At 29.1% G+C, this 116598-nt stretch overlaps 6 protein-coding genes, 4 long non-coding RNA genes and 1 pseudogene across 14 annotated transcripts; 6 read left to right on the forward strand and 5 right to left on the reverse strand.

The window, feature by feature from the left end:
* Window positions 1-252: 252 nt before the first annotated feature.
* Window positions 253-3049, forward strand: LOC126841558 (uncharacterized). The gene is made up of 3 exons (XR_007686194.1): window positions 253-727; window positions 1384-1545; window positions 2616-3049. It is a non-coding gene; the product is annotated as an uncharacterized LOC126841558 (long non-coding RNA).
* Window positions 3050-9363: 6314 nt separating this feature from the next.
* On the forward strand, window positions 9364-40451 carry LOC126841553 (zinc finger protein 271-like). The gene is made up of 5 exons (XM_050578125.1): window positions 9364-9508; window positions 27115-27292; window positions 27723-27902; window positions 32484-34059; window positions 39660-40451. Exons 1-5 carry the CDS (start codon window positions 9487-9489, stop codon window positions 40449-40451), a joined length of 2748 nt encoding a protein of 915 aa, XP_050434082.1. The 5' UTR covers window positions 9364-9486.
* On the forward strand, window positions 10552-13852 carry LOC126841556 (zinc finger protein 239-like; annotated as a pseudogene).
* LOC126841555 (uncharacterized) lies at window positions 16111-23601 on the reverse strand. The gene is made up of 2 exons (XM_050578126.1): window positions 22695-23601; window positions 16111-19367 (listed from the first exon to the last, which is right to left on the reverse strand). The coding sequence occupies exons 1-2, from the start codon at window positions 22706-22708 to the stop codon at window positions 17582-17584; spliced, it is 1800 nt and encodes a 599-aa protein (XP_050434083.1). The 5' UTR covers window positions 22709-23601; the 3' UTR covers window positions 16111-17581.
* Window positions 40452-49145: 8694 nt separating the features above from the next.
* LOC126841548 (uncharacterized) lies at window positions 49146-54739 on the forward strand. 3 transcript variants are annotated; one of them, XM_050578120.1, is made up of 14 exons: window positions 49154-49491; window positions 49674-49700; window positions 50165-50197; window positions 50608-50625; window positions 50812-50844; window positions 51055-51087; window positions 51287-51319; window positions 51509-51541; window positions 51804-51830; window positions 52041-52067; window positions 52222-52251; window positions 53040-53165; window positions 54084-54218; window positions 54611-54739. In XM_050578120.1, the coding sequence occupies exons 1-13, from the start codon at window positions 49437-49439 to the stop codon at window positions 54167-54169; spliced, it is 561 nt and encodes a 186-aa protein (XP_050434077.1). In that variant the 5' UTR covers window positions 49154-49436; the 3' UTR covers window positions 54170-54218; window positions 54611-54739. The 3 variants fall into 3 exon arrangements, with proteins under 3 accessions (XP_050434079.1, XP_050434078.1, XP_050434077.1); XM_050578122.1 differs by lacking the exon at window positions 51055-51087 and having other exon boundaries at window positions 49146-49491; XM_050578121.1 differs by lacking the exon at window positions 51287-51319 and having other exon boundaries at window positions 49147-49491.
* A 1669-nt stretch (window positions 54740-56408) lies between these two features.
* On the forward strand, window positions 56409-61905 carry LOC126841549 (uncharacterized). Its single transcript, XM_050578124.1, has 9 exons — window positions 56409-56553; window positions 56785-56811; window positions 57040-57072; window positions 57419-57436; window positions 57603-57635; window positions 59508-59534; window positions 59737-59763; window positions 61256-61390; window positions 61781-61905. Exons 1-8 carry the CDS (start codon window positions 56499-56501, stop codon window positions 61339-61341), a joined length of 306 nt encoding a protein of 101 aa, XP_050434081.1. The 5' UTR covers window positions 56409-56498; the 3' UTR covers window positions 61342-61390; window positions 61781-61905.
* A 265-nt stretch (window positions 61906-62170) lies between these two features.
* Window positions 62171-66430, reverse strand: LOC126841550 (uncharacterized). 2 transcript variants are annotated; one of them, XR_007686190.1, is made up of 7 exons: window positions 66208-66430; window positions 66036-66132; window positions 64585-64731; window positions 64062-64271; window positions 63840-64000; window positions 63416-63556; window positions 62171-62329 (listed from the first exon to the last, which is right to left on the reverse strand). It is a non-coding gene; the product is annotated as an uncharacterized LOC126841550 (long non-coding RNA). The 2 variants fall into 2 exon arrangements; XR_007686189.1 differs by having other exon boundaries at window positions 64062-64184; window positions 66208-66422.
* A 704-nt stretch (window positions 66431-67134) lies between these two features.
* On the forward strand, window positions 67135-73087 carry LOC126841540 (repressor of RNA polymerase III transcription MAF1 homolog). 2 transcript variants are annotated; one of them, XM_050578108.1, is made up of 7 exons: window positions 67135-67424; window positions 67610-67825; window positions 67929-68063; window positions 71240-71569; window positions 71841-71963; window positions 72524-72658; window positions 72953-73087. In XM_050578108.1, exons 2-7 carry the CDS (start codon window positions 67743-67745, stop codon window positions 72972-72974), a joined length of 828 nt encoding a protein of 275 aa, XP_050434065.1. In that variant the 5' UTR covers window positions 67135-67424; window positions 67610-67742; the 3' UTR covers window positions 72975-73087. The 2 variants fall into 2 exon arrangements, with proteins under 2 accessions (XP_050434065.1, XP_050434066.1); XM_050578109.1 differs by lacking the exon at window positions 67135-67424 and adding an exon at window positions 67425-67545.
* A 10314-nt stretch (window positions 73088-83401) lies between these two features.
* Window positions 83402-88680, reverse strand: LOC126841517 (uncharacterized). Its single transcript, XM_050578059.1, has 8 exons — window positions 88635-88680; window positions 88224-88247; window positions 88062-88091; window positions 86864-86893; window positions 86527-86574; window positions 85287-85346; window positions 84715-84804; window positions 83402-83700 (listed from the first exon to the last, which is right to left on the reverse strand). The coding sequence occupies exons 1-8, from the start codon at window positions 88678-88680 to the stop codon at window positions 83423-83425; spliced, it is 606 nt and encodes a 201-aa protein (XP_050434016.1). The 3' UTR covers window positions 83402-83422.
* A 141-nt stretch (window positions 88681-88821) lies between these two features.
* LOC126841551 (uncharacterized) lies at window positions 88822-89785 on the reverse strand. The gene is made up of 3 exons (XR_007686191.1): window positions 89411-89785; window positions 88943-88972; window positions 88822-88857 (listed from the first exon to the last, which is right to left on the reverse strand). It is a non-coding gene; the product is annotated as an uncharacterized LOC126841551 (long non-coding RNA).
* Window positions 89786-90268: 483 nt separating this feature from the next.
* On the reverse strand, window positions 90269-93555 carry LOC126841554 (uncharacterized). Its single transcript, XR_007686193.1, has 3 exons — window positions 93485-93555; window positions 93347-93408; window positions 90269-90311 (listed from the first exon to the last, which is right to left on the reverse strand). It is a non-coding gene; the product is annotated as an uncharacterized LOC126841554 (long non-coding RNA).
* Between the last annotated feature and the right edge of the window lie 23043 nt (window positions 93556-116598).

The raw sequence follows: 116598 nt of genomic DNA on the forward strand, positions 1-116598 counted from the left end.
TTTGTACACTCTGCAGTTCTGTAAATCAACCTAGTTAAATTAGATTTAGCGCCATAGGTACAATTTGTTTTCTGTATTGTCGCCACGGGTCCGATTCGTGAACATCTCTAGATTTTAATCATAATAACTTGGTCGAATTCTGTGATAAATACCTAACGCACTACGTTGTTTCTTTATTTTGTTTCAAGTTCACAATTGAGTTTTGTCTTGCATGTCAATAATTTATTATAATTTTCATTAGCAGCTCTGGAAGGCAGTTTACGGTTCTACGTTGTGTGAGTACCTATTGTTTTGTATTTCTAATTTATATACATTATTGCCGTGTTTACTGTCTCCCGAGGACTTAAAACACTGCTTGTGAATAAAAAGAATCATAATTTATATTTGGTTGCTTATTACTTAATATTTACCCGGAGTTGAGCAGAGTTATATGGGATCAACACCATTTTTAATTAATCTAGTTGGCAAAATGGCCAATCGTCTAGCTTTGATCTTTATTGTGTTAGCTTCTTACCTATAAGTCATGCTTGTAATTTGTCAATTATAGAGTTTTGAAGCTGTATAATATGTTCAAAATTAAACCTGAAAATGACGATGCAGAAGAATACTCTGTTGAATAAACGTTCGGAGTCGTTGAACCAAAACCGTTAGATGTGCTGTTCAAAACCATTGAAATATCTACAACAGAGGAGTATTTGGTTAAGAATGAAGTCGATGATACTTATGAGTAAGGCGATTTTATTACCATTTTTTTTATCTTGAACAAAATTATTAAAACTTGTGCCTGATGGTATCAATATAAGAGTTTCACTAAGATTTAACTTATATTGGGAACCACTTGTTCATTTAATAATAGATTGATTGTTTTAAAACTACATCTACCTCTTATCAATACAAAAATCCATTAAAATATTAAAAAAAAAAAAAAAATTGTAAACATTTAATTTGTGGGTATGTTGTCTGCAGCACCACATTATGTTAGCGTAAGTTTTGTACGATACTTACCGAGTTAGTTATATAAATATATAGAAAACATTTTTACAATTATTTTTCATTTTTTTATTAAGTTAAAAAAAATGCGAATAAATGTCATTTTTTATTACAAAAACTATATATTAAAATTCATGTTTTTTTACTATCAGAAATTTCATTTATGTTAAATAGACATTTTTTATGAATAGATCAGGCTATCTAATTTTTTTAAAATTTATAATATGATTAATCTTCGAGTTTAGAATGTAAACTAAATTATCTTTACTATATCATTATTAGACTATATTTGTTACTAAATAAAATAATTAAAATTGTGCAATTTAGTTGTCCAAATAAACCTCTTTGCATATATGGCACAGAAATACAACTAATGTTAAATGTCAATTATAGAGTTTTGAAGCGGTATAATATATTAAAAATTAAACCTGAAAATGACGATGCAGAAGAATGCTCCTTTGAAAAATCTAAACCGTTAGATGTGCTGTTCATAAACAATTCAATTTCTACAACAGAGGAGAATTTGGTAAAGAATGAAGTCGACAATACTTATGGGTAAGGTGATATTTATTAAAAAATAATTTTTATCTTAAATAAAACTATTAACTGGTGTTTATGTTGTTCTCCTCTATACACCTAACGTTGTTATCCATGTTAGCGTTCCGCTATTAAACTTATATTAGGAACTACTTGCTAATATAATAATAGATTGTTTTATAACTGCATTTACCTCTTATCAACATATTGTTAAATCAAAGTATAAAAAAAAAAAAAAATTTTAAACATTAATTGGTGGGTATGATGACCGGTTTACATCTGCAGTATCGCATTATTGTTAGCGTACGTTAGCATGGGACTTAAATGTGTTATACATATAAATGACAAAGATGGGTCACTCCACGTGAAATCATCTATTGGGTGGGTGACTATACTTCAAAATGTTTGACATTTGAACATACATTTTTTATAGATAAATTAAAAAAAAGGTGTGATTTTTTAAAATAAATACTGAATGCTAACAGTTAAAAAAAAATGTAATAAGTAATAGCGTTTTATATTTTTTATTAAATACATTTTTTAATTATCAAAATTAAAATTAAAACTGAACGGAAAACTTTAAAGAAATAGACTTCAAGTAATGTCCTCATAGTAAAATACTTAAAACTTAATAAAAATAATTATTAATAGATAGTCTTTAATCGCATATCTCTAATTTTTAGCATCCATGTTAAAAGCTTAGTTTAGTCGTTTCATGTGAAATTTTTATTTCTGCCAAGTTAAGGGTTAAAAGACGTCGGTCATTTAAATGTCTCAAGTACTCAATGTAAAAGTGGACTTAAAACAAAGTAGACTTTCTAGGTTTAAAATCTTATGTTATTCGGACGTTAAATATCCTTATTTTAACAAATGTGAACGTTACATTGTATTTTATAGGAAAATTTTAGGCAACTGAATCCAATAAAAATTGCCTTAATAGTAGATCATTATATGTCATGTAAAATCAATAAAATTAATTTCTAAAAATGATGCGTTGTACATTTAATATTAGTAATATTAATACTTGCTGTATAATATCAAAATATATTTGTCTTAAATTAATCTATTATGTTCCATACATGTTGCAGTATTAATTTTCCGTGTAAAGCGACCGATACCTCAAACAATACAAAAACCATGGATTGCAGTTTGAACAAAACTATAGAAAACGATTCTGAGAAAAACATACACAAAATACGTCGGTTTGACTGCAATATATGTCAAAGAAGGTTTACAACCAAAAGTAATATAATCCGGCATATTGCGAAATCGCATTCCAGTACTTCCATTGCAAAGAAAACACCTCAAAAAAATAAAGTCAATCATCGTAACAGCAAAATCAAAGGGTATACTCGAAATAAAGATGGCCTATTTAATTGTGGTATTTGTTTGAAAAGTTGTTCATCAAAATCAAGCCTGAGAAGACATTGGCGCGTTCATACCGGCGAGAAGCCCTTTAAATGCAATATTTGTGAAAAAAAATTTGGTCAGATATCTCACCTCAAAACTCATAAACGCATACACACCGAGAGAAACCTTTAAATGCAATGTCTGTGAAAAAACATTTGGTGTCCAGTCTTCACTCAACACTCATGAAAGAACACATACCGGCGAGAAACCATTTAGATGCGATATCTGTTGAAAAACATACATTCAAAAATCTGATCTCAAGAAACATGAACGTGTACATACCGGCGAGAAACCATTTAAATGCGATGTCTGTAAAAAATGTTTTAATAGACAATGTACCCTCAAAACTCATAAAAGAACACATACCGGCGAAAAACCATTTAAATGCGATGTCTGTCAAAAGTCTTTTGTGACAAATCTAACCTCAGAACTCATAAAAAGATACATAAAGATACCAGCAGGAAGTTATTTAAATGCGATGTCTGTAAAAAATGTTTTAATGGACAATGTACCCTCAAAACTCATGAAAGATCACATACCGGGGTTAAACCCTATAAATGCGATATCTGTATAAAAAGATTTAGTAGACAATCTTACCTCAAAACTCATGAACGCATACACATCGGAGAGAATTCTTTTAAATGCAATGTCTGTGAAAAAACATTTGGTAGACAAGATAACCTAAAAACTCATGAACGCATACACACCGGCGAGAAACCATTTAAATGCGTTATCTGTGAAAAAACATTCAGTCAAAAGTCCTCTCTCATAATTCATGAACGCATACATATTGGTGGGGTACGACACAAATGCTCAGTCTGTGATAAATCATATGTCGCCAAGATGCCCTCAAAAGTCATCAAGCAAAAGCACACGGCTCATAGATTCATAAACCTCACGTGGCTTTTTAGCAGTTTCAAAATAGTTTTTCAAAATCTATTTGTTAATTTTTTTTACTTAGGATTTAATTCAGATTTAATATATTTTTATTCGTTTTCTTATCATCTTTAAATATTTCTATCGTTTAACTGATTATTAACATACACACTTGCACAAAGACATTTAGTGAAACCAATGTGTTTTATACATATTTAGCGTGTACTCAACATGTTATTTAATTTGGCAATTTAGTTTTAACTGTTAAATTGAGTAACTTAAGATTGTACAAACTTTACCAATAGATATCAATGTATTTAGTATTTACATTTAGTATTAGTTGATAGAAACATATGTACCCATATACATTTACTTTTTATTCTTGACTAAAATGAACAAAATGTGCTTAAATCGAAAACTGTGTAAATAAATATTACTTATAAACTGTTATAATTATATAGCATAATATTAATATTATTTAAAAATGATTTCAGAACACTAATTCATAATTAGGGTATTTTCTCGTTTTAAGTATTCTTACATGCTTAATTAAATTAATTATTATTAAATAATAGTTAATGAATTAAACTTATTTTTAAAATGTTATACATTTTTCTGTATTGTTGATTCATTCGTATTTGTTAATTCTTTGGGAGATTATTGAGTTGCTACAGCCTACGGAAAGAAATCGTTTAAGCGTTTTAAAACACACAAAAATATAAGAATGTGAGACCAAATTTTTAAAATCAATACACTCTCAGCTCCGCATAGAAGTTAAAAATATTACTTCTGTTTATTATGCTTTGTGTTGTATTAGCTTTGATGCGATGCTGAAAAACTATTACAATGATATTGACTCAATGCGTTTTTCTAGTTCATCTCTTCTACCTTCTTAATCTAAAATAACTCACTAAAAATTAAAGCATTTTAGCTTCGATGCAAAGCGAGAAGGTATTGGTTTTACTCTGATGTGGGCTTTTTTGTTAGCTGTACGCACTGTAACTTTTTTAATACTAGACCAATTCCTTCGAATAGCAACTCTATAAATCACAAATTTTATCTAGTTTGTACTTTGGGGGGGGGGTAAAAGTTGAGAAAGTTTAATTCTTCACAGACGAAATTTGAAAAAACAAAAAAAAAAAACCGTGCGAGTTTTTAAGTTAGAACTTGAACTCAACTATGAGTTATAAGGTCAAACTACCTGCAAATCATGAAGAGGTCTGTTGTTTTTTGGATTCAGATTAAGTGTTGGGTTTTATGCAGTATACCGCCTTAAAATGTGTTTTTTATTACACAATTTTTTTAAAGGAAAACTAATGTTTTGCATAATATTATACTGTTTTCATTTAAAGAGATTCACGCTTGATTGTTTAAATTGTCTAATATTACATAACCTGCTTCGTGCTAATTTTAATTTTTTAGTTTATAACTTGTAGCTCTAATTTTGTTAAAATATTTCATTATTTTATTACTATGTATAAATTAAGATAAATTTTAATGATAATTAAGTCATAAATGATAATACTTTATTTTATGACTAGATCAAATCTCGTGAACATTTAACATCATGATATCAGCTCCTATGCTTTTATTAAAATAACACAATTTTTAAAATCTCCATAAAAGGTTATTGTTAAATAACAGGCAACACCCGACCGCTAGTGGCTATACACGTTAGTAATATTTAACTAATAAGTAATATGTGTAGGTAAAATTTATTGTTTCCTCCATCACAGTACCAGTATACGATTTATTTTAATTTAAATGTAAGAAAATCGATTTTTCTTTAGAAAATAACAAGATATTAATATACAGGATGAGGCAGTAAAACGGCAATTTTCTAATGTATTTAAATGGGAAACCCCGTTACACTATCCCACCCTTTACATTTTAAGGATCTATGGAAAGATTTTTTCAGTTGCATTTATTTTGTACATTGTGAATCTAGTAAAATAGAAGTATAATATAGCTTTGAAATAATATAATCTATGAAGTATAAATAGTTTGTGTGAGATTGCTCTAATGGAAGTATATAATATATATTATATATAGTATATAAGTATATAGTATAAATATTAATTTTATTGAAAATTTAAAAATTAGACCGAAGGTATGAAGGGATCAAGAATGGAAGTATAGGTACAATTTTTTCAAAATTCTGAGGTCAAGCGTTTATTTTAAAGTGATTATATCACTTTCAGTTGTAACATTTCCTGTAGACCTGTGACATCCCAATCTCTACTATGCCCAACTGTGCTGGCTTTCTTTAACACCTATTTTTGGTTGATATTATTATATTAAATATTAAATTTACAAGTAGGGGCAAGGGCGGATACAAGCGGGTGAATAGGGCAATTGCCTCCCCGTTCACAAAAAAAGTATCAAATATTCCATTTATAATTAATTGTGACTAAAATTTTGTTCATGCAAGTTATCGAGAGAGGGTCGTTATTGTATTTACCATGAACATTTATTTTTTTTTGAAAATTGTCCATTTTTATTTTATTGAAATAGTGTTTACGGCATCCGAAGCGCCACATTTTATCTACAACCGGTTATTTATGGGGTTTGACACAGTACACATACAAAGATATATGATATTACCTGCTATATTCTACGGTTTTGCGATAACACTAGTCACCAAGACGATCTATTTTTAAATTAATATGACGTACTACAATGGCTTTACCGCTCCTCGCTGCTTGCCGCATTAGTTTTGTTTTGACAGTAGTTTAATTTATTTTATAAAACAAATAATATGAAGTTATTATATTATGGTTTAACTTTGACAAGAGCTTAAAAAAAAAAAGTATTGTAGACTAAGTTAAGCTATATTTGTTGGACTCCGTCTCACAAGTCGTGTTTGCGGTGACCAACATAAAATTTTACTAAATCATCTAAAATCAATCAAATCTAAAAAATCATTAGTTTAATAGTTATTTTAGAGCCAAAGCTTTTTTTTTTTAAGTAAGCAAAATGGTGACCTCTGATTATTTACTCGCCGATTTTCAATGAAAAAAGCACTAGTTTATTGTTTATAAAAAATATAAATTTAAATAAAAAAAAACCTTTGATCAGGCACTAGTTTTTTATGCTTTTAATAAGCTGTATAAATTTCATTCAAATCTGTGAAGTGGTTTTTAAATTACAGTGGTCACCGTCTTTGAAGAAATAGTTTCTAGAAAAACTTATTTGAAAAGTTTTTATACTCGATTCATGTATACAAAAATAAATTATTTAATTACTTACATCGAGTTATCTATTCCTTTGATTAACTTAAAATTTTCAGATAATATTTTCAAGACATCATACTTTAAGAAAATACAAATTAAAAAAATCGAATATTTGAAAATCCTGACTACCCCTAACACCTAAGTTTTTCATTCATAATTAAAAGTAGGTGTCTTCTAAAACAATAAAACCCATCACATTCATCAGTATGGCTGATTTCTGTACATATCTAATTTTCATGACGACATATAATAAGACAATTCCTATGCCTAGCTATTCCTATTAATTTATTTTATTCATATATATATATATTGCCCCCCCTGTTTAGGACCTCTGTATCCGCCCTTGGTGGGGCCTAAGTATTCTAACACAATTAGCGAAAAGTGTGTCCATGGCGGATAAAGCCTAAGGTAAACTCATTTATTAATTTTATAGGATGTCGATGAAGGTAAGATTACAATAAGCATGATACAAGAGTTGGGAATTTATTTCTTTGCCTCCTAAATTGCACGACCGTTTACCTCCACGCTACAAACTACCTATGGTATTAGCTTTTTATCTACAAGTCATACTTGTAGTTTTGTGTTATTGATCTAATTAAGATAAATTAAAATTTAGTTTTAAATGTTTAAAAAACACAAAATATACCTATGAACTTGTAATTATGTTGTTCTCCTCTATAAACCCTTCGTTGGTATCGATGTTAGCATTCCGTTATTAAACTTATTATAGGAACTACTTGTTCATATAATAACAGATTGTTTTAAAACTACATCTACCTCTTATAAATATAAAGTTAAATCAAAATATTAAAAAACAAAATTGTATTTAATTAATTTGTAGGTATGATGTCTGCAATATTACATTATGCTAGTGTACGCTCGCACGATACATGCCGTGTTATATTTAATATAAATATATAGAAAACTTTTTTACTATTATTTTTCAACTTATGAATTATGCTGTCCCACTCCATAACCCCATCGTTGGTATCGATGTTAGCGTTTCGCTATCATTAAACTTATTTTAGAAACCACTTATACATATAATACCAGATTGTTTTAAAAACCGCATCTACCTCTTATCAATATAATGTTAAATCAAAGTATCAAAAAAAAAAAAAATAACCATGGATTGCAGTTTAAACAAAACTATAGAAAACGATTCTGAGAAAAACATACACAAAAAACGTCGGTTCGACTGTAATATATGTCAAAAAAGGTTTACAACCAAAAGTTATATAATCCGGCATATTGCGAAATCGCATTTTATTTCTTTGCCTCCTAAATTGCAAGACCGTTTACCTCCACGCTACAAAGTACCTCCATATGTGGCAATCACTTGTTATCACACAAACACACACTATCTGTCCATATAATATCTGCGTTGTCATTCAGTTTGCATTGAAATCACAACTAATGTGGTGATTGTTGGTATCACCACCTACTCTACCGCAGTGAAACGCCGGCAACGCGGTGTCGGTTGGTACCACTACCCACCGTACCCCCACCTGCGCCGGAGAAGCGTAAGGACGATGCCGCAGCCATTTTTGGTCCGCCATTCGATAATCTCACACGACTTCGTCTACACGCTTGGCGTCTTTTTTCCAAGCTGACATTCTGTTAATAACTTTGTGCTGTACACGTTAGGTAAATATACAAGCTGTTATATTTAAATAAATAAAACTGCCAATTTGTTTGCAGTATTGGTGCCACGGGTCCGATTCGTGAACATCTCTAGATTTCAATCATAATAACTTGGTCGAATTCTGCGATAAATACCTTAAGTATTGCGTCGTGTTTCGTTATTTCGTTACAATTGTGTTTTTTCTTGCATGTCAATAATTTATTATAAGTTTTTATTAGCTGCTCTGGAAGGCGGTTTACGGTTCTACATTGTGTGAGTATCTATTGTTTTGTATTTCTAATTTATATACATTATTGCCGTGTTTACTGTCTCCCGCGGGCATAAAACACTGCTTTTGAATAAAAAGAATCATAATTTATTTGGTAGCTTGTTACTTATTGTTCATCCGGAGTTGAGTAGAGTAATATAGGATCAACACAATTTTAAATTAATCTAATCGGCAAAATGGGCAATCGTCTAGCTTTGATCTTTATTGTGTTAGCTTCTTACCTACAATTCATGCTTGTAGCTTTGGGTTATTAATCTTACTTTATTTGTTACTTAATAAAATAGTTTAAATTGTGCAATTTATTTGTCCTATTTAACCTGTATGAATATACGATACAGAAATAACACTTGTGTTAAATGTCAATTATAGAGTTTTGAAGCGGTATAATATGTTGAAAATTAAAGATGAAATTGATGAAACAGAAAAACACTTCTTTGAAACAACTTTTGGCGCCGTTGAAACAAAACCGTTGGATGAGCCGTTTGAAAACAATGAAATATCTACAACAGAGGAGTATTTGGTGAAGAATGAAGTCGACAATACTTATGAGTAAGGCTATTTGTATTAATATTTTGTGTTTACTAAATAAAACAAAAAAGCTTTTGTAATGCTGTAGTCCTCCGTAATTAAAAAAAAAAATTAAATCAATGTCCTTAATAATTTACAAAACAGTATTAATAATATTGTTTAAATAATTATTTTCAGCGTTAAAAAAAGTAAAGAGATATTTAAACTTTCCTTGAGTAACCTAATCCACTTGTCATTACCCTCTTTTATACTTAGCTTGTTTTTTAGCTATTATAGATGATTAGTGTGTATAGTTTTTTAAACATTACATTTTATTTAAAACTTATCGATCAGTCAAAATATTTAGTGAAATATATACTTTATTAAAATATTTGTTTAATTTATTTTAGAAGTTATATAGATAGAATACATGAGTAATTTTGTTTTGTATAATAAAGAATTATTAAAAAATACTTAACAGTCCAATTTATTGATCTAATTAATGATAAAAGCCTAAATACACAATAGAATAATATTTTGGGTTTTGTTAGTTACTGAGTTGATTCGCATTATGATATGTCCAACAATAAACACCAAACTGACAAGTTTGTAAATGAAACACAGTTTAAAACCCAAATATATTCAATTCAGCTGTTAGAATTTGATCATGTAAAAATTTACCACTGAAAAATTGGTTGGTTTTTATTTTCAAAATAATGTGAACTAAATTATTCTTTTTTATTATGTTCAAGCTTCAGGCACTTAGTCAGTAAGCTGTCTGATTAGAGTGATAAGGGATCAACACAATTTTAAATTAATCTAATCGGCAAAATGGGCAATCGTCTAGCTTTGATCTTTATTGTGTTAGCTTCTTACCTGCAATTCATGCTTGTAGCTTTGGGTTATTAATCTTACTTTATTTGTTACTTAATAAAATAGTTTAAATTGTGCAATTTATTTGTCCTATTTAACCTATATGGATATACGATACAGAAATAACACTTGTGTTAAATGTCAATTATAGTTTTGAAGCGGTATAATATGTTGAAAATTAAAGATGAAATTGATGAAACAGAAAAACACTTCTTTGAAACAACTTTTGGAGCCGTTGAAACAAAACCGTTGGATGAGCTGTTTGAAAACAATGAAATATCTACAACAGAGGAGTATTTGGTGAAGAATGAAGTCGACAATACTTATGAGTAAGGCTATTTGTATTAATATTTTGTGTTTACTAAATAAAAACATAAAAGCTTTTGTAATGCTGTAGTCCGCTGTAGTGATTCGCATTATGATATGTCCAACAATAAACACCAAACTGACAAGTTGGTAATTGAAACACAGTATAAAACCCAAATATATTCAATTCAGCTGTTAGAATTTGATCATGTAAAAATTTACCACTGAAAAATTGGTTGGTTTTTATTTTCAAAATAATGTGAACTAAATTATTCTTTTTTATTATGTTCAAGCTTCAGGCACTTAGTCAGTAAGCTGTCTTCTTTGTTATATCATTATTATTACTATATTTGTTACTAAATAAAATAGCTAAAATTGTACAACTTAGTCGTCCTACTAATCCTCTATGCATATATAGCATTTGAAGCGGTTTAATATATTGAAAATTAAACCTGAAAATGATGAAACAAAAGAAGAGTTGTTGGAAAAATCGTTTGAAGTCGTTGAAACTAAACCGCTAGATATGCAGTTCATAAACAATGAAATTTCTACAACAAATAAGTGTTTGGTAAAGAATGAAGTCGACAATAATTATGAGTAAGGTTATTTTTATTACCATTTTTTTTTCTTGAACAAAACTTTAATACTTTTGTAATTATGTTATCTTTCTCCATAAACCCATCATTGGTATTGATGTTAGTGTTTCGCTATTATTAAACTTATAAAAGGAACCACTTGTTCATATAATAATATATTATTTTAAAACCGCATCTACCTCTTATCAATATAATGTTAAATCAAAGCACTTATCTTTTCCTTCTTCTATACTTGTAGCTTGTTTATAGGCTATAATAAAACATTAGGGATTATATTTTTTATATTAATATATACATATATAATACATAAGTAAAGATTAATACCACTTTAAATTTAGTCGGCCAAATGGGCTATTGTCCAGCTTAAATCTTTATGGTATTAGCTTTTTATCTACAAGTCATACTTGTAGTTTTGTGTTATTGATCTAATTAAGATAAATTGAAATTTAGTTATAAATGTTTAAAAAACACAAAATATACCTATGAACTTGTAGTTATGCTGTTCTCCTCTATAAACCCTTCGTTGGTATCGATGTTAGCGTTCCGTTATTAAACTTATTATAGGAACTACTTGTTCATATAATAATAGATTGTTTTAAAACTACATCTACCTCTTATAAATATAAAGTTAAATCAAAATATTAAAAAAAAAAAATTGTATTTGATTAATTTGTGGTATGATGTCTGCAGTATTACATTATGTTAGTGTACGCTCGCACAATACTTACCGTGTTATATTTAATATAAATATATATAAAACTTTTTACTATTATTTTTCAACTTGGAATTTTGCTGTCCCACTCCATCACCCCATCGTTGGTATCGATGTTAGCGTTTCGCTATCATTAAACTTATTTTAGAAACCACTTATGCGTATAATACCAGATTGTTTTAAAACCGCATCTACCTCTTATCAATATAATGTTAAATCAAAGTATCAAAAAAAAAAAAATTGTTATTTATTTGTGGGTATGATGACCGGTCGACATCTGCAGAATCGCATAATGTCAGTTTACGCTTGCCTTTGCATGAGACTTACCGTGTTTATTTATATACACATATAGAAAACATTCATACATTAAAATAGAAAAAAAATGCGAACAGGTGTAATTTTTTAAAATAAACCTTAATGTTAACAGTTATAAAAAAAAAACAATGTATTAAGTAATGGGGTTTGTTTAATTTTTATTAAATACATTTTTTAAATATCAAAAATAAAAATTAAAAGTTGATGGAAAATTTTAATGAAATAGACTATAAGTAATGTCCTTTTAGTAAAATACTTAAAACTTTCAAAATTGTTAAATCGATAAAATTAATTCTTAAAAATGATGGTGTATGATGGATTGTACATTTAATATTAGTAATATTAATGCTTGCTGCATAACATCAAAATATATTTGTCTTAATTTAATCTGTTTTGTTTCAAACGTGTTGCAGTATTTATTTTTCGTGTAAAGCGACCGATACCTCAAATCACACAAAAACTATAGATTGCAATTTTATTGAAACTATAAAAAACAATTCTAAGAGAAATATGTACAAAAAACGTCGGTTCGACTGCAATATATGTCAAAGGAGGCTTACAACCAAAAGTAGTATAATCCCACATATTGCGAACTCGCATTCGAGTACTTCCACTGGAAAGAAAACACCTCTTAAAAATAAAGTCACTCATCGTAACAGGAAAATCAAAGGAAATACTCTAAACAAAGATGGCTTATTTAATTGTGGTATTTGTTTGAGAACTTTTTCATTAAAATCAAGCCTGAGAAGACATTGGCGCGTTCATACCGAAGAGAAACCCTTTAAATGCGATATCTGTGAAAAAACATTTGGTAGACAATCTTACCTCAAAACTCATGAACGCATACATACTGGTGAAAAACCTTTCAAATGCGATGTGTGTGAAAAAACATTTATTCAACAAATTAGTCTCAAGAACCATGCACTTGTACATTCCGGCGAGAAACCATTTAAATGCGTTATCTGTCAAAAAACATTCAATCAACATTCTAATCTCAAGAAACATGTACGTATACATAACGGCGAGAAACCATTTAAATGCGATGTCTGTAAAAAGTCTTTTGTGACCTATCTAACCTCAAAGTTCATGAAAGAACACATACCGGCGAGAAACCATTTAAATGCGATGTCTGTAAAAAGTCTTTTTGTGACCTATCTAACCTCAAAGTTCATGAAAGAACACATACCGGCGAGAAACCATTTAAATGCGATGTCTGTGAAAAAACATTCAGTTTAAAGTCCTCTCTCATAACTCATGAACGCATACATATTGGTGGGGTACGACACAAATGCTCAGTCTGTGATAAATCATATGGTCGCCAAGATTCCCTCAAAAGTCATCAAGCAAAAGCACACGGCTCATAGATTCATAAACCTCACGTGGCTATTCGGCAGTTTCAAAATAGTTTTTCAAAATCTATTTGTTTATTTTTTTTACTTAGGATTTAATTCAGATCTAATATATTTTTATTCGTTTTCTTATCATTTTTAAATATTTCTATCGTTTAACTGATTATTAACATACACACTTGCACAAAGACATTTAGTGAAACCAATGTGTTTTATACATGTTTAGTGTGTACTCAACATGTTATTTAATTTGGCAATTTAGTTTTACTGTTAAATTGAGTAACTTAAGATTGTACAAACTTTACCAATAGATATCAATGTATTTAGTATTTACATTTAGTGTTAGTTTGTAGAAACGTATTTACCCATATAAATTTACTTTTTATTCTTGACTAAAATGAACAAACATGTGCTTAAATCGAAAACTGTGTAGATAATTATTACCTATATACTGTTATAATTATATAGCATAATATTAATATTATTCGAAAATTGTTTCAGAACACTTCTGCATAATTAGGATATTTTCTCGTTTAAGTATTCTTACATGCTTAATTAAATTAATTATTATTAAATAATAGTTAATGAATTAAACTTATTTTTAAAATGTTATACATTTTTCTGTATTGTTGATTCATTCGTATTTGTTAATTCTTTTGGAGATTAATGAGTTGCTACAGCCTACGGAAAGAAATCGTTTAAGCGTTTTAAAACACACAAAAATATAAGAATGTGATGGTATCAATATAAGCGTTTCGCTAACATTAAACTTATATTAGGAACCATTTGTTCATTTAATAATAGATTGATTGATTTAAAACTACATCTACCTCTTATCCATATAGAGATCCATTAAAATATTAAAAAAAACAAATTTGTAAACATTTTATTTGTGGGTGTGTTGTCTGCAGCACCAAATTATGTTAGCGTAAGTTTTGTACGATAGTTACCGAGTTATTTATATAAATATATAGAAAACATTTTTACAATTATTTTTCATTCTTTTATTAAGTTAAAAAAAATGCGAATAAGTGTCATTTATTATTACAAAAACTATATATTAAAATTTATGTTTTTTACTATTAAAAATTTTATTTATGTTAAATAGAAATTTTTATGAATAGATTAGGTATTCTAATTTTTTTTAAATTTATTTTATGATTAAATTTCGCATTTAGAATGTAAACTAAATTATCTTTATTATATCATTAGTAGACTATATTTGTTACTAAATAAAATAGCTAAAGTTGTACAATTTAGTCGTCCTACTAATCCTCTATGCATATATAGCACAAAAATACAACTAATGTTAAATGTCAATTATAGAGTTTTGAAGCGGTTTAATATATTGAAAATTAAACCTGAAAATGATGAAACAAAAGAAGAGTTGTTGGAAAAATCGTTTGAAGTCAATGAAAACAAACCGTTCGATATGCAGTTCATGAACAATGAAATTTCTACAACAAATAAGTGTTTAGTAAAGAAGGAAGTCGATAATAATTATGAGTAAGGTTATTTTTATTACCATTTTTTTTTCTTAAACAAAACTTTAAAACTTTTGTAATTAGGTTATCCTCCTCCATAAACCCATCAGTGGTATCGATGTTAGCGTTTCGCTATTATTTAACTTATATTAGGAACTGCTTGTTTATATAATAATATATTATTTTAAAACCGCATCTACCTCTTATCAATATAATGTTAAATCAAAGTATCAAAAAAACAAAATTGTGAAAACATTTAATTGTGGGTTTGATGTCCGGTCAACGTCTGCAGCATCGCATGATGTTAGCGTACGTTTGCGTTGGCATAAGAAGTACCGGTTTTTTTATATACATATATAGAAAACTTTCATACATTAAAATAGAAAAAAAATGCGAACATGTGTCATTTTTTAAAATAAAATCTTAATGTTAACAGTTATAAAAAAAAAATAATGTAATAAGTAATGGGGTTTAGTTTAATTTTTATTAAATACATTTTTTAATTATCATAAATAAAAAATAAAAGTTGATAGAAAATTTTAATGAAATAGACTATAAGTAATGTCCTCATAGTAAAATACTTAAAACTTTATAAAAATATTATTAATTAGTTACATTTTCTTTTCAAAGAGGTATTTATTATATGGATATGTCTCGTTTCTTATCTCTCATATTTTATTTCTAATATTATATCTCTACATTTTGTATCTACAATATCGTACATTTTATATCTTATCTATAATATCTCTAATCGCATATCTCTAATTTTTAGCCAGACATTAAAAATTATTTATCAGCTGTTTCATTCACAAAACATCCGCTTAATCGCGCCACACGCACACATTTTCCTCGGTAGCGTTCAGCGTCATTCAAGCATTTTCTTAATGTCCCCAAGCCAAAAGACATATTGTAGCAACCCTGTAGCCCTGTACGTATGTATTGCAGGCTGTTTGAGTGTTGTTACAATCGTGGTGATAGGTTTTTAGATATTTAATAGAATAACTTCAGAGTAAATCACAAACATTTAATTTAATATACTTATAAAACATGTACAACGACAAACAGTTAATAGCATAAGTTCAGTATGCTTCAAAAATATGATGATTAAGACAATTATAAGCCGCTTAAGACTTCAAAAGAAGATGATAGGTAGAAACTTCAAGTGTAGTGTATGGTGGTCCCAGTACATCTGCTCTGCTATGACTGAAGTTCTCCCTTATATGTTGGTCCGCTCGCTGAATGGCCGTGGGAATCCTCGCAATTATCGAAAGTCCGCGTGTGGATGACCTCGCTCGTCCATGACATCCGCTTATGTCAACGGTGGAGGAAGGGTAGAGGCATGAGAGTGCAGCCTTCGCATGGTCGAAATTGGCTAGCTTCGATGTGAGATTCGCACGGTAGTTGCCAAAAACGTTAAGTTTCTCTTAGTGGTTGGCCTCGTGTTTGAGGTCAACTGTGAACAGAATTGCAAGTTGTCTGCTTTCGCAAGATGCTGTAATGACCTTTTGGGTCTGATGTGAAATCGGCACGTGTGGTACATTCATATTTAGCAATATTTAATAATGAGAAGTTATATAATATAATATATAGATATATGTATATGTTAGTCCTGATAAGTTGTACAATGTAATAAATATATATATGTATCTATTAGCCCTGATAAGGGTGGGTCCGTTACATCTCCATCGTTTTTTTTTAGTTTTTTGGACGTAGTACAAAAAACTTCATTAAAGGTTACAATTTGCTTGGGATAGTTACATAAAGTGTTGTGTTACATGATTAAATTCATAATAAAATGTATAAAGCTTAAAATACTTCGTGTTCTTAACTAATTTGCTTAAGAGGTTAATAATGGTTAGTTAACAATATATATTAATGTGGTTTCCTTTAGAACAATAAAAAGGTGGTTAGTACTTATTTGTATAATATATTAGATTAATTAGAACATTTTTTTTTTTCGCATGTGCGCTTATTTACATACATCAAATTATCCTTATTCTAATGGTAGTAAGACCCAGTACGTTAGAACTTAATTGAATCTTAACTAAATGGTTTATTACCGGATGGGAGAAATGTAGTAGTGATAGCTTATAATTTGAGTTACTGTTTAGAATAAATACTACAATAGAGGATTATGTATATCTATATATATTCTTTTTTTTTTTTTTTTCTTATCTCTACAAATCTCAGGGCATATGATGTTTCCAGCCCCTAATAGAACGTGTGGTTCTGGGAAGTAACGTATCTGCGGCCCGGTTGTGAAGAGATCGACTGGCGTCGTTCTCCTAGGGCGTGTAGACACGCGTCTAACTCGCACTCATCATCGTCCCCTATGTCAATGTATAGGCTTAAGGCCATGGTTGTATCATATGGCCCTTAAAATATATATATATATATAAATGATTCTTATTAGTGAATCTTTTAATCTAACTGCTAAACTAAATTTCTACTTTTACTTTCAGTTAATATATTATAAAATGTTAATCTACTCCTCTTAATTCTACTCCTTCTTCCTCTCCTGGAGTATATACAATTTGACGTCGCGGTTGACGTAAAGAATTCCGATGGTTAATGTCATGTAGATAAATTATGGCAAGTATCATTAGTAAATTAATTGAACATATTATAAATAAGATATAGTTATAATAAAAATGTTTGTTTGGTGCTTGCAGTAGACTTTGTTGAAGCTGCAACTGAGAGAGGGTTTTTCCCGTATTTAAAAAATCAGTTATGGACCTTATTGGTGATTGAAAAGGATCAAGGATTTGATCAACTAAAGTAGAAGTCAAAATGTTTGCTTCTTTTATTGTTACATTTGCTATGTAGTTACCATAATTATCTTGTTCGTTAGTTGGAGTGCTTGGAATTAATACATGATCGGCACCATAAGCCTTGCAAGTTTCGTTAAGAGTTAAAATACCAGTACCCATTATATCAATGAGTGCTAGGGACTTGTTGGTGCTGTTACTGCAGGTAATAAGTATTGACTCCCCGTTTGAAATGAAATACCATTTATTTTGATGTGTTAACTTATAGAACACCGTAGTACCTAATTGGTTGAATGTTATATCACAGACAGCTGGTGCTGTGTCTAACTCTTGGAATAATAAGGCTTCGCATAAGGGTTTATTTGAGGTTAGATGTAATGGATAAATTTCCGGACATAATCTAAATTCGTCGGTTTGTTGGCATTCTACTTGATCAATTCTTTCGAAAGTGGAATATAGCTTTCGTGAGGCTGTCATAGCTATGTAATGGAATTTGGGCTTGATAAAAACACAATTATGGTTAATACAAACAGGATGAGGTAATATATGAAATACATCTAAGGTTTCATCATATGTTAACGGAATTCCTATTTTTAGTACAACTCGGTCGTTAGAATAATATATAGCTAGTTTGGATACCTTTAGTAATTTAGGTATATTTCGTAGTGATAAGGCGTAAGGTAATTCGGTGTTTGGATCGAATTGATCTGTAATGGACTTAAGTTGTTCTAGAATTGCCTCGTCATTAATCAGACTAGGGTGTATATAACCTAACCTAGCGCTTTGGAGTATTTCAAAAAGAGTGTTCGCTTCTAGTGAAAATTGATTAAGTAATGCGTTTAGAGCTAAAGCGTTGTCTATTCGAACGCGATCCAAATCTCCTATTGTGTTATTTTGGTCATATGCGGATATCATTTCCAAAGTATCAACAGACGGCTGCTTAGAAGTAATGTTAGGAAGGCCAAGGACCTTTGTTAGAATTGGTAGAACCGAATGTTCACCTGATAATGCCTTGTCTATTATTTTATCTGAATTTTGTATACATAGCTCACTGCATAATCCGAATAGTAGGCGAGCTGCCTTGCTTAATAATTTAAAAGGAATTCCCCGCTTTGAACGACTAGGTTCAATAGTTCTGAAGATTAAATCAGTTTTATTTACAATGCTAGATAGAGAAACCCTTGCTTGTGTGTTTAAAGTTACACAATGATCGTGAATAGAATTAATATAGCTTTCATTAATTGATGCTAATTGAGGGGAAAATGATTTAGTAAAGTGTTCACAATATTCGTATGATGCATTAACCCTTGCCTCTAGTAGTTGGGCATTCTGATTGTACTGACTTAAGTCTAAATAAGTCAATAGAGTAACTTCCTTGGTTTGAACCTTAAGAGAATCAAGTTTTTCATAGTATAACCCGCTTTGGGTATCGGATAATGTGTCAACGTGGTACCGAAAATCCGCGCAGACTGTTCGAAGTATACACATTCCTATGACCCTGAAATGTTGTATTTCGTATTAGAATATGTCTTAACAACCCGTATAGAATTTGTTGCTATATTTGTTTTCTATTTATCCAAGTGATTGAAAAAAAAGTGGTTTAACAGTATTTTAAATTTTAAATCTTTAGCTTTTTAAAGAAAGAAAAGAAAACTATCATTTTATTTTAAAAGTATTAAAATAACATAATATCTTAGTTTATTATAACATATGACAGAAATAATAATATTATTTCGTATCGCGTGTCGCCGATACGTGTCTTCGTTCGTATATGATTATAATACGGGGTTTGGTTGATAAATATCAACGAGTCGATTATCCGAATAGAATTAAATATACTAATATCGTTTGTACGGTGTAAAATAATGTTGTGTTATACTATACGTACGGTATAGTATAGGCACTGAAAGGTAATATATTTTTTTTTTTTTTTTTTTACGTGACATACTTCAAATTCATCTAAGTTGTCATAATTTAATTCGTTTATCTGCGAGAAACTAAACGGTTTTGTTGCGTTTCATTATATATTTATTGGCAAAACGCCATCCTTTATTATACTAGTTATGTTAGCGCTGGTAAATCACCAGGTGTAAATTGTAATTTATTCACTAAAATACGTGTGTCTTCCGATAATGGATTTATGATTATATAATTTACTGATGTCGTTCATGTCGAAATTATCATGCTAAACTTGGTATTTAATTCGCGAGCCAATAATATATATTTTTTTTTTTCTATTACATACAGGTATGGTTTCACTTTTTATCTCACGATTCGCGTTAATAATTTGTTCACGTCGGTTAACCCGTTCAATTTTTTTTTTTTAAATCAATTTAATTTCGATAGCTGGATCTATTTCGATAGAATTTGCAGCGTCGTGTTTTTCAATTATATTACTCGCGTTAATTAATTAATTTGTGTTTTCGATAGATTTATCATTAGTATTCATTTTATCACGCTTTTTTACCGCGCTACTATAAAGCATTTTACTCGGTTTCATCGAAATATTTCTATCATTGCTATGTAATTTAATCGCGTTATTCTTTGATATCCTGCTATCTATTTTTTTTTTAACCTCATGGCTATAATCGAAATCATTATTATCATTAATTATATTAGCGGTTTCAACCGTACCGGGATTAATGTTTAATTTACATGTTACCGTTTTTATCGATAGTCTTTTTTTTTTTTGAAACGTTCAAAGATTCGTTACTTTTTATAATTTTTCCAACTTCTTTATTAGAATTCGCGTCATTTTTAGTTTTTAGTGGAAATTCAACGAATTAGGTTGATCTTTCCACGCTTAATTTATCATAACCTTGTATATTTAATTTATCTTTATCATTATCAACATGCAGTAGGATTCTGCTCAAATTATTTTTTATATCAACATGCAGTAGGATTCTGCTCAAATTATTTTTTATATCAACATGCAGTAGGATTCTGCTAAATTTATTTTTTATATCATTGTTTAATACCGGAGTTAACGTCTTTATATTCGTGTTACCGTAACTAAGGACTGTCTCCGTGAAACATCCACATTAGCATTTTTATTGAAAGTATAGACTACCGGACTTAATGTTTAAAATTCATATTACCGTGTCTTGGGGACTGTTTCCGTGAAACACCCAATTTAATATTTTTATCGTTTAGTGCCATGTTCAACACCTTTCCTATTAATGGACTTATAATTTTATGATTATCTCAATCGAGTATACCTAAAATTTATCCAATGGATTGGGTTTTTTATGTTCTGTTAGAAATTGCCTTATACTAAAATCCGCCATAAGTGTAAGGATGCTATTTGCCCATCCGTTCTAACTTAGCAGTAAAAATAAAATTTTCAGAATATTAATTTGTTTAGCGTTCTAATACAAATTCTTTTCAATATCAATACTAAACTACGATTCAAATTTTATTTATTTAAATAGCCTAACAAAGTACTCTGGAAAATTGGTTAGGATTGGTTAAAAAGAAAAGTGATCAGTTTCTCGTTCTAACATCCTTGTGTTAATCAATTCCAAGCCTAACAAGATATATATATAACGTGTATATATATAAATATTTTCATAAAATTGGTATAGCAAAGTGGGAAAATAAAAGCATGAATAGATCCGCAGATCGGTAAGCTTCCTTTTAAGCATAAAAAGTGGCCCTTTTTAGGCGTTTAATAAATAAGTAATATTCAACTCGAGTCGGCAACTCTAACAGAATGGCGAACATATTATATTTATTTATATATCTATTATTTTTTTTTTTATACGCTACATATTATTTAATATATGTATTATAAAGAACAGCATTTTACTTATTAACTTATAATTAAAAATTTTTTTTTCTATAGGCAACACCCAGAAACTCGCCAAGATTGCCATATTCATAGTTATTTATTTACTTCTAAATTCGTATATATATATATTTTTTTCTAACTGAAAGTTACTTGGTTATAAGTCATTAACCACAATTGATTTAATTATTTAGGTAATAATAATGATTTTGACATTAACAATAGTTAAGTTAATTTATAATATAGGTATTACTGAGACGTATATGAACTTTTGATTCGATTTATGGTCTATCAATCTGGTCAAGGTGTTTCTAGGTGTTATTTCTCTTTAAGTGATAAGCATTTTTTTTTTTCTTTCTATCACTGGAAATGCGCCGATTGGCGATTCAGCGATCTCTCTTTAAAAATGATGCCTGTACCGTTGCAATCATTACATATAGCTGGACGAGTTCGAACAGAAGTTTGATAATTTCTATTATTATTATTTGTATTAATACTATATTTCATACGTGATTTACAAAAAAAGGAAATATGGCCAAGCCTATTACAAATCCAACAGCGTGTGTTTGCATACTTGTTAATGTTAACATTACTACGGTCAATAATGTTAGAAACAGTCTTAGGTGATTGAGATTTTTGTTTAGGTTCCCTTACACTAGATTTGCTAACATTACGTTGTGAATTATAACATCTATCTATTTCTTTTTCTATTGATTCAACTGACCTCCCCTTAACATCCTTATCTACTACATCGTTACAATCATTTCCTATGTCATTGTTTCCTATTTTAATTAGTTCAGGGGATTCTATAATTTCTGATTCAAAAAATCCTTCATTACTACTTTCATTACTATCGCTTTTGGTCAGGTCTATTAATTGGTCTATAACTTGATTTCCTAAAGTATCTTTTGATTCCATTTTTTTTTATTTTTTAAATTTTGGGAGATGACTGGGCCTACCTACACTTAAGATTATCACTTATATAAAACAAAAATTCTTAACTTAGCTTAATACAATTTAAGTTCCTTATCTACTTACAAAAGAGCGTTCATATTTGAATGGTTCTTCCAAAAACGTCGATTTCAACGAAGTGCTTCAATTGACTTGTCCCTTCCAGTTGAAATCAGTTGGACTTGATGTCGTTACCGTCTTTGAACGATCCCTTTAGACTGCGCCAATGTAGCAACCCTGTAGCCCTGTACGTATGTATTGCAGGCTGTTTGAGTGTTGTTACAATCGTGGTGATAGGTTTTTAGATATTTAATAGAATAACTTCAGAGTAAATCACAAACATTTAATTTAATATACTTATAAAACATGTACAACGACAAACAGTTAATAGCATAAGTTCAGTATGCTTCAAAAATATGATGATTAAGACAATTATAAGCCGCTTAAGACTTCAAAAGAAGATGATAGGTAGAAACTTCAAGTGTAGTGTATGGTGGTCCCAGTACATCTGCTCTGCTATGACTGAAGTTCTCCCTTATATGTTGGTCCGCTCGCTGAATGGCCGTGGGAATCCTCGCAATTATCGAAAGTCCGCGTGTGGATGACCTCGCTCGTCCATGGCATCCGCTTATGTCAACGGTGGAGGAAGGGTAGAGGCATGAGAGTGCAGCCTTCGCATGGTCGAAATTGGCTAGCTTCGATGTGAGATTCGCACGGTAGTTGCCAAAACGTTAAGTTTCTCTTAGTGGTTGGCCTCGTGTTTGAGGTCAACTGTGAACAGAATTGCAAGTTGTCTGCTTTCGCAAGATGCTGTAATGACCTTTTGGGTCTGATGTGAAATCGGCACGTGTGGTACATTCATATTTAGCAATATTTAATAATGAGAAGTTATATAATATAATATATAGATATATGTATATGTTAGTCCTGATAAGTTGTACAATGTAATAAATATATATATGTATCTATTAGCCCTGATAAGGGTGGGTCCGTTACAATATCCATGTCAAAAATATAGTTTAGTCGTTTATGAGAATTTATTATTATTTCTGTCAAGTTTAAGGTTAAAAGACGTCGGTCATAAAAAGTCTCAAGGTACTCAATGTAAAAGTGGACTTTAGATAGAGTACACCTTTTAAGTTTTAAATCTTATGGCACTCGGATGTTTATTGTCCATATTCTAATAAATGTGAACGTTACATTGTATTATGTAGGATAAGTTTAGGCAACTCGATCAAATAAAAATTGAGTAAAGAAGACTTTTGTATGTCATCTAAAATTAATCAAATTAATTCTTAAAAAGGATGCGTTGTATATTTAATATTAAAACTTGCTGTATGACATCAAAATATATTTTTCTTAAATTAATTTGTTTTGTTTCAAACGTGTTGCAGTATTTATTTTTCGTGTAAAGCGACAGATATCTCAAATAATACAAAGACAATGGATTGTAGTTTTAACGAAACTATAGATAATCATTCTCAGAAAGATATATACAAAATACGTCGGTTCGACTGCAATATGTGTCAAAGGAGGTTTACAACCAAAAGTAATATAATCCGGCATATTGCGAAATCGCATTCCAGTACTTCCATTGAAAAGAAAACACCTCAATAAAATAAAGTCAATCATCCTAACAGCAAAATCAAAGGAAATACTCAAAACAAAGATGGCCTATTTAATTGTGGTGTTTGTTTGAAAACGTTTTTATTAAAATCAAGCCTGAGAAGACATTGTCGCGTTCATACCGGGGAGAAACCCTTTAAATGCGATATCTGTGAAAAAACATTTGGTGTCCAGTCTTCACTCAACACTCACGAAAGCACACATACCGTCGAGAAACCATTTAAATGCGATGTCTGTAAAAAGTCTTTTTGCGACCAATCCTACATCAAAATTCATAAACGCATACATACTGGTGAAAAACCTTTCAAATGCGATGTGTGTGAAAAAACATTTATTCAACAAATTAGTCTCAAGAACCATGCACTTGTACATTCCGGCGAGAAACCATTTAAATGCGTTATCTGTCAAAAAACATTCAGTCAACATTCTAATCTCAAGAAACATGTACGTATACATAACGGCGAGAAACCATTTAAATGCGATGTCTGTGAAAAATCTTTTTGTGACCTATCTAACCTCAAAGTTCATGAAAGAACACATACCGGCGAGAAACCATTTAAATGCGATGTCTGTGAAAAAGTCTTTTTGTGACCTATCTAACCTCAAAGTTCATGAAAGAACACATACCGGCGAGAAACCATTTAAATGCGATGTCTGTGAAAAAACATTCAGTTTAAAGTCCTATCTCATAATTCATGAACGCATACATATTGGTGGGGTACGATACAAATGCTCAGCCTGTGACAAATCATATGGTCGCCAAGATACTCTCAAAAGGCATCAAGCAAAAGCACACGGCTCATAGTTTCATAAACCTTACGTGACTATTTGGCAGTTTTTCAAAATCGATTTGTTATTATTTTGCAATTTTTTTTACTTACGATTTATTTCAGATTTAGTATACTTTTATTAGTTTTCTTATAATATTTAATTTATTACTATCGGTTAACAGATCAATAACATAAGTATTAGTTTTTAATTTATTTTTTCGACGGATCACATGAATTATTTAGTATTTATATTTTTATAATGTATTTTTTAATTTTCATAATCTACACACACAAAATGCTAAAAAATTTTGTTACTATTCTTATTTTTTATTATAAAATGTTAGTAGTCTTTTTAGTTACAGATGGTTTTGAAGAGAATGGTTTATAATATATGTTAATTTGTATTTTAAAATTGATTTTTAATTTAAAATATTTGTTAATTTTTGAGCGTTGAATTATGCGAACCGTGTTTAAAATCAAAATAAAATATTTTATTATTTCGTCAATTATGATTACATTATGTTAGTTTCATTCATATTTTTAGAATAAGTTTTTCGTTTTTTTAATTCGAAGAATTATTAAGATTGAACCTGACCATTATTAATAAATGTCATTCGGGAAAGTAAGGAGAATATGCCTACTTCAATATATACGTTTATTATTAAATAATTAGTAAAAATAATTTTGTTCAATATATTTGTGTGATTAGTTCCCAAGAAAACATAATACCATGTTTGAGAGTAATAACATTAGTTTTATATTGAGACTTTTTTTTTATAAACATCTTTTTCAAATAATTATTAAATATTGGAATTTTAAATGATTTATGTACATGGATAAATTATATGACCATAATGAACAAACTGTTTAAGTGTTCGTCAAATATCGTCTATGTTTAAAGAACTATTCGTAAGTGCCACTTTTGTTTGGGCATGCACCATTTTGACGTGGCTAAACATGTTCGTCTAAGACATCGGCTATCCGCCTCTTTGATTGTGACATATTTAATTTGACGGGTTGTTAAATTACTCCGCCTTGTTGAGGCTCGTTTCAGACAATGTAGTTAAAATGAAAAGTATATTTCACTAAGACTAATACAGTCTAATGGTTAAACACTTTTAGAAATTTAGTATAATTGTTTAGTGTTTTAAATCGTAAAATATAGAAGCATTTGAAAAAAAAAAGGTTTTATTGTGTTATTTCTTTTAATAAGCTTTGATACAAGAGTTTGGAATTTAATTTATTTGCCTCCGAAAATGCACGACAGTTTACCTTCACGCTACAAAGTACCTCCATCTGTGGCAATCACTCGTTATCAAACAAACGCACACTATCACAAATCTGTCCATACAATTTCTGCGTTGTATCGTGCACTGTGCAGTTTGCATTAAAATCACAATTGAAATAAAAGTTTTGATTTTTAATTAAGATTAAAATTTGTACACTCTGCTGAAGTTCTGTGAATCAAACTAGTGAAACAATTAGATTGAGCGCCCTAGGTACAATTGGTTTTCTGTATTGTCGCCACGGCCCCGCTTCGTGAGAATATCTAGATTTTAATCATAATTACTTGGTCGAATTCTGTGTTAAACAATTAACGAACTGCGTTGTGTGTCTTTATTTCGTTTCAAGTTGCGTTACAATTGAGTTTTGTCTTGCATGTCAATAGTTTATTATAAGTTTTCAGTAGCAGCCCTGGAACGCGGATTACGGTTCTACGTTGTGTGAGTACCTATTGTTTTGTATTTCTAATTTATATACATCATTGCCGTGTTTATTGTCTTCCGAGGACTTAAAACACTGCTTGTGAATAAAAAGAATCATAATTGATATGTGGTTGTATATTACTTATTATTTATCCGGAGTTGATTAGAGTGATAAGGGATCAACACAATTTTAAATTAATCTAATCGGCAAAATGGGCAATCGTCTAGCTTTGATCTTTATTGTGTTAGCTTCTTACCTGCAATTCATGCTTGTAGCTTTGGGTTATTAATCTTACTTTATTTGTTACTTAATAAAATAGTTTAAATTGTGCAATTTATTTGTCCTATTTAACCTATATGGATATACGATACAGAAATAACACTTGTGTTAAATGTCAATTATAGTTTTGAAGCGGTATAATATGTTGAAAATTAAAGATGAAATTGATGAAACAGAAAAACACTTCTTTGAAACAACTTTTGGAGCCGTTGAAACAAAACCGTTGGATGAGCTGTTTGAAAACAATGAAATATCTACAACAGAGGAGTATTTGGTGAAGAATGAAGTCGACAATACTTATGAGTAAGGCTATTTGTATTAATATTTTGTGTTTACTAAATAAAACATAAAAGCTTTTGTAATGCTGTAGTCCGCTGTAGTGATTCGCATTATGATATGTCCAACAATAAACACCAAACTGACAAGTTGGTAAATGAAACACAGTATAAAACCCAAATATATTCAATTCAGCTGTTAGAATTTGATCATGTAAAAATTTACCACTGAAAAATTGGTTGGTTTTTATTTTCAAAATAATGTAAACTAAATTATTCTTTTTTATTATGTTCAAGCTTCAGGCACTTAGTCAGTAAGCTGTCTTCTTTGTTATATCATTATTATTACTATATTTGTTACTAAATAAAATAGCTAAAATTGTACAATTTAGTCGTCCTACTAATCCTCTATGCATATATAGCACAGAACTACAACTAATGTTAAATGTCAATTATAGAGTTTTGAAGCGGTTTAATATATTGAAAATTAAACCTGAAAATTATGAAACAGAAGAAGAATTGTTGGAAAAATCGTTTGAAGTCATTAAAACTAAACCGTTTGATATGCAATTCATAAACAATGAAATTTCTACAACAAATAAGTGTTTGGTAAAGAATGAAGTCGACAATAATTATGAGTAAGGTTATTTTTATTACCATTTTTTTTTTCTTAAATAAAACTTTAAAACTTTTGTAATTATGTTATCATCCTCCATAAACCCATCATTGGTATCGATGTTAGCATTTCGCTATTATGAAACTTATATTAGTAACCACTTGTGCATATAATAATATATTATTTTAAAACCGCATCTACCTCTTATCAATATAATGTTCAATCAAAGTATCAAAACAAAAAAAAATTGTTATTTATTTGTGGGTATGATGACCGGTCGACGTCTGCAGTATCCCATAATGTTAGCTTACGCTTGCGTTTGCATGCGACTTACCGTGTTTATTTATATACATATATAGAAAACATTCCTACATTAAAATAGGAAAAAAATGCGAACAGGTGTGATTTTTTAAAATAATGTTACTAATGTTTACTTAATGTTAATAGTTATAAAAAAAAAAAATGTAATAAGTAATAGGGTTTGTTTAATTTTTATTAAATACATTTTTTATTATCATAAATAAAAATTAAAAGTTGATGGAAAATTTTAATGAAATAGACTATAAGTAATGTCCTCATAGTAAAATACTTAAAACTTTATAAAAATATTATTAATTAGTTACATTTTGTTTTCTTTTCAAAGAGGTATTTATTATATGGATATGTCTCGTTTCTTATCTCTCATATTTTATTTCTAATATTATATCTCTACATTTTGTATCTACAATATCGTATATTTTATATCTTATCTTATCTATAATATCTCTAATTTTTAGCCAGACATTAAAAATTATTTATCAGAAATTTTTATTTCTGCCGAGTTAAGGGTTAAAAGACGTCGGTCATTTAAATGTCTTAAGGTACTCAATGTAAAAGTGGACTTTAGATAAAGTACACTTTTTAAGTTTCAAATCTTATGTTATTCGGACGTTTATTATCCATATTTTAACAAATGTGAACGTTACATTGTATTTTATAGGATAAGTTTAGGCTACTCAATCAAATAAAATAGCCTTAATAGTAGATTATTGTATGTCATGTAAAATCAATAAAATGAATTCTTAAAAATGATGCGTTGTACATTTAATATTAGTAATATTAATACTTGCTGTATAATATCAAAGTATATTTGTCTTAAATTAATCTATTATATTCCATACATGTTGCAGTATTCATTTTCCGTGTAAAGCGACCGATACCTTAAACAAAACAAAAACCATGGATTGCAGTTTGAACAAAACTATAGAAAACGATTCTGAGAAAAACATACACAAAATACACTGCAAGTTCGACTGTAATATATGTCAAAGAAGGTTTACAACCAAAAGTAATATAATCCGGCATATTGCGAAATCGCATTTTATTTCTTTGCCTCCTAAATTGCAAGACCGTTTACCTCCACGCTACAAAGTACCTCCATATGTGGCAATCACTTGTTATCACACAAACACACACTATCTGTCCATATAATTTCTGCGTTGTCATTCAGTTTTCATTGGAATCACATCTAATGTGATGATTGTTGGTACCACTACCCACCGTACCCCCACCTGCGCCGGGAGAAGCGTAAGGACGATGCCGCAGCCATTTTTGGTCCGCCATTCGATAATCTCACACGACTTCGTCTACACGCTTGGCGTCTTTTTTCCAAGCAGACATTCTGTTAATAACTTTGTGCTGTACACGTTAGGTAAATATACAAGCTGTTATATTTAAATAAATAAAACTGCCAATTTGTTTGCAGTATTGGTGCCACGGGTCCGATTCGTGAACATCTCTAGATTTCAATCATAATAACTTGGTCGAATTCTGCGATAAATACCTTAAGTATTGCGTCGTGTTTCGTTATTTCGTTACAATTGTGTTTTTTCTTGCATGTCAATAATTTATTATAAGTTTTTATTAGCTGCTCTGGAAGGCGGTTTACGGTTCTACATTGTGTGAGTATCTATTGTTTTGTATTTCTAATTTATATACATTATTGCCGTGTTTACTGTCTCCCGCGGGCATAAAACACTGCTTTTGAATAAAAAGAATCATAATTTATTTGGTAGCTTGTTACTTATTGTTCATCCGGAGTTGAGTAGAGTAATATAGGATCAACACCATTTTAAAGTAATCTAGTCGGCAAAATGGCCAATCGTCTAGCTTTGATCTTTATTGTGTTAGCTTCTTACCTATAAGCCATGCTTGTAGCTTTGTGTTATTCATCTAATTCGAGTAAATTAAAATTAAGATTTAAATGTTTAAACAAACAAAATATACTACTGAAAACTCAGTGGTTTTTTACAAGTAATGTAAACTAAATTATTCTTTACTATATTATTATTATTACTTTATTTGTTACTTAATAAAATAAATAAAACTGCAATTTAGTAGTCCTATTTAAACCTCTTTGCATAAGTGGTACAGAAAAACAACTAAAGTTCAATGTCAATTACAGAGTTTTGAAACGGTAAAATATGTTGAATATTAAACCTGAAAATGACGATGCAGAAGAATACTCCGTTGAACCAAAACCGTTTGATGTGCTGTTCAAAAACAATGAAATATCTATAGTAGAGGATTATTTGGTTAAGAATGAATTCGATGATACTTATGAGTAAGGCGATTTTATTACCATTTATTTTATCTTGAACAAAAGTATTAAAACTTGTGCCTGATGGTATCAATATAAGCGTTTCGCTAACATTAAACTTATATTAGGAACCATTTGTTCATTTAATAATAGATTGATTGATTTAAAACTACATCTACCTCTTATCCATATAGAGATCCATTAAAATATTTAAAAAAACAAAATTGTAAACATTTTATTTGTGAGTGTGTTGTCTGCAGCACCACATTATGTTAGCGTACGTTTTGTACGATACTTACCGAGTTATTTATATAAATATATAGAAAACATTTTTACAATTATTTTTCATTCTTTCATTAAGTTAATAAAAAATGCGAATAAGTGTCATTTTTTATTACAAAAACTATATATTAAAATTTATGTTTTTTACTATTAGAATATACATTTAGAATGTATACTAAATTATCTTTATTATATCATTAGTAGACTATATTTGTTACTAAATAAAATAATTAAAATTGTGAATTTAGTTGTCCTACTAATCCTCTATGCATATATAGCACAGAAATACAACTAATGTTTAATGTCAATTATAGAGTTTTAAAGCGGTTTAATATATTGAAAATTAAACCTGAAAATGATGAAACAAAAGAAGAGTTGTTGGAAAAATCGTTTGAAGTCAATGAAAACAAACCGTTCGATATGCAGTTCATAAACAATGAAATTTCTACAACAAATAAGTGTTTAGTAAAGAAGGAAGTCGATAATAATTATGAGTAAGGTTATTTTTATTACCATTTTTTTTTTCTTAAACAAAACTTTAAAACTTTTGTAATTATGTTATCCTCCTCCATAAACCCATCAGTGGTATCGATGTTAGCGTTTCGCTATTATTTAACTTATATTAGGAACTGCTTGTTTATATAATAATATATTATTTTAAAACCGTATCTACCTTTTATCAATATAATGTTAAATCAAAGTATCAAAAAAACAAAATTGTGAAAACATTTAATTGTGGGTTTGATGTCCGGTCAACGTCTGCAGCATCGCATGATGTTAGCGTACGTTTGCGTTGGCATAAGAAGTACCGGTTTTTTTTATATACATATATAGAAAACTTTCATACATTAAAATAGAAAAAAAAAATGCGAACATGTGTCATTTTTTAAAATAAAATTTTAATGTTAACAGTTATAAAAAAAAAATAATGTAATAAGTAATGGGGTTAATTTTATTTTTTATTAAATACATTTTTTAATTATCATAAATAAAGAATAAAAGTTCCTCATAGTAAAATACTTAAAACTTTATAAAAATATTATTAATTAGTTACATTTTGTTTTCTTTTTAAAGAGGTATTTATTATATGGATATGTCTCGTTTCTTATCTCTCATATTTTATTTCTAATATTATATCTCTACATTTTGTATCTACAATATCGTACATTTTATATCTTATCTATAAATCTCTAATCGCAATCTCTAATTTTTAGCCAGACATTAAAAATTATTTATCAGCTGTTTCATTCACAAAACATCCGCTTAATCGCGCCACACGCACACATTTTCCTCGATAGCGTTCAGCGTCATTTTAGCATTTTCTTAATGTCCCCAAGCCAAAGGACATATCCATGTCAAAAATATAGTTTAGTCGTTTATGAGAATTTATTATTATTTCTGTCAAGTTTAAGGTTAAAAGACGTCGGTCATAAAAAGTCTCAAGGTACTCAATGTAAAAGTGGACTTTAGATAGAGTACACTTTTTAAGTTTTAAATCTTATGGCACTCGGATGTTTATTGTCCATATTCTAATAAATGTGAACGTTACATTGTATTATGTAGGATAAGTTTAGGCAACTCGATCAAATAAAAATTGAGTAAAGAAGACTTTTGTATGTCATCTAAAATTAATCAAATTAATTCTTAAAAAGGATGCGTTGTATATTTAATATTAAAACTTGCTGTATGACATCAAAATATATTTTTCTTAAATTAATTTGTTTTGTTTCAAACGTGTTGCAGTATTCATTTTTCGTGTAAAGCGACAGATATCTCAAATAATACAAAGACAATGGATTGTAGTTTTAACGAAACTATAGATAATCATTTTCAGAAAAATATATACAAAATACGTCGGTTCGACTGCAATATGTGTCAAAGGAGGTTTACAACCAAAAGTAATATAATCCGGCATATTGCGAAATCGCATTCCATTGAAAAGAAAACACCTCAAAAAAATAATGTCAATCATCCTAACAGCAAAATCAAAGGAAATACTCGAAACAAAGATGGCCTATTTAATTGTGGTAATTGTTTAAAAACGTTTTCATTAAAATCAAGCCTGAGAAGACATTCGTGCATTCACACGGAAAAGCCCTTTAAATGCAATGTCTGTGATAAAACATTTGGTAGACAATCTTACCTCAAAACTCATGAACGCATACATACTGGTGAAAAACCGTTTAAATGTGATGTCTGTAAAAAATGTTTTAATGTACAGTCTAACCTCAAAACTCACGAAAAAACACATCTCGGCGAGAAACCATTTAGATGCGTTGTCTGTGGAAAAACATTCAGTCAACAAATTAGTCTCAAAATTCATAAACGCATACATACCGGTGAGAAACCGTATAAATGCGTTGTCTGTGAAAAAACATTCATTCAACAATCTGATCTCAAGAAACATGCTCGTGTACATACCGGTGAGAAACCTTATAAATGCAATGTCTGTGAAAAAGCATTCATTCAACAATCTAATCTCAAGAGACACGCACGCATACATACCGGTGAGAAACCATATAAATGCGTTATCTGTGAAAAAACATTCATTCAACAATCTTGTCTCAAGAAGCATGGTCGTGTACATACCGGTGAGAAACCTTACAAATGCGATATCTGTCAAAAAGCATTCATTCATCAATCTAATCTCAAGAGACATGCACGTATACATACCGCCGAGAAACCTTTTAAGTGCGATGTCTGTGAAAAAACATTCATTCAACAATCTTGTCTCAAGAAGCATGGTCGTGTACATACCGGTGAGAAACCTTACAAATGCGATATCTGTCAAAAAGCATTCATTCATCAATCTAATCTCAAGAGACATGCACGTATACATACCGCCGAGAAACCTTTTAAGTGCGATGTCTGTGAAAAAACATTTGGTACACAACAATACCTAAAAATTCATAAACGCACACATACCGTCGAAAAACCGTTTAAATGCGATGTCTGTCAAAAGGCTTTTTGCGACCAATCTTACATCAAAATTCATAAAAGGATACATACCGGCGAGAAGCCCTTTAAATGCAAAGTCTGTGAAAAAGCATTCATTCAACAATCTAATCTCAAGAGACATTTACGTATACATATCGATGAGAAACCCTATAAATGCGTTGTCTGTGAAAAATGTTTTAATAGACAATTTAACCTCAAAACTCATGAAAGAACACATACCGCCGAGAAACCATTTAAATGCCGTGTCTGTGAAAAAGCGTTCATTCAACAATCTGACCTCAAGAGACATTTACGTATACATACCGATGAGAAACCCTATAAATGCGTTGTCTGTGAAAAATGTTTTAATAGACAATTTAACCTCAAAACTCATGAAAGAACACATACCGCCGAGAAACTAATTAAATGCGATGTCTGTGAAAAAACATTCACTCAACAAATTCATCTTAAGAAACATGCACGTGTACATACCGGCGAGAAACCGTTTAATTGTGGTATTTGTTTAAGAACATTTTCATTAAAATCAAGCCTGAGAAGACATTGGCGCGTTCATACTGGGGAGAAACCCTTTAAATGCGATATCTGTGAAAAAACATTTGGTAGACTATCAAACCTCAAAATTCATGAACGCACCCATACTGGTGAAAAACCGTTTAAATGCGATGTCTGTAAAAAAAGTTTTAATGTACAGTCTACCCTCAAAACTCACGAAAGAAGACATACCGGTGAGAAACCTTATAAATGCGTTGTCTGTGAAAAAACATTCATTCAACAAATTAGTCTCAAAATTCATAAACGCATACATACCGGTGAGAAACCATATAAATGCGATGTCTGTGAAAAAACCTTCATTCAACATTCTGATCTCAAGAGACATGCACGTATACATATTGGTGGGGTACGACATAAATGCTCAGTCTGTGATAAATCATATGGTCGCCAAGATTCTCTCAAAAGTCATCAAGCAAAAGCACACGGCTCATAGATTCATAAACCTTACGTGACTATTTGGCAGTTTTTCAAAATCGATTTGTTGTTATTTTGCAATTTTTTTTACTTTATTACAGATTTAGTATACTTTTATTAGTTTTCTTATAATATTTTATTTATTACTATCGTTTAACAGATCAATAACATAAGTATTCGTTTAATTTTTTTTTCTACGGATCACATGAATTATTTAGTATTTAAATTTTTATAATGAGTTTTTTAATTTTCATAATCTACACACACAATATGCTAAAAAATATTGTTACTATTCTTATTTTTTATTATAAAATGTTAGTAGTCTTTTTTAGTTACTGATGGTTTTTAAGAAAAATTTTTTATAGTATATGTTAATTTGTTTATTAAAATTGATTTTTAATTTAAAATATTTGTTTATTTTTATGCGTTGAATTATGCGGACCATGTTTAAAATTCAAAATAAAATGTATTATTATTCCGTCAACTATGATTATATTATGTTAGTTTCATTCATATTTTTTAGAATAAGTTTTTCGTTTTTTAATTCGAAGAATTATTAAGTTTGAACGACAGTAAACCAAACCTGACAATTATTAATAAATGTCATTTGGGAAAGTGAGGAGAATATGCCTACTTCAATTTATACGTTTATTATTAAATAATTTTGTTCAATATATTTGTGTGATTAGTTCCCATGAAAACATAATACCGTGTTTGAGAGTAACAACATTAGTTTTATATTGAGACTTATATTGGATTTTTTATAAAAATTTTTTTCAAATAATTACTATAATATTGGAATTTTAAAAGATTTATGTAAATGGATAAATTATATGACTATAATAAACAATCTGTTTAAGTGTTCGTCAAATATCGTCTATGTTTAAAGAACTATTCGTAAGTGCCACTTTTTTTTGGGCATGCACCATTTTGACGTGGCTCAACATGTTCATCTAAGACATCGGCTATCCGCCTCTTTGATTGTGATATATTTACTTTGACGGGTTGTTAAATTACTATGTCTATGTTGAGGCTCGTTTAAGACAGTGTACTTAAAATGAAAATGATATTTCACTAAGACTAATACAGTCTAATGGTTAAAGACTTTTAGAAATATAGTATAATTGTTTATAGTTGTTAAGTGTTTTAAATCGTAAAATATAGAAGCATTTGAAAAAAAAGTTTTTATTGTGTTATTTCTTTTAATAAGCTTTGATACAAGAGTTTGGAATTTAATTTATTTGCCTCCGAAAATGCACGACAGTTTACCTTCACGGTACAAAGTACCTCCATCTGTGGCAATCACTCGTTATCAAACAAACGCACACTATATATATTTATGTATATAAATATATATATAAACATTTTTACAATTATTTTTCATTCTTTTATTAAATTAAAAAAAAATGCGAATAAGTGTCATTTTTTATTACAAAAACTATATATTAAAACTCATGTTTTTTTACTATCAAAAATTTCATTTTTGTTAAATAGACATTTTTTATGAATAGATTAGTTAATCTAATTTTTTTTAAATTTATAATATGATTAATTTTCCCATTTAAAATGTAAACTAAATTATCTTTATATATCATTAGTAGACTATATTTATTACTAAATAAAATAATTAAAATTGTGAATTTAGTTGTCCTACTAATCCTCTATGCATATATAGCACAGAAATACAACTAATGTTAAATGTCAATTATAGAGTTTTAAAGCGGTTTAATATATTGAAAATTAAACCTGAAAATGATGAAACAGAAGAAGAGTTGTTGGAAAAATCGTTTGAAGTCATTAAAACTAAACCGTTTGATATGCAGTTCATAAACAATGAAATTTCTACAACAAATAAGTGTTTGGTAAAGAATGAAGTCGACAATAATTATGAGTAAGGTTATTTTTATTACCATTTTGTTTTTCTTGAACAAAACTTTAATACTTTTGTAATTATGTTATCCTCCTCGATAAACCCATCAGTCGTATCGATGTTAGCGTTTCGCTATTATTATCCTTATTTTAGGAACTGCTTGTTAATATAATAATATATTATTTTAATTAAAACCGCATCTGCCTTTTATCAATATAATTTTAAATCAAAGTATCAAAAAATGAAGAAAAAAAATAAAAAAATGAAGCGATTACTTATAATTTTAAATTTATAAAGTTATATATATATAAATATAGTATAATGATTAATATCTTCTCTACAAAATCATAAACTATTAAGTAAGATAGCATTATTGTTTTTTTTCTTAATAGGTCGATGAAGTAGTGTATGTTTAAAGATACATCTATTGAATTATTCAATGAGGTGGTCTATCTTAAGATAGACGCTATTATAAAAAAGATGTTCATTAAAAAAAAAAATTCAAAAATGATCTCTATGGGTATTAAATAGTAAAAAAAAACTGTTAGTATCCACGCTATCCACGTCGATACATCGACACATGAAAAAAAAAAGGTGTGATTTTTTAAAATAAATACTTAATGCTAACAGTTATAAAAAAAAAATAATGTAATAAGTAATAGCGTTTGTTTATTTTTTATTAAATTCATTTTTAATTATCAAAATTAAAAATTAAAAGTTGATGGAAAATTTTAATGAAATAGACTATAAGTAATGTCCTCATAGTAAAATACTTAAAACTTTATAAAAATATTATTAATTAGTTACATTTTGTTTTCTTTTCAAAGAGGTATTTATTATATGGATATGTCTCGTTTCTTATCTCTCATATTTTATTTCTAATATTATATCTCTACATTTTGTATCTACAATATCGTATATTTTATATCTTATCTTATCTATAATACCTCTAATTTTTAGCCAGACATTAAAAATTATTTATTAGCTCTTTCATTTACAAAACATCCTCTTAATAGCGCCACACGCACACATTGTCTTCGGTAACGTTCAGTCTTATTCACGCGCGTACGCAAAGATTTTTTTAATGTCCCCGATCCAAAAGCCATATCCATGTTAAAAATTAAGTTTAGTCGTTCAGTGTGAAATTTTTATTTCTGCTGAGTTAAGGGTTAAAAGAAGTCGGTCATTAAAAAGTCTCAAGGTACTCAATGTAGACTTTCAAGATTTTAAATCTTATGTTATTCGGACGTTTATTATCCTTATTTTAACAAATGTGAATGTTACGTTGTATTTTATAGGATAAGTTTAGGCTACTCAATCAAATAAAATTGCCTTAGTAGTAGATTATTGTATGTCATGTAAAATCAATAAAATTAATTCTTAAAAATGATGCGTTGTACATTTGTAAATTTTAATGAAATAGACTATAAGTAATGTCCTCATAGTAAAATACTTAAAACTTTATAAAAATATTATTAATTAGTTACATTTTGTTTTCTTTTCAAAGAGGTATTTATTATATGGATATGTCTCGTTTCTTATCTCTAATATTTTATTTCTAATATTATATCTCTACAGTTTGTATCTACAATATCGTACATTTTATATCTTATCTATAATATCTCTTATCGCATATCTCTATTTTTTAGCCAGACATTAAAAATTATTTATCAGTTCTTTAATTTACAAAACATCCGCTTAATAGCGGCACACGCACACATTGTCTTTTGTAACGTTCAGTGCCATTCACGCACGCACGCAAAGATTTTCTTAATGTCCCTGATCCAAAAGCCATATTCATGTTAAAAATTTAATTTAGTCGTTTCATGTGAAATTTTTATTTCTGCCGAGTTAAGGGTTAAAAGACGTCGGTCATTTAAAAATCTTAAGGTACTCAATGTAAAAGTGGACTTTAGATAGAGTACACTTTTTAAGTTTCAAATCTTATGGCACTCCATTTTCTAATAAATGCGAACGTTACATTGTATTTTATAGGATAAGTTTAGGCAACACAATCAAATAAAAATAGCCTTAATAGTAGATTATTGTATGTCATGTAAAATCAATAAAATTAATTCTTAAAAATGTTGCGTTGTTTATTTAATGTTAGTAATATTAATACTTGCTGTATAATATCAAAATATATTTGTCTTAAATTAATCTATTATGTTCCATACATGTTGCAGTATTAATTTTCCGTGTAAAGCGACCGATACCTCAAACAATACAAAAACCATGGATTGCAGTTTGAACAAAACTATAGAAAACGATTCTGAGAAAAACATACACAAATTACGTCGGTTCGACTGCAATATATGTCAAAGGAGGTTTATAACCAAAAGTAATATAATCCGGCACATTGCGAAATCACATTCTAGTACTTCTATTGAAAAGAAAGCACCTCAAAAAAATAAAGTCAATCATCGTAACAGCAGAATCAAAAAGTATACTCAAAACAAAGATGGTCTATTTAATTGTGGTATTTGTGTGAAAACTTTTTCATCAAAATCAAACCTGAATTGGCGCATACATACTGGCGAGAAACCCTATAAATGCGATGACTGTATAAAAAGATTTGGTCAGATATCTCACCTCAAGATTCATGAACGCATACATACTGGTGAGAAACCTTATAAATGCGTTGTCTGTGAAAAAACCTCCATTCAACATTCTGATCTCAAGAGACATGCACGTGTACATACCGGCGAGAAACTATTTAAATGCGTTGTCTGTGAAAAGGCATTCATTGAAGAATCTAATCTCAAGAGACATTCAGTCGACAAATTCATCTCAAGTACCATGCACGTATTCATACCGTCGAGAATCCGTTTAAATGCGATGTCTGTAAAAAAACGTTTGGTAGACAACATCACCTCAAAGCTCATGAACGCATACATACTGGTGAAAACCCGTTTAAATGCGATGTCTGTGAAAAAACCTTCATTCAACATTCTGATCTCAAGAGACATACACGTATACATAATGGCGAGAAACCTTTTAAATGCGATATCTGTAAAAAAACATTCGTTTCACAATATCACGTTAAGAACCATGCACGTATACATACCGGAGAGAAACCCTTTAAATGCGTTGTCTGTGAAAAATGTTTTAATAGACAATTTAACCTCAAAACTCATGAAAGAACACATACCGCCGAGAAACCATTTAAATGCCGTGTCTGTGAAAAAGCGTTCATTCAACAATCTGACCTCAAGAGACATTTACGTATACATACCGATGAGAAACCCTATAAATGCGTTGTCTGTGAAAAATGTTTTAATAGACAATTTAACCTCAAAACTCATGAAAGAACACATACCGCCGAGAAACTAATTAAATGCGATGTCTGTGAAAAAACATTCACTCAACAAATTCATCTTAAGAAACATGCACGTGTACATACCGGCGAGAAACCGTTTAATTGTGGTATTTGTTTAAGAACATTTTCATTAAAATCAAGCCTGAGAAGACATTGGCGCGTTCATACTGGGGAGAAACCCTTTAAATGCGATATCTGTGAAAAAACATTTGGTAGACTATCAAACCTCAAAATTCATGAACGCACCCATACTGGTGAAAAACCGTTTAAATGCGATGTCTGTAAAAAAAGTTTTAATGTACAGTCTACCCTCAAAACTCACGAAAGAAGACATACCGGTGAGAAACCTTATAAATGCGTTGTCTGTGAAAAAACATTCATTCAACAAATTAGTCTCAAAATTCATAAACGCATACATACCGGTGAGAAACCATATAAATGCGATGTCTGTGAAAAAACCTTCATTCAACATTCTGATCTCAAGAGACATGCACGTATACATATTGGTGGGGTACGACATAAATGCTCAGTCTGTGATAAATCATATGGTCGCCAAGATTCTCTCAAAAGTCATCAAGCAAAAGCACACGGCTCATAGATTCATAAACCTCACGTGGCTATTTGGCAGTTTCAAAATAGTTTTTCAAAAATCGATTTGTTAATTTTTTGCAAATTTTTTTACTTAGGATTTATATCAGATATATTATATTTTTATTAGTTTTCTTATCATTATTAAATATTATAACTGATTATTATCATACACACTTGCACAAAGGTATTTAGTGAAACCAATGTGTTTTATACGTTTTTAACGTGTACTCAACATGTTATATAATTTGGTAATTTAGTTTTACTGTTAAATTGAGTAACTTAAGACTGAAAACTTTACCAATAGATACCAATGTATTTAGTATTTACATTTAGTGTTAATTGGTAGAAACATATGTACCCATATAAGTTTACTTTTTATTCTTGACTAAAATGAACAAATATGTGCTTAAATCGAAAACTGTGTAAATAAAATTACCTATATGCTGTTATATATTAGATAGCATAATATTAATATTTAACACAATATAATTGATTTAGGTATCTAATAAAACTTTATTTGAAAAATAACTTTCTTCTATTATTATTTTAGGCTGTTCTTTGCAGAAAATATTTACTGATTGTAATATTTTTTACAATAATTGTGTTTTGTTTTCTTACTACAGCTCACAACTATAAAACATTTAAAAATTATTTCAGAACACTACTGCATAATTAGGGTATTTTCGAGTTTAAATATTCTTACATGCTTAATTAAATTAATTATTATTAATTAATAGTTAATGAATTAAACTAACTTTTAAAGATATCATACATTTTTCGATGTTGTTGATTTGTTCGTATTTGTTAATACTTTGGGAGATTAAAAAGTTGCTACAGCCTACAGGAAAAAATTGTTTCAGCGTTTTAAAACACACCAAAATAAAGAATGTGGGACCAATTTTGTAAAGTCAGTATACTCTCAGCTCCGCATCGAAGCTAAAAATATAAATTATATTTTAAAATATCGACTTAATGCGTTTTTCAAGTTCATTTCTTCTACTTTCTTAATCTAAAATAACCCACTAAAATTAAAGTATTTTCAACTTGGTACTATACATAGTCACTGGCGTATCCAAATTTAGCGAAATGAGTAATGTAACTAATTCTAGCTTTATTCGTTATTTTTTTACCTTTTTGGGTAAATAAAGTTTAAAACTTCAAAATTTAAGTTTTTTAAAAGGTAGAGTATATTCTATTAACTTTTTAAATTAAAATGTATTTATTACACATTATAGTTAAACGTTAAATGAAGTTTTTGCAAAAAATTACTTATGCCGAAGTGAATTGTTTAATAAATAAAGTGTAAAACGTCTTTCTAACTAAGCATGTTAAACATTTTATCATTGAAATAAACACTCAAGAAACAGAAACTTATTCAGTAACAGTATCTATATAACATAACAGTATATAATACATATGTTTATGTAATTTCACATTGATAACTAATTTTGTTCTTCATATTTAGCCCCACCCCCATGAAATCTGATATATGACCAAGGTTAGGATTTTTTATTTAATTACCGAATATCAAAACTTGTTTGAAAATAATAAGTCGTTTTAAAATTTGTAATAATTACTTCATTAAATAAATTTAAATATGAAATAAAATTTTATTCACTGTTTCGAAAATTTACTATCTGTCATATGGCCAAGGTGAAAAACAACAAACAGTTAAATATTAATTTTGCCAGTACATTTTCCCCTTACTTTTGTAATGGCATTTCTACGTACAAATAATATAATATGTTAATACCAATAGAACAAAGAGTACTGAATACTGCTAGAAATATACAGTATAGCTGGAGCAATTTAATTAACCTGCTATCAGTTGACATGGATTAACTAATGTGAGGAATTCATTGATACCTGATTGTTTTCTTTATATTTAGAATTTAGATACTCATTCACCATGTCTTCAAACTCCAGACTCCGTCATGTCAATGAGAGTGTGAACCTAAGCCCTACCATTAAATCGATAGGGTAACTTAAATTTTAAGTAAATATATACACTGTTTATATAGAATAATTATTATATATTATGGATAATGTTTGTATTATTATCACATGGTAATAATGAGAGTAACGAACAATTTCAAAAAACTAAGAATACATTTTATTGAGATTTTAGGAAAAGACAAAACAAACTTGTACACGCATAGCATGGTTTTTTTTAAAATTTGAGATTTTCTTTTATGATAAAGAAAACCAAGTTACAGTTAAAATAAAAGTTTTATAAAAATCAATATCCAATTAATATACCAAAAATGATTTATATGGTTAATAAAACAAAATAGTTGGTTATAAGCACAGCTCTAAGTAGTAACGTTATGAAAAATAATTATATTTCCCTATGAACAATAAAGGTGTATGTTTTTTAGTTACAGAAAGGACCCAAATATGCTTTAGGAATGTCCAGTTATATTTCAAGTGCAATACAAATTATCATTTGATTGTGTACATTTTTCCAAAATCTAAATTACATTTCACTAAATTATAATAAAATCATAAACTTTTGCTATTCGGACAATTGAAAATATTATCTTGTTTTTTACTACTTACCTATACATATTAGTATTGATCTCAAAAAACATTTTTGTTATTAAATACAAGTTGCTTGGGAAAAGATAACAAATGTGCTTGGTTCTGATGCGTTTTTAATGGTTTCATCTGTGACAATGAGTTTTTATTCATTGACAACACCAATTTGGAAGATTCACTTTTGTAAGATATAAACCAAGTTGTTTTTTTACCAGCAATTATTTTTTTTACAGACAAATAAAATCTACTTTTTAATTTTTAATTGGACAACTTAGGTCTAATTCTGAATGCAAAAACGTGCACCAGTCATTTTAATGTCACCAGTTGCTCATTAGAGACTTTTAGAGTACAGGGTGATCCAACTAACGTAAGACACTCATTTTCTCGGAAAATATGAATATTTTGAAAAAACATTTTTTCCTATTCTTTTAGGTATAAGTTTTACTACATTTTTCAATGCTTCGAAAATTTTTATTTTCATCCCTTATACGATAAAAAGGGTCTAAGTTCACGTTTTCAAATGGCAACATATGTTTTTAATTCCATAAATTTGTAGGCAAAAAATTTTAAAATATGTTATCGTTTGAATTATTAATTTTTATCCATCTAGTCGTTAGCTATGACTTTGTAAAGATATTACATTTTCTCTTAAATATTGTTATATTTCTTTGGTTTTCCAAAGACCGGGAGCCAATAAAATACTTATTTATGATCGCATTGTCCGATAGATGAGTACACAGATAACCAAACACAATAAAATGTTTTGTGATATTTTGTTTGACCAGCGTTTCATATTTATAGATTACCGACTTTTCTAACACACCGTCATGACAGGTAGGTTGACAGACCTATATTGACAGCAGCTAACGAATGGCTATTTAACCACAACAATCAAAAACCGTGGTACAAGTAGGTTGATAACTGCTGCTATGATGATAATACAAAATATTATTATCATTAGTTATCATATTTTTCTACTATCTATGTTCTACATTCAACAAGTAACAGCACAGTACAACAGATCATTATTATGCTATTTGAAAATTATAATTTTTAGTTTTTATAGGTAGTAAACAATAGCTTTAAAATTTGGCTTACAATCTCATAAGTGCATACATTGAATGGACAAGCGTCGCGAAGCGTTACTATTATTTGTTTAGTTATGTTCAATTTATTCAAAATATGTTCTGTGCTCAAATAATTGTTTTAAACAATTTACACTAAATAAGGAATTTTGGATTTAATTTGCTTACTATTTTAATTCTACAGTAAATATTTAAAATGTTGCTTATTTTACATTTATAACTAACTTTTTTTTATTATATAAACAACTTTATTAATAAAAAATAATGCAATAAAGTGGACTGTGTTTAAATGATTAAGTTGTCTAAAGACTAGATGTTTGTAAACAGTGTTTTAGGAACCTACAACAAAATCACAGTTAAGTTTGAAATTGTATTAATTATCGACTTAATTTAAGCCGGTAGTTCCAAACTATGATTCAAAGTACTTATACTTTTTTTTCTGTTTTCCCCATCCTGTTGGCAAAAAAGATTTGATTTTTCTGTAACGGTAAATTTTTCAACATCATTGATATTTCATTTTTTTTTAAGTCAAGTTATTTCTTATTAAGATCCTGTTAATAAAAATATGGATCAATAGTTTGTGACTCAATTACACAAAATCACACAGTGATACTCAAACTTCAGAAATAAAGTTAGGGTTTGTGTCACGCAAACATTAAATTATCAGAACTTGTCTTTTTTATTTTATTAATAACTATTAAATTAAATAGTTTATATGTTTCTAATCTTTTTATTAGTACCTACTAATTATTATTATAACTTATAAGGTGTACAATGTTATAATAATAGTGATTCTAAAGCCTTTATAATAAAATATGTCTGTTTCAAAAATTTCAAATTGAAAAGTTAATTCTTTTACAGTTGAATCTGCTTATTTTGATTTTATGTATAATCAGTATTTTCTTATTTTTATTATTTTCTTCACTATTTAATATCTAGAAAATTAAAAGCTTAATAGATTTTAGTTGTTTAAAAAGAAAACCATTATCTGATATTTCCTTGTTTACTATACAAATTAAAGTATTGACATTATTAAACTATTATAACGGGTACGTTTTACTAAGATTATGTAAAAGTGGCAATATTAAATCAAAAATAGCCTTAGCTAAATTGTAGTATCTAAATTTAACAATTATTCTGTAATAAAACACATTTTTAAGGATTTCAATTTTATGGAATTTGTACGCGACAAGTTTGTCTGATTTTATACACATACATACATGTATACTATTTTTATGTATAAATACAAATAATTATAAAATCAATTATACTAACTTATAATGCATAGTTGTTAAAAATAAAATTTGTTTACCTTTAATGATGCAAATAATGGTTAAAAGAATATTTGCTGTAATGCGTATGCGACAATTTTCCTACTTTAAAGAGTTAAAAAACAATTTTTATTAATTTTTACTGTGTACTTTACAAAATTTGAACATTGATAACACATAGTCAAACAATTGTGTTGATAAATTTCAACGACAAACATATAGTATAGTATAACATTTAAAGAACAATAATAATCTTTTGTCTGATAATATAAGTATTTAACTAATAAAATATTCATAAACTATTTATTAATACAACAATAAATTTAAAAATTACAAATGTTACTATTTTGAAAATATTCAATCAAAAATATTAAACAAAAACAATATCTATACATTTGAAATTGTTCAACTTCTATAATACTGATTTAAATTTTTTTCTTTTAACAATCGTTGGTAATTAAACAAATCTAACAAAATCAAAATTCAATAAATAAAATTAACTATAAGAATTATCTTAGGCAAGTTCAAAAAAATAATTTACTTGATTTACTGAATTCATTAAATACAAATTAATAGAATTACTACTTTTTTAAAGAGAGAATTATTGTATATTAATTAATTTGATATAAAATTTAACTTTGATAGCCAAATACCTGTGTCAGTTATAGCTAAAACTTTATGATAAAATATCCGTAATGTATGTCAGACACACAATATATGGGTTATATCATTGTAAGAAATAACTAAACTGAAAGCAGACATTTGAACTACCTTAGATAAGTTTAATCAAATAAAAATAATATACTTACATATTATTATAAATAATGGTATAATCAAGAAGTGATTCCTTGTATGTAGTAGTATGAAATTCATACATTAATTACTGATATTTTTAAAAATAAATGAAACAGGCATATGAGTATTATCAACCCACATACACAAATACATGCATTAATAATTATTTTAAGTTAACACAACACACTTTTCATTCAAATTGCTTAGTGTTGATATTATACATTCACATGAAAAAATGTCACATTAGAAATAAATGTTTTATACTTATAATTTACACCTTGATATATAAATGTAAGGTCTTGGGTCCGATTGGAAAGACATTTCCATAGCAATTGATATGTCATACTCAAATCCAATTTTACATGATAACATTGGTTTTTAAAAGATGAAATATTTTCAGTAAAAAAACATTCAACCTAAATTAAAAAAGCTAATTGAAATCGTATTGTATTAAATTACCCATTAAACTCTAATAAACTTACCTATTAAATTAATGCTTTATATTTATAATTTACACCTTAATATAAAATTGTGAGGTCTTCAGTCTTGGGTCCAATTGAAAAGACATTTCCATAGTAATTGGTATAGCCTATTCTCAACGCCATAGATATTTCTGACATGATAACATTGATTTTTAAATGATAAAAGATTTTCGGAAAAAAGCATTCAACCTAAAATAAAAAAGCTAATTGAATTCGTATTGTATTAAATTATCTATTAAACTTTAATACACTTACCTATTAATTTAATGGTGTGTCCAAGAATGTAACGTCAAAATAAAGTCGAGAGCAAATATTATCAATTAATATATTTAAAAAATTATAAAATAACGAGTTATGACATAACTACAATAAGCATGCTATCATATTTACTATAAAGTAAAATGTAAATTTACTAACATTTTTTAATTAAGTTTGCAATTCCTCATTTCACTAATGTAAACGTGTGAACTTCGAAGTCGAAATTTGTTAGCGATGAGGTTATGTACAAATAATAAATATAATGCGATTTTGTACAAATAATAAAATATATTATGGGTACTGGTCACTCGATTATTCCGTGGTAACTGATACATAGTTTAGATACTATATTGTTATCCGAGATAACCAGCTAATGACTAGCTCCAGCTAGATTAGGTTAAAGTGTAAAGTCCGTTATCCGTAACAGTCTACCTTTCGTCTAATAATGTATGGTTATTTATTATATCTGACTATGATACGGAATGCGTTAACATCAAATTATTATTATATTTGATGTGATGACCGTCGTAATAAAACTACTTGTCTTTGTCGAATCGAATGAAATTATTAAGAAATATAGACAAAAATTCAAATCTTTACAAAGTCATAAACAGCGAACAAATGGATGAAAATTAAAAATTCAAACGCTAACATTTTTTTAGATTTTTTGTCTTTATATTTATGGAATTTAAAACATATGTTCCTATTTGAAAAAACGAGGTTCGTACTTATTTAACGTATAAGGGTTGAAGATAAAATTTTTCTAAATATTGAAAAATGTAGCTAAATATGTACCTAAAATTTTAGGAAAAAAAAAATTTGCAAAATATTCATACTTTCAGAGAAAATGAGTGTCTTACGTTAGTTGGATCACCCTGTATATAGGGGAAACGTTGAAAAAAAACATATTTGGTCCAAAATTCAAAATAACTGACTTACGGTCAATAACATGTTTTTTTTTAAATGGAAACCGTGTATTTTTTGTTAACCAAACAAATGATCTTATCAAAACTGACAACTTTTCTAGGAAAAATGTTTCGGTAAAACCCATAATTTTAATGGAAAACCCCATAATTTGCAAATTAAGTCTCTTTAGCTATTTTTAGTTTGGTTATTTTATTTTGATACTTATGATAACCTTGTCGTGTGAAGTAACCTTGGTGTGTGTACGTACCTTTGTACTCTAAAAGTCTCTAATATACAACTTTTTGATATAATTAGTATTTTTGGAGAAAAATAGATACGTTTTTTTAAAATGGGACACCCTGTATAATAGGTAAATTATATTTTTTTTATTCCTGAAGTAGAGTATATTAATATTACTTAGAGAGTTTTTATTTATAATGTTATATAAAAACTCCATACGCCTATCACATCGCCTTAATATATCCTGAAATAATATAATACATTTATTAACAATTTAAAATATGATAAAAACAATGTTAAAGCGTACCTATTATATTGTGTGAAATAAGATTTAAGGAGAATGATAAAGAAACGGTTTTACTAGAACACAAGACAATAGTGCAATAGTGTACCAAATTAATTTTTCCAAAAACAATTTTGTAAGTCAACAAAGAACCTCCCAGCTATACAAGGTTTCAGCCTTGAACTATTTTGAATTGTTAAAAACACTTTTAGTGATAATATGGTGGTTGACCCCTTGAGACATTTGCATGTGCAGGGATACATACGCAAGGGTACTCAAGTGTCTAATTGTTTGTATAAAACTAGTATATTTTATTTTAATAAATATTTATGTACAATATATCATATCAGTTTTTACTGTAAACGGTATTTTTCACAACGACTGTTATGCAATGTAAACAAATGAAAACCGCCTATTCGTATAGGTACTATTTACTCTTAGGCTTAGGAAAACAATAAGAACGACCATATTTTCCGTAAGCGGTTTTGCATTGAAATCTTTATTATGGTGACAAAATATATTCTATTGTATTACCTAACGCGTGCATACAGTTCAACGTTCTCAACGCACGATTAATACAAACAGTGTAGTTATCGCGTGGCCAATATATTATGCCTTTGTTCTTAAGGGACGGGTACGGCCACCGAAGAATATTGTAGCCGGATATAGGTCACAAAAATAGATGATAAATTTTGTAACAAAATACAAATGGTCAGAGTAAACATGTTTGTTCAAAAAGCTGCCACTGGGACTAGATAGGAAAATATTTAAACAAATGAAAATTATATGTTCAAATACTAGACTAGATTTAACGGTTTCAGCGGTATTGCTCATTGCCGACAAAATGCACAGGTACTTCATCTCACAAGTTCCATCCTAGGTACAGTTAATCATGTTTAGTGTTTGTTTTGTGGTAGGTACATTGAAAATCACAAATTATTATATTGTCTTTTGCGTCATCATTTTTACAAAACCCGCGTTTATCTACAGTCAGAGTGGCACTTGTTAAAATAATATATAGTGTACGGTGTTTCATTTTACTCGTTCACTGTACGATTATTGAGTTCTCGGTTGGACGACTTTGAACTTTAAGTGCTGCTCCGAAAATATTGGAAACTTTCACAACGTTGTAAGATGCGAAAAATCGCTATTTTGTTTTTAGTCGCCATCGTCTTGGCAACAGCATTGGGTAATATTTTTTTTTTTTTTTTTTTACAATACAACGTTTTCAATTTGATTATTAGATTATTTATAAATTATTTTATAACTGATTAGTGCACAATTTTCCCCTGTAATATTCTACATACCTTTATATGTCATCATTATACAGTTAACAAACAGTAATTTGCTCTGTATAATTTGTTGGATTAGGTGATGCACATAAAAAGGCAAAGAAAGGTCGGTAAACATTGGGTATTTCATTTTGGACGAGACACTCGATTTCTTGAAAGATGTAAATGTTTTTGTAAACGTCTGCTTTTAGTTTAGTTTTAACTATAATTACCACAATTTATCATATTTTCAAAAAATAAATTCATAACAGATGTGTTAACGTTAAGTATTGTCAACTCAATTTATTCACATGAACAAATACAAGCATTAATAATTATTGAAAGTTAATCTTTACATAACACACTTTTTATTCAAATGTTGGCATTTGGCTTGCCTTTTTCTTATAAGATTTGGGGATAAATATTTTCGAAACAATGAAAAATGTGTTTTCCCAAAAAAAAACTGGATTTTTTTTCATCTAAGTAATAAGTGATAATATTTTCTGAGAAATCAAGTGTCTTACTCAAAATGAAGCACCTTGTACATAGCATAGTATATACAGTTATCTAATTTTATTTTTTTATAATTAGAACATGAAAAATACATAAAACACTTAGCAAAAAGTAAGTTATCTGTTAATTAGAGGCACGTTATAAATTTACTTAGTTTTGTTTGTCCATTTTGTATAGAAGTTCCAATTAAAGAACTTTTTTGTAGTGAAAAGATAAAATATTTCATTATGTACAACCCTATTATTCCGAAGAGGTAAAATGTTTTAAGTCTTATGTTTGTGTTTAAATCTTAACATTTGTTGTTTAATTTCTAAACATAAATAACTATTTGAAAAAAATTATATTTTTTTTTAGTTTGTAATAATTACTTTATAAAATACATTTCTATACAAAAATACAATTTGATTCACTGTTTTTATTTGGGACTTTTTAACAGTTTACATGAGAATATAATACGTTACATAATAATATACATTTCTAATAGTAGCTAATTAATGTTTTTTATATTTTAATTCCAATAGCTGGACAATTAGGACAAAGTACGTACCTAACAACTAACAATTAATACACGTTTTACTTGTTTTTAGATGTTAAATTTGTGATTTTTTTGTAAATACACAATTTTAATACAATGTGCATAGATACAATGATAATACTATTTTATTTCTACTAGAACAAACTAATTTCACATTGATTATATTAATAATTATGTTCTTTATGTTTAGTCCCATCCCCATACAATCCGGTACATGGACAAGGTGAGGAATAACAAACAGTTTAATTTTTATTCATCCAGTACCTACATTACTTCCTTACCTAACTCTATTATCATTGAAAAACGCTCAAGAAACAGAAACATTTTTAGCTTCAAATATAGAATAGAATATATAATTACTACATAGTATACTACTAGTATACTATGTTTGTATAATTCCACATTGATAACTAATTATGTTCTTTAGGTTTAGTTACACCACCATATAGTCCGATACATGGACAAGGTGAGGAACAGCAAACAGTTAAATTTTTATCTATCCAGTACCTACATTTCTTCCTTACTTAACTCTATTATCATTGAAAAACGCTCAAGAAACAGAAACATTTTTAGCTTCAAATATAGAATAGAATATATAATATACTACTAGTATATTATGTTTGTATAATTCCACATTGATAACTAATTATGTTCTTTATGTTTAGTTACACCCCCGTACAGTCCGATACATGGACAAGGTGAGAAACAACAAACAGTATTTATCTGTCCAGTACATTTCTTCCTTACTTAACTCTATTATCATTGAAAAACGCTCAAGAAACAGAAACATATTTAACTTCAATTATAGAATATAATTTATTATAAACTACTAGTATGTTGTATTTGTATAATTTCACATTAAAACTAATTATGTTCTTTATGTTTAGTTACACCCCCATACAGTCCGATACATGGACACGGTGAGAAACAACAAACAGTTTAATAAGAATTCATCGAGTCCTTACTTCTTAAAAGACATTTCCATGTATGAATAAATCCAGTTATAAGTTGACAACATTGTCTCATATTGGAACTTAACTTCATTCTATCTATAACATTTGTTCCCTTTTTCTAAAGCCGCTTCATTTAAGTATAACATTTTTTCATAATTCTTCTATCTTTATATTCTATACCATATGCTTAAGTATATTGATAATTAATTTTGTTCTTAATATTATTCAGGCCTACACAATGTGGGATATCAGTATGGTAAGTAACAGCTGAAGTTCAAGTAAACGAAAATTCTAAATGTTAGTTTTTGTAAAAGTTTTATACTTAAGTTTAATTATTAATTATTCTGAGGGGATAACATATTTAGTAACAAACTTATTTTGATTATAACTTGTGTATAATTTTTCTATCTTTTTAGTCTATGCAATATGGAATATATTAATAACCGGCCTTATCATTTTTTTGTAGGTCCACAAGCTCAGCCATATGGACATGGTAAGTAACGTAAAATAACGGTAAAAAATAATGTGCACTTATGAAGTTACTATGAAAGCGATACAAACTTCATTGTTTGGTTACCCATGTACCATAAAGTCCAATTAAAGTTTGTAAATAATAATTTTTTTTTTGTGTAATCATGTTCATGTAGGTGGTGTAATGGCACCTAATTACGCAGGAGGTCAGTATATACTATGAAGTTATAGTTACTGTAAAATAAATCAATTGGTACTTAACTATGGGGCAGAACTTATCCCTATGGTTTTTATTTTACCCACGAAAAGACTTAAGTCTTTTAAGTAAAATAAAAACCATGCGATACTAATAATATGTATTATTTACATTTTAAAAGAGAAATCATTAATTTTAATATATTTTACACAGATAATATTTCACATTTTTCATTAGTATATATTTCACTATCAGAACTTGACTACATTTTTCATAATAAATAGTATTAAAGTCTTAAAACCTGGACATAAGTACTTAGTTTCTATATTAGTATAATATGTTTGAATTATAAACTTATACTATACAAATACAAAAGACATAATAAATAATAATTCATTGAAAATTAACGAATATTATGAGAATATTAAATAAATATTGCACAAATATTTTAAACAGAATAGTCAGTAGCAAATTGTACAGCTAATTATAGTTCTTTGTATATGATTTTTTGTGATACAAAATGATTTCTTATTGTATTTAGCGTCCAAGGTGAATTAGTAATCATTTTAAGCCCACCTTGCTAGTACTTTTTTTTCTTGGACATATTTTTTTTTGATAGTTTACTTCTTCTAAAAAGTAAACGTTTAATGAAAATTTTGCAAAATATGACTTATACCGAAATGAGTTCCTTAAAAAATTGGGGGAATACCGTATAACGTCATATTTTCATTGAATCAAACGCTCAAACAGAAACATATTCAGGTAACTAATTTTGTTCTTCATATTTAATCCCACAAGGTGTGCAATTACCACAAGTTGTGTCAAATGCACAAGGTGTGCCATATGCACAAGGTGTGCCATATGCTCAAGGTGTGCCATATGCTCAAGGTGTGCCATATGCACATGGTGTGCCAAATCCACAAGGTTAGTAACAACTAGGAAATAAATGCAAGCTAAAAAAGTTTTCTCTTATATTAATTTTAATCTATACCTAATTAATACTTGTAGGTACATCCTACTGATTGGCATCGAATTGTTTTACATAATTTGTTTTATGAATTATAATTTATATACATATTGAATTCGATGGGAAACTGAGAAGGTTTTGGGAAGGTTCTTAAGTGTTTTTTTTTCTGATTAAAAATTATTGCCACTTAAATGGTTAAAATTAATAGTTCCTACACATTTACAAAGCTAACTTAGTTTTTGTATACATTTTTTGTTAAAATTTTAATTATAGAACTTTTAATTCCATAAATATCGATTATTTTTATTATATAGAACCCTTTAATTCCAAAGGAGAATATATTTTATTCAACATAAATATGTATTTCTTACTTACTTTACAAAGACAAATTATTGTAAAAAAAAAAATAAAAATAACGTTTTTTTTTATCAATTGTTTTTTTCTTTAGACTTATTTGTTGTGCCATTTGCAATATTATGTAATAACTAAATAGCTACAGAAACGTTATATATAAGTGCTTACGTTTTACTTAGTTTTTTAAATAAATTATAATAACATTTTATCTTCGATGCAGTACTGAGAGGGTATTAATTTGATAATGATATGTTTTTATTATAATATTTTTTTTTTTTTTAATTATTGTTTCTGAACCAAATATGTCTTATTTATTTTCGAATAAATTATTTCATGGTAAACAATTGTTTACTTCATTTTTATATATATAAAAAAAAAATATTAGTCTATGCAATTTTTCTCATCAGATTACATAATGCATAACATATGCACTAGCATACGATGTGGGGTCTAATTCACTTGCATTATTATTAATTGTCAGGTATATACATACATTTAACAAATAAATCAATACATTTCAGGTTATAATGCTTATAATCAATATCAAGGTAATGGTACTGGTCTCGTAAGAAAGGTGAAAAATGCTCTTCATAAAGTCATAAAGTAACCATATGGTAGTCATTACCATAATAGTTGCCATCGTCGTTCATGATGAGGTAACTTAATTTATTAAATATTACCTTTTTTTTCCTATCAAAGAAAACCAAATAGCTTGGTAAAAAACTATTATAGACACAAATTCCAGTACATATTAGATTTATATAGGTAGTGTATATATTATTATATATTATGTTAAATATAATCTGTTGAATAACGATCGTTTTAACTGAAAAAGATGTATAAAATTATGAAAATTATAAATTATAAAAAACATTTTATATCGTTCAAGCAAATCAATTGCTTAAGAATACTTTAATGAGGTAGCTTTTGTAGATCTTATCGTGACCTACATGAAAAGTAACATTATGAAAATAATGAGAGTCCGATAACTAGTTTCATATTACTTTAATTTGTGCTATGAATGATAATAACGTTTTTCTGATTACAGAAATGGTCCAAAGGTGTCGTAATCACTTCCAGTATCCAATAATACAATATAACTATCATTAAAATGTTAAAACTTTCACTAAACGGAAATTATATATGTATTCACTCAATTACCATATTAAAATTTTACCATTTGGCAAATTAAAAATGTGTTGTTTTTCATATTGAGTTATCTAACTAATAAAACTGATGTTAAAAATAAATTGACTTGTCAAAGAAGCAGATAACAAATGTTTTTTGTGTAAAAGACTATAATGATAAAATTAAAATTGTACCTAATTTAAATATCAAACGTAAGCGGTTGTTGGTTTTGTAAGCTTTTTAAAATAGAAACTGCCTATTTATTTTATTAGATATTTGAGGGTAACATTCTAGTAACAAGCAAATTAACATGGAGTTTGAAAGAGGGTTAGTCCAATTGCACGAAGACGGCCCTGCATCCGCCAAATGGCTTGGTGAACTCGCTGTACTTTTGCGATATTTTCTTTATTTGTTACCTATTTATCTACTATCATTACCGCTGTTAATGTTGTTGTCATCATAATTATTATTGATTTATTTTCTTTTTCGTTCATACGACTATTGCGTTGCTGTTACGTGTTTTAATTATTCATTTTTGTAATTATTATTATTATTCGTATAGACTGTTAAGCCGAAAAATGTCATATGCAATAAATAAATAACTCTTATAACTTTAAAAATGGTGGTTCAAAACTGGTTATCAACCAATCAAAATTGTTAGTAAAATAATTTTAATTTAAAAAGTTAATAACATATATACGTTATCATTTTAGTTTCCAAAGTCGCTATGAAAAAAACTTATTTGGGAGGGGGTAGGAACATAAAAGTTTATGGAGAATTGAGATCACATTATATAAAATCACTGTGAAGATAAACAATTCAATTATATATTAAGCACGGTGAAATGTTGAGTGGCCCATGATAAAAGAATCACCCTGTATATAGAGATATAGATATTAATTAGATTAATATAGATATTAATTATACATCAATTAATTTCTAAGGAAACAATAAGTTCTTCATACATAAATCAATAGGTATATATTATATTACAACTAAAATTCTGAAAGGATCTATTTTAATTAATTAATTTAATTTAAATACTTAATTGATAATTAATTCAGAGTATCTTTTAAAATCATAGAGGAGACTTTAATTTTTTGTTTTTCTCCGCCCACATTTGAAATAGGAATATTTAATTATTTAACTCTATTTTGATACAGTTCTTTGAGGTTATAATTTTCCATGATGTTGCAACGGTGATTGAACTATTTTATGTAAAATATTTGCATTTTAAACAATGACAGAACTAATGCATATAAAGGTAGTTCAATAATATCTTGAGTTGAATGGACATGACAGACAAAACGTCAAATTCTTTTATGCTTCATTAATGGAGTCAATTTACACACAATTTATCATTGTTATGCAATGATAAATTGTATAACAAAATAAAAATGGTTAAAGTACATATTATGTTGTTCATATAGCTGCTACTTAGACTAGATAGAAAAAAATTTAAACAAATGAAAATATATATTCAAATACTAGACAATTTATTAGTTTTAACGATATTGCTCATTGTTGACAAAATGCATGCTTCATCTCACACATTTTTTCCTGGGTTAAGTTTATCATATTTTGTGTTTGTTTTGTGGTACATTGTAAATTACAAATTATTATATTGTCTTTTGCGTCATACTTAAACAAACCCGCTTTTATCTAGTCAGAGTGGCACTTGTTCAAATGATTTACTGTATCTGGTGTTTCAGTTTAGTTGTTCACTGTGCGATTATTGAGTTCTCCTTTGGACGACTTTGAACTTAAAGTGCTGCTCGAAGTATTGGAAACTTTCACAACGTTGTAAGATGCGAAAACTTGCTATTTTGTTTTTAGTTGCCATCATCTTGGCAACGGCATTGGGTAATATTTTTTTTTTTAACAATACAACATTTTTAATTTGGTCATCCGAAGTTAACATATTACACATTAGTCGTCACTTTAAGATAATATACCTTACTCGATAGATTATTTATAAATTATTTTATAATTGATTATAAGTGCACAATTTGTCACTTAATAATATTCTACATACCGTTATGTCATTATATAGTTAACAAACTGTAATTTTCTTTATATATTTTGTCGGATTAGGTGGTGCAAAGAAAAAGGCAAAGAAAGGTCGGTATAGTTAGGTATACAATGTGATTCATTTTGGGTAAGACATTCGATTTCTTGGAAGATATTAATATTTTCCTATACGGATAAAACGTCCGTAATGTATATAAGACACACAGAATTTGGGTAAGATCGTTATAAGAAATAACTAAACTGTCTACCCAAAATGAATCACCCTGTACATGGTATAGTTACCATACAGTTACCTAATTTTATTTTTTTTACATTTAGAACATGAGAAATATATGAAATATTTAAAAAAAAGTAAGTTATATGATAATTTAAGGCACGTTATTAATAAACATTTTGTATATAAGTTTCAATTAAAGAACTTTTTTATGGTAAAAAGATTATAATATTTCATTAAATACAATTATTATTTTAAGTAAAAAATCTTAACATTTGTTATATAATTTCCAAACACAAACAATTGATTGAAAAAATTAGTTTTTTAACTTTTAATTTGTAATAATTACTTTATAAAATACAATTTTATTCATTGTTTAAAAAATATCATTTTTATAATTTTTTTTTCTTGAGGTCTTTTAATAATATGACGATATATGTATAATAATACCTAATTAATGTTCTTTATATTTAATTCCATAAGCTGGACAATATGGACAAAGTACGTACCAACTAACAACTAATACACGTTATACGTTTTATCTAGTTTTAGTCGTTGAGGATGTGATTTTTGTGGATACACAATTTTAACTCGATATCTGTATAGTTATATAATAATTTTTTTTTTCTACTAGAACTAGAAAACTAATTATGTTCTTTGTGTTTAGTTCCACCCCCATACAGTCCGAAATATGGACAAGGTAAGAAACGACAAACAATTTAATATTGTCTCATATACTTATTGGAACTTAACTTCTCTTTATCTATCTATAACGTTGTTTTTTTGACATTTTCATGTCTTAGCTCTGGCATATAACCGAAAAAAGTTTTACCAAAAAGCTTGTATTACATTTTATGCGAGATCGTTTTTCTTGCAACTAGTAGCAAAGTCGGTGTGTTGATGAGTCAACTAAAGAAGTAAAATGAAAATATTCAATTATTTTGCAGTATGCAAATCCAATAGGTGATTTTTTTTAATGGTGGGCAACTCTAAATCTCACCGTGTTCAGTCAATAATTCAATAGTTTTTTTTTTCATTTGTATTTTTATAATGTGATCTCAATTTTCCACAAATTTGTTATGTTCTCACCGCCTTTCAAATTACCTTTTTTTTTTTTTATAGCAACTTTGACCAGTTAAAATTATTATAACTGTACATTATTCTCAATTTTAAAGGCAACGCAATGTATGCGTTATCATTATTTAAGTTTCAAAAGTTGGTGTGAAAATAATCACTTTGGAAGGGAGTAGGTTAAACATAAACATAATTGGAAAATTGTGGTCAGTTTATATGAAAACACTGAAAAATGTAATTATTAGCTGTTAATCCCAGAGAGATGTTGAGTGGCCCTTGATAAAAAAAAGTCACCCTGTGCATGTTTGTTACATTTTTTTACATACTGTTTTTAAATTATTCTCGAGTCAGTTGTACGTTTTAGGATTTGTATACTTTGTATACACAGTCATTTTAATCTTTTTTAACTGTTGTGACTGTCTCGGTAAGCGAATTCGTCAAGAAACCAACTCACGATGGCAGCGTTGGGCCAAATTCATGTGTACACATACAATTTTCTTTTTAAACTTCAATAACTCAAGTATCGACTATGTGTAGCTATGAAAAAATAAATCGTCTGGTATTATGCACAAGATTATGCGTATCGAAAAATGTTTTAAAGCAAAAGCAAAAACATCAAATAAGTATAATGTTGTTTGTTTTTGGCCACACTACCATTCTGCATAGTACATTTCTTAAATACATTTTTTAAATTCGATAACATTTAACGCTATTTCAATACTATACCATTAAAAAAAAAATAGATACTACTAATTATTGTATTTTTATTGCCTAAGATTAGTCAAACCAATTATATTTATGAAAAACACAGTAACCTGTGTATATTACCGTTGAAAAAATTCGCACTTTTTGTGAAAAATATGTAACATGTGAAAATTTGTAAATCAAATATTGTTTTTTCCCCCAAATTTGCCTTTTAACTTATTATATCGGTATACAAGTATCTGTAGTATATAACAATAATTGGTTACCGCGATTAGTTCTAAAAATAAACATTAAAACGAAATAACATAAAATGTACAAGTGAAAATAATTTTCTGCTTAAACGCGAAGCGTTACCTACTATTATTAGTTTAGTCATGTTGAATGTATTCAAAGGTTTGCAAGGCTCTATTAAAGGTTTTCACATAGGTATTACATATTATATTTTAACAGCTTGCGTACGAATCCGCAACACCACGGGATGCATTTTTATGCATTTAAGGTGGCTAGTAAACATATCAAGTTTCTGGCTAATATTTTAGTGTTTTCATAATATCTCACCCAAAAACAATTTATAGAGAATTTGGCCCCTTAAATTATTGAATTTATTATTAATTTATACTTTGAACGTTGTGAATACAACATATATGCCCCCATCCCCATTCTCACCCCAAACCCTCATCTCTTACCCCATATCTCTCACCCCTAACTATTTCTCAATTCATCTATCTTTATATTTTATGCCATAATATACTTAAATATATTGATAACTAATTTTGTTCTTAATATTATTTAGGCCCACACAATGTGGGATATCAGTATGGTAAGTAACAGCTTAAGTTTAAGTAAACGAAAATTTTAAATCTTACTTTTGTAAGAGTTTTATATTTAAGATTAATTATCAATTATTCCGAGGGGATAAAATATTTAGTAACAAACTTCGTTTGAGTATAACTTGTGTATAATTCTTTTTAGTCTATGCCATATGGAATATATTAATAACCGGTTTTATTAATTTTATGTAGGTCCACAAGCTCAGCCATATGGCCATGGTAAGTAACGTAAAATAACGGTAGAGTTTGAGACCACATAATTTCTAAATTTGTTTTTGGCACGTTACCGAAATTAAACAAAAAATAAGATGAAAACTAAAAAAAATGCGCAATAAAGTTACTATAAAAACGATACAAACTTCACAAAGTTATTCACATACCATTAAATCAATTTCAAGTTTGCTAATAGTAATTTGATTTGTGTAATCATGTAATCAAGATAAAATAAAAGTCATACGATACTAATAATATGATTTTTGACGTTTTAAAATAGCAATTATTAAATGTATTACATTTTTAATTATACACAGATAATAAAACATCTTACTTTTTTTATTAGTATATATTTCACATTCAGAACTAAACTACAATTTTCATAATAAATAGTGTTAAAGCCTTAAAACCTGGACATGAGTACTTAGTTTCTGTAATTGGGATATAAGTATAATATGATTAAATTAAAAACTTATACTATACATTTACAAAAGACATAATAAATAATAATTGGTTAAAATTTAACGAATATTATGAGAAAATAATAAATAGAGCACAAATATAGAATATAGAATAGTCAGAAGCAAATCATAAAGCTAATTATAGTTCTTCGTACATGATTTTTTGTGATATAAAATAATTTCTTATTGTATCTTGTGTCCAAGGTAAATTAATAATTATTATAGTCCCATCTTCTAAGAATTAAACGTTAAATACAAATTTTGCAAAAAATTACTTATACTAAAGTGAATTCCTTAATAAATAGTGGGAATACCGTCATATTGTCATTAAAATAAACGCTGAAACAAATAGTTCTTACATATTTACAAAGTTTACTTGGTTTTTATGTAAATTTTATATTCAAATTTAAACTATAGAACTTCTTATTCCATAAATATCGAATATTTTACTATAAAGAACCTTTTTATTCCAAAGGGAAGCCATTTTCATTAAACATTACATGTATTTCTTACTTACTTTACAAAGACAAATTATTGTAAAAAAAAATAAAAAGAACGAGTTATTTGTAATAAGCAAGTTTTTTTTATCAATTATTTTTTATCTTTAGACTTATTTGTTCTGCAATTTGCAATATTATGTAATAACTAAATAGATAGAGAAACGTTATATATAATGCATACATTTTACTTAGTTTTTTAAACAAATTATAATAATATTTTTTCTTCGATACAGTACTGAGAGGGTATTGTTTTGGATAATGATATGTTTTTATTTTTAATAATTCTTTTTTTTTTTAATTATTGTTTCTGAACCAAAGATGTCTTATTTATTTTCGAATAAATTATTTTATGGTAAACAATTGTTTACTTCATTTTTTATATGAAAACAAAAATGTATTAGTCGATGCAATTTTTCTCATCAGATTACATAATGCATAACATATGCACTAGCATACGATGTGGGGTCTAATTCACTTGCATTGTTATTAATAGTCAGGTATATGCATACATTTAACAAATAAATCAATACATTTCAGGTTATAATGCTCATAATCAATATCAAGGTAATGGTACTGGTCTCGTAAGAAAGGTGAAAAATGCTCTTCATAACGCCATAAAGTAACCATATGGTAGTTACTACAATAATAGTTGCCATCATCATTCATAATGAGGTAACTTAATTTATTATATATTACATTTTTTTCTATTAAAGAAAACTAAATAGCTTGATAAAAAACTATTATAGACACAAATTCCAGTACATATTAGATTATTATATAGGTAGTACATATTATTATATATTATGTTAAATATAATCTGTTTAATGACGATTGTTTTAACTGAAAAAGATGTATAAAATTATGAACATTATAAATTATAAAAAACATTTTATATCGTTCAAGCAAATAAATTTTTTAAGAATACTTTAATGAGGTAGCTTTTGTAGTTCTTATCGTGACCTACGTGAAAAGTAACATTATGAAAATAATGAGAGTCCGATAACTAGTTTTATATTACTTTTATTTGTGCTATAAATGATAATAACGGTTTTTTGATTACAGAAACGGTCCAAAGGTGTGGTAATCACTTCCAGTTTCTTTTTAATACAATAATAATTTCATTAAAATGTTTAAAAATTATATATATATATATACACATTATAATACCATATTAAACTTTTACTATTTGACAGATTAAAAGTGCGTTGTTTTTCTTATTAACCCCCTCCTAATCTAACCACGACTGACAGTGAGGAGGACGAAGAACAAGAGCGCTCACCGAAAAGAAAGCTGTCGGATAGCGACTATGACTATCATGTCCCCGTAGCGTCTGAAATGTTGGGTTATAAATAATTGTTTGAATCAAATTCTATATAAATTTAACTATAGATGTGGTATGAAGTCCAGTGAGAAGATTAGATTTATTCATGTAGTGTAATTTGTGATAAAAAAAAAAAAAATAAACATTTTTACAATTATGACAAATGTTATGAAAATATAATTAAAAGTTTACAGAACTTTGGATCGAACATGCGCGGTGGTCTCCAGGTTGTGGTTGTATTCGATTAGTGAAGGGTTCATCACAAGTTTTGTCTACATCGATTTTTAAAACTATAAAAATAATAAAATTGTTAATTAGTTACAAAATGTTAACATTTAAGTTAACTCTTTGAATACCTACTAGTAAAACCGCGAATAGGATTCGTGCTAGGGTAGGGGTAGGTTAAGTCTTACGGACGGTTATGCGCATGCTAAAATTTTATTTAAAAAATGGCAAATATATGTATTATCTAAATCCACCTTTACAATTGATTCCAAAAGAAATAAAAGAATTCTTTTAAATAACAGAATATTGTCTATTATTGTTTATTTAAACATATGTCAAGGTCAATGAATTCTTGATGTACACTGATGAAATTTCAAACATTTTACAGCCACTGTGTACACAATTCAAAACAATGCAAAGCGAATACAATTAGGTTCACGTTTTAGTTGCACTACCAACCCTAAAATGTTTTTGAAATTTTACCATAAAGTAAATTTACCTACATTTTTAAATTAAGTTTGTAATTTCTTATTTCACAAATGAAAAAAAAAAAAAAATAATCTAAAATAATAAATCATTAATGATTATCAATGGTTGTACCATATTTTGTCGTAGATTGTGTAGGATCACTGTTCAGAGACAAATTAAAAGTTTCGAAAAAAAAATTGTATTCTTTATTAAGTTCCTCACGTCTTGTAGTAAAACGGGTGAAAGGATTTTCAAAATTATATTTGAAGTCCAAATGGAGGGGGGGGGGCAAATGCCCGGTTTTGCCCCCCTTCCGGGCTCCCATGATCATACTATAACGATTGGATGATTTGAATTCGATGGTTTTGTTTGATTTCCTTTACTCCTATTTATGCGTATAAATTGTACGGTAAAATAAAATAGTAATTTTTGCTTTAACAGTAAACAATTTCAAATAAAAATAAGTTGAACAATAAATATTAAAAGAAATAACACTCAACATAATATACAAAACATTTATTTATTTCACAGTACCTACTCGCTTATATTTGAAAGTATAATATAATATAACTCTTTTTCAAAATTTACTCATTATTAATACTTTTATTTAATTTAATTTTTACTCAATACTATCTTCTTGCAATCAATATTAAATCTTTACAATAAAATGTGTGCGTACTCACAATAACGCACGACTTCAGTCGTGAAGTTGAACGTTATGCTGGTTCTTTGCTCGGAGTCTCGAGGTTGGATCTGCAGTTTCTTTCCTTGACGTGTGCCTGATGTGGTTTCCTCCTTGCGAATACGTTAAACCGACTGTGCCACTGTAACAGACCGGACTATTTAATCTAGGTTATTAAGATTATTTGTAGTCTTCTCGTCTATCAATCAATGCAGGGAAATGGTTTATTATAAAAAAAATATAATAATTAAAAAACACTCTTTTCCTCAAAGTATTATTACAGTCTTATTATATTATGTCTTATTCAATATTTTTGTAATCAACATGTGTAATTGTGTTGTTAATTTAATTTTTAAAAAAAAGTGTTTAATAAACATTCTTTACACTAATCAATTGTGTTAATAATAATAATAATAATTACTTACATTCACAGGTAGTGAAACACATGGTGGTAATCTTCGACAGCTTGGCTGTCTGTTAACCTTTAAAGAAATGTGACCAATTGAAAAAAAAAATTGGCTCACAGTGCCATCTCCGACGGAACAGACGTTAATGTTTTACAGCGATAACAAACATTCCGTAGACCCTAAAAAAGAACATGATGTTATTTTAGCTATTTAATAAAAAAATCTTTAATCTAAACATACATTTTAACCGGAATCGGTATCAGTTGTAACCAAATGGTTACAATTGGGGGCTGATTCGGACGCACTCATCTGAGAGTCGGACGCATTGCCTCTGCGCGCCCACTGATTCGGTGTCGGTAACATCTGTTGATGAGAAAATATTATTTTACCAATGTCATGGCTTTACGTTTAGCTGTGTTAAGAGATAAATCTAATTTGTCCGGTATGACCCTGCGAATAGACACAAAAGGAGGTAGTTTGCCCGTTATCGGTCTCAGTCGTGTGCAGTTAATGGAATTATAAACATTACACACTTCTCACCAGAGTTTATTTCTGGCAACTTTTTGTCTACACGCCATCAGCCTTTTTGATTAAAAGGCCGATGGCGTGTAGACAAATAAACCAATTAGCCATCCCCAAATATGGTACAAATAATAATAGTGTAATGCGACCCATGTGTTTTCAGATGATACAAAACCCCAAGAGTATCATCAATAAAATATTTGCAATTTAAAAAAAAAATTGTGTTAAAAAATTCCATTACTTGTAGTAGGTAAGGGTTTTCACAAATCTATTCATTCTGTAGGCTCATCATGGACTTGTCGAATGACTGTTTGTGTGTTGAACGACCCATTTCTTCGTTATCTTTTTCAATTATGATTTCCGGCACCGTTCAAGCACTGTTTTAATACTACAAAAATTAAAGAATACATTAATCATTAAAACTGACGATGATGCATTAATAAAAAAAACACAATTTTTTATTGTAAAAAAATACACAGCGACAACACAAAATGTTTTTGCGGTGTTGAATTTCAGCCATACTGTAAAAATATTGGTATTAGGCATTTAACTGGAGCACATTTCCATTTCAACGGTTTTCACCGAGTCGGGCGTTAAAATCATAAAACGATTTTTTAAGAAATTTTCTACTTCATAAAGTCATTTGAATAAATTTGTGCAGACGTATACCACACATTCAACAACAAACGAATCGAAAAACCCATACAAAAAACATGGGTAGAAAATACCAGTACACGTATACACTTTATTACACTACACATTAGTCAATACCTATTCACAATATACTCCACACTTCTGTTTTTATTTTTATACATTTAAAAAGCATAACTTTCTACTAACCTATTTTTGCTAATACTCTTATCAAATCTAAGCCCTTCCACACACGTTTCTCAACATTTTTACTCCAGCTATTTACATAGTATACTATAGTATAAATTAAATTCATTGTATTTTATGTTAATTTTTCAAAACATTATTTACGGGTTATTTTCGTGATATTTGCAACTCCAGCGTAGTAGTAGAAAAGGCCCGCGATTCAGACATTAATTTAACATTAAAAGCGCACACATTCGCGTTAATTGTCATCTATTTTACACGATAGCGTACACACACAATGCTCGTCTATACACACAAGTTAACGACTACTACTATAATTTGAGCGTGACCCGTCGCACAGGATTTTTACAAAATTAAATTACCGGCTACTAACAAACACGACGTTAGGCCTAATCTAACCATGCAGCACCACCAGCAGTGTCAACGCAAAACGGTTTTGTATAATTATTTATAATGTATTTCATAATTTTTATACAATTATATTTGTGTCTTGTGTACTTGTGTTGCAACTCAGGTTGTGTGGTCAAATCAAAATTTAGAAAAGAAGAAAAAAAAACCAATTCAAGTCGACCGCGAGACCCATACTTACTCATTATCGACGATTGGGAATAAAAAAAAAAAAATTTGTAGGTACAAACAAAATGAAACAAATAGAGTTGTAAACATTTTTATAACAGAGCGATAAGAGTGTTGAAAAGAATAATTTTTTACAAAAGTTTACATTTAAATACAAGTAGGTGAGGAGGTGGTACTTTGTATACCTATATGCGAATCGGTTAGAAAAAAAATAAATACACATCCGTATACAAATGCAAGCGTTCACATTTGTTTTTTTTTTTACTTTCATTTACATACCTTGTAAAACACAATAATTGTGAAGTTGGGTTATTTGCACAACCATTTGCTTGCTGTGTGATGTCAGTTTTCAATTTTTCATTTCGTTTGCTTGGCGCTGAACAAAACATTTATCACGATAATTTTTTATTGAAAACGATATAGGTAAACCGAAAATATTACAATAGTTTACCTGGATCCGGGGAATCGGCACGGCAACTCCAGTATAATCGGTAATATAATTATTTGAAATTGAAAAAATTGAAAAAACAATAATTACTTTTGCAAAAAAAATCCTTAGCAGTAAGAAAACATTATAATTTATAATGATCACAAACTATGGAAAAATACTGCAACATTAACAATATTGATAACTGAAAATGCTGTACAACGGTGTGTGTTTGTTGTGATACCGTTTCGAGTAAACACTAAAGTGTAAACAGTCCTCAGCAGCAGCTGCACACATTATCAAAAATTATATTAATATTACAAACGTGTTGATCAATTCCGAAGCAAACAGCTACAACGAACATCGTTTGGAATTCATTTGCTTTTTTTTTTTCACATGCAAATATTTTCCGAAAATTATTATAAAATGTACGCGTTAAATAGCAGCAGCAGCAGCAGCAGCTGCCAGCTATAGTGTAACCATTCAAATTACATTTTACCTCCGCGTTATCACTTATCATATTGTGAAAGCGCGAGCCGTTTGTGTTTGGAACCGCAACCGCGGTATACGGTAATTCACACACACATACCGCGACGTTACCGCAACATTTTCGCGGTCGTTGATACATTGTAGTAGTAGTAGTAGTGCCCACCTATAGGATTTCAATCAATGATAATACGCGAAAGTGACGCTCGCCCCCCCCCCCGCGCTTGGCGCCGCCGCTACTTTCCCTCGGCACAAACGGTACCGCAGACGCAGACGCAGCCGCCGCCGCAGACGCAGACGCAGCCGCCGCCGCAGACGCAGCTGTTTTCGTTTGGCGGGTCGGACAATGTGTTTGTGCGTGTGCGCGCGTGACCCTCTTTGTTATGTTTGTGTGTTTGGCGCAATGCGCATGCGCGAAAGGTTGCCCGGCCAGGCCTCTCCACCTCCGCCCACCCCCCGCCCGGCAATATAATAAAACTCATTGTATACCATTTTACGGTAAAATAGCCGCCGAACAGAATATCAAGGTCGCTGTCTGCTCATATCAGATCTTCTTCTAATAATAAATAATAATCGGCGTCCTCAAGATTAAAAATAATAATAATACGCTTATTATACGTACGTAATACGCTATTTTGTTTGTGAGCCGCCGTTGTTGTTGTGCACTGTGTGATTTGTGTACTGTTTATAGTGTTCAGTGTGTGTGTGTGTGTGTGTGTAATCATTATCTAATACTGTCGCTTTTACGTGAAAAGGTTCGTTGTTTGTTTACTACAATAATATTATAATATAGTTGACGTTTTCTCGGATAATAATAATAGTTCAACGTTAGCGCCTACAGATAAACCGTACTCATTACCGTGTACTACAACATTGGTACATTGCATTGGGTTTATTTATTATTAATTTAATATTGTCACGTCGCCCGTTATTGTTGCAGAACATCAGACCTACCTACCTACCAACGACGATGGACTGCAATGAAACAATGAAAACGTTTGGATCGTTCAAACTTACGTTGTAAGTTGGTTTTGTATCGTTGGTTTCGAGAGAGAACAACAACAACAACAACGATGAAGTTGTTGGAGAGCTCACAGTTGAACGCGTTGTCGCAGGCGTTGTGCGTGGACCGCGGTGACGAAAAAGTCATAGCCAGGTACGGAGAACACAAAATATATTTACAAAACGCAAACATAACTGTTGGGGCAATAGTTACAAATTAACACTCTGATCTGTTTCCACTATTCACGCGAAAACAGAATCGAGAGCTATAGCTGCAAAATGGTTGGAGACGAAAAACAACAGTACAAGAAATTCTACCAAGAGAGCGGCACGCAACCAAACGACTTGGAAGCTTTGAGTTCGCCCAGCGATAGGTACAACGGCGGAAGGAGGTAAATACACACGTTTTCATACAGTAGGGTAAAAATCGTAAAAACATCCAACACTCTTGTATCTGTATCTCAACGCGCGTTGACCATTATTTATGCAGCCGCTGGCCGTCTCGCAAATTTTTGTTATCTATCACTGAAATTTAGGCCGCAAGCCGCCGCTACATATCATATTTAGACGACCTTACAGCCGCTGTATATCACATTTTAAAAATGTAATCTGAAATAATTTTCATAACGCTGTTGTAAATGTCTTATACAATATTGTATATCGTTGGTAGAAGAAGAGGGAAACTGATTCGAACCGTGTATTATATTTACCATAATACGACAATGTGTGAAATGGTCATTTTGACAATTAATATTTTAGTATACGTTTTTTTTTTGAAATTATTTTATTATTAAATTGAAAAAAAACCTCATTAAACTAGAAAGAAGCCACCGGCTGTATTGTTTGGAACGCTAGCATCTTGGGAAAACTCCATTATACTGACGCTGTGAGGTTGTCGGCGGCCTCACGATAATTATTATTTCACATTAGTTAATCACCGGACGATAAGAAATATTTTGTCATTAGAACTGTAGTTTTAGACCTGTTTGTTCAGAAGATAACACTTGGTACATTTTGTGAAGGTCAACACTATTTTGTTGACAACAGTGTATAGTGTGCTGCTGCCAACGGCCGTATGGTAGAGGTCAACGTGTTAAAAATAATTGCATATTTGTAGTTTTATTTTTAGGAGACATTTTAATGTTAATGTTATTTTGCACAATATTTAAATTCCCATCTTTTTTTTTCCCCCCAGAACTTTTTTACTTTTAAAAACTTGAACAGTAATTTATACGTTTCGTTAACTTTTTTAATTAAAAATTATTTGCCGAACATTTTGACACATCAATAACCAGTTTTTGGATAATTACTTAAAAACCTATAATAACCTTATATACCTTGTTGTGGACCGAGTGTTTACCAAATTATTCTTAATTTAAAAATTCAATTAGATATATGTGTGTTACTATTTAAGTTTTAGAGTAGTTGATAAAGCTTTGGAAAGTGTTAAAAAAGGTTAATGTTTAGTCATTTTTAAAATAATATCAAAACAAACTACAAAATTGCAATTATTTAAATTAAAAAAAATATTTGAGTGTTTTATCCTTTATGAATCACCCTATATAGAAGGATGTGTAAGATGGTTCTTATTTTAAAACTATTCTTTTTTCCTTTTTCTTTTTTAATATATGCATACAACTTTGGTGCTGAAAATTGTTTTAAATATTTACTACATTGCTTTTAAATCCGTTACTTAGGTATTACGATACATGACAGTACAATATTAGTTATTTTGTAGCGTGGAAACGATCTATGGGCTGCTAAGAAGTTAAAAATAATATTTCATTAACTTTTATAGTATACAATATTTTTATATTATACAATTTAAGTATAAAACGATCCGTTTTCGATAGACATTTTATTTTATTTTTTATTCAGTGAGAATTTTTTTTAAACAAAAAATAAGATATTTTTATTAAAACTAAACAAAGTTTTGCAATTCTAGCCGAAGCTTGTGGTCGTTTACTTTAACGGCCGGCTTTTACACACAGACTGACGGTCTCGGGCTAAAATTAATATTTTGTCATGCAATTTGTGTAAAACCCTATTTTTACTTAATCGAATAAAAAAGTGTATATATCATTTTATCATCCGACCAAGACCCTTTACATCAAAGTTTATGCTAGGGCCTATAAAATAGTTTTGAGTAAATACAATTTATTATAATACATATTTTTTATTTATTTAATTATTTAATTATGTTATACCCTCGTAGGGTGGATTGAATAAACACAGATACAGCAGTGAGATAAAATATTAATAATAATGACAACAACAATAGTAATAAAATAATAGTAGACGCTAAAATTAATATTTTAAAGTGATTGATGTGTTTGAAAGATTATCATGAAAAAAATTTTAATCACACACTTCATTAAATCAGTAGACCAATAGACTATTAAGTCGACTCGATTTAACATAGATGCATTTAGCATAATACAAAAAGGTTGTATGAAAGGGTTCCAAATACAACTGAACCCTCAAATTCTAGGACCAATCTTACACCAAGGATGAGATACATATAAAAAGTATTGAGACAAACATTTAGGATTCTTGAATTTTTCAAACCGGTTGCGTTTTAAAAATCCCACGTTTCTGATAGTTAACGTATAACATTGACATGTTCAGAAAAACTCGGAATCTTCTGACAGAGCCAAACCTTAGATACACATATTTGACAACTACTTTTGTTAAGACCATGACAATTAATTTGATAATTAGAAAGCACTTTATCATCATTACGGCGGCAGAACGAATGAATATATGTACGTTTTGATTTTTGACCCGTTTAAATTAAGGTCATTGGTTTGTTGTGACACCCAAAAGGTTAAATTATTTAAGGCGTATTGAAGGCGCCTATTCAGAATTTTTAATAGGCAAATATAATTTTACATCGTCAGAAAAAAAAAGGAATTATTAAAATAAAAATTGTATTTACACACATTGCTGCAGAGTGTTATAGAAAATAATACCTACATTAAAGGGATAACAAAACCTTTAAAAAACAGAAAACATTTTTTTTCAATAATCAGGGACTTGGTTGATAATAATTGTGCACTGATAATAAAATTGCCTTTCCAGAAAAAAATTACCCTGGCCCTCCTAGTGCCCGCTACTAGTTGGACCGTCACAAGTGTATATATATTTATCATTTTTGAGATACCGTATGTGTTGAGTGTTGTGATCAAAAAGCATTTGTGTACAATTTTTTCTTTATTTTCAATAACTAGTGTTGACAACAAGCTGAAAATTATTATTTACATTTTTTTCCCCCACAAACAACTTTGAATGCAGTGTAATAGGTATATTATATTGTTGTATTTTGTGAGAGATATGTATTTCGTTTAGTGATAGCGCGCGCGCGCATTCTTCAATTTATTTAATAAAAATAAATTAACAGGTTATACTATTTTTACGAAAACAAATGGTGACAAATAAAAATTTATCTATCCACTCAATTATAAAATATGTTTTACGCTTCTTAGATGAATATTATTGGCCTTGCCGTGGTGGTGTCGACAAAAACCGTGTAAACTCAATTTTTATATAATTTTTTTTTTTATTTCAGTTTAAGCGTTTCCGGAGACGACGGAGATCAGTTGTGCGACACTATTTCCCGCAAATCCCTGTTCTATTTGATCGCCACGTTGAACGCAACGTTTGCGCCGGATTACGATTTCACCGACGCCAAGTCGTCCGAATTCAGCCGCGAGCGCAGTCTACAATGGGTGATGCGCGACATCGACAACAATTTGAGCGCCGTCATTGTGGAACCGTCTTCCGACGGTAAGTCCGATGTCGTTCAGAACGCCTCCAAGACGAGCTACGGACAAATCAGGCATGCGTTATGGGAACAAATAGACAAAGAGATCGGAATGTCACAATGCGATATCTACAGGTAAGGCACATATGATGATATCCTTGTTGTAACGCCGCATTGTACTATTTAGCCGTTGTTATCTAGCATAAGCCAAGGTAAATACATTTACCTAACGTGTGTATTATGTAGTCACCATGATTTATGTGCAATAAATATAATATAACTTAAATTAAAATATTTTTTTTTTTTACAAGATAAAAAGCTTTTTATTCATTTAACTGAAGTACTTATATTCGTATAACTTATATACTTGCATTGATAATGATTTTGTTGTTTTTTTGTTTTACAGCTATACGCCAGATATGAGGTCGGACCCGTTCAGTGAAGACGGATGTTTATGGTCGTTCAATTACTTTTTCTACAACAAGAAACTGAAACGAATCTTGTTTTTCACTTGTCGTCGTATAGTCGGGTAAATTGTAAAAATTACTATCGTATGTGACCCCCCCCGGGTTGGCAATCCTGTAAAACCCCCGTTTGGCCGAATTTCAATGGAACGAGAAAAAAAAAAAAATTTATTTATACTATTTAGAAAAAAACGGATGTTTTTATAAAATTTTAGTTAGGTAAAGGAAATTGGAAGAATCACCTGTGTGTAGATTTTAATATATTATATAATGATAACGACGACACACCAGTCGCCGTTTAAAACCAATTTAAACGTATGTACGTACAATATATTAATTGTAATATTTTTTTATCCTCGATAAAAAGACATTTTTTTTTTTTTTTTGGCACAGTTTTAAGAACCGTGATTGAAAATATTTGATACTCGACCCGAAAAAGGTTCGATCCGCTGGTAGTGTAGTTTTTTAAATCAAAATTTTAATTTTCCAAAAACTACGCAGAACTGCTGTTTTATTTTTCAATCCTCCCCCCCCCCTCCCCTAAAACCACCACTCGAGATGTTTTCTCTGTTTTACGCTTAAAGTTTTTTGTAAAATTAATTTTTAAATATTTTCCATTTTACAGATCGTGTTACCCTATGGATTTTGACGGATCTCTTCATTCGGACGAAATGCTTATGCATCAGTATTGCGACGGCGAAGCCGACACGTCTTACAGACATTGCCACAGTAGGGAAAGAAGTCCGTTGACTAGTAGATGGTAATTTGTTTATGAATAGTATTAATACAATTATTTATGCAGTATATGTAATATGATTCCTTTACCTTCTATATCCTATTTCACCCCCCCCCCCTCCCCCGAGTACCTATATGTAATCTGTATTCTATGTAACGCGTATTTACACAAAACACAATTAGGCGGACTTATTTTTTTTTGGAAAATAATATCGCATCAAACAGCAGATATTGACACACTAAATTATTATTATACAAAACGTTAATTATAAAAAACAAGTTTTAATTTATTTTTTTATTTTTATTGTTCTAAACGCAGGATTGACGCTGAATTACAGTGATTGAAATGTTTTATTAATTTGTAAAGATATTATTTATGTTTTATTTTACTTTGAAAAGATGATCTCAACACGAAGATATCTATTATAATATTACTAAATTAAATTTTATTTCTATTTTGTTTTGTACTTAATAGATTTGTTTAATTTATTATTTTGATTCTATACAATTATTATTATTATTATTATTCTGTATAATTTATTTTTTAAATATATTATTTTACTTATTTTATCATAGAAATGTATATGAAGAGAGTTTATTTATATTAACCCAAAAAATATGAAATAATATTATGCAAACATTAAAAAGATTAAAAATCATGTAAAAATAATTATATTTAAGACTACCGCAACTATGTAAGTCACTCATGTACCTTATTAACATTATGGATGTGTGTTATTTTAAGTGAGTTTAGAACAAAATATGTAATTATTATTTTCCTAACTTATTATTATTCACCACCATAAAATATAGTATATTTTTAGTAGTTTTTTTTTTTAGAATAAAATAAGATATTTTCTGTGTTTTACATTTTTTTAGATTGTACGTGTGTTTATATTTATATTGAATTTTAACATAATAATATTAAAAACTTAATAGGTTGTTTATATTTTAAAAACACTTTATTATATTACTGTATGTACTCGGTACACTATTATTTCAATCAAAAATGTATTTACAAAAAGCTTACTAATAATACTATGTTAATAGCGTTTTGCAAAAGATAAATAATATACCTCATAATTTATTAAAATCGATTGTGTACTCTTAGTTTGTACTTAACATTATTTATGGACTATGTATGTTCACAATACGTGTTAATGAATAAATTTAAGGCAAGTATAGTGTAGTATTACCTGAAAGTATGTAATATACAACGTCTACCTAGTGTACCTGTGCTTAACTGTTGTAGTGTAGAACATGAGAATAAAATATTTTTAAATGTATTAAAAAAAAAAACTAGTTTTTTTTTTTTTTTTTTAACTGTAAAAGTAAGAATAGTTAACTGTACAATAATTTCGAAATTAATAAAATACTAAAAACCAAACGTTTGGAATTGTTCTAAAAGCGGTATGCCTTGTACCGCGTTTGAATCGGTCATTTGAATGAATTGGCCCTCTGTAAGTCGCTAAATTCTTGTCACAGAGTTGACTTCCGGTCCGAATAGGGATTTGGATTAGATCTGTTCATAAGGCAAACACCATTAATTATTATCAGGAAGGAGTTTTTTCTTTCCTTGTCCTTGTAAAAAAATCGGATTTTGTGACTTGTGGCGTTTCTCAAATGACCGATTCGCTTGTAAACTAAGATAAAACTAGAACACAACACGCCGCTAATCATAGGTCACCTGCTTATAACCTATCGTTTATATTTTTTAATCATTGTACGAATGAGTTCTTAGAGAACTTGTTTAACTAATTATGTTGAGAATATTATTTGAATTGTTTCGGCCTTTCGATTTGAGAGGGCAATTTTTATTTCATTTAAAACATACCTTTATGTAGAATCATAAAACTCTTAAACCTATAAAAAAAAATACCTCGATTTATTATGTATAGTAAGTTTTTTACTTAGTTATACCAAAGGTTTTTAGGTAGTAAGTACTTGGGTGTTAACGTCAAGTATTATAATTAATATAAAGAACCAACATTAAAACTGCTAAGCTATAAAATTTGATTTTATAAGCATTAAGCTTAAGGGCTAAACTAAGATTCAGTAAAAGCCAAACGGATAAACAGTCATTATTTTGAGTTGATTCGTAAATATATTTATTTTTCATTGTTTGAAGTACAATTTTTAACGATTAAACCATTTTTGCATTCGAATAATTGTAAGTTTCAATTAATTTAACAGGTATTTACTTACTTAGAAATTGTATTGCATTATTATAGTGATATAGTAACATGTTTAAATAATTGAATGATTTTTAAACATTTGCATAATTATTTAGTTGGAACTAGTTACTATCCGAACATATAACTACTGTTAAATAATATGTGTTTATTTAATTTCAATAACAACATTCGACATCAAGGGTAGGTATTGGAAGCGAGCGGTTTTTAAGGAGTTTTATATAGGCAATATTTAAGAACTAAAGAGATTTATTAAATTTCGACCGTGTTAATTCATTTTGGTTTATTTCAGACCAAAACGCGTAACAATCAATCATGGCTACTTAGAATTTCAACAATGTAACAAAGAGATTCGAGTTCTTTGACTATTTTACTAGGTTTTGTGTAGGAAGGCGATTTTCATTTGAAAATTTCAATCTCTTGTAACCAAAATATATGTTTTTAAATATTTAAACCCAATTTTTTACACAACAAAAAAAAACCGAAAAATCCGTTTCCGTCATAACTTAGTAAAGCAGCTAAAGAACTTTGCAAAATGGAAATCTGACCGTATCCTAAGTAGTCGAAATTTTATCAGGCTTTTTCGTCTAAAACAACGTCAAAAAAACCTGAGTGAGCTGCAAAAAATCCATACAACGGTTATGTGTAAACAACACTTTTAAAGGATATTCCACTTGGAGAAAAAAATAAGTTGAACACATCAAACAAGGCAACTACCTATCTCATTCATATACTTAAGCGCTATTTATTAAGGGGCAATGGATAGGCAATAATTGACAACAATTAATCAAGTAGCCATTATAGCCGTTATAAAACTTTTAGTTATTTTTCTCCTAGTTATAGCGAAAGTTTGATAAACAAATTAATTGCATTATGATACTAAATATATTCGCTAATTTGACATTACAATGATGTTTAACGAATAAAAACAAATGTTTTATACCCAAAGGTTTTAACATATTATAACTTTTTATACACAAAATATCCACATCAATTTAAACAATATATTATACTTAATGAAAAACAATAATTAAACAAACATCAATAATGTTATAGTACAAAATATGTACGTATTTTTATTTTTTATTTTGATAGTTGCTAATCTATTTATAACTTTATCAACATAAATACATTTTACCGTATGTTAGATGTTTAGCAAAGCCAAACAGGTTATGCGATCTTAACCAATTTTTGTTCTCAGCCACGGCCCATGTTTTTTTTAAAAATATTTAACAATATAGTAAAAAGTTGCAAAATTTTGAAGGGTAAAGGAAAAAAACAGGCAGGTAACTTTAAAAATAATCTCCATTTTTTTATTCTAAAACTTGTTTTTTAATCTGTTATTTATTTAACCATAATTAAAAACAAAAATTGAACATTTTTTCAAAAGTTTTAGCATTATTTATAAACATGTTTTTCTAGGATTTAAAAAAAAAAATGCCTTCTAGTTAATTCCCTGTACCCTTCATTTGAACTGTTTAATGAAATTAAGAACATAATATAATATAAGTCTGATATAAAGACATTAACATTTTTTTTTCATGAGGAAAATGACAACTCGAATATCCGAATTATTATAGTAGTAACAAAGGAGAAGGAGTTTATTTATTGAGTTTACGCCAAAGGCTCAAGTACAGTAATTAAATTACTAAATTGAATTACAGTGATTAAAGTACAGTAATTAAATTACTAGGAGTTGAGAGAACAGCTAAATTATAAATTAATTTAAAACTACTTACCCAAGCTCACCTTTGATGTTGCATACACAACGCCAAAATTATTCAACCGAAGACTTGAGCATCAACTAGATCAGTAAAAATAATTACTTAATACATTGGTCACGCGGTACATGGTCATTACAACAACCGAGCTCTAGTGATAAGTGGTGTGCCCCCCTCTCCCCGATTAATCCGCCACCGCATTTGACAATTTTCTATAAAATTTGACGAATTTCTACTGTAGCCCAAAATATTGTTGACGGATTGGGAATTTTGTGCACCAGGGTCCGAGCAACCGCCCTCGGCCGTCGCTTCAGCAGGGCACGCCGCCAAGAATATAATATCATTCAAACGCAACGGCCGGCATTTTCACCGACAGACAGCACTCCGACGGGTCGCTGTCTTCCTGGGGCCCTGGTACCACGAGTGGTGGCGCGAGTACGTTACCGACGGGTTAGCCTAACGTAGCCGACGGGTTACCGGCGCGACGGCCGAGCCGACCGCGGGCCGAGCCAGTGCCGGCCGCAGTCGCCGAACATATACATTCCTGGTACTCGAGTTAATTAATAGTCGGACGCCGGTAACGGTCGCACGTCATTTTGGTTTACCAGGTAACAACACCGCGGTTGACAATAATGTTATTATAATAATTGGACGGGTTTGGTGAAAAAGGTATGTCATTTTTTTTTTGTCATCACCTGTTTACATTTTAGCTTCGATGCAAAGCGAGAAGGTATTGGTTTTATTTTTTATTCATAATATTGAAATTGTACTACTATATATCTTTAGTCCCGGGTAGAAAGGGCTTATGTCAGTTTAATCAACTTTTCAAGACAGCCGTTTGAAAGTTTAAAAAAATCCTACACGTTTTAGTATTACAACCGCGAATATTATAGAAACTATTTATGTATACTTATCAAATTCTAAGTGCATTTATGACTTAAAATTCTTGAATTTATAATTATTATTTATAGACTTAACTGTAGTTACACCATTTGGATTTCACTTTTTCTCACTTAAGTGTTTTTTTTTTTTTTACGACAAAAGCCTTTTTGATCAAATACATTTTGACTTATGTTATTTTTATCAAAACATAGAATATATTTAATGCCTTTCCTAAAAATGAACTCATTATGATATCTAATGACAAATTAATGTTTACTGTACAATAATTCACTCAATAGTATATCATAATATTATAATATTTTAAGAGCAGAATTATAGTTATCTGATAAATAGACTATATGAAAATACCTATGCTATTATATATTATGCCCTTTCTACCAAACTTTAAATGGAAAAACTCCAAATATGCCCTATTTATTTCTTCAATAATATGAGTAATATTCGTCACTGACTTATGCCAATTGAACCAAAAAAAAAAAAAAATCACCACAAATCAAGCTTTAAATCTACGGAAAACATTTTTTTTGTAAAAAATTGACTACCCTTTCTACCCGGGACCAAAGATACAAGAGTGAAAAAGTCTGAATATAAATTATAAAAATCATTTTCGGTAGGACGTAAGACTTCTTAGTATAAATTATCAAGTTTTTTTTTTTCGTCTCGTGAAAAATCGTATAATTTGACTTATACACCATTTCTCGTCAAAACCATTAATTTATATTAGTAAGTACTAAGTACTGTAATACTTACTTACATAAAATAGTTCTACAATACATTTAATGTGCTATTATAGTTAGTGTTACAAAAAAAAATTAAAATTAAATTTTCAACTGACCAAAATATGCTGGTTGAGGTTGCACTGTGTGTAGGTCCGATGAAGTTCAACATAAAACCGCGTTTGACATTTTTTTTTACCACCATCAACATGTTAATTACCCATTAACCGTAAAACAAAGTGTGATTGACTATTGGCAATACTGAATATCAGGTATAAAAGAAATTGGGGGTGTAAATTAAAACAAAAAATAACATTTCAAACGTGTTGATATGGATATGTTATTCTTACAAACAAACTAAAATTTGCCAGACCGTAATTCTAAACTTTTTACTTTTTAGTTATCATTTTAAGTTATCATCAGGTTATTACCGAGTTATCATCAGGTTATCAGTCGTTACCGGGTTAGGTAATGTACGATAAATTGATAAGATATTGTAGGTATAGGGAGGGGAGGGGAAGGAGAGGGTACTTTTGAAATTCAATCAAGTATGATTTGGTTGAATCACACCGTCTAAGCCCAAAAACATATTCCTTTTTCTATGTTTTTCCGTGTATTAGAGAACGTTTTTTGTTTTTGGAAAAGTTCAGAATCACTGTAGCACCGTGTTATCGACTGTGCGGACTGTGATGTTGAGTAAATTATACAACAATTATTGTAAAACTTCCTATGTCTATTGTTGTTCTGGTGTGGCATAGATAAATGTTGGTGTTTCGTATGTAGGTACACCATGACAAAATGGCCGAGGAGGCCTAATAGAAAACATTAACTCGACTTGATTTAAGTTTGTTTTTGTTTTTAACATTATAGTCGTCTTGGTGTTTTTTCTTATGGACAAATATATCCAACTCGAAGACGTCGACAACAATGGCCGACGAAAAAATAAGCAGCGACGAGGTAAGTGAAAGTATAATATTATGGTAAACTTTAAAGCGATTACCTACCACATACCACAGTCGTTCAATGAAAAATTATGTTATAATATCTACTTCAAACTTATGACTCTAGTTACCTAAGTCTATTCAATGAATATTATAATATATTTATACTTTGTTTTATTAATAAATATGTAGTACAAATTCGAGCTTTTTTTTTTTTATAAGCACAACTCACAAATAACTTCACCAGTATAGTTATCTCAACTTCTCTCTATGTGGGTTGCCAGCAACCTTTGTTTAGTCTGTAATCACAAATTACACAAATTCTTAATTAGTTAAATAAATATATATATATATATATATATATATTTAAAGGATAATATTTACAATAATAACAATACACTTTTGCCATACTATTCCTGAGGTTTGACTTTATAATTCTTTTTAAATTTAAAAAAATCTCGCAGGAGTAGCAGTTTACAATGTATAAGGGTGCAGAATAAGTTTTTAATAATATATTAATATTTGGATAAGAGGTATATTATAAAAACAATATGGCTTTTCCATCAACTAAATTTGTCAACTGTTTAACATAAAATCGTATTGTGTTTTTTTTTTATTAATTCTTGGCCAATAATAATAATTTTATATACGCGAAAAATGTGGCTATAACAATAATTGTACAAATGCTGTATTTTCATTACAGATAGATGAGGTTCAATGTTTTTAAATATTTAATTTAAAAATTATAATATTTTATTATTTGTAACGGGCATGATGTTGTACAAACATGAAAACAGCTATACTTACTGTAAAACCAACTCTTAATATAAATTCTCTTTATATAAATTAAATACACAATGACGAATATTTGATAATGTACTATTCTCGACTAAAACAATATTGTTTTTTTAACATGTTTTCATCTTAAACTGCTTGGACACTGGTATGACTTATCAATAATTGTGTCTGTGTTGGCTTGTTAAAGTGTTTCCAGGAACGTAATATTAAAATAAATATTAATTATGTACGTGTTTAAAAACGGCTAGATTAAGTTCATATAATATGAATTTATATCACTTATTCATTAAAACGAGCAATGGATGTTTTTATAATATTAATATTATTAGATAATGCCTTTTTTTTGTTCATTAGGAATTTGCACATTGGCTAAAGGTTTAAAAAAAATAATCAAATTAAACAAACAGTGGAAAAGAACGGTATTCAGAGAAAGAATTTATTGAACAATAATACATAAATACGCGGTTTTTTTTTTAAACTCTAAAATATTAAAAAATATTGGTAAAATTTAAGTGCAATTGCATTTGCAAATGTTAATAATTTATTGGCGGACGACTGACATTTTTGTGCTTGTTAAGTGTATATTTTTGTGTATAACTAATAAGCAACAACTGTATTTATTAATAATAGTGCAGTCTTTTGATAAATATTATGTGATGTCAGAAAATCAGTACCAGGGGCGCGTGGGCCGCGGTCGTTGTGGTGGCCGTACCTACCTTTTCGCCTTTCTCGAATATGGCAATCGCCGCTCCTTAGCTCATGTACTCCTAGTACCACAGGTAAGAAACGTCGCACCTGCTCGTTTCAAATGAGTTTCGTGCAAGCCGAAAATTGAATTTAATAATTTAAATCGAATTGCATTACAGTTATTATGGTATTCAAGTTAAATATTGTATTATGTTCATATAGCGGCGCAAATGTCAATATTAGTTTTTATGTTACAAAAATTGATACTATAAGCTAGCACCCATCCACTTATTATTGTTACTATGTGTAATAATTAGCATATATATTTTTTTTTCTAACTTGAGTCTTAACTTGACAATGTATCTTACACATGTAATATACACATGTCACATATATATATATATCTAATGTAATATGTACACAAGATTATTTCGCTAAAAATATAAAAGATTTTACACTTTTATGTCTTATCGGAGTTATCGTTTTGGTTGTTGTCAGCAATTTACATAGGTACATAGGTAATCGCGCTGTAATCTGTATTATATTTGTATGAATCTGATCGGCTACATTCAAAATATTTTATTCATATTGAAACAAAGTCAATCACTTATTTGTTTATTTAGTTTTTTTAGTAAAAAAAATATCATATATATATATCAAAAGGTACCATGTTTCTTACACTGGAAATATTGATTGTATCCAAAAAGATAGTACACACAATATGTTAATATACTAATAATGTTTTTTTAATTGTATACAATTAAATTTCAAAGAAGAATATCTACTCTACATACTTTTGTATTTCAATATTATTTTTTTAAATTGTTTTAATTTTAATATAACGTATTTGGTAGTACCTAGTGAAAAAAATTTATTTTTAACGAACTTACATTTATTGTTTTCATTTTTCCATAATTGGCTTTGGCGAGGTAAAGTGTCTGCACGAAGGTCATTAAATAAACACAGATAGATTGATTAATCAATCTATCTGTGAATTATCAATGGAAATTTACTACAAAAACCCGCAATGTTTACTTACAGTATGTTTACTACATCCTTGACCCGAATCCCAATTACTAATTATGTCACTGTTTTTTTTTTTAGCAGTGTTTAGCACGTCATACTCGGTGACTTTTTTTTAAGTTTTGTCCCTCCTAATGCTTCTTGCCACAATAGCTTTTATATTTTAGTTCCAACAGACATTTGTGTCAGTTAACATTTGATCCACCATTGAAACACAAACAACAGAGCCTACGTTACATTTAAATATTGTGATAATATTATAAAATAAAAAATAGTGTGTCGCGCTCTGCACAACATTTAAATAAGGAGTTTTTCGATATTATCCGTGAGTCAAATGTTAAGAAATAAAAAAATAAAAATGACCCAGTCATTTAAATATATAGGTAAATATATAAGTATATTTTTATTAAGATGATAATCAAGTATTCAACACAAATAATGTTATTACAATAATAGATATATTATACATAGAATATATACAACACAGTGAAACAATAATACACTAGTAATATGTATAAACTGAATAGAAATACTGAGCCCCGAGCCCTTAGATCAAATGCTATTTATATTAACCCACACGGTTGCACGCGTCTACACATACACGTGTGCTTACAAAAACAACTTTGTTTTTCTATAACATTTCCTGGTTAACAACTACGTATTTTTATTATACAGATAAACAACATATTTATATATTGTGAAATACTTCTTGATATATAGAATATTAATTATTATTCCAACAGAGCGAAGGTATACAATGGCCAGCAAGATCGCCTGATTTAACAGTCATGGATTTTTATTTTTGTGGCTTCCTTAAGAACGAGGTCATAAAACCCCTATATTTGATGTAGACACATATAAAAAAAAAAATAAATAAATACATGTTTTAATTTACCGGACACGATTTTGAAAAAGGTAACAACTGATGATATAAAAAACAGTTATCACTTTGTTTGGATACGAATTGACAACATTTTAAGCATTTATTACAAAACTAAATAAATATACTTTTATTTTTTGTGTTGAAAAATCGTGTTGTTGACTTAATTTTCACATAGTTGAACGAATAAATTCTGCGATTACAATTATGCACAATCATTGACGGCTACAGCTATACTCTGTATTAATTCGGCAATGTGTTGTACGTGCTAATGGTTTTCGATACACCTCAGAAATAAGGCATTAATTAAGAGAAATATAATATCTTTACTAAGTCATAGCAAACGAACTGATAAATGAAAATGAAAAATTCAAACGCTAATAAATTATTTTATTTTTTCCCTACTAATATAAGGAATCAAAAATAGGTGTTCCCATTTAAAAAAAAAAAAACACATTTATATATTTTTTACCAATAAGGGATGTACCTAAAAATATTTAAAATATTCAAAAATTTAGTACAATATGTACCTAAAAGTATTGGAAACAAATATTGTTTAAAATATTTATATCTTCCGAGTGTCTTATCCTTAATGAATTACCCTGTACAGTCTATCAAGAGCATACTATCCTCTCCCTCTTAGGTAACAAATCTAGGTCATGAATAGTCTACTTTCGGTAAAAACAAAACCATAGGTACGCAATAATAATAATAATAATAATAATAATTCACAACAAATATGTTTAAAGCTGTGAGTTTATTTTAGAATTTATTTATTTTATTTTGCATATGACAAACATCCGATGATTATGAAGATAATAATGTTAATATTAATGATAAATTAACAACAATACCACATAATAATAACAATAAATAAATATATTCAAAATAAAATAAATTAGTGCAATGTGAAAAATTTATTTATTTATTATATAAACTCAAGAGGAATACTTAAATTCTCTCGTAGTTGTGCAGTTAGTTTTTTCGTTCCACTATTAATGTCGTTTGCTTTTATTTGACAATATATACCGTCCAATGGTCTGTACATAACAATTTTTTTGCTTTTATTCCCTAATAGTTCTATTTCACATACATCACCGTTGTTTGTAGGGGACGTGTTTGAAATCATTTTTAGACTAACCCATATTCCAATCAAAACACATATCTTTTTAACAGGATATTTCTGGCCACCCGAAATAAACTCATCTAAAAAATGTAAAAAAACAGTTGTTAAAAATTGGCATATTTCACTTATTAGCCATCAAGTTTCCTTTTTGTGCAAGACACAATTGAAGGGGTCAGTGGATAAAGGTATTAACTGACATTTTTGAAATTGTTCAGGAACCCCACTTTTTTAACTTAATATTAAACGAAAGCTATGGAACTTTTGTATATTCAATAGATGAAATAACTTATAAGATGATTACTATCGGTCTAGAGATCTTCTAGACTATACTATAACACTATAACCATTTTATTCATGCAATAAAATGCATTTTCGAAAAAAATGTTAGTTAACACCTTTATCCATTGACCCCTCCAACTACTAAACGTAATTAATACAAGTTATACAATTATTTTTATATATGTATCATAGAAAAAATCTCAGCTTCCTGAAAAAATAATGTTTTTTATTTTTTATTTTTAGTAACAGAGTCATTCAAAATGAGTTTATAATTTATAAATTTGTTTTTTTTTTTAGTTGTCCGAAATTTAAGAATTTTTTTTAGAAAACTGAAAAATTTTACATTAAATGTGTAAATTTCATACAAGGTAAAAATTCATGGAAAAGTCGAAAAAACTGGAAAATGCGACCACCGTAATCAAAATAATTGAAATAATTATGAATACAAAGAGGGTAATTTTCCGTTTAAGATAATTTTGGGTGATCGATAACTCTTTGGAAATAGTTCCCTTTAAAGTTATAAACATAACGGAAGGGAGGGAAAATTAATTCAAAACTAATTATCCAAAACTAGTAACATTTTCATCATATTATTCTTGTTGTTAGAGCTATTGAAAAAAATTTAAATGTTATATAAAATATTATGTATGTTAGTAGACATTATAAAATACCAAAAACTAAAGTGTCTCGAAAAAAAAATCACACATTTTTAATTAGTTAAAAAGCATTGTTTGTGTTAATAGCCTAAAAAATACTGTGTTATCCATAACACTGTAAAACGAATAATTCACTGTACACTGAATATTTGTAATCACCTAGTTTTTGGGTAAGTACATTTATTATAGCGTTTCCAGTAATATCTCTTCTCGCCTTTCCAAGTTCTTTCAATCGTGAAGTTTGAGAACCTGTATAAATGTATATACGAATAACTCGTTTAAAAATATAATAATTATTAATATATTCGAATTAATTTTAAAATTTAATGTCCAAATAAGTACAAACAGACTGGGAAAGAACGAAACAATATATGGTAATTAGAATATAAGGAGCATTAATGGAGCCTTAAATGGGTGAACAAATAAAATAGAATAGAGCGTTTGTCCGATGATCAACCAAGGTAAAAAGCTATGATATTAAAAGTGCGGACAGCGACGTAGTCGTGAGAGGATGCAGTATTTTTAGTACAAAAGCGATATAGGCAAAAATGTATTCTGTTTTCGCTCAATTCTTATCTAGTCCTTTTTTTAAAATAGTGTTAAATTACTACTCCATTCTAGAACCCTAAAAATAAGTCTCCCCGACTTAACGTCAATTGTTGTGTGAATAAAAAAATATACAAAGCAAATTTTATTTTTCAAACAAGCCATAAGCTCTATTTACTACTAACGAGTAGCTGCGTAAGCTATGTAAGTTCTTCTGAATTTGTCATCAGGTTCAGGATAATAACCTGTAACAAAAAAAAACAAATTAATTATACAGTTAGTCGAACCTATTTGATATATATATCCATAACAGTGATAAAAATGAGAATAAAATGAACAATTATTAATAAATGCAAAATATAGTGTTAACATAAAACCCATGTCTTTTAAGACCCTTTTAGCTACCGCATAAGATGTTAAAAATAAAACGGTTTTCTTTAATATTAAAACTCGTTGGAATGGAATACCATGAAGAATGTAATCGTGCAGTAGCGGATTACGGTTCCTTGAAAATGTTGAAAATGTATGACATCTTTCAACATACAATGAGAGAACCTGGGGATGAACCAAATAAAGAAAAAAATAGGTTCAGTATGTAGGAGGCAACCGTCCACATAAAAGGTAACACTAGTAAATGTTAAAGTCTTATGAAAACAAAAGGAACTTCTTATTTTTGCCAAATTCCCTTTAATGAGATAAAGAAAATATAGAGGACAACCATGGCCCCCGTTGGGGATGCCTGAGAAAATAGTAAAAGAAACCGAACCGTGCGCTTTAGTTCCTTGTGATCTTTTGAAAATAAAAGATGTAATTTAAGCGAGTGGGTTACTAATGCTATGAGAAGCAAGTATAGAATTGTATCTGCCAAGTTACAAGTATTCTTAAACTTAAACGTCTTGACAATAATAATTGTTATGTTTATAAATTATAACTTTATTTTGTAGTGAAATGGTAAAAGTTGATGTACATCATTCAAAATATTACCTTAATATTATAATTGTCGATATATGTCATTAAGTCTCCCCGAATAAATAAAACTTTGTAAATGCTTAAGATGTTATTCAAGCGAGCGGGTTTCCCTATGACAATTGATGTAGAGTAAAACGGTTAATGAAACGTTACTAATAATATGAGTCAAGTATGGATTTTGTCTATCAAGTCATGAATATACGTAAACTTAAAACGTCTTGACAACAAATAATTGTTACCTATGTTTTTAATTATTGTATTTGAATGAAATGTTAAAAATGTATATACACCGTTAAAAATATATTATTTAATTTGTAATATTTGAATATAATAGTAGATCTATGTAATTAATTAAACCCAAATAAATTGTACTTTATCGTAATAACTGTATATACAAAAAATGTATAAAGAAAATGTTATCGTTCAACCAAGCCATAAAATCTATTTACAACTAACGAATAACATTGTAACTACTTGTACTTGAAACAGCAGGCAGAGGCATTCCTGTAACATTAATATAAAACAATCATACACTTATTTGAACCCAGTTGTTATATTTACATATAACAGTCACTCTAAAAATAAAATTACTTAGACCAACTAATCGAAGCTAAATTTATTTATAACATATTATTATCTCTAGCAACGTTCAAAGGAATACCTTCATCACTTTGCATTTTATAATAATCTATTATGATCAAAATTGTGTAAGTAAAAAAATACATAAATACAATTTTATCTTTTAAACATGCAATAAGTTTTAATCACTACTAACGAATAACATTGTATTTACTTTGCTTTTCATTATCATGCGGAGCACGACCTGTAACAAAAAAACAATTCATTTATATAGGTAATCAAACCCGGTTTGTATTTATTATTTTGGTATTTTTTTTATAACAGTTTCAATTAATCAATGCTGAATAAAGTATAAATATAGAGCCGCTATTGCCCCCCCCCCCACTCTAGAAACAAATTTAAATGTATGTGTAATACTATAAAATAAAAAATTAAAGTATCTATGACAAAAAAACCACAAGCTATCAATATAATTTTAAAAAAATTGATTGTGTTATCCATATAGAATCATGCTGTAATAAAAAGTAACATCTTTAAAATTGTAAATTTATATTTACCTATCATTTTACAACTTTTAGTAACAATATTTTTCGCCGTTTCGCCAAGTTTGAGGCATTTTGAAGTTTCTTTACCTTCATAAAATTATATATAAGCTTGTTAAAAATATCATATTTAAAATTATATTCGTATTTATGTTTTATTTTGATATTAAAAGTCCTTATACGCATTTATTACACAAATAACGCATAAAAAGTACAATATATGAAAAAAAATACACAGTATAATAAGAAGTATAATACAAAGATAGAAAATGTATGATATGTAACATTATACAAAACAGAAAATTACAATAAAAATAACTTGAGCTAAAAATAAGTATATACAAGAAAATTGGCACTGTGCAATTTGCTATGAATACGATGGTTGCGACCAAAGGAAAATGTGATAGTAATAACACTATTTTCTTATTCATTTTATGTTTTGTGTTATCTCTCATACTATTATATAACAAATGGGCGACTAAGAAAATTCTATATTTCACATACAGAAGATACTGTCTATTCAAAGTAAATTAAAATTATTTAAATGTCTAATAAGTTCGGGAATTTAACAAAAAAAAAAAAAACGATTGACTGACACCAAATGTCGTCTATATTTATATATATATACATATATGATATGATTCAACCGTCTCTTCAAAAACATATCAAACAACAAAAACTAGTAACCTATTTTATCTGTCAGGTCATAAGTATTTGTTAACATAAAAAGTGAACAATCTATTACGTAAAAATTTGTTTTTTGTGGTAAAATGTTAAAAATTGATAACAAAATAATGTATAAAGAGCATTTGATTGTTCAATAAAATCATAAGTTTTTTCTCCAAATCTAATGAATAACTTTGTAATTACTTTGGTTACTCTCATCAGCCACCGGAATACCTGTAAAAACAATTTTAAAAAATAATTTAGTTATTCAAACTCGGTTTGCTGTATTTATCCATAACAGTTTCAATTAATCAATTTCAAATATAGCGTTAATATTAATTAACTATTGAATAACTTCGTATTTACTTTTAGGTTCATCAACAGCGTTTCCTGAAACAAGAATTTAAACAATATTACAGCTACTTAAACCAAGTTGTTATATTTATCCATAACAGTTACTCAAAAAATAAAATAACTTTGACCAATTAATTAACGCAAAACTTTTTATTAACATAAAATTAATCTCTATCAAGTTGCAACGTTTGGAAAAATGCATTCTTCATAATTAATTGTATAATAATCTAGTTTTTTTATGTGTATTAATTCTGTCTTTCACAAAAGTTCTTGTGAACTATTATTCCTTGATGAACCTAAATGTTTTCCGTGTACATTAAAATTGTGTAAAATTTGTTTGAAATACCAATAAATGTACTAATCTAATATTTTTGTAGATTGTTTGCTTTCACGCTTAATAAATTGTTTACTAAAAATATTCACCTATAATATCGAATATTTTCGGTTGCAAAGTATATTTTTCTGTCATTATGGCTTCTAAATTTAACAAAAATATAAACATATATTATGTACATATTTTCGTGTATTAAAAACTAATATAGTAAATGTAATTCTTTGTGAAGCATTATAAATATTGAATTTGAAATACATAGAAGTAAGAATTGATTACTTTGTAGAAGGTTATAGTTGTGAGTTTCTGCAAGTTCTGAAATTATAGCGTTAACGTTGTATACATAATGGTTATCAAAAGACTGCGTGGTAATATTATAATATATTTATGGAATTATTACCCGGCACAGTGAACATTTGATTATAATTCTCTGAAATTAGCAATACAAAAATAAATCGTAGTGAATTTAATTTTCTATTATATCAAAAACTAAGTAGAAAAGTTAAAAAAAAAAAATATTTGTATTTGTTATTGGGAACAAAATACTTAGCTCTATTATATTAAATTCATTTGAAACCTAAAGATATGACAACGGCTGAATTTAATAATATGGGGAAGTAGAACAAAGTAAAATAAGATTATTATCACTGAACATTAGCGTTAACTATTCTAATATCCTGGACTTGCTTTTATGCTTTAATCAACTAAATAACTATGAAACCTTTTTCCAGGATGTCGATGCTTGGGATGTGTTGCAGTGTATAAAACACAATGGCGATGAAAGGGTTAAAGATACATTTTTGTATTTTTTTAAATACATTTTTTCTAAAACTAAGATTTTTTTTTGTTATCACATAATTATTATTACTCATATTATAGTGTTCTACATCTATCATGTTTGTAAGTACATTCTCCAATCCCTCTAGAACAAACAAATAAAGGTTTGACCAATAGAAAAGTTTTAATTAAAATCAAAATGAACATAAAAATCATTAATAAAAATACACCATACGTTACCGACTACCCCTGTTGGGGTAAATAGTCATTTTTTAGAATCAGGTTTGCTCATGGTATTTTATAGTAACTTTTAGTGAAGGCTTGTGGCCATGTGCGATAGTGCACAGACTCAATCGAGAATATTAAACTACCACTTTAAGAAGATGGCACTCCGCTCATGTTTTAAGAAGTTGAGTGTTGGAAATTATTTACAACATTTTAACATAACAAAGTCAAAGTTCATAAATTTCAGGTGTTAAAGGTAACTTTTTTTTTAAGTCATTTTTATGGAAACACTGTACCATGAGAGCGAACTCATATTTTTATACAGTAAGAATGCATGTGCGTCGTCCGCTTAAACATGTAAATAAATTTATATTTAATTTACAAATAATTTGACACTTAAGCAATTATTGCACAACAATTTTATAATAGTATATTAAAATGTTTCTTACTTCCGTTAGCGACTTTAGCTTTTTGGAGTTGCTCGTCTGTAGTAAATGTTTTTAAAAAATAGTTATGGATGAAATTCGCAAAATTTAAGAAATAACAAAGTTATTCAGTATAATTATAAAATATTACTTACTTGAAATTTCAACTAACTCTATATAGTTCACTGTAAAGAAAAGCTAATTATTATTTTTTTCTTAGAATTTTATCTACCTTGTGTAGGTAAGTATGAAAATAAAATACTTACATATACCTATATTTGCCATCGATATGACATTAACGCAGATTAATGATATCAAAATACAGGAAATTTTCATTTTTATCTGGAAAAATAAATCTTAGGATAATTCAAGTTAATTTCAATTACTTGAATGGAATTTTTTTTAAATGTATAGTGTAGTTGAATCGGGTGTATTTTGGGACGGTGTTAGTTAGAGGTTGATTCATACAAAATACAGATTCCACCTATAGTCAGTTAGATGTATTTATAAAAAACAGTACAAAGGGGTCGAGGCATAATGGGTCACAGTTTTACAGAAATTTTTAAATCTGAAAGTGATAGAATCACTTTCGAAATAACGTATCGATGCAAATTGGTAGTTAGTATTTTCAAGCCAGTACAGTCCAAACCAAGCACAGTATAAACAACAAAGTTAGAAAGTATTAAATTGAGGTGCTGTATTTACAAATAAGCATCAATGCGTTTATTTGGTAAGTGATTTTATTTAATTTTATCACTTTTCTTTATAATAATCATGTAGATCGGTGACCTTTCGCCTCCTCGTTGCATTGATTTCATTATGCCTATACTCTACTGTAATAGCCCTCTCGGATAAAATCACTTTCAAAAAAACGCTTTTATGCTTATTTGTAAATACTGCAACTCAATTTATCACTATCTAACTTTGCTGGTTTATACTGTGCTTGGTTTGGACTGTACAGGCTTGAAAATACTAACTACCGATTTGCATCGAAGCGTTTTTTTGAAAGTGATTTTATCAATTTCAGATTTAAATATTTCTGTAAAACTGTGACCTCTCCGTTCCTACTATGCCCCGACCCCAGTGTACTGGTTTTTTTTAAGATTTTAGGCGTTTTGTTAAAATATACGCGATTTGCAAAAACACAGTTTTCCGGCAATTAAAAAAAAAAACTGTAGTGCCGAATTTGTTTTCCATTTAATATGTTATGAATACATATGAGTTCTAACTACTGACAAATTTTCAACTAAAAGGTCCTAAAATTACGGCTAAAAAACTAAAAAAACAAAAAAAGTTGAACCCCTTCTAGGGGGTTGGGAAACGGATTTAATTTAATATTGATACAAGTGACGTGTGCGAGCATACCAAAAAAATATCCCTTATACATTTCAATTCGATCCGACTCGTATTCGACCCCCCCCCCCCCAACAAAGTACCAACTAGATGAAATTTGTGATTTATAGAGTTGCTACTCGAAGGAATTGGTTCAGTATTAAAAAAGTTACAGTGTATAAAGATAAAAAAAAAGCCCACATCAGAGTAAAACCTATACCTTCGACGCTCTGCAATGTTTTGGACGAGAAAGTCCTTAGATAATTAACTATATATATATATATATTATATTTTATGACTAATTAAAAGCACATGATGAAAAATAACTTGAACATGAGTTGTATTTTGAAGATACAGAATCAAAAATTTTAAATACAATTTTTCATCATGGATGTGCATTTATAATTTAAGTGCATTATGTTTGTCCATATTTCTGCAATACAGTATAACCATTGTATAGCGTAACGTTGTTATTTTATTTACAAAGCGGTTTTTTAGCATCAGTGATGAGCTAGTATTCCTATTATGTGTGTTTTTTTTTGATCTGAAAACACCATAACATGTTTTACTATGGCCCGATTTACTTTAGGTATATCGAATTGCCTATATGATGTCGACCAATACAATGCAATGTAAATATGTTTTTGTGAATTTAGTAATATACGCAACATTCGGTCGTTTTGACTAACATATTTCCATTGTTCCTAAGCGTAATTTAAACGTTTTACTAACCAGTTATTGAATTTACAAAAACAAAAGCCATCGTTGAAGCGGTGGAACATATCAGAAACGGAGAATATTATTAGGTATGAATCACTATATTTTCAACACATTTTTCTTATAAACATGGTATTTGTTTTTATAGGTTACTCCGATAATAACAATACTACAAATATGTATACATACAGGGTGTTTTTTTTATCATATGCCACTCAATGTCTCATAGGTTTATATAAGAAATTACATTTTTTTTTTATGTCATTTTTATACATTGTACCTTATCTCAATTTTTCACAATTTTTTTGTTTCGACCTCATCCTTACTAAGTTTTCTTTAAAGCGGCTTTTTAAACTTAAATGGTAACGCATATATTCCATAAGCTTTTTAAATTTAGAAAACGTTCAAAAATTTTGATTGGTTGATAACCAGTTTTGGACAAGTATTTTTAAAGTGATGAAAGTTTAGAAAACAGGGTGGAAAAACAGGAGGGTTGGGGGAAATTCGGGGAGTTAAAAAAATTCTACACTCCACATTTCCTCATGCACTGATAAAAAAAAATCTGTATAGAATAAACATTAGCTGACTTGTATGTATATATAGTTAAGCCAACTTCGCATCAACATGTTTTTATGTGATTACGAACAATAAATCACAAGCACCCATGTGAACTAAGTGATACAGTGTGTACAATATGTGTCTTACATAAGATGGATCACCCGGTACAATGTTTATTTAAAGTATGTACGGTATAAATAAAAAACTTTTATCATAAACAATACAAGAAAAAACTACGAACAATGTTTTTTTTTAATTTTAAATTACGACTACGTTCTACTTCTACCTACATTTTGGTTGTCCATATTTCGGCAATACAGTAAAATAAAAACATATTTTGCAGCGTTGTTAGTTTATTTACAAAGCTGTTTTTTTAGCATCGATGCCGAGCTAGTAGAATTCCTATGATGTGTGTTTTTTTGTATCTGCTAACACAATACTATGTTTTACTATGGCCCGATTTACGTTAGATATCCGAAATTATATGTGATTTGGTGACTATGGTGAGTCAAAAGTAAAAAAAGTCAACTTCTTCACCACAAAAACGGAAAACAACTATAAAAAAAAGTTGTCAGTTTTTCAACTTTCTATAACTAAAACTGTTGAATCGAGTCAAAATTGTAAAGAATGTCTTCAGCCATGCCCCTATACTCAAATAACCTCAAATCTAAATTTTAATGTTTCTACGCTCCTCCGCATGATTTAATTTTTTATAATTGGTATTTGATATGAAAATTTATTTAAAATAAAATTTTGATTATACTACTTACTTATGACCTTGGTGTATAGTGAAATAGGACTAGTGGATTAAATGTTATCGAAGGTCTATGTGCTGAAAAAATATGAAAATCAGAGAAATATATCGTAAGTGTACTATTAGTTTTTGAAGTTTTGATAATATTACTTACTTAAACAAATTCAATGTTAGTTAAACCGACTGCTTCAAAGGTTTTTTTACAGTTGTCGAATAGAATCTGTTATGTCGACCGAAACAATGCAATGTAAATATGTTTTTCAGAATAATGGTTTTTGCGAATACTATTAACATAAGCAACATATTTATTTTCCGTTTTGACTAACATATTTACATTGTTCGGAAGCCGAGTTTAAATTTTTAGTCACCAGTTATTGAAATTACAAAAACAAAAGCAATCGTTGAGGCGGTGGGGCATACGGACATGGGGAGTAATAGGTATGTTTCATTTAGTTTCATTACATTTTTTTATAAACATGTTATTTGATATTGTAGGTTTCTGCGATAATGACAATACTACAAATATGTATACATACAGGGATTATGCGATAAACAAAATATAGAAGAGGCCAATTTTTTATAGAGATAACTCGTTTTAGTCGAATACCACGAATTAAGAAATCATGAAGGAAAGATTTACAGCTTCTGAAAGAAGGATCATAATAACCAAGGAGATGAGCCCAGTCAAGAAATAAAATAACTTTAGTTTGTAGGATTTAATGGTCCGCAGACAAAGCAGTACTAATGAAAATATAAATGTCGTCTACATTTGTATATATACATATATGATATGATTCAACCGGCTCTTCAATAATATATCAAACAATAAGAACTAGTATCGTATTTTGTCTGTCGAGTCAAAAGTATTTGTTAACATAAAACGTTAACAATCTATTTCGTTTAAAATGGTATTTTGTGGTAAAATGTTAAAAAATGATAAACGCCGTTCTAAAATTTACCCTAAATATAATAGTTGCTATAATTATTATGTTAGTAAGTCTCCCCCCTAAACTTTACTAAATTGTTTGTAATTAACTTTATAATTACTTTTGGTTGTATCAGCAGGCATAGGCGTTCCTGGAACATAAATATAAAGTTATTTGTACCCAGTTTTTATATTATCCATAACAGTCACTCTAAAAATGAAACTACTTACACCAGCTAATCATTTAAGTGTTATTAAAATTTACATAATTGTCAATAATGTGTAAACAAAATAATGTATAAAGAAAATTAGATTGTTCAATCAAATCATAAGTTTTTTCTACTACTAGTCAATAACTTTGTAATTACTTTGGTTACTCTCATCAGCCGCCGGAATACCTGTAAAAATAATTTAGTTATTCAAACTCGGTTTGACGTATTTATCCATAACAGTTTCAATTAATCAATTTCAAATATAGCGTTAATATTAATTAACTATTGAACAACTTCGTATTTACTTTTAGGTTTATTAGCAGCGATACCTGAAACAAGAATTTAAACAATATTACAGCTACTTAAACCGGGTTGTTATATTTATCTATAATAGTTACTCGAAAAATCAATGAACTTTGACTAATTAATTAATGCAAAACTTTTTATAAACATAAAATTAATCTGTATCAAGTTGCAACGTTTGAAAAAATGTATTCTTCATAATAAATCGTATAACTTATCTAACGTATTACTAATCGTATAATTTTTTTATTTGTATTAATTCTGTCTTTCACAATAGTTCTTGTGAACTATTAATCCTTGATGAACCTAAATGTATTTCATGTACATTGAAATTATTTAAAAATTTGTTTGAAATACTAATACATGTACTAATCTAATATTTTTGTAAATTGTTTGATTACACGCTTAAATCTATGAAAATTTTATTTTGTACATTGTCAATCTAGTAAAATAGAAGTATAATATAGCTTTGAAATAATATAATCTGTGAAGTATAAATAGTTTGTGTGAGATTGCTTTAATGGAAGTATATAATACATAAATATTAATTTTTTTGAGAATAAGCGATTATAATTTAAACTATGGAGTACAAACGATTGAAACATGAATCGTCGACCATTCCAACAAAATATAACAAGACATTGTATTTGTGTTATTTGGTCCACTAAGTTTTTGCAAAAAAAAAAAAAACCAGTACAGTGGGGTCGGTGCATAGTGGGGACGGAGCATAGTTGGGTCGGGGCATAGTGGTGACGGGGAGGTCACAGGTTTACAGGAATTTTAAAATCTGAAAGTGATAAAATCACTTTCGAAAAAACGCTTCGATGCAAATCGGTAGTCAGTATTTTCAAGCCAGTACAGTCCAAACCAAGCACAGTATAAACCAGCAAAGTTAGAAAGTTTTAAATGAAGGTTCTGTATTTACAAATGAGCATCAAAGCGTTTATTTGAAAGCGATTTTATTCAATTTTATCACTTTTATTTATAATAATTCTTGTAGACCTGTGACCTCTCCGTTTCCTCATTGCTTTGATTACATTATGCCAATACTCTACTGTACTAGTCCTCTCGGATAAAATCACTTTCAAATTAACGCTTTGATGCTCATTTGTAAATACAGAACCTTCATTTAAAACTTTCTAACTTTGCTGGTTTATACTGTGCTTGGTTTGGACTGTACTGGCTTGAAAATACTAACTACCGATTTGCATCGAAGCGTTTTTTCGAAAGTGATTTTATCACTTTCAGATTTTAAAATTCCTGTAAACCTGTGACCTCCCCGTCACCACTATGCCCCGACCCAACTATGCTCCGTCCCCACTATGCACCGACCCCACTGTACTGGTTTTTTTTAATTGTATACAATTAAACTTCAAAGAAGAATATCTACTCTACATACTTTTGTATTTCAATATTATTTTTTAAAATTATTTTAATTTTAATATAACGTATTTGGTAGTACCTAGTGAAAAAAATGTATTTTTAACGAACTTACATTTATTGTTTTCATTTTTCCATAATTGGCTTTGGCGAGGTAAAGTGTCTGCAAGAAGGTCATTAAATAAACATTGAATTATTTTCCATTGAATTATCAATGGAAATTTACTACAAAAACCCGCAATGTTTACTTACAGTATGTTTACTACATCCTCGACCCGAATCCCAATTACTAATTATGTCACTGTTTTTTTTTTAGCAGTGTTTAGCACGTCATACTCGGTGACTTTTTTTTAAGTTTTATCCCTCCTAATGCTTCTTGCCACAATAGCTTTTATATTTTAGTTCCAACAGACATTTGTGTCAGTTAACATTTGATCCACTATTGAAACACAAACAACAGAGCCTACGTTACATTTAAATATTGTGATAATATTATAAAATAAAAAATAGTGTGCCGCGCTCAGGACAAAATTTAAAAAAGAAGTTTTTCGATATTATCCGTGAGTCAAATGTTAAGTAATAAAAACAAAATAATAACCCATATATTATACACGGTGTAGTACCTATAGAACATACTTAACAATATACTTTTGGACAAATTTAAATTTAATTGTGATTTAAATATGAATTAACTTGTCGACATTTCGTTGCCTACTATGTCCGTTATTATTAATAACTATCGGTATAGTGTACTTAACGAATTAAACAAATTAGGTATAAGACAAGATATGAAAAAAAAAAATCCGTTATAGAACGCATACCTATAACAATAATAATGTTTGATTTTTTTTTTTGTATTTAAATTATGTTCGTCTAAATAATAATAATTGTACTAGCTATTTTTTAAGATAATATTTATTTTGCGTTACGCTTTAAACGATGGCATAACCACGACGACGGCCACCCTGTTTTTCATTAGACACACATCTATGGCAACGCAATGCCCGAACAAATTTGTCGGTTGTGTTTGAATTTTTTTGGTACAACATTTTCGATTTGCCATTATCTTACAATACAATTATTGCGTGTTAACTGTATGTCATACGAATATGTATATGTACAGGCAGATCGTCGAGGTTGCAAGAGGCCAGAAAGATTGACAAAGTTATATCGATTGAAAAAAAAACAAAGTAAGTAATAAAAGTGTGTTTGCTTGAAAACTTGAAAAGCATGGGTGCGAGCGGGCAATTCTGCAGTCAATGGTGGGAATAAGAAATTAGCTTTAAACTATATAACATAGGTGGTTTTCAACAGGTGGTTAAAAACATAATAGTTCACAACGCATTATAAATACATATTCCTTTAACTAATACCTAATGTATAATATAGAAATTGCATTGCAGAGAAACTGATATAATATTTTAAATAAAAATAAATTAAATTAATAACGTGTACCTACAGCTTGTTCTGCGTTTTATATATGATCACCCGGGAGCTTGACAAGGTGCACGATACTTATCTTTTTCATAAACGTCATATAATTATTGAAAAATACACATTTTTTAATACAAATAACAGAAAACATGTATTGTATTGATATTTTGTAAATAACTGTAAGATTAACCCTACGCACAAATACACAGCATATGCATTGAAAATTAGTTTGCAATTAAAGTTTCGAAACATTAAACATTTGGTTTAAAAAAGCCATCCGTCATATTTTTATAAAAGCTGTAAAGTGGTCGAAAATCAAAAACAGTTTTTTTTTAAAAATAAATCTGACTTTAACGGCCTGTTTTTTTTAATTTTAATTTATAGCTTTTAACGTATAAATACATTCGAAATTATTTTCATCATGATTAGTGGGTGTAGATATTAATAAACGATTATGTATGATATTTTCGATTATTTAGGCCGAAAAATATTACATACTAATACATTTTACACAACAAACCGGCGGCCAAGTTTCTTCCACTGAAAATATTATGGACCCGAAAGTGTTAGCCCAAATTTAAAAATAACAGTAATAATTTTATGATATTATTACAGTTTGCAATAGATATTTTACTAAATTGAAAATTTTCAGTAGGAAAAATAACGGATTCCTTATTAAAAAAAAAAAGTATTGTTTAGCTTCAATTGCACCGATTGCAACTATATAACACAAACCTTTAAAATCGTTGCATGGAATAATTTAGGTTAGTCATTTAAGTTGTTTTTGTAAATATATATATTTATTTTATAATACGTTTTTATATTGGATTTGTATAATTTACAAATTTGTAATTTTAAAAGAGCAAAGTGAACAAAAAAATAAATGTCGACAAACTAATTTTGAATTTTGGAGGGTTTTATATTTAAATTTTAAAATATTAAGCTATAATAATTATATACCAAAATTTAATAAGTACCAATTAGCTTGTTGTATATTTTTGATCATTAACAATTAATGTGTACATAAATAAAATGTATAATAAAAATATACTTTAAATAGTCATAAGTTTATTTCTAAATATAATAATAATAATAAAAAAAAAAAAATGAGACACCGAGTGAATGCAATTGTTAAAGCTGTATTTTTATTAATTAAGTTTTGGTGTATTGTATTCGTCATAAAATCATTAAAAAGCATTTGTAAAAAATAGCAACGTTGGAAAAAATAAAATCTATCGATAGTAACACTAAAAATGCCGTTCTCAATCGTTCGATAGCCGTTTTTACCGATGACCTGGCAACGTCGCGTCAGTTCGGTTTGTCGGTGGTCTATGGCGACGGTTGCTACGTTATAATATTATATTAACAATTATTCTCATTCTGAATTTGTATCATTTGTATTTTCGCAATGAACACGGTGACGGTGTGCAATTTTAAGTTTTTAACGTTTTTTTTTTTTTTTCATCACCTTAATGATGTCGATGTAAGTATTATCCCCAAGTCTTATATTAGGTATATTATAATAACGTTAGCGACAGAAAAATTCCATTGGTCGGGGCAGCTATTTTTACATACTTACAATTATTTCGTTTCGTTCAGGTCTTCCCCCACCAAAAACCCGTCTCTTAAACTAAAACTTTAAACAATTGAAATTTTACTCGTTACTTTATGCACATTTTTTTACCAAACATTATTGTTATAAGATAACGTTTTTACAATAATGTATTTTCATTTGTCTATTAAAGTATCAACAAGATATCTCATAAGCCGCTGAACCGACTTATTCATAAGGAAAATCTATAGATCAATGATCGTACCTTAAGTGTACTTTAATGCGGGCCAAACATTTAAAAATTTCATCCCTTCTCCTTCAAAATAAAGAAACACAATCAATAAATGTACATGTTTTCAATTTTAAATTATAGCTGGATATTTTTTTTTTTTTAATAGCCGAATTAGATGGATAAATAGTCGGGTTAGATTATTCTTTAGTAAGTGTGCTACCAATTTGCTTAGGAAAACCAAAACCATATTAAAAAATCGTATTCCATTAGTATAAGAATTCTATTCTATTACAAAAGATGGACGTTTAGGCCCTATTGTGATGGTTTTATTTAAGTATACAAAGTAATTTTTAAAGTCTATAGTCTCATACATTTGTATACAATACAATATTAATATCAGCGATGAGCGACCCCGTTTTTTTTTGCTGGCTGCTATTTCCCACGTTGCTAAGTGGTAGTAAATATTGTATTTTTTAATACACAGTTAGTTTCTTTAACGTTCTATTTGCGGATAGTAGTAATATTTAATTGTACATAAAGTTGTTTTTATTGTTTACAGATTAAAACAAAAGGAAAACGTTTTCAAATTAAAGGTTCGGTTGTATTTGATATATTATACAGTTCTAGATATGCAATTTCTCAAGTTTAGGTAAGTGTTGTCTAAAGGTTAATAGTTTTTTTTTGTATGTATAATCCCTATTATAATTCTTATAATTTTAAGAACATATTATAGCAATTAATTCTTGTATTCGGTTAACACAAATATGTAGCTACGCACTAAATAGAATCGGTCTAACATTTTATTTTATTTATTCGTATGACATTGCAATGAACGATAGCACAAAGTTAAATTATAAATTATTAACTCTTGAATGCCATATAATACATTTAGATGTACCGTTCAGTATTGTTTATTATTGGACTGAGAAAAACAAAAAATTCCAATCATAAACTCATTTTAAATCAAGCGTTTATAAAATAGTCTTATAGTGAAATGAAGAAATTTTCACTATTGGCCATTACTTGTTAAAATTGGACGGGGAATTGGACAGTTAATTTTATTTTGTGTTATAAAACGGCGATGATTAAATAATGTCAAAAGCCATTTTAGTTGTTTTTGTAAATATATGTATATTTTATAATACGTTTTTTTGTATTGGATTTGTATAATTATTTACCTATTTGTATTAAAAATGAGCTAAGTAAACAAAAAAATAAATGTTGGCACATTATTTTTGAATTTCGGTGGGTTTTTACCAATAACTTGGCAACGTTGCGTTGCGTCGGTTCGGTTTGTCTGGGTCCATGGCGACGGTTGCCACGTTATAATATTATATTAACAATTATTGTCATTCTGCATTCATTTCATTCAGCCTTTTCGCAGTGAACAATGTGTGTTCATTTTTAAGTTTTACATGTTTTTTTTCTGTAGCATAATGATGTCTACTCGTATGTAAGTATGTTATTATAGTGCAAGTTTTATATTAGGTATTATAATAACGACTTCCGAATAATCATTATTGCTAGGTCAAAATGTATTTACCAAATCCACCTATTTATCTTCCGGCAGGCAACCTGAGATATTTGTGAGTCTGCCCAAGCTGCTATACATCCCGCGTTGTGCTATACTTCGGGAAAAAAATCATTATTTTGTGAAATTGTGGAACCCGGTCAAAATTTTAGATTTTTGTAGATTTCGGCAATTCAAATCACACAAATAGACACTTATACCAGTAATCCTGGTTCCATACAAAGTTCTCTAGGATATGAGGTTATTGTTAGCACATTAACTTTTGACGGAAAATTCGAAATGAAATTCGTAAGTATTTATCCGTGAACATAATAGGCGCTCATCATTAACCTATTGTAGCATTTGTTTGTTTTTTTTTCACTTTTTATTTCGATACGGAGTTGACAAGATAATGTTTTTACAATAATGTATTTTCATTTGTCTATTAAAGTATCAATAAGATGGCCTATGAGATATCTCATAAACCGCTGAACCGACTTATTCATAAGGCAAATCTATAGCAGATCAATGATCGTAACTTAAATGTACTTTAATGCGGGCCAAAAATTAAAAAACTCGACCCCTTCTCCTTAAAAATAAAGAAACACAATCAATAAATGTACATGTTTTCAATTTTAAATTATAGCTAGATTTTTTTTTTAATAGTCGAATTAAATGGATAAATAGTCGGGTTAGACTATTTTTTAGTTAGTGTGCTACCAATTTGCTTAGGAAACCCAAAATCATATTAAAAAATCTTATTCTCCAGAAGAGATGAATATTAAGGCCCTATTGTGATGGTATTTTTTTTGAAGTATAAATTTTTTTTTAAAAGTCATTAGTCACATACATTTGTATGTAATTTTTATACAACATAATATTAATATCAGCGTTGAGCGACATCATTTTTTTTTTTGCTGGCTGCTATTTCCCACGTTGCTAAGTGGTAGTAAATATTGTATTTTTTAATACACAGTCAGTTTCTTTAACGTTCTATTTGCGGATAGTAGTAATATTTAATATTACTATTATTAATATTACTTTAAGTTTTTTTTATTGTTTGCAGATTTGTTTTTAAAAAAGGAAAACGTTTTCAATTCAAAGGCTCGGTGGTAGCTGACATAAAGTTCTAGATATGAATATTTCAAGTGTAGGTAAGTATTTTCTAAAGGTAAATAGTTTTTTTATTAATTGTAGGTAAAATACCTAATTTTAACAACACATCATAGCAATTAAGTCATTATGTAGAATCGTTGTTATAGATCATATACAATTTTATGCATATTTACCTACCTATGCATTTTACAATAATATACCACATGCTTTTTGGGCAGTTTTTTTGGCTTTTCCGGCTATTCACTCATAAATAATTTCCTCTGTCTTTTTTTACTAAGGGCACTCTTGTAAAAATTGTGTTCTCCTTGCAATGAACAACATTTAACTATAGTATAAAGCAGACAATGTCAGTTGTGAAAATCGTTAACCTATAGCAAATTTACCATATTAATTATAAATTATCAGTTTTTTTTCGCGTTTAACGTGTTTATATCGCGATGAGCGACCCCGTTTTTTTTTGCTGGCTGCTATTTCCCACGTTGCTAAGTGGTAGTAAATATTGTATTTTTTAATACACAGTCAGTTTATTTAACGTTCTATTTGCGGATAATAGCAATATTTAATATTACATAAATTTTTTTTTATTGTTTACAGATTAAAACAAAAGGAAAACGTTTTCAATTCAAATGCTCGATGGTGGCTGACATAAAGTTCTAGATATGCAATTTTTCAAGTTTAGGTAAGTGTTATCTAAAGGTTAATAGTTTTTTTTTTGTTTTTGTATGTATAATCCCTAATTTTAAGAACACATCATAGCAATTAATTCTTATATTCGGTTAACACAAATACGTAGCTACGCACTAAATAGAATCGGTCTAACCGGTATTAGATATGTTTAAAAAATTAGATTTACAATATAATTTTTTTGCAATTTGTTTTTATTTCGTGACTACCCACGATAACTTTTTTACTACTATTTTCTTTATGTGTATATCATACAAAGAATAAAAAGCCCAATGTCCTAGTCAAAACTGAGAAAATGCACTTATTTCATTTTAAATTCGAAAAACAGCACAAAAGTTAGCTTAGGTTCAGAACTTGAAGTAGTGGACACATGACCCGTTTACCATGTGAGCAACATTACACAGAAACGTAGCGAACACTGGCGGCCATTTAGTGTCACCATGGCGCTATAATTTGCATATCCACTCGGGCTGTAAATAGATTTAGTTTAACTCTTAAACGCCACATACAATACATTTGGATGTACTGTTCAATAATGTTTATTATTACACGGATAATTGACATGGTAATAATACAACTCGTACGTCAATAACAAAAAGTTGGACAAATATAATTTAACTATATTTAAAAGTTCTGAAATCAACATTGAAAAGTAGTTTCGTACTTTTTTTTAATTCGTTATTTTTCATTTTTGCCATTATCCTTACAGTTGTTGTTTTTTTATAAAAATGTTTAGACGATAAAGGATTCTATAAGAAATACGTTCATCCATCGCTTGTGCACTAAAATATGTACATTTTCATAGTAATAATTTAAAATTGTAACGCACCGGTTTTAACTGATTCTGGTCCAGTATTTTTCAATTATAAAAGCGGTATTTAGTTTTTAACTTTTTATTATATTACCGCATTAAGTCTATACTGTATACATTTCATAGTATTGACTATTGCCACTTGGTTTAATGTGTTCGTATGAACGGTAAAATTATGCTTTTTATGTAATAAACGTTTTGTTTCTCGTTGTACGCGGTATAAACAAAAGTTTAGAGCTACAAATGAAAAGTACCTTTTTTGTTTGTTTTTGTACGGCCTTTTTAACAGACATCATAAGCTTAAAATGTAATAATTCAATTAATGACAAACATTTAAAATACTATATTATGTCATGTTTATTATCATAATAGTTAAATAAAAAAAAAAAAAGGTAAACAAAATAAATAATACACCTATGAATAATATTTTTATATCGTTTAAAAAAACTAAGACTAAATAAAATTAACATATCTATAATTAACTCGTAAATAATATAGGTACAACATATTTTTTTATGGGAAGTCGCCTAGGGATAAGATTGTTTGATGACTTTACCGCTGTAAGCAATCCGTCTCCATTTACATACTTAAGTTAAAAAATAGTTTACAAGAATATTCATTCAGTTTATGTGAGACACTAATTTACTTTTTAATACACTTAATCCAATATTTTTTTTCTATTTTGTGTTTTATCATTTTATTCACTTTATTACTTATAAAAACTTAATCGTAAACCACTAGAAAGATGCCACATCTTTCTAGCGATTTCTGGTCGGCGCTATAATTTGCATATACACTCAGGCTGTAAATAGGTTTAGTTTAACTCTTAAATGCCACACGTAATATGTTTAGATGTACTGTTCAATGTTGTTTATTATTGGTCTGAAAAAACATAAAATTTCAATCGTAAACTCATTTTGAATCAATCAATTATGAAATAGTCTTCATGTAAAATTTTCACTATTGGCCATTATTTGTTAAAATTGGACAATTCATTTTATTTTATTTACCAACAATTGTTCGAACTTTATTTTGCTCATTGTGATTCTCGATATTCAATGAAAATGGGCCAGGAACAGAATGGCTATGACGGTTGGACAGATAATTAAACAACTCGTACGTCTATAAAAAAAAAATATAATTTAACTATATTTAAAAGTTCTGAAGTCAACATTGAAAAGTATTTTCTCTTCGAAGTATTCCATAATTAGGGACACACAGTCTTAACAGACTTAACAAACAGGCTTATTTAAACTGTCCAACAAGGTGATGGTTTTTATTTTCGGCTGTACGATTATTAATTTCCAGTGTTTCGCCTTGTTCACTGGTATGAGGACCAAATCTTTGTTGAATACGTCAACGTTCTTTGTGCACCTTCGCACTTTCTCATAACCCCCACGGGGTAAAGCGGAAAAAAAGAAAGTGTCGAAGATGGCTGCTAGACGTTCATTTTGAAGTATCCATTAATAGTTTGAACCCCATACCATGTCTTGTCTAAATCTTTTAAGAACTAGACTAGATCTTTTAAGATGGTCTAGAACAGTTGTGTGGTTGAATTTTCGATTTCTACTGACGTTCTTGTTAGCGGTTGGATTAGTTTCGCCTTGTTTACCGGTATGAGACCAAATCTTTGAATCAGTTTGAAGTATCCATTAATAATTTGATCTCCATATCTTGTCTTGTCTATTTTCCTTATGTCTAGTTTGTTATCTTTTTCATAATAATACATAATAATAATACAACTCGTACGTCTATAAAAAAATACATAATTTAACAATATTTAAAAGTTCTGAAATCAACATTGAAAATTACAAAAAGAAAGTGTCGAAGGTGGCTAGATTGTCGCGTTCATTTTGAATCAGTTTGAAATATCCATTAATAATTTGATCCCCATACCTTGTCTTATCTAGATCTTGGATCAGTTGTGCGGTTAAATTTTACATTTCTTAATATATTCACAATATATCTAAATTTTATCAAATTTCTATATATCATACAATTTTATATTAAATTTAATTCTAAATTAAATGAAAATGGGCCAGGAACACCGAATAGCTACGACGGTCATAGAATTATTAAATGTCCTTAATATTGACAAAGCTATCTAAAGTATGAATACTACAGAAAAAAATTCGCCACCCGGCCGAAGACCAAAAAATAGTTAAAAAAAATAAAATTGTATTATATATAAAAGTTCTTTAATCAACATGAAAAAGTAGTTTCTTTCCAAAGTGTTCCATAATTAGGGACAAACAGTCGTGAAATGGCTTACATAATTAGTGGACAATTTCATACATAATAATAATACAACTCGTACGTCTATAAAAATATATACAATTTAACTGTATTTAAAAGTTCTGAAATCAACATTGGAAATTACAAAAAGAAAGTGTCAAACGTCGCCAGATTGTGTTAGGATTGAGTATTCCATAATTAGGGACAAACAGTCGTGAACGGGCTTATTTAAACTGTCCAACAAGGTGATGATTTATGTTTTCGGCTGTACGATTATTAATTTCTAGTGTTTCGCCTCCTTCACTGGTATGAGGACCAAATCTTTGTTGAATACGTCAACGTTCTTTGTGCACCTTCGCACTTTCTCATAACCACCTCGGGATAAAGTGGAAAAAAAGAAAGTGTCGAAGATGGCTGCTAGATTGTCGCGTTCATTTTGAATCAGTTTGAAATATTTATTGATGATTTGATCCCCATACCTTGTCTTGTCTAAATCTTTTAAGAACTAGACTAAACCATCTTTTAAGATGGTCTAGAACAGTTGTGCGGTTGAATTTTCGATTTCTATTGGCGTTCCTGTTAGCAGTTGGGGTTTACATTTCTTGCTAGGTGATTTTTCCCGCCAACTGATTGGGAAGAGATAATTTTCTCTTAATTTTTATTACTCACAGGAAGCGATACTTGTTTTGGACAAAAGGAGGAAGCTTGTGAAGTTCTTAAATTAAAATAACCATTTAGACATAACATTTTATAATTATTATAAGTCAAAGTCTTTCTTGTACAAATAAAATACCTAATTTTAAGAACACATCATAGCAATTATTTCTTATACTCGGTTAACACTAATAGCTACACGCTAAATAGAATCGTATTTCATATATACGCGCCAATAATAATTAACATGATAATAATACAACTCGTACGTCTATAAAAAAAATGTTAGAAAAATATAATTTAACTATATTTAAAAGTTCTGAAATCAACATTGAAAAGTAGATTCTTTTCGAACTCGTTTTTGAAGTATTCCATAATTATGGACTAACAGTCGTGAACGGGCTTATTTTAACTATCCACCAAGGTAATGGTTTTGGTTTTCGTCTGTAAGTTTATTGATTTCCCGTGTTTTGCCTTGTTTACCGGTATGAGACCAAATCTTAGTTGAATACGTCAACGTTCTTTGTGCACCTTCGCACTTTCTCATAATCCCCACGGGATAAAGCGGAAAAAAAGAAAGTGTCGAAGATGGCTCCTAGACTGTCACGTTCATTTTGAATCAGTTTGAAATATTTATTAATGATTTGATCCCCATACCTTGTCTTGTCTAGATCACAGTTGTGCGGTTGAATTTTCGATTTCTATTGGCGTTCCTGTTAGCGGTTGGACTTGTTTGGACATATTTTCTTGCTAGGTGATTTTTTCTGCTAACTGACTAGGAAGAGATAATTTTCTCTTAACTTCGTTACTCACGGCAAACGATACTTGTTTTGGACAAAAGGAGGAAGCTTGTAAAGTTCTTCAATGAAAATAACCATTTATACACAACTTTTTCTAATTATAAGTCATAGTCTTTCTTGTACACTTATAAGTAAGTGTAAGTAAGTATTTTTAAAGGTTAAAAGTTTTTTTTTTGTAGGTAAAATACCTAATTTTAAGAACTCATTATAGCAATTATTCCTTATATTCGGTTAACACAAATAGCTACACGCTAAATAGAATTGTATTTTATATAGACGCGCCAATAATAATTAACATGATAATAATACAACTCGTACGTCTATAAAAAAAAAGGTAGAAAAATATAATTTAACTATATTTAAATGTTCTGAAATGAACATTGAAAATTACAAAAAGAAAGTGTCGAAGGTGGCTAGATTGTCGCGTTCATTTTGAATCAGTTTGAAATATCCATTAATAGTTTGATCCCCATACCTTGTCTTATCTAGATGTTCGAACATTAGTACGGTTGAATTTTGGGTATGAAGACCAAATCTTTGAATCTGTTTGAAGTATTCATTAATATTTTAATCCCCATCTCTTTGTCTTGTCTATTTTCCTCATTTGTATTTTGTTCGTCGTCTATAACAAAAAGTTAGAAAAATATAATTTAACTATATTTAAAAGTTCTGAAATCAACATTGAAAAGTAGATTCTTTTCGAACTCGTTTTTGAAGTATTCCATAATTATGGACTAACAGTCGTGAACGGGCTTATTTAAGCTGTCCAACAAGGTGATTGTTTTTGTTTTCGGCTGTACGATTATTAATTTCCAGTGTTTCGCCTTGTTCACTGGTATGAGGACCAAATCTTTGTTGAATACGTCAACGTTCTTTGTGCACCTTCTCACTTTCTCATAACCCCCACGGGATAAAGCGGAAAAAAAGAAAGTGTCGAAGATGGCTGCTAGACTGTCACGTTCATTTTGAATCAGTTTGAAATATTTATTAATGATTTGATCCCCATACCTTGTCTTGTCTAGATCACAGTTATGCGGTTGAATTTTCGATTTCTATTGGCGTTCCTGTTAGCAGTTGGGGTTTACATTTCTTGCTAGGTGATTTTTCCTGCCAACTGATTGGGAAGAGATAATTTTCTCTTAATTTTTATTACTCACGGGAAGCGATACTTGTTTTGGATAAAAGGAGGAAGCTTGTGAAGTTCTTAAATTAAAATAACCATTTATACACAACTTTTTCGAATTATAAGTCATAGTCTTTCTAGTACACTTGTAAGTAAGTGTAAGTAAGTATTTTCTAAAGGTTAATAGTTTTTTTTTTTGTAGGTTATATACCTAATTTTAAGAACACATCATAGCAATTATTTCTGATATTCGGTTAACACAAATAGCTACACACTAAATAGAATCGCATTTTATATATACTCGCCAATAATAATTAACATGATAATAGAACCCATACCTTGATGGTATGATCCCCATACCTTGTCTTATCTAGATCTTGGACAAAAGGAGGAAGCTTGTAAAGTTCTTCAATGTAAATAACCATTTATACACAACTTTTTATAATTATAAGTCATAGTCTTGCTTAACACTTGTAAGTAAGTGTAAGTAAGTATTTTTAAAGGTCAAAAGTTTTTTTTTTTTGTAGGTAAAATACCTAATTTTAAGAACTCATCATTACAATTATTCCTTATATTCGGTTATAAAAAAAAGTTAGAAAAATATAATTTAACTATATTTGAAAATTCTGAAATCAACATTAAAAAGTAGTTTCTCTTCGAACTCGTTTTAGTATTCCATAATTTTAATTTGGGACAAACAGTCGTGAACAGACTTATTTAAACTGTCCAACAAGGTGATATGGTTTTTGTTTTCGGCTGTACGATTATTAATTTCCAGTGTTTCGCCTTTTTTACCGGTATGAAGCCAAATCTTTGAATCAGTTTGATGTATTCATTAATAAGCATCGATGATATTTTCGAGGTATTAAAACTATGCCAACAATTTTTACTTTGTCTCTTTTTTTGTGCCATTTTAATGGGCTCAATAATCTTTTGAGTTGAAATTAAAATAAATAGATTATTTTTTTTGGACGGTTAAATATGGACGGTTAAATTTTATATTGGTAATATAACTGAATCGAACTGATGAAATGTATCGAAATATTTGAGGTTTTTATTAATGGAACCTAGTTATGAAGCAGAATATTTTTATAGTAATATAATTTAATATAATATAAATATGTAATAATAAATATTAAAAAAAAAAAACAAATAACAAAATACCTACACGCTGTACAAAACTTCTTATGTTAAACTATTTAAAACATCAAATTTAATAAACGGCAATAAAAATTCCTATTCGGCTTGTACCTAGTAAAAAGGAAACAAACCATGGTGTTACTTACAGACTTTATAGTACATTTTCAGCTCCATATCAAAGCTAAAAACAAAATCCAAACAAAGCAGGTAGAGTACTCGGTCAGTTATGTTGGAATACATACCGTCACGGTACGCGCCTATAAAAAAAAATCGTTGTAATTATGATTGAAATCCAAACCGGTCTGTACTCGACTGAGTATGTTAACAGACATGCTGTCGGTACGCGGCGCTTTTGGACACACTCAAGTCGGAGTTTGGCTACATTTAGGGCTGAAAAGAACATGGAACGACCCTTAAGGAACATTGCCTTGGTCCATATCATAAAGTAAACATAATGAACTACATAAACAACACATAAATCATAGACATAGAATAATATGTATACATAATTTTGGTGTTATCGAAAATCGTCAGATCAACGCACCCAAAGAAATGCTGCATTTGTTACTGCAAATTTTTTTTTTTTTAAATCAATAAATTTATCATTGATGATTTTCCACTTTTTTTACACCAGCTGACACGTAAAAAAAATTCTTATACTATATATAAGTTACTGGTAGGAAATTAGAAAGACGTTGTGTTTTTCATTTAAATTATCCAACTGATTCGATAAATTCATCCATAAGCGCCTATAATCTAATATTAAAATAATGCAAGTTATTAAAACAAATTAATTAAAAAAAAAAAGATAATACAAAGTTGTAGGACAGCAATACTTCACAATTTCCTAGACTTTACATTAAATATATTTTATCATGTTATAACTAGGTAATGGTTTGTAAATATTCTAATTATTATTTCAAATTACCGATGTTTAGTGTCCATATTTATATGCAAATATTAACAACCCACTTAAATTTAAATTAGTATAGTAGTTATTTAACTAAAGTTAATATATACATTAATCATTCTAGACATATAATAATAACAATAATATTGCGCGAGTGTTGTGTTATAATAATAATATTGTGTGTGTGTGTTAATATTGTGTGAGAACGAATGCTGCAAAATGTTTTTAGCAAGTACTGGGCTTTAATTAATCTCAATGTTGTTTACTGTTTTGATTTAAATGATATTTTCGTGTTAACGTCCGGGCGAGAATTCTCTGAACAATACTTTAATAAAAAATCATATTTTTACTCTTAAACTGTATGTCACTTTTCAAAACAAAACCGCCGATGTGCAAAACTATTGTTTTACGGATTACTATAAACAGACAGTAGTTGTAAAATAATAAAATATCTATGTGCGCAAATCTTATGTGAACAGTATATATCTGTTTCGATAAAATTGTCAGTTTTTAACAGTTTGCTATAACTTTTGAATTGTTAATGTAATCTAAACAATCTAAACAAAGCAGGTAGAGTTCTCGGTCAGTCATGTTGGAATACATACCGTCACGGTACGCGCCTATAAAAAAAAATCGTTGTAATTATGATTGAAATCCAAACCGGACTGTACTCGGCTGAGAATGTTGTCAAATTTCTATATTATGTTATGTCTATGTTTCATAAAATTCCTTTACTTTATTATAAAATGTCTATATTTTATTATAAAAGTTCTATATTCACAATACATTTAAATTTTATAAAATTTCTATAAATCATACAATTTTATATTAAATTTAATTCTAAATTAAATGAAAATGGGCCAGGAAGCGAATAGCTATGACGGTTACACAGGTAATTAACTTGATAATAAAACAACTCGTACGTCTATAAAAAAAAAATTAGAAAAATATAATTTACTTATAGCTAAAAGTTCTGAAATCAACATTGAAAAGTAGTTTCTTAAAAAGCAGTTTCTTGAAAAGTAGTCATTTTCGAAGTATTCCATAAATAGTGACAAACTGTCGTGAACGGGCTTATTTAAATTGTCCAACAAGGTGATGGTTTTTGTTTTCGGCTGTACGATTTCCAGTGTTTCGCCTTGTTCACTGGTATGAGGATCAAATCTTTGTTGAATACTTTCTCATAACCCTCACGGGATAAAGCGAAAAAAAAGAAAGTGCCCAAGGCGGGTGCTGGATTACCGCGTTTATTTTGAATCAGTTTAAAGTATCAAAAACAGGAAGATACCGTTTCACTCACGGACATGTAATACAAGATATTTTCATCGACTATTTACGTCCACTTAAAAGTTCTAAATGTTATAAACATACCGGGTAACAAAAATTGGCGTAGGAAAACATAACGCGTTAGCAAGTGCTAAAAACACGGTGAAATTTTTATTAGAATTTATACGACCTAATGAAAATAAATAGATCCGTAAATGGCACACACATTTTACGACAAAAATGGTCGTAGAATTATTAGATGTCCTTAATATTGACAAAGCTGTCTGAATACTACAAAAACAAAAATTCGCCACCCGGCCGAAGACCGAAAAATAGTTAAAAAAATATAAATAAATTATATATAAAAGTTCTGTAATCAACATGGAAAAGTAGTTTTTCTCCTAAGTATTCCATAATTAGGGACAAACAGACAAACGGGCTTTATTTAAATTGTCCAACAAGGTGATGGTTTTTGTTTTCGGCTGTGCGATTTCCAGTGTTTCGCCTTGTTCACTGGTATGAGGACCAAATCTTTGTTGAATACGTCAACGTTCTTTGTGCACCTTCGCACTTTCTCATAATCCCCACCGGATAAAGCGGAAAAAAAGAAAGTGTCGAAGATGGCTGCTAGACGTTCATTTTGAAGTATCCATTAATAATTTGATCCCCATACCATGTCATGTCTAAATCTTTTAAGAACTAGACTAGATCTTTTAAGATGGTCTAGAACAGTTGTGTGGTTGAATTTTCGATTTCTACTGGCCTTCTTGTTAGCGGTTGGATTAGTTTCGCCTTGAAGATGGCTGCTAGATTGTCACGTTCAGTTTGAATCAGTTTGAAGCTCCATAATATTCATTAATAATTTAATCCTCATATCTTGTCTTGTCTATATTTCTTATGTCTAGTTTGTTATCTTTTTTATAATAATACATAATCATAGTACAACTCGTACGTCTATAAAAATACTTATAATTTAACTATATATAAAAGTTCTGAAATCAACATTGAAAATTACAAAAAGAAAGTGTCGAAGGTGGCTAGATTGTCACGTTCGTTTTGAATCAGTTTGAAATATCAATTAATAATTTGATCTCCATACCTTGTCTAATCTAGCTGTTCGAACATTTGTGCGGTTGAATTTTCGGTTTGAGGACCAAATCTTTGAATCAGTTTGAAGTATCCATTAATAATTTGATCTCCATATCTTGTCTTGTCTATTTTCCTTGTGTCTAGATTGTTATCATTTTTATAATAAAACATAATAATAATACAACTCGTACGTCTATAAGAATATATACAATTTAACTATATTTAAAGTTCTAAAATCAACATTGAAAATTAAAGGGTCAACGGTGCCTAAGTCGTGTTCATTGATAGTTTGGTTTCTATTCCTTGTCTTATCTAGATCTTGGAATAGTTATGCGGTTAAATTTTACATTTCTTGCTAGGTGATTTTTCCTGCCAACTGACTGGGAAGAGATAATTTTCTCTTAACTTCGTTACTCACGGGAAGCGATACTTGTTTTGGACAAAAGGAGGAAGCCTGTAAAGTTCTTAAATGAAAAAAACCATTTATACACAACTTTTTATAGTTATAAGTCATAGTCTTTCTTGTACACTTGTAAGTAAGTGTAAGTAAGTATTTTCTAAAGGTTAATAGTTTTTTTTTTTTTGTAGGTTATATATCTAATTTTAAGAACACATCATAGCAATTATTTCTTATATTCGGTTAACACAAATAGCTACACACTAAATAGAATCGTATTTTATATTTACGCGCCAATAATAATTAACATGCTAATAATACAACTCGTACGTCTATAAAAAAAATGTTAGAAAAATATAATTTAACTATATTTAAAAGTTCTGAAATCAACATTGAAAAGTAGATTCTTTTCGAACTCGTTTTTGAAGTATTCCATAATTATGGACTAACAGTCGTGAACGGGCTTATTTTAACTGTCCACCGAGGTAATGGTTTTTGTTTTCGGCTGTACGATTATTAATTTCCAGTGTTTCGCCTTGTTCACTGGTATGAGGACCAAATCTTTGTTGAATACGTCAACGTTATTTGTGCACCTTCGCACTTTCTCATAACCCCCACGGGATAAAGCGGAAAAAAAGAAAGTGTCGAAGATGGCTCCTAGACTGTCACATTCATTTTGAATCAGTTTGAAATATTTATTAATGATTTGATCCCCATACCTTGTCTTGTCTAGATCACAGTTGTGCGGTTGAATTTTCGATTTCTATTGGCGTTCCTGTTAGCAGTTGGGGTTTACATTTCTTGCTAGGTGATTTTTCCTGCCAACTGATTGGGAAGAGATAATTTTCTCCTAACTTTGTTACTCACGGGAAACGATACTTGTTTTGGATAAAAGGAGGAAGCTTGTGAAGTTCTTCAATGAAAATAACCATTTAGACATAACATTTTATAATTATTATAAGTCAAAGTCTTTCTTGTACACTTGTAAGTAAGTTAGGTAAAATACATAATTTTAAGAACACATCATAGCAATTATTTCTGATATTCGGTTAACACAAATAGCTACACATTAAATAGAATCGCATTTTATATATTCGCGCCAATAATAATTAACATGATAATAGTACCCATACCTTGTTGGTATGATCCCCATACCTTGTCTTATCTAGATCTTGGAACAATTGTGCGGTTGAATTTTCGATTTCTACTGGCGTTCCTTTTAGCGGTTGGATTTTACATATTTTCTTGCTAGGTGATTTTTCCTGTCAACTGACTGAGAAGAGATAATTTTCTCTTAACTTCGTTACTCACGGGAAGTATGAATACTACAGAAAAAAATCCGCCAGCGGGCCAAAGACCGAAAAATAGTTAGATAAATATACCTTTTACTGTGTTATATAAAAGTTCTGTAATCAACATGGAAAAGTAGTTATGTTAGGTTTGCCCAATTCCACTTTGACGGTCGGGTGAAACATGCAAATTGCAATAACAGTACACTGATACTCTCCGCCAGCGATGTATGATAAAGCAGCTACTATGCCGTATGTTATTAATGTCTCCTTTTTTTGTAACGGTAAAATCGAAACCGGTCGACGTCCATTGCGCAGACGACTAGCTAGACGACAGCTTACAGAAGAGAGTAGCGAAAGGCGAACGTGTGCATTGAACGGCTATCAGTACTGTAATGTTAAATTATGTTTTTCTAACTTTTTTTATAACTATATTTAAAAGTTCTCAAATCAACATAGTTCGTGATGGGTAATTTTATAAACGTTTATGTTTCGTTTCGTCATGAGAGCACTATAGGTCGGTGTGTTGTACGAATTGTGTATGATATTGTATAATTATTATACAATAATGTAGAATTGTGTTTAAATATGAATTGTTATATTTTATTTTTATTTCGAACATTTAAATAAATACATATATCCAGCACCCAACATATTAGTATCACACTTCGAAAGCAGAGACTGGACGACTGTGGATGGATAACTAGCGTATAAAAGTACAGGGTCCGGCAAAAAAACCTCCTCTATTTAGAAATGGCACTGTGTGAGTTGTGGTGGTGGTACATCGGTGGAGGGGGTGGGTATCGATCGATAGCTGTATACGTGCCATTTCCTCTGACCTAACCTAAACCAGTTTGCTAGGAACCCTGATGAGGCAGTAGTAGTCTGGTTCCAACAAGACGGAGCCACAACTCACACTTTGCGGCGTTCACTTTTAACTTTCGGCAAAGGCCATAGCTCTTCGTGTCATTTTCGGTATCCAATGGCAGCCACTGCCTTGGGGATATTGCCTTCTTGAGTCCCCAAAAAAAAAAACCACAAGCGGATAAATCGGGTGACCTTGGCGGTCAGGTGATGGCTCCTCGCAAAGAGAAAAGAAGACGTCCAGGAAACAATTCTCTCAAGATTGCTAGGGGCCGCCACGAAGTGTGACCCGTGGCACCGTCTTGTCGGAACCAGAGTTCTCCCTCATCGTGGTTCCTAGCAGACTGGTTTAGTCAGAGGAAATGCCACGTATACCGCTATCGATCGATACCCCCTCCACCGATGTACCACCACCACAACTCGCACAGCGTCATTTCTGAATAGGGGAGGTTTTTTTGCCGGACCCTGTATATAATGCACATTTTTAAAACTATCTTTTCAGATGAAAAAAAACCCAACATAGTGTTTAAATTTTTGTTCACGATTTGTTGACGTTTTTTTTGTCAATTCAGTCTGGACAAATGTTTTTTTACAGTTTTGTTTTTTATAAATAGAAAAATGTCGAGTGTTTGGTTCTTTTTTTTAATACCTCCGCGTGGACCCGGCTTAAATAGGCGCCGAGCACTAGCACAAGTTCGTATACCTAGTTCTATAATATCTGCATTTACACTCAGGCTGTATAAATATTTAGTTTAGTACACATCAGGTGGACATAAGTTTACAGGAAATAAAAGAGGCATTCAAGTAGAGTGTACACTGTGCACATATCCATCGTTGCGACGCTCGAAATGGATTTGTGGTTCGTTTTAGAGGGGGCACATTGGTTACAAAATAACCATTTATCATTGATATTTAGGTTTTATTTATGAAATATCTTTTTGATAAGGTACGGCATTGAGTATTGACATATAAAATTATGTGTACCCATGTCTTTATTTGATTATCTTTATAATTACGAAGATAAACGTATCAATGATATTTTATAGTATTACAATTATTTTACCGATAATAATTTTGATTAATTAAAATAATTCGTAATTATTATTACCAATCAATTGTAGCACATTTTATTTAAAATCTCAATTACTTTGAAAACAGCCGAAAATAACTACAGCTTTAAAAATAATGAGTTAAACATCTTTAATTTTTGACTAAAAAGAAAAGCATAGGGCCCTATTCAACAAAGTTCCTAATACATTTATCAAATAACATTTCAGATCATGTTTTATATTGTAAGTTTTTGTATGACACATACATTTTATAATACCTTTTAGGTATTATA

This window comes from Adelges cooleyi, unplaced genomic scaffold (assembly GCF_023614345.1).
Source record: "Adelges cooleyi isolate 19-005CV unplaced genomic scaffold, UGA_ACOO_1.1 ACOO_flye_CR_arks_rails_tigmint_CR_PRNA_39, whole genome shotgun sequence".
Taxonomy (NCBI): domain Eukaryota; kingdom Metazoa; phylum Arthropoda; class Insecta; order Hemiptera; family Adelgidae; genus Adelges; species Adelges cooleyi.

Bases quoted from the DNA above. Each gene is read 5' to 3' on its own strand.
- LOC126841553 (XM_050578125.1), top strand. From the start codon at position 9,487: ATGAAGTCGACAATACTTATGA. The intron at 9,509-27,114 runs GTAAGGCTATTT...TGTCAATTATAG, and splicing joins GAAGTCGACAATACTTATGA to TTTTGAAGCGGTATAATATG. The intron at 27,903-32,483 runs GTAAGGTTATTT...AACGTGTTGCAG, and splicing joins GAAGTCGACAATAATTATGA to TATTCATTTTTCGTGTAAAG.
- LOC126841548 (XM_050578120.1), top strand. From the start codon at position 49,437: ATGCGAAAAATCGCTATTTTGTTTTTAGTCGCCATCGTCTTGGCAACA. The intron at 51,088-51,286 runs GTGAGGAACAGC...CTTTATGTTTAG, and splicing joins TAGTCCGATACATGGACAAG to TTACACCCCCGTACAGTCCG. The intron at 53,166-54,083 runs GTTAGTAACAAC...AATACATTTCAG, and splicing joins TGGTGTGCCAAATCCACAAG to GTTATAATGCTTATAATCAA.
- LOC126841549 (XM_050578124.1), top strand. From the start codon at position 56,499: ATGCGAAAACTTGCTATTTTGTTTTTAGTTGCCATCATCTTGGCAACG. The intron at 56,812-57,039 runs GTCGGTATAGTT...TTTTACATTTAG, and splicing joins AAAGAAAAAGGCAAAGAAAG to AACATGAGAAATATATGAAA. The intron at 57,636-59,507 runs GTAAGAAACGAC...AATATTATTTAG, and splicing joins CAGTCCGAAATATGGACAAG to GCCCACACAATGTGGGATAT.
- LOC126841540 (XM_050578108.1), top strand. From the start codon at position 67,743: ATGAAGTTGTTGGAGAGCTCACAGTTGAACGCGTTGTCGCAGGCGTTG. The intron at 71,570-71,840 runs GTAAGGCACATA...TTTGTTTTACAG, and splicing joins TCACAATGCGATATCTACAG to CTATACGCCAGATATGAGGT. The intron at 71,964-72,523 runs GTAAATTGTAAA...TCCATTTTACAG, and splicing joins ACTTGTCGTCGTATAGTCGG to ATCGTGTTACCCTATGGATT.
- LOC126841517 (XM_050578059.1), bottom strand. From the start codon at position 88,680: ATGACAGAAAAATATACTTTGCAACCGAAAATATTCGATATTATAG. The intron at 88,248-88,634 runs GTGAATATTTTT...TTCTTGTTTCAG, and splicing joins GAAAATATTCGATATTATAG to GAAACGCTGTTGATGAACCT. The intron at 86,575-86,863 runs GTAAATACAATG...TTAATGTTACAG, and splicing joins GCATGATAATGAAAAGCAAA to GAATGCCTCTGCCTGCTGTT.